The sequence below is a fragment of the Callospermophilus lateralis genome, chromosome 15 (genome assembly GCF_048772815.1).
Source record: "Callospermophilus lateralis isolate mCalLat2 chromosome 15, mCalLat2.hap1, whole genome shotgun sequence".
Taxonomy (NCBI): domain Eukaryota; kingdom Metazoa; phylum Chordata; class Mammalia; order Rodentia; family Sciuridae; genus Callospermophilus; species Callospermophilus lateralis.
This window is the reverse complement of record NC_135319.1, coordinates 43,304,741-43,444,182: the sequence shown is the minus strand read 5'-3', so window position 1 is coordinate 43,444,182 and position 139,442 is coordinate 43,304,741. Positions and strand designations below refer to the sequence as shown.

General features: G+C 58.3%; 2 protein-coding genes across 2 annotated transcripts in view; both read right to left on the bottom strand.

The window, feature by feature from the left end:
* Slc29a3 (solute carrier family 29 member 3) overlaps positions 1-32,390 on the bottom strand; it is a 34,181-nt gene extending 1,791 nt beyond the window's left edge. Inside the window, exons 1-5 of the mRNA XM_077105409.1 lie at positions 32,308-32,390; positions 28,926-29,218; positions 13,731-13,813; positions 7,746-7,972; positions 3,547-3,709 (exon numbers count right to left, since the gene is read on the bottom strand). Coding sequence (XP_076961524.1) covers positions 3,547-3,709; positions 7,746-7,972; positions 13,731-13,813; positions 28,926-29,218; position 32,308 — 767 coding nt within the window. The 5' untranslated portion in view covers positions 32,309-32,390. The remainder of the gene's footprint in view (positions 1-3,546; positions 3,710-7,745; positions 7,973-13,730; positions 13,814-28,925; positions 29,219-32,307) is intronic.
* A 20,321-nt stretch (positions 32,391-52,711) lies between these two features.
* Positions 52,712-127,808, bottom strand: Unc5b (unc-5 netrin receptor B). The gene is made up of 17 exons (XM_077105342.1): positions 127,306-127,808; positions 70,189-70,413; positions 67,449-67,592; positions 66,976-67,079; positions 66,222-66,402; positions 65,414-65,581; positions 64,631-64,795; positions 64,430-64,462; positions 62,299-62,493; positions 61,663-62,055; positions 60,997-61,084; positions 59,876-60,044; positions 59,547-59,780; positions 58,466-58,615; positions 57,852-58,016; positions 56,931-57,112; positions 52,712-55,678 (listed from the first exon to the last, which is right to left on the bottom strand). Exons 1-17 carry the CDS (start codon positions 127,382-127,384, stop codon positions 55,513-55,515), a joined length of 2,841 nt encoding a protein of 946 aa, XP_076961457.1. The 5' UTR covers positions 127,385-127,808; the 3' UTR covers positions 52,712-55,512.
* Between the last annotated feature and the right edge of the window lie 11,634 nt (positions 127,809-139,442).

Here is a 139,442-nt window from a genome sequence, read left to right as displayed (position 1 = left end):
ACTTGCAAAAACCACAACCCGCACCCTACGCACAGTTACTTAAAGTGGGCTCCAACTGTATGCAAGGCTTTTCTGCAACAATATACAGCCTAGCACATCCACAGATACGCCGCACAGTGGCCTAAGTCGCGCGGCCTGTTACTCCAAGTGCTGATGCATAACTGCCTAAGGGACACGATCTTGTGGCCAACCTTTCACGGACACCCCCGGTTCTCGGTCCCCTCTCTGGTGGGTTGCTGCACTGTTGCTCAGCCTAGGCGTGTATGATGCCCTGCTCCCCTGGACGTTTAGGTTGGCCCCCGTTTTTCACTACAAGTTACACTGCCATGAGCATTCCTATACCCAAGTCCTTGCACACGCAGCCTAGTACTTTGGCAGGATGGATGTCGAGAACAGGAGATCCCTGGGTTGGGAGTTTGCCTCTGCCGGGCATGGTGGCACACACCTGTCATCCCAGCATCATGGGAGGCTAAGGCAGGAGGATCGCGAGTTCAAAGCCAGCCTCAGCAACCTTACAAGACTCTAAGCAACTCAGCGAGACCCTGTCTCTAAACAGAATGTTAAAAATGGGCTTGGAGACTGCTCAGCTGTCACATGTCCCTGGGTTCAATCCCTAGTACCAAAAAAAAAAAAAAAAAAAGTTTGAATCTGTGAAACTTCTCTTGGTATCCATAAACTGCTCTCTAGGTAAAAGTCCCAATTCATCTCTGCCCAGTACTAATCATCCACCCTATTTAACCTGACCTGTTAATTTTTGTTGAGTCCTTATTTATTTTTCTCAAAAATGTGACCATGATCTATAATCATCCTGTTAGTGTGCTGCCATCATGCGTCTCCTTCTACAGGGGACAGCTCCCTGGAGCAAGGGCCACATGTGATTGTTTCTAGTCTACACAGAGTGGCCCTAAAAACATACAGGTAGGAAGAACTAGTAAGTACCCTACTGCAGTGTCTGCCCCACCTGAATACCATCAATCTTTTCAACTTCTGCTTGGGTTACTTTGCCTTGCTGTGTGACCTTGCCTGAGTCCTTAACCTCTCTGTACCTCACGTATCTGAAAGCCAGGAAAGAGGCTGACTGTATTAACACAGCTCCAACATAAGGGCTTGGGGTACACGTGTTGGGGAAAACCACAGCGTGGTGACAACTGGGTTTCGGTTTCAGCCTTGCTTCTGACCCCCTGTGTGACCTTGGGCCTTGGTTTCTTCCTCTAAGATGGAGGTTTTACAGAGCTCTGGGGGTTCAAAGTCTCTGCCAGTCTTCCCATCCCGGGAGCCTCCAGCTGCCCCGTGAGTGGGTGGAAGTGCTGCTCCCAGTCCTTCCCTGTGATGCTGAGCAGGGGCCTTGAACCATCGGTTTCCCTATCACTCCGAAGGGACAGGAGCAGTCCCACTTCCCTCTTGGCTCCGTGCGGGGTCCTGGCCTCCAGGCTGCTCTGAGGAGCTGCACCAAGTTCCTGGGGTGCAGCTCCTCCCCACAGGCTCCCCAACCCCTCCTCCCGCCCGGCACGGGCTCCTCTCAGTCAGGTTCAGTGGGAGCAGCCCTGGGAGCCAGCCCTCTCTGTGAGCTCCGGCCTAGACAAGGTCGGCCGCTGGGCCTGAGTTCTAACCCACAAAGAAGCAGGAGTCTGTGCAGGGGCCTGGCCCGGGGGCTCTGCCTCACACGCTCCGAGGCCCTGGGCCTGCCCAGATGCGACCGGCGCCCAGGCTGACCTACCAGGCTGCCTGGTTTGGTACCAAAGTCCCAGGTGAAGCAGAGATCGCTACTCTCCGGTAACAGCCACCCAGAGCACCAGGGTCAGGGCGCGACTCTCCGCCCAGGTTCATCCAGGGTCTCAAAGGTGATTTCAAAAGCAGGACAAGGTGCCAGGCAGTGGAGGGGACTGGGGACAGTGCGCCAGCCTGATCCCAGGAACCACAGCAGGGCAATGTGGGGCTCAGAGGTCTGCGCCTGGGACACTGCGGGACGCAGCCTCAGAGGCCAGCAGAGGTGGTGAGCAACCCCCAGGGAGGAGGGCAGCCCACGGCCCCAGGGGTGAGGGGCAGGAGGACTGAAGCAGGAGGAAAGACCCTGGAGGCCACAGAGCAGGGCTGGATGGCTCCCCGCACTGCCAAGGTCAGGCCCTGCGGTGGCTCGCCAGGTGGGCCACTGGAGCACAGCTCCCTGGGCTCAGGTCCTCAGGTGTAAAGTGGCAAAATCAACGATAACCACAGAGTGTCACAAACAAGAATCATAATCGTAATAATAATAATAAGAAGAAGAATTGGTAATAAACAAAAAAATAGGCACATAACCTGCTTCGCTCACAGGCCACCTCACAGAATAGGTTCCCGCGGAAGGGCAGCCCAGCCGGCTCCCTCTGGGGGCCCAGGGAAACCTGGCCTCCTCTGGGTCTCAGCATTGTCACCTGTAAAGTGGGGACAATTCCTGCCTCCCTATGTCAGATAAGAAAAGGGCTTAGGAAATGCTTTGGGAAGGATAAAACGTGAGAGAAAGCCGAAGTCTGGTTTCTTTTTTGGTACCAGGGATTGAACTCAGGGGCCCTCGACCTCTGAGCACATCCTCAGCCCTAATTTGTATTTTATTTAGAGACGGGGTCTCCCACGGTTGCTTAGGGCCTCACTAAATTGCTGAGGCTGGCTTTGAACTCACAATCCTCCTGCCTCAGCCTCCCGAGCTGCTGGGATTACAGGGGTGTGCCATTGCACCTGGCAAGATTGGTTTCTTAAAGAGCAGGTAGGAGGAAGAAAGGAAGAGGAGGAATTGGAGAAAGGGGATCCTGAGGGCAGAAAGACGCCCTCGGAGCAGTGAGCGGAGGGAAGCACAGGCTGGGAGGGACCTGCAGACCCTGCTCTGGCACCGCTGGCTGTGGACCCAGGTGAGTACGCTGACGGCTCCCATCCCTGGGAGTCACCTGTACGTGGGAATGACCATAAAGAATGGCAACGCTAAGAGGAACCGGTGTGTCAGCAGTAAGCCAGGTGGGCACCCTGAGCTGGCCCGGTGCGCTGCCGGAGCAGAGGGTGCGGGGTGAAGGGAGCTGAGATTTCTTACTGTCACTCAGGCCCCACTTCTACCCCTGCCTTCCCTGTCCCTGAACCTGCAGACACCCACTGCTTGGGGGTGTGGCTTGCAGCCACCTCACACCAGTGGCCAGGCCAACTGACTGACGGACTGCTGAAGGCTAGGTTTAGCAGGAGGCCCTGGGATACAGAGGACCACGCTCACCCCGGGGCAGGTGCAAATAATAAAGAAGGCAACAGACAAGCCTGCAACTCAGGAGGCTGAGGCAGGAGGATCACAGGTTCGAGGCCAGCCTCAGCTACTTAATGAGGCCCTAAGCAACTGAGCCAGACCCTGTCTCAAAATAAAAAGGGCTGGGGGTGTGGCTCAGTGATAAAGCAGCCTGGGGTCCATCCAGGACCAAGCCCCCACGACCAAAAACCCCAGGGAAACAGATGACCCCGAGGGATGGTGAGGAACACACACCGGAGAGCTGAAGCCGTCCACTTAGGAAGACCGAAGGGCGGACGACAGGGCCTCACCTGGAGTACTCCAGCCTGGGCAGCAGCAAGTAGAGCCCCAGGCACAGTCCCAGGAAGGCGGCCGCCGTCAGGAAGAAGGCCAGGGTGCTGTCCGTCACGTCTCTGGATGCTGCCAGGTCCACCAGCGAGGCCACGGCACTGATGGTCCCTCCCATGGCTCCTCCTGCAGGGGGCAGAGGACACCATGGAGTCACTTGGGGAGGACACGGGGGGAGCACGACCAGGGCCCCTTTCCACTCAGTCCAAAATAAAATTCCTCCAGTGTCAAAGAGGCCATCGTTCTCAGTGTCCCCAAGTGCTGGCAGACAGGAAGGGGTCCTGCCGAGTTTCAGAGGGGGTGGCTCGTCCCGTCCCTGGCCCAGCTCCCTGCTCTGTGCTGGACTTGGCCTCCACGGAGGCCACCACCTGTCTCCTGCCCTGCTTTCCCCCTGGCCCTGACTTCCTCCCGTGCTAACCTCCCAGGAGGACCTGACGGTTTAGATCCGAGGGACAGAAATCTCCGGGAGCTCGGGGTCTCCTTTCCTCTGTGCTTGGCCAGCGGGGAGAGGCCGGGGGACATTCCAGCACAGTCCTTCCCGCCACGGAATCTCCCCCACACAAAGGCAGCTGTGGGCCGCCCCATGTGAACCTGTGCACAAGCACATGCACGCACACGCCCTTGTGCATAGCCTCACACACTCACCCACAAGCAGGCAGCCACCCCCACACAGAAGGACCTCGCCCAGCGCTTTGACTCAGGTCACCTCATGCCCCTCACTGCTGCCCAACGCTTCTCCTGTGCCCAGTGGCGCGACCTAGCAGGGCGACCCTGGACCCCGAGCCCACTGGATCCCGAGCCCAGGGGCCCCAAGCCCAGGGACCCCGAGCCCAGGGACCCAATCCCAGGTGCCCTTGACTCGGCCTCGCTCGCCCCGACCCTGGAGGCCAGGAGGACTTCTCAGGGCCACCGTCTGCTGTCTGTAAGATGGAACCGCGATGCCCGCGGGCTGCTTTGACAGCTGCACAAGAGACTCCCAGGAAAGTGCCCAGCACATGGCAAACTGTCACCAAGTGCCAGTTCCCTTCCCTGCCACGTCACTCTGCTGCGTCTGGGAGGCCAGGGTGTGTCCTCCTTTGCTTTGGGAGCCTCAGCCATGGGGAGTCAGTCTGTGCCAGCCACGGGGGGTCAGCTGTAGGAGTGTGATGGGCAGGTCACCTCCTGCCTCGCTCTGCCCAAAAAGTGGGGGCCAGTGCTTGTCCTGTTCATCCCGAGATGGCAGAGGGTGGGAGGGGGACGGTGGATGGAAGAGGGGACACTGTTATCCATATACGGATGCCTGTGAGCGTGTCCACCCCTGGGCAGAAGGGATGTGTCTGCAGACCTCAGAGCATCGGGATTTCGACTTTCAGAGAGGCAAGGAGGCTGACCGTGAACGGAGGGGCAGGCTGGCCCATGTGGGCGCCAGCTGCTCTGCCACCCCGCGCGGCTCTTACTGGGCACCTCTTTGCCCACTGCTGGGCGGGGCAGACTGGGAGCAGGACAGTAGAGGCCCTGCCCACCCAATGCCCCATTGCTGTCTCACCTACACTTGGCCAGAGCCTCTACATGAGGAATGGCCTCGGCCTTGGCACCGATGGACAATTCTTTTTTTTTTTTTTTTTGTTACCAGGGACTGAACTCGGTGCTTAGCCTCTGATCCACATCCCCAGCCCTATTTATATTTTATTTAGAGACAGGGTCTCACTGAGTTGCTTAGGGCCTGGCCAAGTTGCTGAGGTTGGTTTTGAACTTGCAGTCCTCCTGCCTCAGCCTCCCAAGCCTCTGGGATTCAGGCATGCGCCACCCGCACTTGGCTGACAATTCTTCCCCTCAACTTTGCCAGCATCCATTCCATTAGCCTAGGTGGGGCCTGGGGTTGGAGCTGGGGCTGCAGATACCCAAATCTGCAGAGTGACTAAGACCACAGACCCTGGAACCAGAGCCTCAAATCCCAGCCCAGTCTCAGCTCTGCTACTTCTAGCTGTGTGACCTTTGCTAAGTCATAGAACCTCTCTGTGCTCCATTTTCCCCATTTTCTGATGGGGGGTGTTGGTGAGACCCACCTCTCAGGACCGTCCTGAAGAATGAAAGGATTATTATATGCAAAGTGCTCAGAATGGCGCCCAACGCAGACAGGGTCCCAATTCCAAGTAAATCCCCTCACGTTCCCAATTAGGTTGTGGTTATTTCCGTCCTTTCCACATCAAAGCATCGACAACAGGGTAAACCCTTTGCCAAGAGGGGGCCCACTCCTGAGAAGCTGTAATCCCCACCTGGACGTTCCCTAAGAACCGGGGTTGGACGCCACCGTGAGAGTTTCCGCCGCTGCCCGGAGGAGAGATCTTAACGTCCCGCCTATTGATTCCCCCTCTCCCTTACCAACTTGTGGAGAATTTGCAATTTTATCATCAACAACAAACCAGGCCTCGGGGAGCTCATCCTTCATGACTCCCTGCTTTTATCTCATCAGTTATGGAAATACATGCAAATGAGAGGTTTAAAAAAAACACCCTCGAAACAAATGAATTGTTCCTCACATGCCAACACGCCCAGAACTCACAGATGGGCTCTTCGGGGCCCAAACGAAAGGGGTGCTGGGGCTCTGGGCGCTGGGGCCACCTCGGATGTCCAGGATGCTGGACACCCCTGGTGGGGGCTGCGCCCAGCCATGACAACAGCTTCCGTCCTGGGAGAACTCCTGCCAAAGTCTAAGCCCCCACGCTCCATCTTGAATCCACTCGTTCCTGGTGGTCCTCTGGGGAAGGATAATTGGAAGGGCCACTTGCTGATATCAATGGTGTCTGGTCACTGGCCCCTGGAGCGGAAGCCAGCTGGGCTGAAGTCACACAGAAGAGTCCTTCCCCCAGCTCGGTGGAGGGAGGTGAGGGGATCAGAGCCTCTTTTTGAGGCCAAGGGTGACAGGGGATTAATGTTTGGTGGCCCTTTCCCTCGGCCCAGACCTGCCCTTCTTGAAGCACGGCGAGGGCCTGTGGACTGGGCTTAGGAAACTCAGCAACGAGTCCATTTTTATTTTATTTTAGGCCCAAGGTTTTCCCAGAATAGAGCCAGAAGCCTAATCCCATATCAAAGATGGCAAACAGACCGGAACTCACATCTAGACTCTGATCCTGCCCGAGTAATTGCCTCAAGGGCCGTGTTGAGAAGGATTTAGAGGCTCAGGAGGAAAGATAGGGATCTATTAGTGATGTCTGGCCCTGGCGCCGGGCGGGGAGGGGGATCCGCTCATCGAGGTACTTGTCATCCCTGCCACGTAGCACCTGGCATCCTGACCCAATGGGCACGGCGCACAGTCTACACAATTCTTCTCAAGTCGGCAAATGTTGAAAGCCCTCCTCTGTGCATCAGAGACGTGTGGGGGACAGACAGAGAGGCCGAGCCTCGGGCTTGCTCTAGGGGTGGTGATGTCCGGGGAAAGCTCGGAGGCTGACCGACCCAGCTCTGTTTTACCTTGAGGGGTCACTGGGGACAGGGACAAAACAGCCGAGGTCCTGATAACAGGCTCAGCATCTGCATGGAAACTTCAGCTGGGGGCTGACCCCTGCTGGTCACGAGCCAGCCCAGAGAAGGCCCAAGTCCAGGTGACCGAGGCGCTCATTCACTAGGCCATCGGCTCCGAGAGGACGCATCTCGTTCATCTTTGAATCCCTGGCACCAGGCGGGTCCTCTATAAAATGGGAAAGAAGAAAAGGCAGGTAGAAAGGAGGAAAGGAGAAAAAAGGGTGGAGAGGAAAGGGCAGGAAGAGACACAGGAAGGAGGAGGGAGGGGAGAAAGAAAGGCTGGTTCAGAAATGGCGCTTCGAAGGCGACCTGGTTTTCATAAATGACTGCAACTGTGGCTCCCTCCTGTTCCTCTTCTGGTGTGATTGCCACACTCTCCCACAGAGACCTGGGTGGCCTTGAGTCTAAGTGGCCTAACAGCTATGGTGGAAGTGATCCTGTGTGGCTCGATCAAAAATAATGTGCTGCCCGAGCCTCTGGGGACACACAACCTGCTGCCTGGACACCATGACACCAGGAAGCCCAAGCAGCCACGGGGAGGTCCAGGTGGAACCCAAGCCCCTGCTCTAGCCCAACTCAGGGCAGCTGCCAGCTTCCGGCCTCCGGCCTCCAATGGGCTCCCAGGGCCGGCCCCGGGCCACAGAGCGGACACAGCTCTCACCTGATATCAGTGCCTGGGCGTTCCTCATGGGGAAGGCGCCGGTCAGGCCGTAGACGCTGCTGCTGAAGATGGTGGAGGAACCACTGACGATCACCATGCAGACAATGGTGACAGCGAAAAAGCCGTGGCGCCAGGAGGAGGTGTCCACCTTCACCAGCACGGTCATCACCACGAAGATGGCCAGCGTGACGGTCAGGGAGGCCAGGACACGGACACGGACGGGAATCCTGCAGTGAGGACAATAGGAGCCGTTAGATGTGGCCTCCGGCGTGGCTTGGGGGTGGTGCTGGGGAGGCCGGGGAGCTGGGTGGCAACGTCCACTCTGCGTCCAGGAGCCTGGGTTTGAGCCCTGCCTTCCTGCTCGTGGGAGTGGCCCCGGCTTCAGCACCTGCACCCGGGGGAGGATGCACTCAGGGGTGCGGGGGCTCCAGGGAGGCAAACGGTGTGCAGCAGGGGCAGGGCCAGTGCAGGGTGTCCTCTCCGTGGACACTCTGCTCTTCAGCTCACTGGCTGCGAGGGTCGGTGCCTGCTAAGTCCCCTGCTCTGCCTGCCCCCGAGCTGTGCTCCGGCTGGCTTTGCCGAGTGCCCAAAGCAACCACCCTGCGCTTCCCGAGGAACTCTAGATGGGCGGTGGGCGGGAGGGGAAGAGAGCTTTGTCATCGCCATCCATTGTCAGGGCACTCACAGTCCCTGACTTGGGCTGCCCACTCTTCCGCGTGCTAGGTCCCTTCTGACACCACAGCTAGGGAGGCTGAGTCAGAGAGCTTAAGGGACTTGTTCAAGGACACTCTGCTGGGCCCCAGGGGGTACCCAACGGCTTCCTGGGATGAAGGGACTCTGAGTGGCACAGCATGGGGGGCCAGGGCCGGACTGTCCCAAGTTGGTCTCAACTATGAGGGCAGCAGCCAAGGCAGAGCTGGTGTGCCCAGGGCCGGGCCCCAGGTGCCCCTAATGCCACACCACACCCAAGCCCTGCCCGCCTCCCAGCCTCCATGGACCCGGGAGGACAGCGGGCAAGGAGGCCGTGGGGGAAAGGCCTGGTTTCTATTCCAGGAGGGACAGCACCATCTCAAGGGCCCTGAGACCATCAGATCAGATCAAGCCCTAACCGGATAAGACGATTAGTTCACTCTCCCACTAACCAGGGGCGGGCAGGGGCGTGAGTGAGAGAAAGGCCAGAGTAGACGTAAAGACAAACGTGGAAGGTCGGAAAGGACACACAGACACGTGGGCACGAGGGGGAGCGAGAGGACGGGAGGAAAGGCCCCAGTGAACCTGAGTCTCCTCCGGGTCCCGGGTGGGAGGGCAGGTGAGCCTGGGCACTAGGAGGGGGACAGGGAAGCCCGAGGAAGCGCAGGGACAGACCTGGCTGCAGAGGAGTCGTGGGGAGCTGGCCCTGAGCACCACGTGCCGAGTGCTGTGCAGGCAGCGGGCAGGGGACAAGCAGCACAGGCCCTGTGTTCCCCCAGCAGAGGGCCATAAGAGCCATCGGGACTTCCGGGGACCACAGGACCCACCCTGCCCCAAGGGGAGAACGGGCAATGCCCCTGGGCTGGGCACACAGGTCTGGAAAGACTGTCCACCTGTGTGCGTTCATGGAAGTGACAGCAGACTCTGGCTGCAGTCAAGATGGAGAGGAGAGCAGGGGACAAGGCTGGAGAGAGACAGAGCCGGCCCTCGAGGGCCTCCTTATCCTGCCAGCCCAGGACCTGGTCCTCAGGGGGGATGGGTCTCTGTTGGCTGGCCCTGTCACCTACACCACCCCAACCTCACACAACGAGAGCGTCCCTCCCGAGCTCCTGGCCACTGGGAGTGGCTGGATTAGGGATAGCGTGTGGCGGGCTCAGGGCCACCGCTCTCTCCCAGGACTGACTGGGAGGTGACAGGGAGCAGCTCCGTGCAGAGCCCAGGGTCAAGGCAGAGGGGACTCCCCAGGCCCGATCACGCCCAGGGCAGCTCTGACCTGAACTTTAAAGAACGAGTTCAGCCCCTTTGGAGTCTCTGACATTTGTTTCAAGCTGAGGAAGGACGGGCAGGAGCTCCCAGGGACGCTGCTGTGCCCACCCACAAGCCTTCTCTTGCCACACTGGTGCAGGAGGCAGGATGGAGGTGACAGGTGCTTAGCACTAAGAGCAGGCTTCAGTGATGACGCCTGGAGGGCTGGCGGGGGACACCCCAGCTCCCACCTGTGTGTTCTGTTGGCTCCGGGCAGCACTAAGCCCTGGCTCCCTGGCGGTGGCTGGGCTGGTGGGTGTCCCCTCCTTCTGCCTGACCCTCCCTTGTTTCAGGGTCTGCTTCTGGGAAACTTCACCAAGATGCCCACTAAGACCCCCCACTAAGACACACCTTCCTGGGTGCACAGGAGCTTCAGCCAAGGCAGCCGCCGTGTGGGCAGCCACGGAGCGTCTACTGTCAGAGCAAATCAGACACCCGGGAAGCTGGAGGTCAAGCCTTGGCCTTGATGCTCAGGGTCATCCTTCATGCTCCAGTCTCATCCAAGGGCCCGCCTTCCGCCCCCGGAGCTGCCCCAGCCACCCCAGAGTCAAAGCCAGCAACACTCTGCCCAGCTTGGCCATTAACTCGCTGAGTGATCCCAGGCGAATATTCAACCTCTCTGGGCCTCTGTCTCCTCTCTAAAAAGAAAAGGCTGGAATAGCGAATAATCAGGTCTCTAACAATGGAGCATTCTAAACCAGGGGAAATTCAAGTGAACACAGAGGTTGGGGAAAAATACCAAAAGATTCCAGCCAGCCCCTGGTAAAGATCTGCTGGGCAGCATGCTAACAACCCGGGAGGGCAGTGGTGCTGGGCTGCTCCTCACGCTGGCCTCATCCCCCCACACTACCTGCCTTCCACCCCTTGGGTGTGGCTGTGGCCGGCTGCCCACACCTGTCTCCCAGACACAATGATGGAAAAGCTGGCAGTAATGGGGGCTGAATCACAGAGCCCCCCGGGGCTTCACCACAAGGAAATTAGTGGCTTGAACAAGAAGGTGGCTTTGCAGAGACCTAGAGGACACAGTGGGGGACGAGGCCAATGCCAACCACATCACAAAAGCAGAGCAGTCCAGAGCGCAGCCCCTCCCCCAGGGTATAGCGCCTCACCTGCACAGGTGCCTTCCCATGCCCCTCCCCCAGGGTGTAGAGCCTCACCTGCACAGGTGCCTTCCCACTGCCCCTCCCCCAGGGTTAGAGCCTCACCTGCACAGGTGCCTTCCCACGCCCCTCCCCCAGGGTTAGAGCCTCACCTGCACAGGTGCCTTCCCATGCCCCTCCCCCAGGGTTAGAGCCTCACCTGCACAGGTGCCTTCCCATGCCCCTCCCCCAGGGTGTAGAGCCTCACCTGCACAGGTGCCTTCCCACGCCCCTCCCCCAGGGTGTAGAGCCTCACCTGCACAGGTGCCTTCCCACGCCCCTCCCCCAGGGTTACAGCCTCACCTGCACAGGTGCCTTCCCACGCCCCTCCCCCAGGGTGTAGAGCCTCACCTGCACAGGTGCCTTCCCACTGCCCCTCCCCCAGGGTTAGAGCCTCACCTGCACAGATGCCTTCCCAAGTCCCTCCCCCAGGGTGTAGAGCCTCATCTGCACAGGTGCCTTCCCACGCCCCTCCCCCAGGGTTAGAGCCTCACCTGCACAGGTGCCTTCCCACCTAGTTATCTGCAGCCTCAACTGCACCAGAGCCTCCGCCCACAGCCCCAGGACCTTGGGGATCCCCGGGGCCATTTCCAATGCCCATAAGGCTTTATGGAATGTGTGAGGCTCAGCCCACCCCACCCCAGAGCTGGGGGGGGGCACACTGCCTGTCTCTGCTTCTTCCTCCCCCAGGGTAGGAAAGTGGCCCCAGGGAGAGTGATGCTCTTGGGACTCTAGCGAAGGTCCAGGCGAATGTTGCCCTGGTGTCAGGGTTCTACTTGGGGACAGGGCATGGCCAAGATGACAGCCCACGAGCCTGGGGCAGGCCACACAACGTGAAGACTCTTGGAGAGGGACGTCCACAGTTCCCAGGCTGACGGTTCCCCACCCCCACCCCTTGCCTCCCCACCACAAGGGAGGGCTCAGGACCCCAGGGGACAGTTTCTTCATAAGTCTCCAAAATGTAAATCCTCCTCATAAGTATTTATGATGCTGCAGATTTAACATAATAAAACACTTGGCGATTATGGATGAGCCAGTCAGAGAAAGCCAGGGTGCTCCAGGAGGGAGAGAAGGAGACATTTCAATCTCGCACATTAAATAAGAAACAGCCGAGCCCTAGAGGGTCCTCTCCCAGCCTGGGAACAGATGGGGCTGGGAGCACGTTCCCGCAGTGCCCAGCCACCCCCCCACCAGAGCCAGGTCAGGCAAGGGCAGATCCCAGGGTCACACCAGGGCCTCCCCGCTGGCTTGCTGTGCGTCCTGAGATGCCAAGGGGGTATCACCCTGGTCATGTTTCAGAAGGTGGCTTCGGACCTAAGGGGATGGCAGCGCCCATCTGTGTGTGCCAGGTCATCCCAGCTGGGCAGAAGCCCCTGCTCCTGGAGCCCACCCTGGGGGCTTCCCACTACCATGGCCGCACCCCACCCCCGCCTCTCTCCAGCTGGGTGCTGCCAGGGTCTGGCTCTGCCCCCAACACCACCCTCCCCTCTCCTGGGGGGGATCTCTGCAGGGTGTCCCCCGCTCTCAGCCCCATGAGGACACTGATGGTGGCCCCGGGAACAGGGAGAGTGAGGCAGGTAAAGGACACACAGCTTGCCATGGGGAAGAAGGGTCTGGGTGCCCTGGACACAGAGAGGACTCCCGGACACCTCCACAGGTCAAGCATGGAGCAGTGACCACAAGTGAGAGACAGACATGAGGGGGACAGCCGAGGAAGGGGCTTAAGCCCTGCCCGCTGTGAGTGCAAGCGGGGTCAGTGCTGCCCGCAGAGCCCTGCTGACCCCAGGGGTTAAGATACACTCATTGCCGCTATTCTCCCCAGCCACCATGCTTTGGGATATTGTCCAGCGCGCTCACCGGCTCAGCCCAGAGGACGGCACGCTTGGGGAGGCTGCGGTGCTCGGGATGAGCACACAGGACGCTCGGGGCTGCCCTCTCCTTCTTCACTCAGAGCAGACATCACTAATCAATCAAGGGCATTCCCTGAGCCCAAATCTGCCTGAGAATCCTGTTCAGCCTGAGATCCAGGGTGACACGACAAATTGATCAGAGCCAAGCCCAACAGATTTGTCATCACTGATGGAAGGTTCCAGTGGGCTGCGCCAGAGAGAAGCCCAGGTTCCGGGGAAACGTAGGTGACGTTGCTAGGGTGACTGCCTGTGTGAACTCAAATTGAGAATGGACGGCAAGAGTCACCTAGGGGGTCTTTGGGTCATGATTATTTGCTATTCTCTTTAACAATCCCTTCCTCTGTGGTGCACCCAGCTGGAGCCTCTCCCAACCGTCACCAATGTAATATCAGGAACTCTCAGCTGGGCGCTGGGGTGCAGCCTGTCATCCCAGCAGCCCGGGAGGCTGAGGCAGGAGGATGGTGAGTTCAAAGCCAGCCTCAGCAAAAGTGAGGTGCTAAGCAACTCAGTGAGACCCTGTCTCTAAATAAAATACCAAAAGGGGCTGGGGGTGTGGCTCAGTGGTTAAGCACCCCTGGGTGGTTCAATCCCTGGTACCAAAAAAAGAAAGTGTCCCTGCCCCTAGTGAGTGCTCGGCACATCAGCTGGTGTGGCAGCTCCTCTACGCAGTGAGGTGACCCTCCTGCACTGAGCCCGAAGCTGCAGGATGCTTCAGAAGTGACAGTGGCTCAGCTCCCACAGACCCTGGGACAGAGGGAAGGAAACCCACTGTCCCCACCCTCTGGCTGCTGCCCTGGTCACCATGTGCAGCTGGAAGGTGGAAGCCCAGCTCCCTGGCCAGGCCCTGGTGGCTCAGTGACCTGAGGCCCAGCTGCGAGGACTCCTCTGAGCTGCCCCCTACCTGGGTGGCCACGGGGAGGGGCGCCTGGGGGAGGGCCTACCTGTTGACAAGCAGGAAGTTGACCACCAGGCACAGCAGGGCGGGCACAGTGGAGGCCACGGCAAGGTAGCTCTCAAAGTAGTTCTGGAAGCACACAAGGGAGGAGGTGAGGCCACCGCAGACCAGGGCCCCCCAGGGGGCTCCTCCCACTGTCCTCAGACACCCAGGCCCACGGGGTCCCCCCATCTCCAACCTCAGACACTCAGCACGTGAACACTTGGCCGTTAAGTGCCAGGTCACAGTGAAGGATCTCATGTTGTCCCTGTCCCCAGGGAGGACCCCGCTCCCACCCCCTCAACTTGCCCCACGGACGGGGACTTTGAGCAGTGGGGACGGGACTCAGTGCAGGTCAAGAAGAAAAGCTTTGCCCTCTAGCCTTTGGCCCCTTGCCAGAATGCAGAGCGACCCGACCCACGGGCTTTGTCCTGACTCAGCCACGTCCTCAGTTCTGGGGACCAAGTGAGACCCCTTTCAAACTCGCTAGCCCCACTCCCGCCAGGAGACACCACCCTAGCTCTGGACTCACTCCCTTGGCAGAGCAGCTGGCCAAGGTCAAAGCTGTGTTGGGAAGTGGCTCCTACTGGTCAGGATGAGGGAAAGAGCGCTATTTTGGCATCAGCTCTGGACATGGACAAGATGGCAAGAGCCCAGAGGGAGGGAGGCTGTGCTGGTTAGAACCTCCTAGAACACGTAGCTGATGATGCCGGGGAGAGACCCGCTGTGCTCGCCAATGCTTTGACAACTGGCCCTGCGGTAGGATGGACTTCACTCTGTGCGCGTGACCCTCAGCATTGCTGTCTTTACAAACAAAACACTGGCCAGGCGAGGCGGGGCACGCCTGTAATCCCCGCAACTCTGGAGGCTGGGAGGGAGAATGGCAAGCTTGAGGCCAGCCTCAGAAACTTGGTGAAGCCCTGTATCTGTCCTTACATAAGAGGATAGAAACATGGCTCAGTGGTTAGGTGCTCCTGGGTTCAATCCCTAGTACCCAAAAGTAAATAAAATAAAAACAAAACACTGGCATGGCTCAGTGGTAAGGTGCTGGCCCAGCATGCCGGAGGCCCGGGGTTTCCTCCCCACCACTGCCAAAAACAAACAAAACCTCCCCAAACCACCACTGGAAAAGGGGGCTACTCTGGCTTTGGTCACAGTAGGTTAAACCACAAGCCCCAGCTGGGGACGGGATCCTAAGCGGAGATGAGCGCTCACTCACAGGTAGTGAGCATTTGCGGTCTAAAGCCACCGTTGAGCCCTAAACCAGGAACCAGAAACTGTGTGGGAGCCCCACCCGGGCCAGCTCCGGCCAGCTCACCTAACGGGGAGCCCACGGGAGGACTAAGTGCCAGGAACAACGCGTGTGGAGCATGTGCGAGTCCAAAGAGCCCTGCCAATCCTGGAGCTCACCAAGGAGCACAGGGTGTGACCTTCCCTCCAGGACAGCCGTGTGTCCCCTGGGGACCTGGAAGGCTCTCCACAGCCCAGGACTCCACAGGAAGCGGTGGCAGAACTCCTCGCTCATTGTTTTCCTTTGGCCAATCAGAGGAAGGAGCGAGGAGACCTGAGGAGCCCCAGGTAGGAGGGCAGGACGGGGGTGGGGAGCGGAGGGGTGACCCCTTGGGAAAATGAGAAAGAGTGTGGCTTTGAGGAGAGGCTCCAGGGGAGGGACCGCAGTCAGACCCGGAGATGGCGGGTCAGATTCTTTGGGGGGCGAGTATGATTGTAGAGACCAGGAAAGAAGGCTGTCGGGTGGGCCCCTCCTAGTCTCAGGCAGAGACCCGTCTATGGCCTCTTTTCAGGCCGTGGTCTTTGAAATCTGCACCCTGAATAAAAGGTCGCAGTGGCTTTGCAATTAAAATGATAATCGCTGCTGGTGCGGGCCTTCAACCATGAGCCTTAGAAATAGCCTGGGCCTTTGAGATGCCACCTCATTGTTCCTGCCCTGATGGGCTCAGCAGAGCCTGGACTGGCCGGGGCAGTCAGTCAATTCCGCCTGACACAGTGGCTGGGCCTGCGTGAGTCAGGCGGGTGCCAGGGTGGGGGTGGACCCAGAGCCCCGGGCCAGCCTCCCGAAGACGCACCCTTCATGCCGTGGCTGCTCCAAGAGTGGCAAGTCCGTGACTGGCTCTCAGGCCGGATGCAGAATCTGTGTTTATTTTTGGAGGAGGCTGAGGTTCCCTGAATGTTTTAGGCATGGGGATTTTCCAGGTAACTGAATGTTCTGGTTTGTTGAGAGTCGAGCAGAGAACCGCATCTTTTAGTGTTGGAGAGCTTAAAATACTGACAACTGAGAGATTCCAACTTTCTTTCTGCTGACTGAGCTCATTTCACTGCTGCACAAAGAACGTGCCAGAGAGGAACTGAGGCTGGACCACCGTTGGACTGGTATGGATAGGAAGTGAGGTGGTGATCTGCTTGGCACAGCGCATCCCGGGGACCTTCTTCATTAAAACAAAACAGATGGGCGCGGTGGCACAAAGCAGTAATCCCAACAGCTCGGGAGGCTGAGGCAGGAGGATCACAAGTTCAAAGCCAGCCTCAGCAACTTATCGAGGTTTTAATTAATTCAGCAAGACCCTGTCTCTTAAAATACAAAAAGGAGCTGGGGATGTGGCTCAGAGGTTAAGCACCCCTGTACCAAAAGAGAAACAAAACAAAAAAACCCACTTCATCCTGATATAAAGATATTGTGGTTTTTGCTTAATTCTCTGCTGTTTCTGCCTGTATGCAGAGTTCTAGCAAAATGAGGTGCGATGGGCACTCAATGTGGCGCCACGCTCCCCCCGCCCCTGGTGCTCACACCCCTGTGGGATGCCTCACCAAGGGGGGCTTCCAGCCAAGAATAGAAAGCAAGGCTGACAGGTTGTGTGATCAGGTGCACATCATTCTGTGTCATGGAAGACGGCGGCAGCCTTCTTGCTGGCTTCATTTCTCCTACACTGGCTTTGAGGACGTGGGTGGCTACGCTGGGGAACCCCATGTGGCAAGGCACTGCAGGTGACCCCAAGTTGCTGCAGGTGGTCTCCTGCAGGAAACTGAAGCTCTCAGGACCACAACCACAAGGAACTGAATTCTGCCAACAACCTGGACAGGTTTGGGAGTGGCCCTTCTCCCGAGGGGCTTCAGATGAGGCACAGCCCTGGCAGACACCCTGATTGCAGCTCCAGGGCATTTAATCAGAAAGCCCAGCCAACCCACTCCCAGACTCCTGGCCACCTGCAGAGACCAGGAGCAGGTCAGCGTGTGGTCAGTTCCTAGCATTCTGTCACAGGGTTCTGGAGGGCGGGGCTCGTAAGCAGGGTCTCCTGAACCCTGTGGCCTTTCTGTTTCCACTGACACTGCTGTGAAAGCAAAGACAGCTGGTCACGATCCTTTCCTCAACTTCCAGTCTTCGTGACAATGTCTGCGGCCCACAAAGTGAAGAAAGGCTGAGCTGGCTGACCACACCTGCCCCTCCAAACCCTCTGCTGGAATTAGGATTTTTGCAAGTGGCTTGCACTGTTTTCAAAACACCGGACTAGGTTTAAGTGCACGCAGATCCAATCACCTGCTGACCCTGGGCCTCTGCACTGCCCAGTGGCTGTGGAAGGGACCAGGTAACACTCTTGGAAGTGGGGTGGTGGGGCGGTCAACATTCCCCCTTTGGCCAGACATTGACCAGAGGCAGTAGGGAAGGTGAATGGCTGGTCTGACCGACTGTTCTGAAACGCAGGGCTCCCAGGGCTTCTCTGGAGATGTCCACGTGCCTGGGCGGCAGCTGTTCTACTGCAAAGCCGTGACGCGCGCTCAGGGGTCCCGCAGCTCATATCTGCTGTCTCGGTCACCACCTCACTTCCCCGGGATCACTCAGCTTCTGAAGCCTTTCCAAGAAATACCCAACAATGGCGCCCGGCATTCCAGTCCTGAAGATGCACCGGCACTGCCTTCCCGGGCTGCAGGGGGATGTGAAGGCACTGGGGCGCGGGTCCAGACCCTAATGGGAGCTGACAGTTACGCCCTCCTAAACACTCTGGAATGCCCACATCAGGGGGATTTATGTGACGTCATGTTTTAGGAAAAATTCCTGCGAGTTCCCTCAAAGGTAGTCTTTACGTACCCGACCAGGCACCCTGCGGCCATCTCCACCTCTACCTGGCGTACCCCAGGAGCCGAGGGCGAGCCCTAGCCTTGGAAGAGTGGAGGGATGTGGAGAACCAGGGCCCCCCCATGTGATGGTAGAGGCTCTGATATGTACCTCCTATGGACAGTGATATGGATGGAGTCCCTTGGAGTCATTCGATAGCAGTTGTACAGCCACCCAAACCCCACAGGCCAGGTGACCTCCTCGGGATGCACGTGGAAGAACAGCACTCAGCAAGGAGGCTGGGCGGAGGAGTGTGAGGCGAGGGCTCCCCAGGCAGGTTCCCAGCCCCAGCAGCTGGGGACCCAGAGGAGCCCAAGACTCCCTAGGCCGCCAGCCACGGCTGGGTGTCCACTGTCCATCCAACCAGCATCTCTTCCTTTGCTCCCTGAAGGGTGCCAGGCCCCTGGGAGGCAGCACTGTGCGGGTCCATGGATGGGGGAGAGGCGGCCGTGTCTGACTGCTCTCGGTATCTGGTGCTGACCCAGCGCCGGGGCACAGACCAGGTGTGGGGAGAGGGCAAGAAGGGCCTCCAGGGGACTTCCCCCAGGGCTTTCCTGGATGGCAGCTGGAGATATTGGGGAGTGTGCCTCACAGACACAGGAGGTGGGGTGCAGGGAGAAGGCTCAGGCCTCCCAACAGGAGGGGGACGGCCTGGCGGGCACAGAGGGGTGTGCTTTGCCACAAGGGGCTCCGGCTGGATTCATTGGTGGGAGCCGACCTCAGGGGCTTTCCTCTCACCAGCGGGAATCTGCTGAGCTGAGACAAACTGCCCGCGTTGCCCATCCAGTCCACACACAATGAGGGGCAGGCAGAAAAGACTGTCAGCCACGCCCCTGTCTCCAGGACGCTAAGGCAAGAGGGGTCCATCAGCCATCACTGTGAACTTCAACCCAATGCGGGCGAGGCCCAGCTCTGGGAAACCAAGGGGAAGTTCCACTGAATGTCTGACGGGATCCCCTGTCCGCCAAGGCCTCCCCAGGTTATCTGCACCCTGCGGTGACCTGGGGCTGGGAGAGGCTCCACGCTCAGCCTCAGGGAGCCAGAACATCATCCCTGGCCCCTGTTGGAGGACCTGAGTAGGGAAACAAAACTCTGCAGAACATTCAGGAAGGCAGCTTGCTCCAGGCCTGCACAGACCCCGCCAGGGGCTCTCCCCAGGGCCTATGAGGGAGCAGGGAGCTGGAACGGCCCCTGGCCAGCAGGGGGTGCACTTCAGGGGCACACACCTGGAGAGTGCTGCAGATTGGCGTCTGATGCGGGAGGGCAGGGGCCGGGGAGGATACCTAGAGTGCCACTCTACCAATGCAAGAACCACTCGCCCCGTCCCGAGGCTGCCTGCTTCACAAGCCCAGACTCCATCACAGGGACCGCAGTGTGTCACCTGTTTGCCCCAGTGGCCTAGTCAGGCATCCTGCCTCTCCAGCAATAAGCAGGGGCCAGCCCCAGGGACCCGAGGTCCATCAGGGCAAGTCACACTGAGCTCGGTGTGGGTGGCATCTATCCTTTGCCCCAGCCAGGATGGCCTGCCTGAGCCGGGGCCTGATGTCTCTCCCCTCTGCCTGGACAGTGAGCCATCTCCTCCCGAACCTGCTTCCCATCCCCCAGGGAATTTCCACAGGCCTGTGGATCTGAGCAGAGTTAAAGATAAACATTTCAACAAACCAGGGAAAAGGCCCCGCTCCACCTCTATCAGCTACTAGGAATGGAGGACACGGTCAGTGCTCAGCAGACACCGCGTTAGAGAGGATGGTATGGCTGGGGACGTGACTCAGTGGTGGGGCACTTGCCTGGCACCCATGACATTTAGATTCTACTCCCAGCACTGGAAAAAAAAGAGTTGGGGGGGAGGCAGAGAGGACAGTGTGTTTGGGCCACCCTGGGCACAAGTCCCCGCTTCCCTCCCGACTGTGCAAGACCCTGCAGATGCCCAGTGGGGTGGGGCTCAAAACCCAGACTGCAGACAGACCGTGGCTGGGCTGCCAGGTGTCTGCAGCCCTCCGACTGGCAAGTGGGGACGAGCCACTGCTGGCCAGGACACGGGGCACCCAGCTCACATGCGATGGTGATAAGGAAGTCACTGTCATCTGCTGCGCTCTGGCCCAGTGAGGGAACACCAGGAGAGCCAGAGACGCTCTTCAAATGCAATTTAGAAACCCAGCAGAGCCAGCGTCCAGATGTGCAGCCCGTTTTCCGACGGGGAGCACTTCCTGGGCTCCGAGCTAAGCAGCTCTTCTGGGAGAATCTGACTCCAGGCTCAGAGTCCAGATTAAGAGGTTTCTCGGGGGCGGGGGCCCCCCCGCAATGAGCCCGTTCATCTCTGGCAAGCCCTGGTTAAGCCTCCCCTCCCCGGAATGCCATTCGGGCACTTTGAAATCAGTGTGGCAATTAGTCACGAGCTGCAGTGGACAGACCTGGGGCCAGGCAGCTTTGTGCAGCCCCCACAGCCGCCCAGGACAGCAGGGGCAGCTGGGCTCCTGCGGGCGAGAAAAAGCGATTCCAGCCCGGGGTGGTGGCTCAAGGCAGCCGAGCGTTACCTGGATCACAGGAGCATGAAATTAGCAGCAGCGCGCAGGCTGGCGAGAATAGCCTGCGTCGCCGAGTTGCCACCTTCGGACTGCTGAATCCTGCGGCCTGCAACGTGCAGGGGAGGCGCCCTTGCCCAGGGCACCGCAGGAATCACCCTGGGGAGGCTGAAAGGTGAGCTCCTTATAGGAGAGGTGCTGGGTCCTTTGGGTGGGCTCCGAGGCCCTGTGTTTGGGGCATCCGTCCGGGAAAGGAGGGGCATGCAGCTGAGGGCGTGGGAGGAGCAGGGAGAGCTGACTGGGCAGGGAGGGAAGGAGGGAGGGACAGCAACTGCTCCAGGGGCCACAAGGAGACCAGGTCCAGCAAGGCTGCATAGAGCGGTCAGGGCCCTGAGGGCAGAACAGAGCTGGGGACAGAATCACAGGGAAGCCTGGAAAGACTCCGGCAGTGCAGACTGAGTCAAGGCTGCCACCCTGAGGACAGAGCCCCCATGAGACATCTGCACAACATCAGCCCGCCCCTTGGTCTCTCAGGGCTTCTCCAGGCCGGAGCTTACTGGGGTCACTGACATCTTGTTCTCGCCAGGTGCAATGGCACATGCCCATGATTCCAGAGGCTTGGGAGGCTGAGGCAGAAGGACTGCAAGTTCGAGGCCAGGCTCAGTGACTGAGTAAGGCCCTAGACAACTTAGCAAGGCCCCGTCTCAAAAAGTAAAAAGGGCTGGGGACGGGGCTCGGTGGCTAAGTGCCCTGGGTTCAATCCTTAGTGGATATATTTACAATATCTTGTCCTCGTAGGGCTCAGAGGCGCTCCCCGTCCTTTAGAACCCCTGCCAGAAGACCAGCCAGGTTCCGGAGGCCTCTGGAAGGAGCTCCGGCTTCCCTGTGGGTGTGCCTGTTCTGAGGGCACCTTCTCTCCTCTGTGAGGTCCTCTCTCCAGCCTCGGGGGACAGAGACCTCGGACAGCACCGGCTCTCACCTCACTGCTACGTGCTCCTCCCTGTCCGCCAGGAGGCGTTCTCGCGGCCTCCCTTTGGTCAAAAAGAAAGGCAGCTGGACTCTGCTGCCTGGGCCTCCAGCCCACCCACCCACGCTGGTCTCCTTCCTCTCGCTCTGACACCGCCTGCCGCTCACCCAGGCTGGGATGTGCTCCCCACATCCGGGTCCACCCAGAACCTCGGGTGCGACCTGATCTGGAAACAAGGTCTTTGCGGATACGGTGGAGGTGAGGCCGTCACGGAGGAGGGAGCCCTGTGTCCAGTGTTGGTGGAAGGGGGGCCCACAGACGACTGAGGGGAGGAAGGACGCAGAGGCTAGCGTGAAGCTGCCACAGGAGCCCGAGGCTAGAAGCAGCAGGGCCTGTCCAGCCTCCCGGGTTGTGCTACTTCACGGTGGCAGCCCCCAGGAAGTCCTAGAGCTTCCCCGCAGCACCCACTCCCAGCGTGGAGTGACAGGGCCCAGGGAGGCCGGGGAGGAGGTTAAGGGGGGGTCTTGGGTGGCAGGTTGAAGAGGAATTTTAGTGTTCAAAGGTAGCAGGAGCATTGGAAGGTTCCAGAATGTCCAACAGGTACAATCAGTGATGAGCACAAGGGAGTCACCTGGTGGACTGACAGGAAGGACGGGGCAGGAGAAGTGGTCACAGGGCTGCTCAGTTCTCCATTGGCTCATTCTCTCAGTGAACGAGCTGAGTGCGCTCAAGCCACCACAGTGAGCCTGACACTGCACAGGGAGAGAAGGTGTCAAGGGGGCCGAGGCTGGACAGGACTGCCCAGAGTCCCCAGAGGTCAAGGGAACTTGGATTTGGGATTTTATTCTAAGTGGGAAGCTGCTGCAGGATTCTAACTGGGCCCCCACAGCGTTCGCTGAGGCCCTCCCGGCTCTGCGTCCCCAGCACTCTTTACATATCAATGGTTCCATGCTCCCCTTCCAGGGAAGGCTCATGTTCCAGATGAAAAAACCAAAGCTCAGAGAGGTCAGGCAACTCGCCCAAAGCTACACAGCTCAAACCCAGTCCTCTGTCCCCTGGGCTGTCAGGTGCCGTGCAAGGCCTCTCCATTTATGTCTTCAGCTCATTTCTACGGCGCCACAGAGAACTGATGGGTGTGTGCCTGCACACACACCACCACACAACCACACACACGCACATGCAGAGGACTGGCAGGAGTCCAAGGGAGGCAGCGTGGTCAGAGAGGCTGAGGCTGGCCTTGGAGGGAGAGAGGGATTTGAGACTCTTTTGAGGTTCAAGTGACAGGACATGTTGATGGACTGAATGTGGGGGTGGAGGGACCAAGGGAATAAGGGATAACCCCAAAGATCCAGGCTTGATGGACGTGGGCAGGGTGTGCTGTGGCCTGGACAGGGAGGTGAAGTTCATGCTGGGCACCACCCCAGACCCACACCACACCCCCATCCCTCCCCTTCGCTTCCAGCCCAGCACCCACCCGGGACAGGCCCTCACCGGCGCCTGGATGAATTCACCCTCCTGCACACACCGGCTGAGCTCCCCGATATTCTAGGCACTGAGATCAGGCCCAGTTCCTGCCTTTGTGGAACCCCAGATCCAGTCCAGGGAGCAGTTGGCAAATGCGTGAAGAGAATTAACGGAAGATAGGTCAGTAGCATCTCTGCAAATGACCAAGGTTCACCAGCGAGGGGGCGATCCGTAAAGGAGTAACCAGTCCAGAGGTGGGCAAAGGCCTGTCCCTGGGCCGAATCTGGTCACCACCTTTTTTGTAAATACTGGGACTCGGTCACCATGGTTGGGCCACGTACTGTCAAGGCATGAACTGAGCAGCTGCCAGAGTGTGGCCCCCAAATCCAAGAATATTTGCCCTCTGCCCCCCGTAGACCAGAGCTGCTGGCCCCAGTCTAGTCTAAGCTAGAGGGGAGCCTGCAGGCCCTGGCCACCAGTGAATTTGAAAAGGTGGGCAGAAAAAAATGCCAGCTCTCCAGAGTCCCAGGGCCGTCCCACCACGCAGTGGGGGGGGAAACAGTAGCACTTCCATCGACCCTGCACCCCCTCTGTTGGAGCCACCCCAACAAGGGACAAGTGGCTTCTCTGATTTTCATGCTCCTGTTCCCTCTGTGCCCTCAGAGGGGCAGAGGAAGGGCTCAGAGACACCAGGACCCTGGGAAGTCCACAGGGTGACCCTGAGCTCCTGCAGGATGCCCGACTCGAGGCTCCCTTACTGCTGACACCCGATGGCCCGTCCTTCCTCTTCTGTAGCCTGATCTCCGGCACGTGACTGGGGAAAGAAGGAAGCAGGCCGTCGAGGACACTCCCCACCTAGGGCCCACGCAGCCCACATCAGCCTCCGCCTGCCACGTGGGTGCTCCGGCTGACCTCCACAGGAGGAAACCCAGGAGGAGCACCAGGAGGAGGCGCTGGGCTGGCTCGAGAGGCACTTCCTCCTCCTCCTGCGCACGGTTTCCACTGTAGACAGACAATTTCTGTCTGTCTCATGGGCCCAAACCACAGGCTGCCACAGGCCTCAGACACGTGTGCCTGCACACACGCACATGCAGAGGACCGGCAGGAGTCCCGCAGAGCCCCTGGGCACCCACCGTCCCCGCAGACCCTTCGCAGACCGTGGCTGCCCTCAGTGAAGACGCCGCGGCTTCTCCTAGAGACCCTCCTCTGGGTCCGGCTCTCCGGGAGCTTGTGATGATCAATCACCTTAAAAAGACACTGAGCTCAGGGCCCAGGCCCGCTCCTCACGTGGGCAGGAAATCGCCTCTGGATTCTAGGGAGGCGTGCAGGAAAGAAAGAAAATCGAAGGCAGAGACCGAGCGATCGATGGCCCTGGAGGGTCTGGGGACGGGGTGCAGGAGGGGAGGGGGCGAGATCAGGAGGGAGAAAATAAAGAGAATCAGGGCCGGCGAGGCCCCGAGAGCCAGGACCCACAGGCTGAGGCCAGGCTGGCTCCCTGCCTCTGCAGGACGTGGCGAGGGCTAAAAACGAAGACAAAGCCGTCCCAGGTGTTTTGCTGGGACTGTCACGTTGGCCGGACTGCAGTTAGAGTCCGAGACTGGACAGGGGAATGAAAAATGACTCGCTTTTCGTTCTAATTTTTTTAAAAAATGGTCTAGAGCAGCCCCTGACTGGGCGGCTGGCGGGGAGGGGGTGCTGCCCTCGGCACGCGGCTCTCCCACACCTTGTGGCAGGAGCCTGGAACCTCCACCCCACTTCTCCAACTGTCCCCACCATCTCCTGCCATCTCCTTGACAGGGCTCAGGCCAAACCCTGCCTTACTGCATTTTGATGGGGGAGGGGATATTTCACCCAGCACCAATCTTTGGAATTCAGCTCTTAAAAAATAGATGGCCAGCCAGGCCCGGTGCTGCCCACTCAGGGGGCTCCGGTCCAGCCTGGGTAAGTTAGGGAGGCCCTGTCTCAAAATAAAACAAAAAGAGCTGGGGACATAGCTCTGGGGTAGAGCACCTCTGGGTTCAATCCCCAGAACCGCAAAAAAAAAAAAAAAAAAATGGGGGGCGTCACTGAGACCCGCCTTGCTGGGGTTACAAGAGGAAATCTGTGCCGCCCCCCTGCCGGCACAGTGGGCTCCCAAAATGGAGGCTGCGGCAGCTTGCCCCACGCCAGCTTTCCATGCCAACTCTTCCTCGGTTATGCCCTAGTTTTTGGCCCTGGGCCAACAGGGCTTCGCTGGGTTTATTTGTGGGTCTCATTCCAGAGAAAGAGAGGAGAGACGGGCAAGCAGCAGGCTGTCTAAACCATGCCCAAACTGCTCCAGGCAGAAGACGGGAGCCTGCCACGGGAGGTGACCTTGAAAGTGACATCACTGGAGAGGGGGTTTCTGTTCAAACAATCTGCGGGGTCAAATTCCTCAGCAAGTGCTATCTATTCCAGCAAAATATTAAAAGTATCTCCCCCCCCCAAAAAAAAACCCCAACCATGGAGACCCTCAGCTGATGGAGCTGCAGGTGGCAGGTAGAGGTAGATTTGTCCGACTCCCCCATCCCTTTCCCACAAACTGGCCCTCAAGATGCCGGGCAGACCGGCCACCTCTTGCAGGGAATTGGGAAGAGGAGGGGAAGCACGGGGGAGGCCGGTGGCAGGAATGAGGAATGAGGAAAAGAAAAATAGCCCAGAAAACGCAGAGACACCCCAGCACGCCTGTTCCCAGCACCGGCCCATGAATCGAGGGGTGACAGGTCTCTCATCTCCGATGCCAAGAGCCAGGAGCTCCGGGCAGCCACAGGTACTACATCCGCACCTGCCAGCACTTGGAAACGGGCAATAAAGCATTGAGCAGGGCTGGAATGCTAAGTGCCTGCAGCTGGGAAGGGACGGCCTGGGAGGGCCTCTCCGCCAAGAGCCAGCGCTGCACTTGCTCTCCCTCCCTCAGCAGCCTGCACCGGGGGCAGGGGCAGCACGACAGGCGGGGACCTGCTGGAAGAAGCCCAGTGGGCAGCAGCATCTACCAAGGCCAGTGGATGGCTGGGACACAGAAGCCCCTAGTGAATAAGAGAGGACCATAAAGCACCCGGCTAAGGCAGAGCCCGTGGGGACACACCAGGGCCACAGGCAGCTGGGAAGAGCGGCTCCAGGCCCCCGGAGATTTGCACTGATCATGTCTGTACAACACCTGGGATAGTGGACCAGGCCTGTCCCAACACCCAGGAATGGGCTTATCCACCCCCCCCCCAGGATATGGTTATTTTTTTAAAAAAATACAGGGATTGAATCCAGGGGTACTTAACCTCTGAGCCACATCCCAGCCCTTTTTTGTATTTTATTTAGAGACAGGGTCTCACTGAGTTGCTTAGGGCCTCACTGAGTTGTTGAGGCTGGCTTTGAACCTGTGATCCTCCTGCCTCAGACTCCCCAAGCCACTGGGATTACAGGCATGCACCACCACACCCAACAACATGGTGCTTTCATACACCAGGAAAACAAGGTGTCACAGAGGCTGACTCAGACCCAGAGCCAACAACTAGCCAGGGCTTCTCAAAAGTCACTGCACGGGCCAGTCACCTTCCCAGGAGCTACAGGTGGCAAGTCTTGGTTCTTGGAACCCAGCTGATCCTGACTCTGGTCTCGGGTGGGGCTGGAGGCTGCACTACCCACAAGCCCCTAGGGCTGCTGGTCTCAGGACCACAGGAGGCTGTGCACCACTCACTCCCTGGCAGGGGCTCTTCAGCTGCACAAACAGGCTCAGACCCCAGGTGAATTCTTAGGTTAATAGAAGAGGCCCCCCGGGAAGTCAAAGCTATTGGTGGGTGGCAATCAGACAGGAGAGTAAACTAGAAAATACCAAAGTCTGCACCACGGCTGAGACTCACTCCAGCAGGATTCCTGGGCTGGGCTTGATGGGTATTTTGCAAAATGCTCCCTGGTGATCCAGGTGTGCAGCAGCTGGGCTCAGGCCTTGAAAGGCGGAAAGAGATGCCCTTCCCGTGTGTCCCGTTCATGCCCACACTGAGGAAGGTTCCAGGGGTTAGGTCAAGGATAAGAAGGTGCCTTCAGAGAAGCAGCGGTGAGCTACCTCCTGTGCCAGCCAAGGGGTAGGGCTGGCCCTGTGGCTGGCTCTGCTGGTGTTCCCTCCTGTCCCTGAGGGATGCCCCGGAGGAGAGGCACAGGGCTCGGACAACACCCCACCCCATGCCTTCAGAGCCCGCTTCGCTTCTCCACCCACGTGTTTTTGAACGAGCATCCTCTACCCTTGAAGTCCCACTTAGTCATCTTCCATCCACTGACCCCTCTCTCTGTTCCTGACTATAAATACACCTGTCCTTGTCAGAGTCGAGTCCCAGCTCTCTCCCTATTGCAAGAGTCTTAAACAAAGTTGGCCTTGCTGTTTTAGCAAGTGTCAGTCATTTTTTTCAACACTCCTCCCCTGCCGGTCTCTTCCCCAGAAAACCCACAGGCACAATGTGCAGCAGAGTTGGGAGGGAGGAGCTTAGCGCCACTGTCAATCAAACAATTCAGATTTCTCACCTTGAGCCCCCAGGCCTGGGCAGTGGTCTGAGCCACAGGGCCCCTGCCGCACACCCTGCACAGCCAGACCTGATGCCCTGTGGCTCCTCACATCCTTCCTCTTGGTCTGCCTTGGCCCAGCCGTTTCTTCCATCTGCAGTCTCCTCCCCCATTCTTCAAATCCACCCTGATCACAGAGATCTCTACCTTGTGCCCCAGACTCCTTGTCCCCAAGGGTTCCGATCTCCTGTGCTGTGGTGTAGACATAGCCCTCCTTGCCTTTATGCACACTGCATTGGCCAGAACTAGTCATGTGACCATGCCTGCTGCAATGGAATCTGGGAAATGTAGTTTTTTTGATGCTGTGATAGACCAAGGGCCTCAAGCACACTAGGCAGGTGCTCTACACTCAGCTGCACCCCGCCCACCCTGAAATGCAGTGTCCCCCAAGGCCACGGTGTTGAAATGTAATCCCCAGTGTGAGGCATCAAGAGGGTGGAAACTTAATATGATATTTAGAGGGGAGACCTCTGGGAGATGAGCAGAGCAAGATAAGCATTAGGTGGACCCCATTACCATCTCTTTTTAAAAAAGAGACCCGACTCACATGCGCTCAAGCTCCCTGTCGCTTGCTGTGTGGTGCTGTGCCCCACCTCTGCCAGCAAGAAAGCCACAGGAGAGGCAGCCTCTCTACTCTGGACCTCCAGAGACACCAGCCCAAATAAACCTCCTTTCTTCATAACCCACCCAGTCTGTGGTACTGTGTTATTGGCACAGAAAATGGGCTATGAGACTCTGTCTTTGCTAACTACCAACCTCCCATTTTAGTGGACACATGGTTTTCTGGGATAAACCTACATTTGAAGATATTTCACAGCTGGGAGTGTAGCTCAGTGGTAGAACCTGTGCTTAGCATGAGCCAAGACCCGAAGTTCAATTCCCAGCACCAGAAAGACCAAAGAAACAAAATTAAAACTACATTTCCCAGCTTCCACTGCAATTAGTGTGATCATGTGACTGAGTTCAGACCAATGCAGTGTAAACAGAAGCAATGTGTTATTTTCAGGAAGTGTTTTTACTAGCAGCATGCATTTCTTTCTTTCATCTTTTGCCTTCCTATTGATGTAATGACTGGAGCTCCATCAGCCGTCTTGGACCATGGAGTAACCTTGGACATGAGTGCTACACATGGTCAAACAACTGGGTTCCTGACACCACAGAACATCACACAAGCCTCAGGCTGCACCCCAACCCCTGACTTCAATATGTGAGAAAAACGACCTTCCATCTTGTTTGATCCACTTCTCTTTGGCGAGTCTCTATATCTTACAGCTGAACCTAATGCTATTGAATGCACACCTTCAGACTCCCAGAGCTTTGGATTGCTGGGTTACCAGGCTGCACTGGACAGAAGCATCACTGCCCGCTCCTGGCAAGCTAAATAGGAAGCAAACTGAACCCTGGAGCTGGGTCTTATCCACCTCCATCTTCCCGGCCACACGAAGTCTGACGCGCCTCGCAAACCAGGTCAGCGCTGAGTGGAGCTCTGTCCACGCGGTCCCCACACCCTCCTCCGCTCACCAGCATGGGCGGGCCTCCCTGGCATGGCGCCCTTACCATGATGTCGTTGTCCTCGGGGCTGTTCCCTGTGGCTGGGCTGGAGCAGTTGCGCAACTTGAAGGCCCAATACTCCTTGGCAGTGACAAAGAAGTTCCATGGCAGCAGACTGCCGATGCCCAGGCAGAAGAAGATAACGTAGGCGCCGTTAAAGCGGTCCTCGGGCCTCGGCAGCCCGGGGCCTGGGCAGTCCAGTCCGGGCAGCGCCTCTGGGTCAGCTCCGAGCGAGCCGCTCACAGGTGTGTAGGTGGAGTTGGAGCTGTGACACACGGCGTCCTCCGAGCCAAGGGCCACTGTCAGGCAGGGAAAGGCACAGGGTAGGTGAGTGGACGCTGAGGCCAGGCACAGGTGGGCTCGCCTTCCTACAAACCAATTATATCCCCCCAGGGCTCTCAGGCCAGCAGGGCTCGGTGGGAGAGCTTCATGTTAAAGGACCAGGAAGAAGAAAGTCAGACTAGGAGAAGGACAGGATGTCAGAACTCTAAATGACCTCAGAGGTCACCCTGACCACACAAGAGGATACCGGCAATAGGCAGGGCCAAACACTATGAGTAGGGCCCGTGACAAGCACGCTGGACGGGCAACCTGGGGTCATGGCAGCATCAAAATAGGAATCGGGGCCCTGGATGGACAAAGAATGTTCTCTCAACTCTTCAACTTTATGCCCAAACAGTAAGGAGCAGGAGAGTATGTGGGATACGCTATTTGTATAGAAAGGTGTGTGTAAAAAAATGCACACCTATGCATTTGTGCATGCGCAGGATGTCGCTGGAAGGACGCCAATGAAATCCCTGACAGTGGCTGTCTCTGAGGGAGACGGACAGGGAGGAGGGCTTCACTATTCATTTTTTTGTGTGTGTCTTCTGAATTTTAAACTATGTGGCTTCTTTAACTGTTTAAAAATAAATTTAAACTCTAGATAAAAATAAAGTCATCTGAGCCAGGTGTGGTGGCGCACGCCTGTAATCCCAGTGGCTCTGGAGGCTGAGGCAGGAGGAGCGTGAGTTCAAAGCCAGCCACGGCAACTTAGTGAGTCCCTAAGACACTTGGAGGGACCCTGTCTCTAAATAAAATATATAAAAGGGCTGGGGAGGTGGCTCAGTGGTCAGGTGCCCTGGGGTTCAATCCCTGGTACAAAATAAATTAGTTAATAAAGTTATCTGAATTAAATAATATATATGTTTTTAAAATCCATGCTGATCCAGAGACCTGTGTAACCCGATAGCCCACTCCTCATTTCATTTGTGGGGACAGAGGCCCAAAGCCCAGGTCACAGACTAGGTAAATGGCTGGGCAGAGGTTTCCAGCTCGTGCCTGGGGTCCCAGCTCTGTCAACACATCCCGCCAGGAGACGCCCACTCCCAAGCCATGGTAGCACCAAAGGCAGTGAAGGTTCTGGGCTGCTGACAACCGATGCCCGCAAGTCCTTGGGCACACTGCCAGCCTCTGAGCCTCGACGGCCCCACATGCAAAGCCAGGGAAGCCTTTTTTACAATGGCCATGAACTCGGACTGGCTGGCAACGGCCGGCGTGGGGAAGCAGCTACTGAACAGACGGCTGATCCTCCCTGGCATCCTGGGCTCGTCACCTGTCTGGCTGGCTGCAAGGTGGCATCCCACTTCCCTGCTCTAGCTGGCACCGAGGATGTGGTAGCAGCTTGAAAAATGGGAAATACATAACGCTGAGAATGGGACACTCAGTCTGGGGTCCCTCCCGCAGTAGCATCCTCTCCACCCTATAATCGAATACATACACGTGACGTGGCTGGCAGAGGAAGCTGGCCTGACCCGGGCGCACCCCAACACGACAGAGAGCCTTGTCTATACCATGGGATAACCTCATGGCAGCCCAAGGAATGAGGCAGGGCCGACATTTTTGCTCCTTCTACAGATGAAAAAATGGAAGCCTTGAAGGCTCTTGCTTTTTCCTACTTTCAACAGAAAAAATTCCCAGGAGCTAAATGAAGTCCCGTAACCACACACGCCAAGGTTCCGCCTAGCCCTTGAGCTTGACAACAGCCGGACATGTTAGGTCCTACTCATTTCACAGATGAGAGGTCTGAGGCTCAGAAAGTTTCAGTAACTTGCCCAAGGTCACACAGCTACCAGATGGCAATGGTGAAGTCACATGCCAAACAGCCTGGAGCCCATGCCAGACTCCTGGGCTTTCCTGGGAGGGGATGTGAACCTGTGTCTGCTGGTTCCAAGTCCAAACCCCCTTTCTGAAGGCCTTGCAGCCATAAAGCTCGGAGCAGAGGCAAAGGGAGTGAACAGCGTGGACACAGCATCAGTATCTGCTGAATGATGGGGCTGTGCACAACCAGGACAGTGCCCTCTACTGGGCAGAATGTACCCAGGCGCGGGGCGGCTGAAGGCTGCCCAAAGTAGGCCCAGGGCATCCAGTCAGCAAGTCTGTTTGAATCTCCCTTGGTTCAGCAAGCCGCTCCCAGCCAGGGTGTGCGTGTATGCACACATATGCTCACACTATCACACACTTGAAATTACTGCTAAAGAATGTGCAAAGTGGGCTGGGATGTGATAGAGCACTTGCCTAACATGTGCAAGGCCTGGGGTTCAATCCCCAGCAATGAAAAAAAAAGTGATTCTAATCCATAGAAGTCAACCAGATGTTCTATGCAGAGGGACAGCCTCAGGGGCCAAAGGCTAGGTCACTCAGGCCCTTCCCAGCTCATCATCTGTTGTCCAGGGCCATTCAGCCTTGACAGGGCCTCTGAAGGAGCCAGGAATTTTCCCGGGTCACGGGCCAGAGCACTGGAGTGCGCAGTCTTATTACCCTTTGTGAAAGCTAGGGCTGGCCTCTGGATTTAAAAAGAAAGAAGGCAAGGAAATGACCAAGCTTCCCCGGGTCAGGCACCGGCCCTGCTCCTCCCTGGGAGACTCTGGGTGAGGGGTAGCCCCGGCACTAAGCAGCAGGAACATGGGGGGTGGGTGTCCTGCAGTATCAGCTAGGTTCCCGACCCTGGCTAAGTCAGCCTTGCCGGTGGGACTCGATTTCCTCGCTGGGGAACAGGTCAGGGGGCTGGGCAGCTGGTTGGGAAGCACAGCCCTGCGGCCCTGGGCACCCAGCCCCAGGCAGGCCCCCAGTTTGGAGCCACGGAGCCAGACGCCTCTGGACCCTTGGGGTTGCCTGGCCCACCCTCCGGCCCCGCACCCGGCGGTGAGGCTCAGGCACAGGGCGGAGGAGAGCGAGAGTCTGGGGGGAGGAGGTGGAAAGCCCGAGAGGAGAGCGGGGCGCGGAGCCCGGGAGGGAGGCGGGCGCGGGAGTGAAGGCGAGAGAGCGCGAGCCCGGGCGATCCGATCGGGGGCTAGAGGGCTCGTCCCGGGCCAGGCCCAGTCGCCGCCCGGCCTCGGCCCGCACTTACTGTCGCCGCCGCCGCCGCCGCCTCCTGGCTGCACGGCCACCGAGACTCGGGCTCCGCGGGCCGCAGGCCGGGCTCCTCCTTCCGCCCCGCCCGCCCGCCCGCCGGCGCTTCCCGGTTCGCGGACTCGCTCTTCGGCTTTAGTCCCCGCCCTGCGCTCCGTGCGCACCGCCCTCCTCCGCGGCGCCGCGCGGGGGCCAGCGCGCGCCCACTTCGCAGGTGCAGAAAGTGAGGCGCCCGGAGGCCAAGCACTGGTCACGCCCGCGGAGCTGGCCTGCCGTCTCAGCCCTCCGCCACGAGGACCCGGAAGGGCTCACCTCGCCCCCAGACTCCAGCAAAGGACCCCATCCTTCCCTGATCCCCCCACCTTTGGGCAGGCCCCATCCCCAGGCTGAACGTGGCCTCCCTGGTTTTCAGCAGACCCAGAGCTTGAAGCGCTGCTGGTGGCAGTCAGCAAGTCCCACCCTCACACCCTGACCCCTGCCACTCCCTGTAACCCGGCGCCAGCGTGTGCGTCCCAAACTTACAGGCTGCACTAGTCAAATTGACCATTTTGAGGTCTTGGGAATTGCAACTCGGGAAACAGATTCAGACAGCTCTAGGCGACGTTCTAAAGAAGGCTGGGTAGGTGGGAGCTATCTAGAGCCACCAAGCCGGGCGTGGTGGCTCAGGCCTGTGATCCCAGCGGCTCAGGAGGCTGGGACAGGAGGATAGCGAGTTCAAATCAACTTCAGCAAAAAGCAAGGCCTTCAGCAACTCAGCGAGACCCTGTCTCTAAACAAAATAGGGGTGGGGATGTGGCTCAGGGGTCGAGTGTCCCAGAGTCCAATCTCTGGTACCAAAAATAAGCCAACAAGATTGGATTTTTAGGGGGGCGGGGGCTGCGCCCCTGGGAATTGAACCCAGGGGTGCTTAACCACTGAACCACACTCCCAGCCCTCTTGTATTTTTACAGGGTCTTTTTTTTTAAAGAGAGAGTGAGAGATGGAGGGAGAGAATTTTTTAATATTTATTTTTTAGTTTTCGGGGGACACAACATCTTTGTTTGTATGTGGTGCTGAGGATCGAACCCGGGCTGCTCGCATGGCAGGCGAGCGTGCTATGGCTAGAGCCACATCCCCAGCCCCTTGAGTCAGGGTCTTGCTGGGTTGCTTAGGGCTCTGCTAAATTACTGAAGCTGACTTTGAACTCAAGATCCTCCTGCCTCAGACTCGGGAAGGATTGTTTCTTAAAAAGCAGAAGAAATCCTTTTTGGGGCAACTGTGGTTGGAGTTGAGAACACGGGTTGTATAGGACAGAAGATAAAGAAAAGAAGGTGGAATGTCCACCAAACAAGAGTGGATGCCTCATGACGCATCTTGAACCTCTGGGCGCAGTGCACTTGAGTGGTGGTTCCAGAGGCCTGCAGTCAGGGTGGGGGTGATCAGAGTTCACCTTGGGGCAACAGCTGGAATCAAGCCTAAGCCTGCGGCCTAATGGCCTTGGGACTCCATCTTGAAAGGTTGTTTCAGTATTGCATTGAGACAGGACCAGGACGGGGGACAACACGGCAGTTAAAGTCTGGGGCCTTTATTCATAATCTGCAGCTCAAAGTCTTTCTCCCCTCTCACTCTTAGGAAGTACAGAATGTGCCTCTTCCTACTTTTTAATGGGTGGGAGCGGAGGGTGGGGGGGCACTTAACCACTGAGCCACATTCCCAGCCCTTTTTATTTTGAGACAGAAGCTCGCTAAATTGCTAAGGGTCATCTTGAACTTGTGATCCCTCCTGCCTCAGCGTCTCTGCCTCTCAGCGTCTCGGATTTTAACAGTGGTCCACTTTATACTTTGAATGTAGTGCTTGCTGCTCTGCCATTGCGATTTTATTTTTTATATATGTTTTTTAGTTGTTGATGGACTTTATTTTATTCATTTATTTATATGTGGTGCTGAGAATCCAACCCAGCGTTCCACTCATGGAAGGCAAGCGCTCTACCACTGAGCACAATTCCAGCCCACTGTGACTTCTAAAATGGGCGTGTTTCTTTCTCCTCCCCTCTCCCTGCTCCTCCCTAATCTCAGGGGAAACAGGATGACCTTTCTTCCCCATCCTAGGCGGAGTGATCTGTCTTTGACACACACCCACCGATAGGGAAAGAAGTCAGTCAGACTTGGGGAAGGCACCAGAAGATCTCCAAGGTGACTGTCACCCAGATTAACAAGTGGATCATGACTCTGAACAGAGAGCACTTGGAGTGTGGACTGTGAATCACTTGTAAAGCCCCCGTTCCCCCGGTAGGCAGAATCCCAGCCTTTGGGACAGGAGTCCCCTGAGCTCCTTTGCTAGCAAAGCAATAAAACTTTTCCCTTTTTTCTCAAAACGGTGTCCTCATTATTGGATTGGCACTGGGGACAAGGTAGCTGATGGACTCCAGGGCAGGGACCAGGGAGGTGGGGACCTGAGGAGGCTGTGCAGGCAGCCCCAGGGCTGACTGGGGACATGTACCGTGGACTGGGATTGTCCTGGGCAGGCCACATCGGCCCCTTCTGATAAATCCTGAGGAGTCCCGAAGAGGAGAGAAAATCATCTTCTCTTTACCCTTCATTGTTGTGAGTTGGTGAGGACCCCTGTGACAAAAGACAGAGTGACAAGAGAAAAGCAGACTGAAGTTTATGACAGGTACAGCTCGTGCAGACACGGGAGACACTCAGAGAAACGAATCAGTCTCACAAATATGGCTTTGAGGTTGGCTGAAGCCTAACCCTCAACAAGAAGGCGAAGGGTGGAGAAAGCCGGACGTGGCTCACTTGACTGGCAGGTGCCAGGCCTTTTCCCTCCCCATCAGGGAAAGGAAGAGGGGAGTGGGGGAGGCCCCTTAGGAGGGGCGGGGGAGCAAACAAAAGTTTTGTTGTGCAGATTCCAGGGGCTCTGAGGGTCTGGCACAGATACACTAGAGCAGAGAGGGAAGGAGAGTTCCTTTACAGACGTAAATTTCCCTTGCAAAAAACAGCTCCCTGTTCTCAAGCCTTTCCTGTATCTGTAGTTTCTCCAGATAACCAGCCCATGATGATGATCCGTGTGCCAAAGGGCACGTTGTGGTCTCCCTCAGTCCTGATTTGCAGTAGCTCCTCCAGTTCCCATCAGCGCCTGGAAATGGAGCGGCCACTCTCTTGTGCTGTGAAGGTCCCCTCTGCCTCGGGGTGGAGCTGGGGAATGTGGGACGGTGCCTCTGGGTAGTGTGGATCACCCCCTACATGCAAGCATAGTCAGGGTGCCAGGGGAATATTGTAAATGATGGATTGCTGGGCACCCACTAGCTGTCTTTATTGACTGATTGACCGATTGATTTTTAAATTTTTTTTTTTAAATTTGTAGGTGGACACAGTATCTTTATTCATTTACTGTTATATGGTGCTGAGGATTGAACCCAGGGCCCCATGCTTGTGGGGCAAGTGCTGTACCACTGAGCTATAGCCCCAGCCCAATTTACTGATTGATTGATTTAGGTACCAGGGATTGAACCCAAGGGTGCTTAACCACTGAGCCACATCCCCAGCCCTTTTTATTTCAAGTTGGGGGGTCTCATTAAGTTGCTTAGACCCTCACTAAGTTGCTGATACAGACTTTGAACTTGTGATGATCCTTCTGCCTCAGCCTCGCGAGCTGCAGGCATTGCCAGTCACCCCCCGCCTCCCATGACATCTTTATTCTATTGCACGTGTAAAGAAGAAAATGGAGGAGGGAGAAGGAGAACGAGAAAAGTAAGGGAAAAAGAAGAGAGGAAATGTCGGCACGCCCCAAGTCCTGTTCACCGCCCTGGTATTTTATAATTCCCAGCCTTTGATGAGCGTCCTGTCTCTCCTTGATTCAGGAATGCCCTGAATGGTTCTGAGTGCTGGACGGAAGCCGTCTTGCTAGTTCAACAGGACCTGCTCCTATCCCCAGGGAGCCAGTGACACCAGGGCCTGGCATGTGGGGCCCGTAGGGAAGTCCCCGACTTGGTAGACAGAACCAGGCTTTGTAACCAGATGGCCCTGGGCTTGGGTGTCACTTTGGTGTCCTCAGGAAGTCAAGCCTCAGTTTCCTCATCTAAAAAGGGTGGGATAATGTTGATCTAACAGCCTAGGAGGCACACAGCAGGTGCCCAATAAATATCACTGGTTGCCTTCAAGGGAGGCGAGCTTGAGGATGCTGCAGGGGCCATGACGTAACCAGCCAAATGATGTGATCGCCCCGATGGTCACACTGATACCCGGTATCCGAAGACAGATTAACAAGAGGAAAGTGTAGCAGATTCATTGGACTCAAGTTCTGTGGGACCCAGGATTCTTCAGGAAAGAAGACCCAGAGACCAGAGAAAACAGTCCATTGTCAGGCTTGGTTTCACGAAGCGGGGACGCTGTGTAGAAATACAGTCGATTGGACGAAAACCTAAAGGGCAAGCCAGCCCTGTCCACAAGAGGCCCCTTGGCCTCCGAGCCACCTCCCTTTGTCTGAGATGAGGGCCTTCAAGAGAGAAGGTGAGAGTGCTGTGTCCAGATTTAGGGCTGGCCTTGGGGAGAGGGGCTCTCGTTTCTGTGGCCCAGGGCCAGTGGGAAAGAGGAGGACAGAAGGTTCAGAGGGTCCTTGCTTCTGAACTGCTCTTAGGCCTTCCCACATCCCTTATTTTTAAATTTTTGGTACCAAGGATTAAACCCAGGGGCACTTAACCACTGAGTCACATCCCCAGCCCTTTTTATATTTTATTTAGAGACAGGGTCTCACTGCTTAGGCCTTCAATAAGTTGCTGAGGCTGGCTTTGAACTGGCGATCCTCCTGCCTCAGCCTCCCGAGCTGCTGATACCAACATCCTTCAGTTCAAAGTACTTAGCATGCCAACTACTCTAATATACTTGGGGCACAGCTTTGCCCCCGGAGGAACCATCTCACTGAGTCTCAGGACCCCATGAGTTGGGCACTATTGACTGTCCCCTATTCCTTATGAGAACACTGGGGTACAGAGAAGTTAGTGGCGTGCTCAGAGCCACCCAGCTGGTAAGTAGCACAACCAAGATTCAATGGATGCATTTCTGCCTCCAGAGCCCAACAGGGGCTCCTGGAGTGTTTTGGTCCCCTTCTTCCAAGCCCAGAGCCCTGCAAGCTCCCCTCTTCCCTACCTGGAGTCTGCTCTCCTGCAGGTGGTTTACTTGGCTCCAGGGCACAGGTGGTTCCAATCCCCTGAGCCTTCAGCCCCCACAAAGTCAGCTTAGGGAGCCATCATCCGGGAATCGGGGTTTGCAGGCTGATGCTGCCATCTTGTGGTGATATCCCATCACTGCAACAACCAGGCAGCGCTGATTCACTGGGGTCTTTCTTTCCAGGTTCCTGGGTCCCCACGCAGGACACAGGTCCTGGGAAGTAACATATCACCCATAACTGCTCACTCATAATTCCCACATCACCGATTCTAACTCAACCCCACGCTGACTCTAATCACCTCCTTTGCCACTTGCTGGTTCAGCAGCTCCTTTGGAAAGTTCTAGACTCCTGTGAACTCCAGCCCTTGGCCCTTCTGCCCCTCCATCCACCAGGCATCTCTTGCCTTCTGTCCCCAGCCAGCTCCCAGCGCCCAGTCGATCTCGTCAGTGAAGTCCTAGCAGTACCTAGTCTCCACCACCATGGCCTCCTGCCGGTTCCGTGGGCCCAGATGGACGGACACGCCCCGGACGGACACACCCTGGCCTCCCTGGAGTCACCAGCAGGCCAGTGGTTCTGCTGGAATTCACAGTTGCCAGGCAGAGACAGGCCTCCAGGATTCCCGGGAGCCCCCCTCAGCCCTCGTCCTGGCCCCTGCTCTCCATGAGAACCGGACACACCTTGGCCCTCTACTTGCTGACCCAGATGCTCTGGCTCCTGCGTCCTGCCTTACAGAGGAGACAGACGCCCCCAGTTCGCCATGTTCCTACTCCTCAGCCCCCAACTCTGCTCCACCCGCCCCGTCTCTCTCCTAAGTTACAGCGGGCAGTCGTGGGCTCCAGGTGCCTCCGCCTGCCCGGGCGCCTCCCAGCCCTCTGCCCTCTCCAGGCCGCACTCTACGGAATGCTTTCCACGTGTCTTTGTTTTCTTAGGTTGTGGTTGGGTTGTGGCTTTTGGTGGACGCCTAACCTGTATGTAGACCAGTGGGCAAATCCTCGGTGCCGAGTTTATGAATGATCACAAGGTGGAGTACCCACACACCAGCACCCAGACCAAGGCACCAAGTGCTCTGAGGCCCCAGCAGCTCCTCGATTCTGGTCACTGTGGCTCAAACCCAGGAGCCCTGAAGGCAGTGGTGGGTGTCCACCATTTATGATGCTGCAGCTGCTGTGGCCAGGGACGAGGTCTCGTCTCTGCCCTGGTGTCAGAGGCCTCATTCAGGAGACTCAAAGGCTGGGCACTGGGGCCACCTGAGCATGCTCACTTACATGTGTCTGGGTGACGCTGGCTGATGGCAGGAACCTCAACTGGGATTATTGGCCACAACATGCGGCTTCTTTATGTGACTGCTCAGGCCTCCTCCTATCATGAGTGTGTCACAAGAGAGTGAGGAGGACATCTGGGTGCCCCCACCCACCACAGTACTGGGGGTTGAACCCAGGGGCACTTTCCCGCTGAGCCACACTCCCAGCCTTATTTGTTTATTTATTTAGAGACAGGCCCTTGCTGAGTTGCTGAGGCTGGCCTTGAACTTGCTATCCTCCTGCCTCAGCCTCCTGAGCCACTGGGATCACAGGTGTGCGCCACGGCGCCTGGCAGAGATTCATACAGTGGTATGACCTGATCTCAGAAGTCACACAAGGTCTCTTCCGCTGTGCCCTGTGGGTCAAGGAGTCACAAAAGTCCTCCTGAGTTCCAAGGAGAGGAACAGACTTCCCCTCTTGATGAAAAAGTGTCAAGATGGGTGGGAAGAGGAGCATGTCGTGGGTGATATTGTTGCAATTGTACTGGAAAATGTAACCTGCCCTGACGGTCACATGACCTATTATTCCTTATTCTGCTGATGTCACATATTTATACATTTTCTCCTAGTGTTTATTTTTCTAATTGCAGTTTAGTTACACTAGCATTACTTTGGATAGTGTTACCTTGACGTATCTTTTTTAGGCCCTTTTAATTTTACCAGATGTCCTTGTATGTAAGCTGTGTTTCTTATAAGTGGCACTTTTTTTTTTTTAAAGTCCATTCTGACTTCTTTACCTTGTACTTGGAGTCTTTAGTCCATTTACGTTTAATATAATTATTGGTAGACAGATAAACATTGGAGTTTAACTCCCGTGTTTTTTTTTTTTTCTTATTAGCACAAATGGTCTAGGCTCCTCCCCCCTCCTCCCCTCCTCCTCCTCTTCCTCCTCCTCCTCCTTCTTCTTCCATGGGGGTTTGAGTAATCGAAAAAAATTACTCATTTTTCACATTTTCGTGTTTAATATTCAGTGGAGATTATGTTTATCCATACATGATATCTACTTGAGTTCAATATCAATGAGCAAGTTTCCCACTTTCCCAGGTAATGGGGGTGCCTTAGAACACTTTAATTCCACTTACTGCACCCTAACTTTTGTGTTGCTATCTCAAATAATTATTCAGCATTATTTAATACTCACAAGGCACTGCGTTTTCCCTTTCCACAGCCCCCATTAATTTCTGTGTACTCGAAGGTGCCTTCCCCTCCTCATTCCTTCCTGCACTCACTTCCTCTGGGAATCCTTTGTCTGAGGACTCCCGTGGTATTTCTTTTAATGTCAGCCTTTAAGAACAGACCATTCCAGTTTATTGATCTGGAAAGGCCCCTTGGAGGGCATTTTCATCAGGTCTAGCATTCTAGGTTGGTGGCTCTCTTTCTTTGGTACTTTAGAGGTGTCTTGTCCTCTGCACTTTGTGTCTTATTGTTACTCCTTTGTGGGCCAGAGGAGGGCGCCCTGGTGCTGGCCCTGCCATTCTCCCACCTCCCCAGAGAGAAAAATGCAGTTCAGCCACCAAGGTCAGAATCTGGAGCTCCAGAGGACCTGGTTGTAGCTGCGTTGACTTGAGGTGCCACCTGGTGGCTGCTTTCATATTGTCCCAGTGGAGCTTGGGCTAGCACAGCACGGAATGTGACCTGGCCTGGGGCCTAAGGGACAAGAGTGTGTTCCAGGAGGCGGGTGGCCGTCTCTCTTTCACCCAGAAGTTGACCATTTGTCTGGACCCTGGACGCCCTTTCTTAGCTCTTGGGTGGACTCTGGGTGCCGTGTGTCCAGTGTGGGAGGATTTGTGTCCCCGTGAGTGTTAGGGAGCTAGTGAGTCTGAATGAGCACAGGGAGAGGACAGTTTGGGTGATGGACGACCATGGGGGGCTTAACTGACAGGCAGGCCCCTGGGTGGGGCCTGGCATGTCACCACCTCCCCCAACCTTAGCTAATCACCTCCCCTTAAGAGAAACTATTAAGATCATGTCCCCCTTCAGGTGGCCTGGACCTTTCATTATCACTGAAACAATGTGGCAACCTCCAATTTCCCTGGCCACCAAAACATGCAGAACCTCACAAAGAAAGCTTGCGAGGATGATTCAAAGGGTAATTAGGGGTCAGGAAATTGAAACAAAAACAGAGGGACTCAGTTTTCCTCAAAACTCCAACTCCAACACCCCACCTTCTCCCTGTGGGTCCCCGAAGGTCCTTGGCTGCAAGTGGCCCTCCTTCTCGCTCTCTTCCCACCCACAGCACTGACCCCCACCAGCTGTCTTCCCAAAACAACTGACCGGAAGCCCTGCCTGGCTCAAGTCCTCAGGATAGGTCACAGTCCTCACAAACCCCTGACCCTTTACCTGCCGGGGAAGAACATGAGTTGTCCCAAAGAGAGGGGACTTCTGTGACCCTTCCACAGGGCAGGTCCCAGAACTCAGGGGAATTAGGAGAATTCTCCCTGACCATGAAACCTGGAAGAACTAGTCAGCACGGACCAAAGTGACCTACAGTTGTCATGGCGGAAGGGACTTGAAAGTCCAATGTCATCCTGCTGTCAGTTGTCAAAAGTCGAGAAGGGGGCGCTGGGGATGTGGCTCAAGCGGTAGCGCGCTCACCTGGCATGCCTGCGGCCCGGGTTCGATCCTCAGCACCACATACCAACAAAGATGTTGTGTCCGCTGAAAACTAAAAAAAAAAAGTTGAGAAGGGGACCTGGGTGGGACTCTCTGGAAACCTCCTTAGGACCCCCAAATAAATCTGCAGGGTCAGAGGGACATGCTATCCTTCTGTCTAAGGGGACCTCCTGTCACCCTTGGTCTTTTTCTACCCTTCAATAAGCTCCTGCCTTCTACTCTGAGTGACATGTCTGAAATCTTTCTGTCACGACTGCAGGAACCCGCGGAGGAAGGGCCCCGACTGCCCGAGGCTGGAGCAGGCCCTGCCCCGCAGCATGAAGTGGCAGGAGGACCCAGTCTTGTCCTCCTGGGCTCTGTGTCTGCCCGTTCCCTCGCTCCCAGGCCCAACCAGTGGTCTGACTCTCGGAGGAAATCAGATGTTGGGCGGGACAGGGTCAGGTCTGCGCCTCTGGTCTCTGTGTTGGGATCTGCCCTGGTGTGAAAGGGGACTCAGTGTCTGGGAGAACAAGGGACCTCTGTCTAGCGTGAGGTCTGACATGTCACCCCTGGTGTCAAAGACCAGAGTCAGCCTGTCCTTGGTGAGTGGGGAAAGCGGGGTTCTGTGTCCACCAGATGCCTGGTCGCCTGCAGTCCCTGTCTTGGTCCCGTCTGCGGCAGGTCCAGTGACATTTGACCGAGGGCCAGACCTCATAAATGACAGAGTGCGGAGGTGCCGATCTTCCCGCAGAGAGTTCGCTTTAGCTTCCGGCAGGAGGTGGGAGAGGGATGGGGACGCTGGGTTCGGTCTTGCTGGCCCGATGTGCTTGGCTGGCTCCTGGGCTGCGGGGTTTGGAGACCTCGGGTGGGGCCTGGGCTCTTTACCAGGCTCCTGCCCCTGGGTGGGTCTGTCCAGGACTTTGCTGAGAGTCTCAGCGTCCCGCTGCTTCCGTTGACACTGAGTGATGAGCCGTCAGCCCATCGTAGGGCAGGAGAGAGAACACTCCTCTCTGGGGGCTGGTTCCCCCACCCCTGTCCTGGTGGTCTCCCCAGACTTCCCTTACCCTCCCTCCCAACTCGGCTCGATTAGAATTATTTTTGTGGTACTGAGAATTGAACCCAGGGGTGCTCGACCACTGACCACACCCCCAGCTCTTTTTATATTTTATTTGGAGACAGGGTCTCACTGAGTCGCTGAGGCCTCACTAAATTGCTGAGGCTGACTTTGAACTCCTGCCTCAGCCTCCTGAGCTGCTGGGATGACAGGCATGTGACACCGGGCCTGTCCCTTCTTTTTTTTTTTTTTTTTTTTTTTTTTATTTTGAGACAGGATTTGACCAGGAACTTGCAAACTTACAAACTTGCAGTCCTCCTGCTTCAGCCTGCTGGATAGCTAGGACTTTACAGGCAGGCACTGCTGAGTGGCCCTGGCATAATGTGGGGTATTTGTAAGTTGACTCTCTTCCTTCACCAGCCTCAGTGCAAAGCCCTGGTCCATGCTGCAGGGTCGTATGGAGCCGGACTGACACCAGAGCCCCGTCCATCCCTTCTCCCGCAGTGGGGGCAGTGGACTCTAGAGATGGAGGCGGTTTGATGGTATCTGGAGGAGGCCAGCAAGTCCTGTCCATGCCAAGGGCCATGCAGCAGGGGGAGGCAGGGCTGCACTGGGCGATGCTCTCCTCCATGTGGGGCCCTGGAGGGAGCAGAGGAGGCGAGGGCCAAGGGCTCAGGACTGTGTCCTCCCAACAGGCAAACTCCTGAACCAGAGCAGCTCCAGGCCGGACAATCCCCTGCCTCAGAACCGTCTCATCACTTCCCCCCAGATCACAAACCAGACGGGTCTGGTTTGACCTGAGCAGCGTTTAAAAGCCGTTTGTGCATGTAGAACGGGTTCACATCCAAAACTCTCATCCTGACTTCTCAAGGAAGGAGAATGGAGCAGCCCTGGACATGGGCCCTTCCTGGCAGCTGCGGGTTACTGAGCCTGGCTGAGGCTGTCCTGTCCCAGAGCGCTGCCAGGCGGTCTCCAGTTAGCCACACTCCCCACCGCTCCCTATTGCATCTAGCTGCACTGCAGCCAACTGTGATGGGCCAGCGGACAGAAGCCCTGTCTCGCGGCTTCACTCCGGCAGAGCCCCATGCTGCCAAGAACAAGGGGAACAAGTGACCCGCGGACACAGGCTGCGCCTCAAGAAACAGCTGAGTGGGCGCATTTCTTCTAGTGTTGCTGCGGCTGCTTCCCTCAGTCACGGGACCAGCCGCTGGACCCAGGAGACACTGGGTTTGATCCTTGCTTGATGGACAAAGTTCTGAGGCCTGGTTTCTGTGCCCAACCCCAACATCAGGGAGCACATCTAGGTGGCCCTAGTTGGTGGCACATCCCCATGGCTGACCCTGCACTATCTAACAGTACTGGCCCCGTCCCTGTGCGGGGCTCTGCTCTCTACCTGTGACCACACGGGTCCCTCTGCCCCAACCCGCCCCACCTTCACCTGCACAGGCACCTGTCTGTCAAGGCCACGCGGCTGGAAGACCTCTCCATTCTTCGTGTCCTGTGGAAGGAGGCTTTTCTTTTAAAAGTATATTTATTTTTTAAGTTTTAGGTGGACACAATATCTTTGTTTTACATTTATGTGGTGCTAAGGATCGAACCCAGTGCCTTGTGCATGCTAGGCAAGCGCACTACCACTGAGCTACAACCCCAGCACGGAATGAGGCTTTTTATTCCACCGTGAGCTGCTCAGGGCGAGTCCAGCCTGGCTCATCCTCATTACCGTCAGGGTGTAGAGTGGGATCCAGGTCTTTGGCATCCCAAACAAAGAATTAATCAAGACACACACAAATAACAGGCAGAGGACAGGTTGACTGTAGGTGCAGGTGGAGGTGGAGGTGAAGGTGAAGGTGGAGGTGCAGATGGAAGTGAAGGTGAAGGTGGAGTTTGAGGTAGAGGTTCAGGTGAAGATGGAGGTGAAGGTGCAGGTGGAGGTGGAGGAGAAGGTGGAGGAAGAGGTGGAGGTGGAGGTAGCAGGTGGAGGTGGACTTGGAAGTGCAGGTGAAGGTGCAGGTGGAGGTGGAAGTGCGGGTGGAAGTGGAGGTGGAGGTGCAGGTGCAGGTGAAAGTGGAGGTGGAGGTGGAGATAGAGGTGGAGGTGCAGGTGCAGGTGGAGATGGAGGTGAAAGTGCAGGTAGAGGTGAAGGTGGAGGTGCAGGTGGAGGTGGAGGTGGAGGTGCAGGTGGAGGTGGAGGTGCAGGTGGAGGTGGAGGTAAAGGTGTGGATGGAGGTGGAGGTGGAGGTAAAGGTGAAGGTGAAGGTGAAGGTGGAGGTGAAGGTGGAGGTGGAGGTGCATGTGGAGGTGGAGGTGGAGATGGAGGTGGGGGTTAAAGTGCAGGCGAAGATAAGGTGTAGGTGAAGGTGGAGATGGAGGTGGAGGTGAAGTTGGAGGTGCAGGTGAAGGTGAGGGTGCAGGTGGAGGTGGAGGTGCAGGTGGAGGTGGAGGTGCAGGTGCAGGTGCAGTTGGAGGTGCAGGTGCAGGTGGAGGTGCAGGTGCAGGTGGAGGTGCAGGTGCAGGTGGAGGTGCAGGTGGGGGTGCAAGTGAAGGTCAGTTGGAGGTAGAGGTGCAGGTGGAGGTGGAGGTGGAGGTGCAGGTGGAGGTGGAGGTGCAGGTGGAGGTGGAGGTAAAGGTGTGGATGGAGGTGGAGGTGGAGGTAAAGGTGAAGGTGAAGGTGAAGGTGGAGGTGAAGGTGGAGGTGGAGGTGCATGTGGAGGTGGAGGTGGAGATGGAGGTGGGGGTTAAAGTGCAGGCGAAGATAAGGTGTAGGTGAAGGTGGAGATGGAGGTGGAGGTGAAGTTGGAGGTGCAGGTGAAGGTGAGGGTGCAGGTGCAGGTGGAGGTGCAGGTGGAGGTGCAGGTGCAGGTGGAGGTGGAGGTGCAGGTGCAGGTGCAGGTGGAGGTGCAGGTGCAGGTGGAGGTGCAGGTGGGGGTGCAAGTGAAGGTGGAGTTGGAGGTAGAGGTGCAGGTGGAGGTGCAGGTGGAGGTGGAGGTGGAGGTGCAGGTGGAGGTGGAGGTGGAGGTAAAGGTGCAGGAGAAGGTAAGTTGAGAGTGAAGGCAAAGGTAAGTTGGAAGTGGAGGTGGAGGTGGAGGTGCAGGTGGGGATAAAGGTGGAGGTGGAGGTGCGGGTGGATTTGGAGGTGAAGGAGGAGGTGGAGGTGGAGGTGCAGGTGCAGGTGGATGTGGAGGTGAAGATGGAGGAGGAGGTTGAGGTGCGGGAGGAGGTGGAGGTGGAGGTGCAGGTGGAGGTGGAGTTGGAGGCTCAGGTGGAGGTGGAGTTGGAGTGCGAGTGGAGGTGGTGGTGGAGGTGCAGGTGGAGGTGGAGTTGGAGGCTCAGGTGGAGGTGGAGGTGGAGGTGGATGTGGAGGTGAAGATGGATGTAGAGGTGAAGAAGGAGGAGGAGGTTGAGGTGTGGGAGGAGGTGGAGGGGGAGGTGAAGGTGTGGTGGAGGTAGGGGTGGAGTTGGAGGTGGAGGTGGAGGTGCAGGTGGAGGTGGAGTTGGAGGCTCAGGTGGAGGTGGAGGTGGAGGTGGGGGTGGGGGTGGAGGTGCAGGCGAAGGTAAGTTGAAAGTGCAGGCATAGGTAAGGTGGAAGTATAGGTGGTGGTGGAGGTGCAGGTGGGGGTGCAGGTGGAGGTAGAGGTGGAGTTTGAGGTGGAGGTGCAGTTGGAGGTGCAGGTGGAGGTTTAGGTTCAGGTGTAGGTGAAGGTAGAGGTGCAGGTGGAGGTGGAGGAGGAGGTGGAGGTGGATGTGAAGGTGGAGGTGAAGGTGGAGGTGCAGGTGCAGGTGGAGGTGGAGGAGGAGGTGGAGGTGGAGGTGAAGGTGGAGGTGAAGGTGGAGGTGGAAGTGGAGGTGAAGGTGCAGGCGAAGGTAAGTTGAGAGTGAAGGCGAAGGTAAGTTGGAAGTGGAGGTGGAGGTGGAAGTGCAGGTGGGGGTGCAGGTGAAGGTGGAGTTGAAGGTGCAGGTGGAGGTGCAGGTGGAGGTTTGGCGTGGAGGTGGAGGTGAAGGTGCATGTGGAGGTGAAGGTGAACGTGTAGGTGAAGGTGGAGGTGCAGGTGGAGGTGGAGGTTCAGGTTGAGTTGGAGGTAGAGTTGGAGGTGGAGGTGGAGGTATGGGTGTGGGTGGGGGTGGAGGTGGAGGTGCAGGTGGGGATGGAGGTAGAGGTGCGGGTGGATTTGGAGGTGAAGATGGATGTGGAGGTGGGGGTGCCGGTGCAGGTGGATGTGGAGGTGAAGATGGAGGTGGAGGTTGAGATGCAGGTGGAGTTGGAGGCTCAGGTGGAGGTGGAGGTGGAGGTGGGGGTCGAGGTAAAGGCGAAGGTAAGTTGAAAGTGTAGGCATAGGTAAGGTGGAATTGTAGGTGGTGGTGGAGGTGCAGGTGGGGGTGCAGGTGAAGGTGGAGGTAGAGTTGGAGTTGGAGGTGGAGGTGGAGGTGGAGTGGAGTTGTGGGTGGGGGTAGAGGTGGATGTGGAGGTGAAGATGGAGGTGCGGGTGGGGGTGGGGGTATAGGTAGAGATGTAGGTGGAGGTGCAGGTGGGGATGGAGGTGGAGGTGCGGGTGGATTTGGAGGTGAAGGTGGAGGTGAAGGTAGAGGTGGGGGTGCAGGAGGAGGTGAATGTGGAGGTGAAGGTGGAAGTGGAGGTGGAGGAAGAGGTGAAGGTGAAGGTGGAGGTTAAGGTGGAGGTGCAGGTGGAGTTGGAGGTGGAGGTGGAGTAGGAGGTGAAGGTGGAGGTGCAGGTGGGGGTGGGATGGAGTTGGAGGTAGAAGTGGAGGTGGAGGTGGAGGTGGAGGTGCGGGTGAACTTGGAGGTGGAGGTACAGGTGTAGGAGGATGTGGAGGTGAAGGTGGAGGTGGAGGTGGACATGAAGGTGGAGGTGGAGGTGGAGGTGGATGTGGAGGTGGAGGTGAAGGTGAAGGTGGAGGTTAAGGTGAAGGTGCATATGGAGGTGAAGGTGAACGTGTAGGTGGAGGTGAAGGTTCAGGTGGAGTTGGAGGTGGAGGTGGAGTAGGAGGTGAAGGTGGAGGTGCAGGTGGGGTGGGATGGAGGTGCAGGTGGACTTGGAGGTAGGGGTACAGGTGGAGGTAGATATGGAGGTGAAGGTGGAGGTGGAGGTGGACATGAAGGTGGAGGTGGAGGTGTTGGGGGTGGGGGTGGGGGTGGAGATGGAGGTTGAGGTGGAGGTGCGGGTGGAGTTGGAGTTGAGGGAGGAGGTGAGATGGGGGTGAAGGTGGAGGTTGATGTGGAGGTGAAGGTGGAGATGGAGGTGGTGGTGGAAGCTCAGGTGGAGGTGAAGGCGCAGGTGGAGGTGGAGGTGGAGGTTGAGTTGCAGGTGTAGGTAGAGGTGGAGGTGGATGTGCAGGTGGAGGTGGAGTTGCAGGTGCAGGTGGAGGTGGAGGTGGAAATGAAGGTGCAGGCGAAGGTAAGTTGAAAGTGCAGGCGAAGGTAAGGTGGAAGTGGAGGTGGAGGTTGAGGTTCAGGTGGGGGTGCAGGTGAAGGTGGCGGTGGAGTTGGAAGTGGAGGTGCAGGTGGAGGTTCAGGTGAAGGTGGAGGTGAAGGTGGAGGTGGAGGTAGAGGTGCAAGTGAAATTAGAGGTGAAGGTGCAGGTGGAGGTGGAGGTGAAGGTGGAGGTGGAGGTGGAGGTGCAGGTGCAGTGGAGGTTCAGGTGGAGGTGGAGATGGAGGTGGAGGTGGAGGTGAAGGTGCAGGTGAAGGTAAGTTGAGAGTGAAGACGAAGGTAAGTTCGAAGTGGAGGTGTAGGTATAGGTGCAGGTGGAGGTGCAGGTGGAGGTGCAGGTGCAGGTGCAGGTGGAGGTGGAGTTGGAGTTGGAGTTGGAGGTGGAGGTGCAGGTGGAGTTGGAGTTGGAGGTGGAGGTGCAGGTGGAGTTGGAGTTGGAGGTGGAGGTGCAGGTGGAGTTGGAGTTGGAGGTGGAGGTGGAGGTGCAGGTGGAGTTGGAGTTGGAGGTGGAGGTGCAGGTGGAGTTGGAGTTGGAGGTGGAGGTGGAGGTGCAGGTGGAGTTGGAGGTGGAGGTTGAGGTGCAGGTGGAGTTGGAGTTGGAGGTGGAGGTGCAGGTGGAGTTGGAGTTGGAGGTGGAGGTGGAGGTGCAGGTGGAGGTGCAGGTGGAGTTGGAGTTGGAGGTGGAGGTGCAGGTGGAGTTGGAGTTGGAGGTGGAGGTGCAGGTGGAGTTGGAGTTGGAGGTGGAGGTGGAGGTGCAGGTGGAGTTGGAGGTGGAGGTGGAGGTGGAGGTGGAGGTGCAGGTGGAGTTGGAGTTGGAGGTGGAGGTGGAGGTGCAGGTGGAGTTGGAGTTGGAGGTGGAGGTGCAGGTGGAGTTGGAGTTGGAGGTGGAGGTGGAGGTGGAGGTGGAGGTGGAGGTGGAGGTGGAGGTGCAGGTGGAGTTGGAGTTGGAGGTGGAGGTGCAGGTGGAGTTGGAGTTGGAGGTGGAGGTGGAGTTGGAGGTGGAGGTGGAGGTGCAGGTGGAGTTGGAGTTGGAGGTGGAGGTGGAGGTGCAGGTGGAGTTGGAGTTGGAGGTGGAGGTGCAGGTGGAGTTGGAGGTGGAGGTGGAGGTGGAGGTGCAGGTGGAGTTGGAGTTGGAGGTGGAGGTGCAGGTGGAGTTGGAGTTGGAGGTGGAGGTGGAGGTGGAGGTGGAGGTGCAGGTGCAGGTGGAGGTGGAGGTGGAGGTGGAGGTGCAGGTGCAGGTGGAGGTGGAGGTGGAGGTGGAGGTGCAGGTGCAGGTGGAGGTGGAGGTGGAGTTGGAGTTGGAGTTGGAGGTACAGGTGGAAGTGCAGGTGGAGGTACAGATGGAGGTGGAGGTGGAGGTGGAGGTGCAGGTGCAGGTGGAGGTGGAGGTGGAGGTGGAGGTGGAGTTGGAGTTGGAGGTGGAGGTGGAGGTGGAGTTGGAGTTGGAGGTGGAGTTGGAGGTGGAGGTGGAGGTGGAGGTGGAGGTGGAGGTGGAGGTGCAGGTGCAGGTGGAGGTGGAGGTGGAGGTGGAGGTGCAGGTGCAGGTGGAGGTGGAGGTGGAGGTGGAGTTGGAGTTGGAGGTACAGGTGGAAGTGCAGGTGGAGGTACAGATGGAGGTGGAGGTGGAGGTGGAGGTGCAGGTGGAGGTGGAGGTGGAGGTGGAGGTGGAGTTGGAGTTGGAGGTGGAGGTGGAGGTGTAGGTGGAGTTGGAGTTGGAGTTGGAGGTGGAGGTGGAGGTGGAGTTGGAGTTGGAGTTGGAGGTACAGGTGGAAGTGCAGGTGGAGGTACAGATGGAGGTGGAGGTGGAGGTGGAGGTGCAGGTGCAGGTGGAGGTGAAGGCAGCGCTCTCTGAGGCACGGTGGACAGGGCTGAGCAAGAGAGGTGCAGAGCTCCTCGTCTTGAAACCAATGTCTTATGTGCCTAGCTGCAGGGCACTGCTCTCCCTACATGGACCTGATGGAAGACCTTGCCATTGTCCCCACTGGTTCCATCTGGTGAGAATTTTGAGTACCGCCCACTTTACCCCATAGGTCATTTTTAAACGCTGAACCCGTGGCGGAGTCGTCATGGTGATAATCCTCAGTGGTGGGAACTATCATGGTAACGGGCCATCATAATCAGGGACGTGACCAGTATCCTCTCTTGTCCTCCAACAGGGACCTTCTTATACTCTGCCACAGTCTTGGTGTCCTGAAGTCCTATGGAACACCCACACACCCCAAGTGCTGTGCCTGCCTGTGACAGAGTTTCCAGGGATCACCCACCTTGCCTTGGGGAGCCTCTTAGGTTAAGGAACCAGGTGGAGCATGTTCCGTCCCCAGTGACTGGGCTGGGCCACTCCATAGGGCTGCTGGGATGGCACCGACTCCTGGTGCATCTGCTGACACCATCCCCAAGTCCTGGTTAGTGTTGCCAAGTTCTCTCTGTCTCTCTCTGTCTCTCTCTGTCTCTCTCTGTCTCTCTCTCTCTCTCTCACACACACACACACACACACACACACACACACACACACAGTCTCAGCACCCTGGCAGATAGCAGCCTTCACGTAGAATCTGTCACAAAAGGACATCAGCATCTTCTCTTAGTAAGAAATTTCATAAAAGCAAGTGGCTGAGTCTCATGGGGTGGTACACACCACCTTGACATTGGGGTCGGCCACAGAAACCAGGCCTCAGAACTTTGTCCATAGACCCAGGATCAATCGCAGTCAGACAGGAGGCTGAGGTAGGAGGCCAGCCTCAGCAACTTTGCGAGATCCTCTCTCAAAATAGACAGGCCTGGGATGCAGCTCGGTGGTAAGGCACCCTGGGATCAGTGCCTAGTACTGGGGCGGGGGACAGGTGGCTGTAACCTTTGCCTCCCTGTCTCCACACATTGTACAACTGAGAATCCACGTCTCAGAGAAGCCATCCAATGTGTAAGACATCGCACCTTCCAGAAAGCCTCTCTGATGCGGGGCCCACACAGCCCCTTGCCCACCTGCCTGCCCACCTTCTGGTGCGGCTCCGGAGTCCTGGGACCAAGGAGGGGCTGATGGATTTCAGAACGGCTCCTTGACAAGGAAGCATGGACCTCCACCCCACCCCCTCCCCAGCTTACACCTTGGAAAGCCAGCACCTGGGGTCCCCCTCCTCCAGCTCCTGCGTCCATGCAGGGCAGGGGTACAGGAGACGCAGCGTCCTGCCAGGAATGGGGACTCCTGATTCCCGGGCCAGTTCTAGGAAGGCTGGGCTTTCCCTCTGCAGGGACCGTACAGGGCGCTTCCCACCACGGCGGGAGGGGGCTCGGCTTGCTGCTGGGTGTGGGGCAGCGGGAGGCTGGGCACGGACAGCCCTGGGCTCGGGGCCTGCCTGACAGAGGTCTCAGAGTAGGGGAGTTCCAAGATGGACGGAGGACTCAGCAACCACAATGAGACCGACCTTCCTTCCTCTTTCTTTCTCTCTCTCTCTCCTTCTCCTTCTTTGTAATGGAACACAGGGACGCTACACGACTGAGCTATGTCCCCAACTCTTTCTACTTTTTACTTTGAACAGGGTCTCACTAAGTTGCTCAGCTGGCCTTGAATTTGCCATCCTCCTGCCTCAGCCTCCTGAGTTACTGGGATTACAGGTGTGTGTCACTGCGCCCAGCCGGTACAGTGTCTGAGCCCCCCTGGGTGGGGTGTGTCCCCTCCTCCTCTCTTGTGCGTCTCTCTCTCTCTCTCTCTCTCTCTCACACACACACACACACACACACACACACACACACACTCACACACACACTGTCCAGGGCTCTGCCTCCCTACAAGGCCATTTGCTCCCTCAGACAGCAGGTCCCCCTGTCCTGGTAACATCCCGTGTGAGACCCGCCCACAGCACATGCTCCCCGCACAGGGGGATGGCTGGGTGATGCCGGCACAGGCTCCAGGAGGTCAGGGCTGGCAGGGACCGTGGGTACCATGTACTTCTGGGCCTGAGCAGGTTGAGTTCCATGGCCAAATACACCAGGGACACAGGTGGTCACAGGAGAGCAGCTGATGGGCTTGGGCCTCTCCATGAAGGGGCCAGAGGGGCACTCACCCCAGACTTTAGGAGACCACAGGCTCTACTCACAGTGCATGCTGGGAAAGGTGGGTCCAGCTCCAACTCACACAAGGAAACCTGAGGACCAGCTACAGAGGGGATCAGATTAAATGGCCTGTCACCAATAATATGTACGGCAGCTTTGTAAAAAATAGAAAAGGGGACTCCCTCATCCCCAGTTACCTCCGTCTCGGGGAAGCTTGACAGCTCTGTATTGATTTTATTAGAACAAGACTCTGCTGCCGTCTGCTGGAAACAGTCAATGCACAGCTCTCTGCTGCCCGTGGGTGGTGCCTCACCCACTCTGTGGGCTGCTGTTGTCCAGTGCGTAACCAGCCCAACCATGCATGGCAGCCCGGGGACCAAAGTCACAGGAGCCCAGTCTGCCCTTCAGCCCTCTCTCCCTGCATACTCTTCTCCTGGCCCAGGTGAGGGCTCTGAACTGACCCCTCTGCCTCAGGCCCCGGAGGTCTCTTCTGTACCAGGAGGCAGGGATGCTGGGGCCTCTCTCAACCATGACCCAGCCCCTGGCAGACTCAAATGAGCCTTGAACAGACCCATGATCCCGCGTGCGGGCAGCACGACAGCACAGGGCCCAGGTGCAGAGCCATGGGACTCACTGTGGGGTCCCTCTCTGCGTCAGTTCTGTTCTGCACAATGGGTGTGATCATGTGCAGGGGTCTGAGCTGAAGACCCACAGGGCCACCCCTGGCCTTACAGAAGTTGAGAGGAACAGGACAGTCCTTCCCGACTGCTGATGACAGATGTCAAGAAGACAGCACACGACTTGGACTTTTTTATTAGACTAGGAAATATAATTTATTTCATAAAAATTAATTTTGTTACAATAGGAATGCTGAACGTTATGTACAGGTTGGAGTTTACAGAATGAACACAGGTGGGGTCCTGTGCCCCTCTGGACACAGAACGGTGCCCATGGCCCAGGCAGGGGTCCAGCCCTTTGTCCCCAGGACAGCGGCCCCTTTCCCAGGCTCCCGGTCACCTGTCCTCAGAGGCCTGCTAAGGGGCCCGGCTCAGTTGCCTGGGAGCTGGGGAAGGGGACTGGGGGGCCTGGCTGGCCCAGGAGATGAGGCGGTCCCTGGCCCGGGTGCCAAAGCCCGGGGCAGGGAAGGCAGAGGCACGTAGGAGATGCACTGACACCCTGTGGACTTGGGGGGGCAGAGAAGGGTCCCCACCTCCAGGTGTGCAAACCTGGGGCGGAGAGGAGGCCACGCCCCCCCACAGGTGGGGACAGGCGCAGCTTCCCAGAGGGGCATCCTCTGTGCCCAGGGAGAAACGCATGCTCACACACACCGAAGGGACGAGACGGGGCACCCCTGTGCTGCCCTGAGAGGCCCCTGCGGCACCCATGCTGCTGACGGGGACAGCACCCAGGCTGCTCCTCAGGAAGGAGTTGGAGCCGCCTCCGACCCCACCCCAAGGCGGCAGTGTGGGGACGACTGCTGGAAGGGCCCAGCCGGTTGGTTCTGAGCTCCAGGCGCTGGTCCACAACTTCTGGAAGTCAGATTGGAACTGGCTGGCTGGGCCCCCTCCACCAAGAGCCCCTGTCCTGGGCGGCGGAGGGAACATAGCAGGCAGATTGTGGTCCACTTTACCCAGGAGGGGTCCCTTCCAAAACCCAGAGAATGGTGTGGGCCTCAGACAGCTGCAGGGCCTTCTAGGCATAAAAAGGATGTTAGGCCCAGAGAAGGCAGTGATGTGCCTAAGGTCACACAGCAGTTTCACCGCAGAGATGGAACTTAATTCCTGCTCTTGAGCTGCAGGTGGGTATTTTGGAGCCTGTGAGGGGGCAGCACCAGCAGAGCCCACCATGGACTGTGCTCACCAGACAGAAAGGCCCTCACCTGTGCTGGTAAACGGTGGCGTGGGGCGGGGGCAACCCACAGGAGCCAGTGCTCTTGGTACAACAGGCTCACTGCAGCCCTAAGGCAGCGCCACAGAGCCACCTGGGCCAGAGCCCAGAACCCTGCCGACCCCAGCACAGGCCCAGGGAAGGAATCCCCTCTACAGCCTCCAGCAGGCCTCCCCTGCCTGTGGCCAACCCCGCTCCAGTGGTGGGTGGAAGAAGCCCCAGGAGCCCCCAGGTCCACTGCAGGGAGGCCAGGCTGGGGACCCAGGGGGAGCAGCCCTGGATGAACCCCCTGTCCACTGTGAGGTCCTGGTCCTTGCCCTGTGGTCAGGCCAAAAGGGGCCAGGAACTCGTTTCTCCTTAGAGGCCCTTGGAACATTCCAGAACAGGCTGGGGGGGGCAGCTCCTCCATCCTGGGAGCCCCACCCACTTCCACACAGCAGTGATGGGGGGGTTGAAGGAGGCGCCTGCTGGGATCAGAGGTGGGGCTTGGACTCCCCCCACACTCCTGGGGGGCATGTGGTCTCCCCACCCAGGCTGACAGCAACACCTGCCCCAACGCCACCCCAGAGCCACGTGGAGTGACAGGCCTCTGACAGCCCCTTCCACTGCACAGGAGCAGAGGCTGGGCAAGGGCAGACCGTGGGTCCTGGGGGTCAGGAGTCCCCTGGTCTGAGGCTGCAGTGACCAGGCCCCTCCCCAGGAGGGAAGGGTCCTGGAGCGTGTGTCCTTGGCTCAGCTCCGGGGGCCACTCCAAGTCACATGCCTCCCAGGAGCCACCAGACCAGGAAGAGAGAAGGGCCTTTGCCTGGCCACAGCTGCCCGGCCCCCGACCTGCTCCTCCTGGGGTCTCCGGGCTATGGGAGGGCCCCGTCCCCGTCCCCGTCCCCGTCCCCGTCCCCGTCCCCGGGGGCAACTCGGGGCCAAGAGCCTGCCTGACCCGCTCCCTTCACCGCTGGGGGACTGAGGCCTCGTCAGCCTTTAGTCCAAAAAGATCCCTCAGCAGCAGAGACCTTCAGTCTCAGAACCTGCTGTCTCTCCCCGACACACACGCACGCACACGCACGCACACGCACACGCACACACACACACACACACACGCACACACACACGCACACGTGGCCAGAACACTCCCACTCTCACCTGTACTGGGGGGAAAAGTTTTCCATTTTTTTTGTTCATTTTCTTTCTTTCTTTCTTTTTTTTTTCTTAAAAAGGACTTATCCAAATATCTGGATAAAAAATGGTTTGCGTTTCCTAAGAAACTGGGCTTTCCCTTCCCTGGGGGCGTTTCTCCTCCCGGCCTCGAGGCGCCTGCTTGCCCTCCTTCCCTTCTTGCCTGTGGACGGAGCGTCAGCCTGGACTGTGGGGACGGGGGAGAGGGAGTGGGGCTGGAGGAGTCCGCAGCAGAGGGAGAGGGAGTGTGAGAACCGACCCGAGGGACCCGGGAGCTGCAGGCGGGAGGTGGGTGGAGGGAGGGCCACCTCCTGGCCCCGCGAACTGCCCAGGGTCCGCCCCCAGCTCCCACAGGGAGTGAGGCCAGGGAGGCAGCAGGCAGCAGGCGAGGAGCACCCGCCCTCTGGGCAGTGCAGGGCGTGGCTTTTCTAAGGCTGGTTGTGGTCAGACGGGGGAGGAGCGGGGGCAACTCCACTGTCGGCCTCCATGAGGAGGCTGCCCCGGCCTCCATGCACGGCCTCCGTCTGTCCCTGATGGCCCGTGGTTCTGGGCACTCAGCAGTCCCCGTCAGTGGCCATGGCCACCAGCATCTCACTCTTGCCCATCTCCTCCAAGGCACTCGCCAGGCTGTTGAGGTCCCCGTCGTCCTGCTGCAGAGCTTCCCAGAGGTCCAGGATCACGCCCGTGGGGCTCGCTTTGGTGGCAAAGTAATTCAGGTACCTGGAGTGGGAAGGAGAGGGGCATGTGGCACCCACCGGGAGCACTCAGGGCCTCCCAGGAGCCTGGGGTGGAGGAAGCACAGGAGGTGGGGAGACTGTGGGCTCCAGCGTCCCTAGTCCTGGGTCTGAATCCCAGCAGGCTGAGTGGCCCTGGCAAGTCAGTGGCCTCTCAGAGCCTCAGTCTCGTCTCTTAAATGGGAACCTGTCAGTCACTCCTGGCATTGCAGCAGGATCCACGCTCACGCAAAGCAAGGGTCTAGGCTTCTCTCGTCCTGTCCACGGGCACAGTGGGCTGGGGGCGGGGCGACATGGCCAGTCTCTCCTCTGCCTCTGCCCGGTTCTCTTTTGGTACCAGATATTGAACCCAGGGGCTCCTTACCACGAAGCCGCATCCCCAGCCATTTTTATTTTGGGACAGGGTCTCACTAAGTTGCTGAGGTTGGCTTTGAACTTGCAATCCTCCTGCCTCTGCCTCCCAAGCTGCTGGGGTGACAGGCCTGCGCCACCCACCGAGCTTCCTCCCCCTTTATTCCCTGCCTGGTCTTGCCCCGTGGACTCCCGAGAGCAGGAACGGGGCCTGTGCCATTTCTGCGAGTCCTCGGTCGTCATCTCTGTAAGACATCTTGTCTACAGCACCTGCTCGGGGCAGGGTGGACAGTTTTCAATGAGTCACTATTGTCATCAGAGGCCTCTAGCATTGGAAGTTCTCACAAAGAGGTTTTTTTTTTTTTTTTTTTAAATTAAAAATATTTGTTTTTAGTTGTAGGCGGATCATCCTTACTTATCATTGTTATGTGGTGCTGAGGACCGAACCCAGGGCCTCCCACGTGTGAGGTAAGCACTCTACTACTGAGTCCCAGCCCCAGCCTCACAAGGAGTTTGACACCGAGGTGTGTTCTGTCACTGGGCAAGTGTTTCGGGGGCATCTGCTCTGTCCCTGGCACTGAGGTGCTGGTGGTGACCCCATCTAGCTGGTGCCTGGGCTCGGTCTGATTCTCAGGTCGTCCCACAGATGGGCAGGTGGGGCGTTCTGCAGACCGCGGTGGGAAGGCACAGCCTGAGAGTGAGGTGGTCCGCAGCCTGCCTGGCTCGGAGGCTGGCGCTCGGAGCTCGACCCTCCACCCCGGAGCAGCATCCCCAGACTTAGCGCATCCAAACCGAGCTCCTGACCTGCCACCAATGGTGGAGACTGGTGCCACCCCGCCTACCAGACCGAGGACGAGGCCACCTGGGCTCTGGTCCCGGACACTCACCGGTCCATGGAGAGCTTCTGCGCCAGCAGCCGCCAGTCACTGCCCCGCGAGCTGGGGGCGTCGAGGCTGTGGCATATCTTTTGGCGGATGGACAGCGGGATCTTGAAGGCATAGGGTCCCAGCTGGGTGGTGACGGCGCTGCCGGGCGCAGAGCAGAGGGCGTCCAAGGAGCCAGCAGGAGTCTGGAGGGGAGGAAAGAGGGCCACGGTGCTGGGCATCTGCTGCTCTGGGCTCCCTGCCCTGGACAGCACTCAGAGGCTGGGCCTCGCCCCTCCCTGGGGCAGCCGGCAGCTGCACAGGCCAGGGCCTCTTCCCCCAGGAGCAGATCCTGCTCCCCAGTCCTCAGGGTTGTGTCACCACACTATTGTCACCGTAGGTGCCTGCTCCTGGCTAAGGCTGACGCGTGGTCAGGAACCCGAGGAGCCCACCACAGTGCAGCCCACGCAGACCAGTTTCTATAATGAGGAAACACAGTCCAGAGGGGGCAGAGCCGGGTGCCAGGGTCCCATGCTAGTGGGAGGCAGAGCTGCTGCAGGGCTCTTTCTACTGCACTGAGGAGGGGAGCAGCATCGTCGCCCTGGGTGGCTTGGGATTTTAACCTCAGTCTGGATTTACAGTGGCTGAGCATGGAGGCTCTGTCCTTGCGCTGACCTGGGTCCCATTGCTGTCGTGATTGTCCCTAAACCTGCTTCCTCATCTTCCAGACATGGACCATCAGCTGTCTCCCTGGGGTTGTGCCGATTTAGTGAGGTGACGTGTGTCACCTGGTCACATGTACCTGGCACAGGAATGGCACACAGTGATGGCTGTGAACCAGTGCCTGCTCTGACTCGGGAGGTGAAGGCGAGGTGTCTTTGTGGGAGACGCATTTCTGCCCACGGGAGGGGGACCCCGGGTCCGTGTGCCGCAGCCCCGCCTCACCTCGGCCAGTGTGGTGTGCAGCTGGACTATCTGGCCCTCCCCTTCCACCTGCCGCACGCAGATCTTGCAGGTGAGCTCCGTGGCGGCCAGGCTGTGCCGCTCCAAGGTGAACGTGCAGTGCAGGGCCTTCTGGCTGCCACTCCAGATGTGACAGAAGGGGATCTCCTGCGGGAGGCAGGGGTCAGGCCCAGTCAGTGCTCTGGAGCCTGGAGGCCAGGAGGGCGGGGCCCTTGGGGGCGTTCAGGCCTCCCCACCAGAAGGAAAGGGGAGAAGAGCTGGCGAAGCGCCCCTAAGCTGGCTGGCTGGGGGGGTGCATGGGTGCCTGAGCCGGGACACCTCAGGGAGCCAATGGGGTCCCCCGCTGCAGGGGGACAGAGGCAGTCAGGACAGTGGGCAGGCACGCACACTCAGGTGGCGAGGCCTCTTTGAGGACGATGGGTGTGGGCTTTGTGTGACGTGGGAGAGGGACCGGCTGTCACGGGCCCAGAGGCTGGGGTGTTCCCGAGGACGGCATGGAGACCGGCCAGGCAAGACAGAGGGCGTGAGAGCCGTGAGGGGCGAGGCTGGGGCGGGGGCAGGAGCAGCCGGGTGCCCCCGGCCCCCAGCCGCCTCACCTGGTACTTGGCCAGCAGCTTGCTCCTCCAGCAGGCATGGGGGACGTCGTGCAGGGAGAGGCGCAGGTTGTGGTAACTGTCCTTGAACAGCAGGGGCTTGGGCTCCTCCACCAGGTAGCCCCCCAGCGTCCGCTCCAGCTCTAGCACCTCCTGCGGCCGGGGCGGGGGACTGCATCAGGCTTGGCCTTGGGCCCCTTCCACTAGCGGCTGAGGGGTGGGGCGCAGGGACCCACATGACCACGTGCAGGACCCGGGGGACCCGTGAGCGAGTGCTTTGGGTGAATGGACGTGTGGGTGGACAGATGGAAGAACAGGACAGCAGATGGACAAACAGAAAACCAGACAGTGGGAGAGGGGAATGGATGAGTGGACTTAGATGGCTGGGCGGAGAGACGGACGGTGTGGACAGACGGATGCAGAACTGCACGGACAGACAGGAGGAGAAAGAAGGCTGTGGAAGTGGGTGTGGAAATGGGTGGGACGTGAATAAAGAGATATTTGGAAGGAAACATAAACGGATGGAAGGGAGATGGCGGGGACAGTGGGCTGTCACCGAGTAGGCCCATGAACAGAACTCAACATGGATGGACGGACAGACGAGGGGTTTAAGAAGCAAGCCCATCAGTAGACCTTTCGTCTTTGATCTCCACACTGTTCTCTGACCAGAGTGGACCAGCCAGTGCCCAGCACCAAGAGATCCGGGCCTAAGAGCATTCCCCAGCAGCCTCCAGCCCTTCCCGGGCCGCCTGGGCTCCAGATGGGTGGTCCCAGCAGGAGACCCTGTCCCCCCGGCCCTTCACCTATGGTGCCTCAGCCCATAATAGGGGACGGACCGCAGCCCAGGGAGGGAGGTCAGGGGCTGGCATTCTGCTCAGGCTGGACGCCACACTGGTGGCAGCAGCCCTGCTCTGTCTGGATGCCCTTCCCCGCTGTCTTGGGCTCAGGTGTGAGGTCACCCTCCCCATCTGCCTCCCGCAGACCAGCAGGAGCCCCGAGAGCCTCTGCCTGTCTCCCGCTTGGGGCTGCGGCCTAGGGCTGTGGCAGCTGGCCGGGTGCCAGGCTGGGCCGAGGCCTGGCCTACCTTCAGGGCCACGGGCGTGTCCTCGAGGCAGTAGACCCTGAGGCTGTACTCCAGGGAGGTGCACAGGGCCGGGGCGAAGACGGCCAGCTGCAGCCGCTTACAGGCTGCGCGGGAGTAGGACTCGCCCGTGAAAGCGTAGGTGCCCAGCTGGTCCAGCAGGATGTGGCAGGACCTGGCCTCCAGCTGGCAGTAGCAGGGGGTGTTCAGGGTCTCCTCGTCCAGGGTCACCACCTCCTGCAGGGCACAGAGGGTTGGCGTGCACAGGCCCTGGGCATCCTGGCGGGCCTCCGCGGGCCTCCCCAGCAGGTCGGGTAGCCTGCGCTCCTCACCTCCCAGTGGCCCTGGTGGGCCTGGGTCTTGAGCTGGAAGATCCAGTCGCCAGCAGTGACCTCTGCACAGTGGGGCACCGTGAGGATGACCGGGCGGCACAGCAGGAGGCCCGTTGGCCCGCAGGTCACCGCAGGGCTCAGTACTGTCTGGGTCCCTTCTGACAGCGGGCTGGAGCCAAGCAGAGGGCAGGAAGGAGGCTGTGAGAGGAGGCTGAGGACTCGCAAGGGCACAGGCTGTTCTGGGCCTCCAGCTCTGCCCACAGCCTGGGCCGAGGGCAAGGCTCTGCCACGGGGCTGTAGACCCAGAGGTCTTGGGGGTGAAGGAGGCAGAGGAAATGGCGCACACCTTGAAGCTGTTTCCAGAGTTTTGTGGTCACACCAGAGCATTTTCCACCAAGACTTGGCACATGGCTTCAAAGGTTCCGCAATCTGGGGGACTTTTTTTTGGTACCAGGGATTGAACCCAGGGGCACTTAAGCACTGAGCCACATCCCAGCCCTTTTTATATTTTATGTAGAGACAGGGTCTCGCTGAGTTCCTTAGGGCCTCAATGATAAGTTGCTGAGGCTGGCTTTGAACTCATAGTCCTCCTGCCTCAGCCTCCCAAGTGGCTAGGATCATAGGTGTGCGCCACCGCACTTGGTGGGAACGTTCTTAACAGATATGGCTACGTCACCCTCCAGAGGGCTGGTACCAGTCTGTGCTCCCACCAGCATGCATGGAGGGCTAAGTGCCTGGGCTCTGGGAGGATGAAGACATTATTGTTTGGAAAAAAAAAAAAAATCCTTGTGAATTCCTTCAGCAAAAATAATTCCCAATAACTCACATTAATTCATTAGTTTTGACTACGAATTAGGTAGAATGTTTTCTCATAAACTATAGGTCATTGTGTGTGGTGGTGGGGAAGAGAGAGAGATCACTGGTTCATATCCTTTGCTCATTTTCATCCTGAGATGTTCAATTTTTCTTATCAGTTTATAAAGGCTTTTTACATAGTGAGGATATTAGCCCTTTGTCCTATTTGTAACCTGTCTGTCAACCACTCTCCACTTCTGATTTATGGGCAGGTGGCGGGAGGGAGGCAGAGTGGGGCAGCCGGGGTAGGGTGGTTCTCTACTCACAGGGTGCTTTCCGCCTTGTTGATAAGCAGGTACATCTCGTAGAACTTGCCCTGGGGAATGGCCCCATTGGGCACCAGCAGGCTGACCCCTGGGGGGAGAGGGAGGTCAGCAGGGAGGGGGCGAGGGGGGAGGGAGTCAGGAGAACAGGGCTGGGAGGTGGCTAGCACAGGGCAGAGAGGGAAAGACATCCGAGTGCCAAGCAGTCACCGGCCAGCGTCTGGGGTCTGGGGCCTGGATGCAAGGAGAGGCCGAGTCATGGCCACTGCGGGCCTGTCCACTACACAGGGCCGCTGACACTGCCCGGGGCCTGAAGGCATCGGCCCCTCACCCCTAGCTCAGGGCAAGGCGGGACGGTGCTGATGACCAGTTTTGCACCCTGAGGTGGGCGCCCTTTCTCCACTGGAGTCTGGGGCAGTGCTCTGCAGGGCTGCTGAACTGTCCCCAACCAACAGACGGTGAGGCTCTGAGTGGCTGCCCAAGGTGCCCCTGGCCTGGAAGGAGCAGAGACTGAACCCCGGGTCTTCCAGTTGGCACCTCTATTTTACCCTCCCCTCTTGCCCTTGAACCCCACTGTCCCCGAGAAATGGGGGGAGGGAAGCCCTGTCCTCTGCTGGCTGGGTGGTGCGCTGTGCAGAGGACCGGCCGAGAGGCAGGGGACAGGCCCACCTGTGCCCGGGATGCTGAGCCTCCCGCCCAGGCAACCGAAGGTGCCGCTGACGCTGCTGCCCGGGTCCCGGGGCAGGCCCAGGGGCTGCTGGGAGCCGAGGCTGGCGCTGCGCAGGTGCAGGAAGTGTGCGTCCCGGGAGAGGTCGCCAGGGTAGGTGCCCGGCGGGTAGGTGACCCCCAGCAGGTCGGCCCCGTCTGGCCGGCCGGGCCCGGAGCTAGTGGTGCTGGAGCTGTAGACCTTGATCTTGAGGCTGGGCAGGGGGTCGAGCAGGGGCGAGTTGGTCATGGGGATCTTGTCGGCGGCATCCTGCAGGGCGTACACTGGCCCGCGGTAGGCCCCAGCGCTGGCTGTCAGGTCGGGGGGCACCGAGGGGTGCAGGAGCTGAGGGTTGCCTGTCGGAGGCGGGTAACGGTCAGACCAGGCCTGCCCCGCTGGCCGGGTCCTGCCCTGTCCCGCCTAGGAGCCCTCCTGTGCCACCCAAGGTCCAGCTGCAGAGGCTCGATGGCCACCTGCTGCGGGAATCTCTGGGCAAGCTCTGGAGAAACCCTGGGAGGGAGGAGGCCGCCCGGCTCTGGTCACCGCCGTGCAACCCCTGGTCCCTGCCCCCCAGCCACCCCGGCTGCCCGCGTCCTTACTGGGCCTTGCAGTCTTGAAGTTGACCGGGTGGAAGCCCCCAGTGAGGGCAGCCGAGGAGTCCGTGATGTCCGTGTCGAAGTCGCGGCAGCTGCGTCGGTACACCACGGCGCCCACGGCCACGAGGACCGCCACCACCACCAAGATGGCCACCACGAGGCCCGCGTACAGGGCCACATCTCCCGAGGCCTCCAGGACTGTGGACACAGGAGGGCTACATGAGGGGCAGGCCCGCTGGCCCCGGGCTGAGGTCAACTGAGGCCTGCCGTGGCAGGCTGGGGACTCGGGCCAGCCTGGGAGCCTCTGGGTCAGTCTCTCTCTCTTCTAAGTATTTCTATTCGTTTTTAGTTGTCGATGGCCCTTTATTTTATTGACTGACACGCGGTGCTGAGGATGGGACCCAGGGCCTCCCACATGCCAGGCAAGCCCCCAGCCAGGCTCTACACTAGTGACATGGCCTCCAGACCCCGGCCAGCCTCCACCCACCAGTGAACTCACTGCTTACTGCTGGGGAGACGGGGACTGTGACTCGGGACGCTGGCCACATGACCTGTCCTACCAAGCTGAGATCTGAACTAGGGCTCACTCTGAGCCTGCTGCACTGGCCATAGGACCACAGGTCCTGGCTTCACAAGTGCCTTCCAAGGGCCTTGCTGGTGTGTGTGGGGGGAGTGGCTGGGACATGCGCCATGGAGTGGGGGTGGTGGAAGACGGGTGGGATGGAGGTGACCCATGTGACATGGGGAGCTGCAGCTGGGAACACCTCTCCAAGGCCAGGAGGAAGGCGTCAAGACACAGGAGGCGAGGTCGACAGAACCTTCCACGATGGCGGCAATGTTCTCTGTCCACAGTGTCCGCACAACGGGCTGAAGCAAAGCCCCGTCAGTTCACTAAAACTGGGAGCTGGGCACAGTGGTGGACACCTGGAACCCCAGCAGCTCGGGAGGCCGAGGCAGGAGGATGGCCAGTTCAAAGCCGGCCTCAGCAAAAGTGAGGCCCTAAGCGGCTCAGGGAGACCCTGTGTCTAAATAAAATACAAAAGAGGGCTGGGGGGGGCTCAGAGGTCGAGGGCTCCTGGGTTCAATCCCCGGTACTCCCCTGATTTGGATCTAATTTATTTAAATTTATTTGAATATAAGCTTCAATAGCCACATGTGACCAGTGGCTGTCACACTGGCCAGCTCAGGCAAAGCCAAGGTGGCAGCCGTTGAAGTGGCTGCTCTTCCGCTGGCCCCTTCTGGGAGCTCCAGGAAGCACCCTGTCTGTGGGCCTCAGTGGTAAGGCCACTTCCCTCTCCCGGATTCCCCCAGCCCCGGGGGTCAGCCCGAGCCTTATGTCGCAGTAGGCCATGGCCTTCTGCTGGACTTCTGCTCACTTCCGACAGCTGCCTGGCCCCTGCCCCACCGTGGTCCACAGGTCCCTCGAAGGCCTGGGCTCCTACATCCCGAGGCTCCTGGCACTGCTCCCCAGCGTGGTGTGGCTCTGAACCTGATGTCCTGCCCACACTGGGGTCACTTGCCTCGTGATTTAAACTCTGTAATCAGCCACCAGCCTGGTCCCCTGGGGGGCTGGCCAAGGGCCTCACTGCCGGTCCCATGATTCCAGAATTACACGGACGCTGTACTTTAGTCACCACGGCCAGCCTGCCGGACGCTTTACTGCTCTGGACTGAGCAGTTCCGTGGCCGTCAGGGGTGACTTGGGAGGTGTGGCCCAGCTGCCGGGTTGCAATACAGGGCACTGGGGTGGACAGGTGGGGCCCTGCCTGCTGGCCCTGCCCTACGGAGGGAGGCCAAGGGCACAGGGCTAAGAGCACCAGGTTTAGCCACAAATTCTGGGTTCAAGCTGTGGTTCTGCTGTTTCCAGGGGCTCCCCAGGTAGGCCTCTCCTTCCCTCTGAGACTCGGTTTCCTTGCCTGGTATGGGGGAGCCAGGGGTCTCTGGGGGCCTCCCCGTCAGCCCAGGGCCCGCCTGCCTGCCCATGATGGAGGGCAGACATGCAGCGTCCAAAGCAGGAGGAGCCCCAGGAGCTGGGCACAGTGGGTGCTGTCCATCTCCCTGCCCTACCCCCACACCCGGAACCCCAGCCAGGGAGGACCGCGGGGCGAAAGAGGACAGCCGTGAGATGAACTTACGGTGGCTTTTGGGGTCGCTTAGAGTCCTCTTATCTGTTGAGGGAAATAAAGGGAGAGCCAGTGACACAGATGACAAGAAAGGGTGCAGAGAGGGCGATGGACACGGTGCAGGTGAAGGTCAGCTGCGAGGCGAGGCTGGGGCGGGGCTGGCACTGGGGTGGGTGGGCTGGGCGTCCTCCCCGGCCCCTGCCCGGAACTCACTCTGCATGCACAGCCCGTCCGTGCAGTTCTTGGAGTCCAGCAGGGTCCCGCTGCAGTCGCGGCCTCCGTTCTGGGGCGGGGGCGCCATGCATTCCCGGCTGCGCCAGTGGGCACACTCGGTGCTGCAGGCCGACCACTTGCTCCACTCTGTCCAGGCCCCGTCCACTGCAAGAGCAGGTGCAGGCACGGTCACCCTACAGCACACACACAGCGGCGCTCACGCACACACCTCTGCGGCGGGACAGGGGGACAAGCCACAGGCAGGCCACTCAGAGAAACCCACACCATGGCCACGCAGCCTCGGGCCAGCAAGTGGCCACGGGCACCAGGTGGACAGAGAACACAGAAGTGCTCAGACACAAACCCGATGCACAACTGCAAACCCAGAGGACAAGCCCCGCCGCCACCCAGACCCACAGCCACAGGGAGAAAACAGCCAGACACGCAGGGGCAGGCAGACGGGGATGTAGGAGACAGAGGGTCCGACTGCTAGCAGGACAGGGACCCGTGGACCGAGTGCATCGACACTTGTATATGGCAGCTCTGGAACCCTGGCCAGGGGCAGGGAAGAGGCCCAGGCTGCAGCCCAGAGCCTCCACCTCAGTCTCAGCTGCAGCCCAGGCCCAGCGAGAGGTCAGAGCGGGGAGCACTGGGCCAGCCTGGGCGGCCCCCTTCCCTGTGGACCCTGGGGAGAATGTGGCCTGACTCTGGCACGACATGCAGGTAGGTGGAGTTGGGGTGGGCTGGGTGTGGGCAGGGTGCCACCTGGCCAGCGGCCCTGACCTGGGCACACGGTGGTGCAGGCGGTTTTCTGGAAGGCCTGGCCCTCGCAGAAGGCACCTCCGTTGAGCGGGGCGGGGTTGGTGCAGGTCCGGGTGCGCTTCTGCCAGCCTCGGCCACAGCGGTTGGAGCAGGGCGACCACTCTGCCCAGCTGGACCAGCCGCCATTCACTGTAGGGACAGCAGTCGTCACCCAGGTGGCCTGGCTGTGGGTCACCGTGACTCCCAAGCCCACGCCCACTCCCAGTGAGGCCTCTCTGCGGAGACCTCCGTGGGGGAGGCCCTTCCCACCGGCCAGGCTGGGCTGTGACACGGGCACCAGGAGGACCTGGGGGTCACCGTCTGCTCCCTGACCCATCATGCCGTGAGAAACAAAGGTCCAGAGAGGCCAGCACTTACTCAGGTCACCCACTCACAGCGGGCGACCTGGGACTCGCCCAGGACGGGACTCTTTCTAGAACATTCTAGAACCACCTTAGCTGTGGCTCTTTCCCTGGCTCTCCTGAGGCCAAGGGGTCAGCAGAGAGCTGCACACAGTCCTGGCAGCAGTCCCCAGGCTGCAGGATAACAGGCGGGGCGTGAGATCCTCACTGGGGCCCCTGACCTGGCTGCCCGGCAGAGGTCTTCTTCAGGTGGCCAGGGGCTCTGGACCAGGGTCCAGTTCCGACTTGGAAGCCAGGAAGGTCTGGCTTGGCCACTAATTTTGCTGTGTGACCTCAGGCAATTCACTTCCCCTCTCAGGGCTGCCCCTCCCCGCCTGTTCAGGGGTCCCGCTGGCCTTGGGTGCCGTTCCCTCCCCGCAGAGTCCCACCGTAGACGATGACGGTGGCCGTGGTGCTCCGGCGCCTGGCCACGATGTTCTTGGCCACACAGGTGTAGTTGGCCGTGTCCGACAGGCGGGCCTGGCGGATGATGAGGTTGTGGTCGATGGTGATCAGGAAGTTGGTGTCCTGGGTGGGGTCGATGACATCCTCATTCCTGAGCCATTCCACCTGTGGGGTAGGAATGGGGTGGTGAGGGCACAGGGCCTGCCCCCCACCGGGGGTGGTGTGGGCCCACCTAGAGGGTCAGGAGGGGTCTGGCCACGGACAGAGCTGCAGGCCTGTCTGTGTCCATCCCACAGTGCTGACCGGGGAGGCACCTCCCCCGGGCCGGGCACCAAGCTGGGAGCCCCGTCCTCCAGCACCCCCAGGGCCCGAGTGACGGGTGGGGGCACTGCCCTGGATCCAAAGGCCGTGTGGTGAGGGCAAAGGTCACCAGCCTTGGGGCTGGCGCACCTGGGGACACACTGAGACCCTTGGTATCCATAAAGCCGGGCCTTGGCTCTGGGTGGGGAAGGCCTACTGGAGACGGGGGCCAGGTGCCCAAGGAGCCCTGGTGTCCCCCCCGTGGGGGGCCTGCTGGGGTATGGCCTGTGCCACCTTCTGCAGGGGTGATGGCTCCCCTCTTGGTTCTGACCCTCTCCCCATCCGTGACATGGGAGGCTGAGAGGCTATGGGCGCAGCGGCTGTGACAAGCGTGAGACCCGGCTGCTCTCAGCCTGGCATTGTCATGTCCCCACTCACCTCGGCCACAGGCACCCCCTCTGGGGGGCGGCACTGCAGGAGGACCTCGTGGTCCAGGGGCACTTCCTTGCCCAGAGGCTCCTGGTCGAAGTTCTTGCGCAGGTCTGGAGGGCAGAGGGCACAGTCAGGTGGGGACAGAAGGGCACCCGAAGTACCCACCATGGCCACCAGGGGGCAGTGCAGCCAAGGGAACGGCTGACGTGCGCGGGGGGGGGGGGGGGGGGGCGGGGGGGACTGGGTTCCCTCCCTGAACTCGGGGTCCTTGGCCCAGGGCGGCCCTGGGTGGGGAAGAAAGCTGCCAGTTTCCCTCTGTAAGACGAGGAGGGCCCCCGGGAATGCCCAGTTCTGGGCTAGGAACCCTGTGGGCTGCAGGGGGTTCCCAATGTCCGCAGAGGGCATCTCCAGCCATAGAAGCGGGCTCCTCCTCTGGCATCCAGGGGAAGGGAGAGGCCCTGGAGGGCCAGGGAGCTTACAGGCGATGCGCACGTAGGCCCGGCGACTCTTGGTGGTGCCCGCGGAGCTCCAGGCCACACACTGGCACCAGTAATCCTCCAGCCCAAAGAGCTCCTCCACCTGCTGCCGCGACACCTCGATCTGCACCTCGCGCACCCGCAGACCTGGGGGGGAGAGCGGGTCAGGGGCAGGCCACACTGCCACAGCCGCCAGCTGGTCACTGCACCCAGCTGCGACTGCCCGCCTGGCCTGGATCCCACATGGACCCGACAGCCCCGGAGAGCTCGGTACTCATCCCGGGACTCATCTCCAGACTCTTCAGCGGAAGGACCCAGACCCTCCAAGTGGCCTCCAGGCCCTGCAGGTTCTACTCCCTCTGCAAATCTCTTCCCCAAAGCTCGTGGGAGGACTGAGACCACCTCCTCCAGGAAGCCTCCCTGTCTGCCTCCTGTTTCAGAATTCCTAAGACTGCACCCCCTTGCCAGGATGTATCCTATCCAATCCTCACAGGGATTGTTAAGTCCCTGAGGACACGACTGTGTACATTGCTGTACGTGGCACGGTGGTTAGATGGCTGGCCAGGTTTGAATCCAGGCCCCATCCCACTCCCCAGCTGTGTGACCTTCACTATGTTACTCAGTCTCTCTGAGCCTTGATTTCCCATCATAGTAAAACACAAAGGATAAACTCTAAATGACTCATGGCAGTTAGCTTGTCAGAACCCAGCCCAGCTGGGCACAAATCGACTCTGGCAAGTTGTTTGGACCTTATTTAGCCCTTCCTTTCACATCAGAGAAACCGAGGCCCAGAGAGGGTAAGCGGCAGGCCCAAAGTCCCCCAGCAAGCTGCCAGTGGAATGGGGGTCAATCTTGCCCAGGTTGAGATCTGTCCCCTAACACGCTGCTTCTCTGGATCCATCCAATAAAGTCATCACTGTTACTCTCCCATATTGTCACAGGTGGGCTCCCAGATAGCAAGGAGAGCCCCAGCCCCAATGGCAAAGGAGGGGACAGTGGTGTGTCAGAGAGGGTGGCCCGCAGTGCCGGCTGCCGGCTCAGAGATCAGAGCTGCGGGGCCCACAGGGCAGGCCGTGCCCCTCCCTCGCCAGCTGGGAATCAGGTGCAGGCCAGGCTCGCCCAGCGGAGGAGGTATCTGCTGCACCCCGTAAGCCTGGGCACCTTGTTCATGTCTCTCAAGCATGGTGGCTGAGTGGCAGGAGCTGGGGAGTCCCCTCCTGCTGGCCTGGCCCACAGCTCTGTGCTCCCAGGGCCCCCAGGAGCACGGCAGGGCTGCCCGGCCTCACTGCTACCCCGACAGTGGCCTGTGAGCCGCATCCACAAGTGCAGCCCATGGGGACAGTGTGCCCCAATTTCTGTGTGCCTGGTGGCAGGGAGTAGGGACCATGCCGTTACCGTCACCGACAGCCACGGGCTGTTATGATTCCTGCGAGTCATCGAGAGGGGCTAAGCAGGCAGGAGGCCGCCAGGCTTTGCCTGGACCCCCTGGCTGACCTCTGAGTTGGCAGGAGGCCAGAGGACAGAGGAGACTGTGTTCAGATGCCTACCATCTCTTGGGCTGGATATGATCCACTGTCACCAGGGCTCAGAGAGGTCGGTGACTTCCCCACAGCCACACAGCTAGAGAGTGAGAATATCTAGGTGCTGTGAGAGTTTGTGTGAGTGTGTGTGTGTGTTTGCACACCCTCCTTTAGATTTTTTTGACTTGGGGTAGGAATGGTAACTTCGATCTATTTTTTATAAAACTGAATCGTGGTAAAACGCACACAACCAACAACGTGCTGTTGGAACCCTTTTCAACGTACAATTCGGCAGCCTTGGTACATTCTGGGGTTTGGTTTTTAGTCTAGGTGAACCTGAAATCCAGGTTTTTCATGGCAAAATAGAAATCAAAGGAGGGAGGAAAAAGGAGGGAACAGGGAGAAACAGAGAGGAGGAGAGAGGAAAAGAAAAGAGAGACACAAGGCAGGCTGGACGGACACACGGACACACACACACACACACACACACACACACACACACACATGTCAAGGGAGGGGCGGGCCGCAGTCCACTAGGGCCGGGGACACCCTTGGCCTGGGGCTGCTGCAGGGGACAGCAGTGAGTGTCCCTGCGGGGCACCAAGCCTGTCACCCAGGCTTCCTGTGCTGTGGACGGGGCTGCTGGCCCTGGGTCTCCTCGGGAGGCAAACAGCGGGCTCTGCCACCTCTCCCTCCTTCCTTCCTGGGATTTGGGGGCACCCAGCACCACCTGCACGACATCTGCTTCTCATCGCAGCTTCGAGCCTCCAACACTCAGGAAGTTTGGGACTTGGGAGACGCTCAAAACTGGCGATGTCCACGCAAATCCCCAGCCCTGCTGTCCCCGAGCACAGGATTGGGGTCTGTCACTTGTGTGCAGGGAAAACGGTCCCTTCCACCACAGGAAGGGCCTGGAAAGTTAGGAAGGCCTGAATTCTCGTGGGAGTCCCGGGGCCCAGGACTGTGGACAGGGCTCCCCTCTCTAGGTGGGGGCAGAATCCCAATCCCCCCAGAGCTGACCCCTGACCTGAGAAGGAAGGTGGAAAGAAAGCGCAGGTGGGAAGGGATGTGGCAATGTCCCTCCAGGCCAGGCAGGGACGCGTGGCCTGTCCTTGGGGAGATGCCCATCCAGGGTGACGCCCAGGTGGGAATCTGAGGACGGAGGGACGCGGCTACGTCAGTGCGCGTGGAGCCCAGGCCAGAGCCTCGGCCGCGGGACCCACCGGTGGCCTCGTCCAGCCCCTCCTGCGTGGCGTGGTCCTTCTGGCCCACCCACTCGCCGTTGCACTTGAAGTAGACCTGCGTGGCGGGGCGGGCGCGGCAGCGCAGCTCCACGGGCTTGCTCTTCACCAGGTAGGCGTCCTGCGGCTCCTGCAGGAAGTGGGGCAGCGGCTCGGCCGGCGCCGACGGGAAGGAGTCGGGCAGCACCTGGCTGCCGGGGTCAGGGCCTGCGGAGTGGGAGACAGACGGCCGTGAGCCCAGGACTGGGGCCCGGGACCCTCTGACCGCCTTGGGGACTCCGGGGAGGCAGAGGACCCGCTGGGTGACCTAGGGAGCTCTTCACGCCTCAGGCCTCCGCCTCCCCATCGTCCTGCTCTTCAGAGGCCGAGCCTCTAGCAGTCCCAGGCTCCAGCTGGGAAAGCCAGGCAGCCCGGCAAGGGCAGTCCCCAGGACCCCCCAGCGGCCCCTGCCCTGGCCCTGCCGGGCCTCGCTCCCGTTCCCCATGGTGAAGGCACAACACGGGGGCTGGAAACCCACGGAGGCTGGGACTTAAACCAGGCAGCTCTGCCCTGGAGCCACAGCTGCCCTTTGCAGCCCCAGCCAGCCCGGTGGCGAGGTGGGGACAGCCAGGGCCTGCAGGGGCGTGGCACGGGCTGGCTCCCAGGTGCTCAGCCCCCACAGGCCTCCTCCTCTCGGGAGCCCCAGAGGTGAGGCCCCGTGGGACTCCACCTGGAGCCCTGCGGCTGGCCCCTCCCAAGGCGGCTCCCACCCAGCCAGGTCCACGCCCACCCACGTGGATGAGGAAACTCCAGAGAACAGGCGAGGCTGTGCCCAGGGCAGGGCCGCCCAAAGAGGCCAAGTGGGAACGCCTGGGTCCCTGGAAAGAACAGCGCCTCGGGAGGGGACAAACAGGAAGGGAGTGGCCAGGCCGCGGGAGGAGGAGACCAGGCCCGGCCTGCGATTGGCTTGCCAGGCACTCAGGAAAACGGGCTTTCCAAAGCCAAGTGCCAAACAACCAGGAGGCTGGGAACATGCCGTGGGGGGCCTGTCCTCTGGTTAACTGCTCCAGAGGACCCAACAAAGGACACCGTGGGGTGGACACATCTGCCCGGCCCTCCACCAGCTGAGCCCGCCTTAGCCACACTGGGGTGAGAGGCCAAGAGTGGACCCTGACCTGTCCACTCCAGGACGCCGTGGTGGCCTTTGGGAGTCTCCCTGGAGGCAGGGCCTAGGGGACACCTGGTTTTCCAAGAGCAAAATGAATGAAGCAAGTCTGGAGACCCCGATGTGACTGGGGTGCTGTCACTGGCTCCAGGCCCCGGGAGTGTGTGTGAGAAAGATGGACAGACGGACCCAAGGACCTGAGGGAGGGAAGGAAGCCAGCCAAGAGCCGTGTTCCGGGTGACCCAGGGCAAGTGCCTGACTTGCCCTGTCACCTCTGAAGAGGGCCAGGAGGCAGGGGGGCACTCAACCTCTCTGGGCTCTGGGGACCCCGTGACTGCCTCAGAGAGGGTCTGGACACAGGAGGCACCTGTTGCTGCATCTGGACCACAAATGCTCACAGGCAGCAGGCGCGTTTTCTGCCCTTTCAACAGTTAAATCATCTCGTTTCTGAACAACCCTGTAAGGTGTCCTCTGTTCATCCTTATTTTATAAGCTGAAGCTCAGAGAGATGAAGCCACTTGCCCAAGGTTGCACAGCTAGCAAAAGGCAAGGTTTGAATCCAAGAAACAGACTTCCGTGTTTGGGTGTCGCCCAGAACTCCTTGCCCTGTGACTGAGGTAGCTCTGTGACACTCTGGGTGTTCCTGCCCTTGGGGATCCCAGGAGCACCCCGACACTGGCCGGGACTTGCAGCTGATGGCCTCTCTCATCAACAGCAGGGCTGGGACCATCATTTTCATTCAAAACTGGACAAACTGAAGACACCCAAACAGGACCAGTGACTTGCCCTAGGCCCCCTGGTTTGGGGGCAGCTAACCTGGAAATGGCACTCAGGATTCCTGAGCCCAGGCGGGGCTTCCCGCACCTGCTCCCCTCTACAGGCTCTCGGAAGGCGCGTCAGCAGGCCTGGGGTGGCTGGGTGGCCGGCGCTGGCCGCGCTCATCCCCCTTCCAAGCACGCTGCCCGGCCCCCGGCTGCCTGCTCTCTGCGGCACTGCAGGCCGTGTTTACGACGGTTTTATAACCCTAATGCCGCTCATTTATAAAGCGGGCGCAGATGCGATGGAGGAAGCAAACATTAGACATCCATTAGCGCAGGGCCGCGCCCGCAGCCCCGCCCGCCCTGCGCTCTGCCCGGCGCTGGCGCAGACATACATCTCTGGCTTGGGCAGGGACACAGCCCGAGCTCTGCCTGGTGGCATGGGATGGCTCGGTATGGAGCAGGCTCCCCCTTGCCCACATCCCCACGGTCCAGGGGACAGAGAGGCAGGTGCAGACAGGAGGCCAGGGAAAAGAACCAAAGGACACCCAAGATTCCTTGCCAGGGGAGCCTGCGGGGACGCGCTGGCTGGCACACAGTAGGTATGCAGCTGGTGGAAATCAAGCAGAGGCGAATGTGGAGGAGGGTGCCCCGCTGCGTAGGGCTGAGCTGGCCCCTGCCCTTCCTTCTCCTGAGCCCTGTGGCTGAGGGAGGCTCGGCCAGTGGTCCAGCGGTGACCTAAGCCAGGCCCCGTGGTGCCAGGGGGGAGAGTAAAGGTTCCCAGGGGCCTGTGGGCCCTATTCTGCTGGGCACCATTCAGAGGACACGTCCTGTCCCCTCGGCGCATCCCACGACAGCCCTACATGGATCGGAAGTTTTTGTCTTTAGTATCTCAATAATTTTTTACGGCATTTCCAGGTCCCAGAGAAAGTCCCCAAAGCTGGAAACTGATTAAGTAGCTACATCCCAACAGAAGTCTTTAGATCCTAAACGCTAAGTAGCCTTTTGGAAAATGCTTACATTGAGACAGAAACAGAATGTTTTCGCCCCATTCCTAAGTAGTCACAATGACATGCCGACGGGGATGTAGGCACCCATTGGGCACAGGACCACCTCCCAACCACAGAAGCAGAGTAGACACCACCACCCCTACGACTTGGGTACTCCAGAGGGCCCAAAGCTCAGCTTTGCAAAATACGGTGCCAAATCCAGGAGAGCCGTGACGTAATGCTGAAACTTGGAGCCACCTTCAGAGGTCGTTGCTGCAGTGTCCAACAGTGTCCCTTGGAGTGTGGAAATACCCTGTGGCACCCTGGGGTGCCGTGGCATACAGTTTGGGAGTCAGAATCCTGCAGGTACGGCACTGTGATCACCCCATCTTACAGACGGGGAAACTGAGACCAAAGTGTCTAAGTCATCGGTTGGGGGCTATGACACTGGCAAGAACAGAGCTGGGGGCAGATTCAGGGAACCTGTCTTCCAAACTCCACTGGGTGGAAATTGGCACTTGTGTGCGCTACAGCCTACGTGTTACGTGCCCACGTGCTGCGTGCCCACGTACCCGTGTGCAGGGGCTTCAGATTCTCTACCTCCTCCCAGCCCTCAACCTGGGGATTATGTGCCCATTTTACGGAGGAAGGCACAGGCATCGAGGGTTCAAGGGTCCCCCGGCCAGTGGGACCAGTTCCTAATAACACAGCTCACTTGGGCCTACGTTGCAAACACCCCTTGCCGTTAAAGCCACCTGCGGGCTCGGAGCCACACGTCTTGTTCCCACCTCCTGGCTTCCCCACACCTCTGCGCATCTTTACTAAGGGCGCCTCCGGGAGCCGACCCAGCCCCTGCCAGGAGGGACACTTCCCACATACAGCGTGCGGCTGTGTGTGTCTCCGCGTGTGTCCTAACAGCAGTCCCAGACATAGTGACAGACGGTGAAACACAGGCAACCCAGCCCTGAAGGACGGAGCCCCAGCCTGCATCTCAGGGGACTGACACTGCCACGTGGCCTTTCCCTCTAAGGCCACCACCTTAAAACCAGGAGGCTGGCCAAGTCACTGCCTCCCGAGCTCTTCAGACCCCACGTGGGGTCTCTGTTCCCATGGGAAAGCGTCCTCCTTCACAAAGCACGTGTGCCCAAGGTCGGGCGTCTTTCCTGCCAATGGCCACTCCTGCGTGGCTCACCAGCTCAGCAGGCTGGCTGGTCCAGAGGCGGTGTGGGTGGCCCTGGTAGGCGGATGAGAGGCATTTGCAGCAGACCCTCCAGCCATGCCCCACCACCTCCCAAGCCTCAGATCAAAATGGGCACTGGGGCCGTTTGAACCTGCCCTCCTAACTCACCTGTACACCTGCCTGTGTCCACAGAGGTGACTTAAAGGGCCAGCTCGTCCAACATCCCCTGCCAAGCCCTCATCCCACTTTAACTGGCACACCCCCGGGGCTGGGCACGTGCTGCTGCCCTTCTCTGGTCGGACCCACCAGTTGGAAAAGTCTTCCTCGCTATGGCTGCCACCAGCCACTGCGACCTCTGACCTTCGAGGTCACACTGACCTGCACATCCTCTTGCCTGTGACAGTGCCCAGTGTCTGGGGGAGTAGCTGGCCCTCCCTGACCTGCCCATCTTCTTCTGAACACATAAGACAGTTTTGACGCCCATCTATCCTGGCTGCCTCATGGTCAAGGTCCCTGACTGGGGAGGGAGTTGCCAGGATGCATCTGGCCCTCATCTTCTGCTTCTGGCAAGAGCATTTGGGATGGGGAGTTCAAAGCCTCCTTAACGATTTTGGTGGCTGCTCTTGGAGCGCAGGGACATACCACAGCCTTCTTGGTGTCCCCATGACGTCCAGGTCAGGGTACCTGTCTGGAGGGACAGTGGAGCTGGCAATCATGAAGGACAGGGCTTCTTCCCAGGGGCTGGCCTGAGCCGCGCTCACCAGCCCCTAGAGCACACAGGCTGAGGACACATGCAGGGGGGACTCTGGGAGGAGGAGGCAGCCCCCAAGGTTCTTTTTTTATGTTTTTAGGTGCAGATGGACACAGCACAGTGCCTTTGTTTTTATGTGGTGCTGAGAATCGAACCTGGGTCCCGCCCGTGCTAGGCGAGCGCTCCACCGCTGAGCCACAGTCCCAGCCCCAGCCCCAAGCTTCTTGGATGGGAGACTGTCACAGCCCCTAGCGGGAACCAGTGGCGCCTCCTTCCATGACTGAGACTTGACCCCGGGGCCCAGGCTGTGTGGGTGTGCAGCGGAACAGGCTGCCTGGAGCGTCACCAGACCTGACTCAGGTCCCAGCTCAGCCGGGGGAGGTCTCCGGAAGGTATTCCCCTCTCAAGCCTCAGTTTCCCCACCTATAGAAAAGGGGAGAGCAGTTCCTGGCCTGTCAAGTTCAAGGTCATCCGAAAAACATGTCAACCTGCATCAGAGAGGGGCAGCAGGCAGCCACTGGTCCCTCCCTGAGCAGTGTGAGGGGAACCCTCAGAGTCCACACTGCATGTCCCTTGGTCTGCTGTCACCTGAGCCCCCAGAACCCTGTGTTCTACCTGCTCAGAGAGGGAAAGTGACTAACGTGACATCACACAGGAAATGAATGGTTCAGAGCCAGAACCCAGTTTCTGATTTGGGGTTGAGGTAGGAGGATCAGGTCCAAAAGTAAGCACAGTCACAGTGGGACGGGGACAAACGCTTTGGCTCTTTCCATTCCGGGTCCATCTCTGACGGGCCCTGCTGTCTAGGGCAGAGGCCTCACTTCGAGGCAGCAATTGTGGGACAGGGAGGGCCTTGGCTGGACACCCCCATGGCTGGCTTTTGTCCCTGGTCCCCCAGGCTCAGCACTGGGGGGAGCAACCTGGGGCTGAGCAGGACAGGGAGGGGAGAAGGGGGCCAGGCGGGGGGTGAGGAGAGAGACACCCCCGCTGGGCACATTTATCATGGGCAATCACAGTCTTTCTGGAGCCCCTGGACACCGGCTAATGCTCTGCAGACCTGACCTCCCGCGGCTTGGAAAATCTCCTCCATTCACCACGAGGCCGTGTGCCCGGTGGGGGTGCGGGGAGCTGGGGGAGAGGAGCCCGCTTATTATTATGTTTTAAAAACACACAACCCCACACGGTCGGACCCCTCCCTGGACACAAAGCCCTTCCTCCATCTGGCCCTGGCTCCTGTGGCTGTGGGGTTCGGGCTGGGCCCCCTCAGAGGCAGCTACAATGGCCGCTACTGATGACAAATAGGGGCTGGCGAGCCTGGGGGGCTGAGTTTTCCCTAACAAAGACCCCTAGCACAGCTCTTTCCCACACCCTCCACAGACCCGTCCACGCCCAGGACGTCACTTCCTGTGCAGGCTGCAGGAAGTGGCCCAGCCAATGTGGGCAGCTGGGGCAGGGGCTTGCATCCTGAAGGGGGGTCCAGACGCTCCTGGGAAGCCGCTCCCTCCCAGGACTAAGGGGCTAGTGAAGGCGTGGACGGGGGGCTGGGACTGGACGAGGCCACCCACTCACACTGGTCTACCTGACTCACGGTGGCAGCTGGGGAGACTGACCCCACGCTCTCCTTCAGACTCTCAGCCAGGCCTGGGCCCCTAGGGCCATTTTAAGGCCCAGGTCTGATGGGGTCCCCGCAGCTGGAGGCCTGGGCCCCGAGGAAAGGCTTTCTGTCCCCCTGTCCCCATCCCCTCCCAGGCGAGGAGCTCGGAGCCCTCTGGTCTGCCCCGCTCCGGATACTGACCACCCATCCCACACCTGGCACTAAGAACCTGGGGCGGCACACATCGCCCACGCCCCAGGCTGCTCCGTTGTACAGAGGGGGAAACTGAGGCTCGGGGGGGGGGTCAGAGGCACGCTCAGTCAAGGTCACAACCACCAAGAAAGCCAGCAGCTCTTGCCATGAAGCCATGAGGGCCCCGAGGGACCAGCAGCTGCTCCCTGTCCTCCCAGGAGTCCCCAAGGGGAAGGGTCTCAGTTTCCTAATGGTCCCCCACCTGTCCTCCCATCCTCTATGGGCCTGACCCTCCCAAGCCTGGACTGGTTGGGGGCACCCGTGCCCAAGAGGGCTGTAGGAGAGGCCTGGTGGCAGCCTGGCGCAGCCCCCCCAGGCTGTGTCCCCCGGGGAGCAGCTGGAGGAGGGGGACACTGGCTAGGCTCACCTGGGCCACAGGAGCCCATCATTCTGTGGCATGCCACTGTCTGATGGAACCTCACCTCATCATTGCCCTCTAGAGAAACTGGGCACTAGACTCCCTGGGGAGGAGAGGGGACTTCATCTTTAAAATCCTTCCTTTGCCAGGTGGCTGCAGTGGCACATGCCGGTAATCTCAGCAGCTTGGGAGGCTGAGGCAGGAGGGTCGCAAGTTCAAAGCCAGCCTCAGCAAAAAGTGAGGTCCTAGGTAACTCAGTGAGACCCTGTCTCTAAATAAAATACAAAATAGGGCTGGGGATGTGGCTCAGTGGTCGAGTGCCCCTGAGCTCAATCCCCAGTACTGCTCCCCTCAAAAACCCTTCTTTAGCTTCTAATAAAAACACTTTCCCCCCCTTTCTGACTACAAAGAAAATACCCTGGTATTGTCATCAATTTAGAAAAGACAACCATGAAAATAAGTCACCCCACTTCCAGCGCAGTTGAATCAACACTGTGTGTTGATCCTGTGACTTCTTTTAGGTGCACAGATATTATTTAAATGGGTTCCAACTGCGTACAGTTGTGCAGTCTACGATTTCTTTTCAGAGCTCTTCACTAAATTAATAGCTATCAACTAAGTTCAGCTGTCAAGCCGAGAGCAAGATGCACAGGGATCTCGCTGTCCCGTGCTCTAGGGGTCCCTCCATCTCAAGGTCACATTCTGCCTGTCTCTCACACAGTGGCACACATGGGGGTGAAGGCCAGCTGGGCTGGCTGCTCCTGACCTGGCTGGGCAGTGACCTCACGGTGGCAGGTTTGGGGGCTGGGCAAAGATTCCCTTTCTCCTGGCAGAGTCAGACCCCCATGTCCTCTGACCCAAAAGCCGCCCAGGGCCGCACCTCTCCACACCACCCTGGGAAGCCCAGGGTCAGCCTGCCCGTGAGCGCCCAGCACGAGCCCTGGGAAGGAGACCCTTCCTTGCAAATGGAGGTGACCTCCAGCACGTTGCCCGGTGGAGGAACGCTGCCCTCCTTGCCCGCTGCACCAGGCCCTGGGCTGCAGGGTCCTCAGACCCGAGCCCAGCGCCTTTGCTTCAGATGGGGGTCCTGAGGCCGGGAGGGTTAACAACTGGTCCAAGGCAGACAGCCGGCCTGCGGCATCACATGGGCATGAAGGGAGAGAGACAGAGGCGCCCGGACCCCAGCCTTCGCCAACCTGTGGAAAGTGGCGTGGGAGAGGGGGGGACCAGTGGGGCAAGACGGGCAGAGGCAGAAATGGAGTCACCGGAGAGGGGCAGAGAAAGAGACCCTGAGAGAGCCCGGCAGGGGCAGGGAGTGGGAGGGCTCTGCAGAGCTGGGGAGCAGCCTCTCTTCCCACTTTTCTGAACCCGAATCCACGGCTTCCTAATCGGGCCCCAGGGCGGAAAGAAGAGGGCAGACCTCTCTGGTCTCTCTCCACAAGGTGAGAACTGGGATGCATGGGCCCTAGGAGCACCTGAGACCAGAGGAAAGGAGTAACTTGCCTCAGGTCACACAGCAGGTCGGAGGCAAAGCTGGACTGGGCGGTGGCCACCCCGGAACCCAGTCTCTCTCTGATCCCGTGGTGGGGAAGACCCTGGCCCTGGGTGATGGGCTAAGTCTGTGGCTGATGGGGATGAGGAGGCCGTGGCACTGGCCAAGGGGAAGGCCCCTGTGGCTGGGGAGATGCTCAGGAGGGGTGGGGTGGGGCTCACACTTCAGACATTTCCTGAGGGCCCTGCTCCACCAAGCCCACAGTGGGACCCAGAGCAACGTCCACACCAGTGCTCAGTCAGCCTCCGGCCCAACTCCGCGGTCACGGGTGGTCCCTCTGCCTGCTGGCCACCACCCTCGCCAATTGGTGCAGCTCCGTCTCAGTGCCCTCCTGGGTGGCAGCCGGGCACCCTCCTCTGGCTTCCACAGCCACCACCTGGGATTCCTTGTTCAGGGCCCCCTCATCCCACACTCTGCCACCTGAAACGCACTGCTCTGTCATGACGAACTTGGGGACACCACTTCCCTCTGGGCCTCAAATTTTTTGGGGATCGGGTACTAGGGACTGAACCCAGGGGTGCTTAACCTCTGAGCCACACCCCAGCCCTTTTAAATATTTTATTTAGAGACAGGGTCTCGCTGAGTTGCTTAGTGCCCCGCTAAGTTGCTGAGGCTGGCCTCGAACCTGTGAACCTCCTGCCTCAGCCTCCTGAGCTGCGGGGATTACAAGTGTGAGCCACCGAGTCTGGCTGGGCCTCAGTCTCTTGGGGAAATGGGGCCATTTCTACTTGCTTTGCCTCTCAGGGCTGTGGGGCACATCAAGGTCACAAGTGTGGAGGTATTTTCGCCAGCTGGGCAGCCCCGTGCCTGCACTGGTTTTCAGGATCACTTCTTGTGGTGAGAACTCGTGGGCGTGCCCTGGGGTGCAGGGTGCAGCCTGCCATCTTGACCAGCGCTCCCCGCCCCCACCCTGCACTCTTGGCTGGCCACCCCGGAGGACAGGAGCTGCAGAGGCTGATGCAAGCCGGGAGGAGGGAAGGAAACAGACTCGTGTGGGGGACAGCCCCGGGGGATGGCCGCTGCCCTGCCCCGGCTTGTTTGCACCTGCTGATGTAACCAGCCGGCCTGCTTGGCTCAGGGAGGCCGCTCACTCACCCCCAAGCCAGCAGCCAGAGGCAGGCAGGGCGGGGGGCGGTGTGCAGGAGGCAGGGGGGGCCCAGGCTGGCACTGCACGAGGTCATCCAAAGAGCAGGGCCCTGGGGCCAGTGGGAACCACCCTCAGGGCTGTCCCTGGCTCCGAGCCTGGGACCTAACAGGCCCTCAGGTGTCGGTTCCTCCCATGGAATTTTTGAGGGGAATAAGGAAACCTGAGGCAGGGGGAAAGGAAGGGTGAAAGCTGGATCCTCCAGAGGAAAACCCCAGCGGCCCTGGGTCAGCCGCCGCCAGTTCCCTGGGAGCCGTGGGCCATGCCTAACTCCTGGGCCTTGGTTCACTTGTCTATAGATCTTAGTGGTGCTCAACGATTAAGCATGTCCCCAGGCCCCTTTGTTTTCTATTTTGAGACAGAGTCTTGCTAAGTTGTTAGGGCCTCACTAAGATGGCCTCCAACCTGTGATCCTCCTGCCTCAGCCTCCCGAGATTCTGGATTATAGGTATGTGCCACCACACTGGCCCACTTATCTTTAGAATGGGCATGATGTCCCTGTGCCCACCTCAGAGACATATGAGCCAGAAGTGTAAAAGGGTGACATGACACTAAGGTATGTACAGGGCTTGAGGGACTCAGGGACAGCTTGAGAGTAGGAGTGGGTACTCACTAGGAGCCTGGGACTCTCTGAGGCTGGACAGGGGAGGCAGGGCCCGACAGCCATGCTCTCTGCCTGGCCGGGTTCCAGGTCTCCCCTTTGGGGAGGAAACCTTGGAAGAGGAGCACGTGGCTCCCCAGAGGCCTCCAAGGAGCCATGGAAAACAGGCAGGAGGCGGGGTGCCGCTGCGCGGCAGAGCACCTGCCTTGACTGGCTCATACACCACACACACACACACCACACACACCACACGCACACCCCATACTCCCCTCCACACACACCACACACCATACACACACACACACCACACACTACACACACACACCACACACACACCCCATACTCCCCTCCACACACACCACACACCATACACACACACACACCACACACTACACACACACACCACACACTACACACACACACACACACACCACACACTACACACACACACCACAAACACTACACACACCACACACACACACACACACACACACACACACCCCATACTCCCCTCCCACCCACACCACACACCCCCCACACACACAAACACTACACACACCCCATACTCCCCTCCCACACACCCCACACACAGATAAAACAACAAAGGAAGACTGAGAAGATAGCCCCTGGAAAGCGCAGGGCCACCGCCTGCAGCCGGGGAGCCTGAGCCCGGGGGCTGGTTCTCAGTCAAGCCTCTCGCTTGGCGTCCAAGCTCCCCAAGACAGCAAGCCTCTCCGACCACACAGGCCCGCTGGGAGGAGGCGTCCCGCTCAGCTGTCCCCAGCCCTCTTCGCCTGGGGGTCTTGCCCCTGTGCTCCCTGCCCGCCTGGCCCAGTTCTGCCAGGCTGCCCTGAGGGAGGCTGGATTAATGGGGTTCTCAGGCCACAAAGATGCCCCCTTTCTTTAGCCGTCCACGGGGCTGGCAGGGGGGCTGGCTGACCAACTGCAGCTGGTTGGCAGCGCTGGCCAGACCCAGGCTCTGTGCCAGGACTCAAGCACAGGATCCAGTGGAATCTGCCCAACCACCCTGCGGGCGGACGCTCCTACCCTTGTCCCCAGTGTGGCGGGTGAGAGAAGGGCGGCACGGGCTGGTCAAGAGGTGCCTAAAACCAGGGTGGGGAGGAAGGCTTGCAGCGTGGAATCGGGGTCTCTCTGACCCATGTTCTTTAACCCCTCTGCAGTGGTGCCCAACAGGGCTGTGGGCTCCCTGTCCCGGCTGGTTCTCAGGGGTGCGCTGGGCCTGAGAACGTGTGTTCCCCATCCGTCCCCGGGGCTGCCGCCTGGCCACCGGGAAGCCAAGGCCTGGGTGCCCCCCAGGGCGCTGAGCGCAGGCAGCTGCCCCTGGGCCCTGGAGACTCCTCGCAGGGACTGAAGGCATCACAGGTGGCTGGTGGAGCGGTCAGGACCCAGGTAACGCAGGGTGACCTGGGCCTCCGGCTCATCTGCCGGCAGGGGACCGCACTGTGGTGTTTCTAGTGGGGACCGAGCGCGATCACACACGTGAAGGGCCAGCGCAGTGCCTGGCGCGTCAGAAGCCACGCCGCCGTGATTCAATGACCGTGGTCTAGATCTACCCCAGACCCTGCGACACAGCCATCAGCCACCGCTACTGTAAAGTCACCCAAAGTCACATGGTTACTAGGTGGCAGAGGAGAGACTCTAAGCGGGTTTCCACCCCACTGGCAAGAACAGCCCTGGCAGAGGTGCCCCCCGGCCCGCCTCCCCGGGGAGGGTGGGTGCTGTTTTCTTATATTTCCTGCCACCTTTCCAGTGCACCCCACTCCCAGGTCACCCAGGGCACCATCAATGTCACCCGTGAGGGGAGCACATCTGCAGGGGGGGAACCTGAGGCTGGCAGCCACCACCCTTGGTGGTCCTGGACGGCAGCTTCCCTCCCTGGCTGTGTTCCCTGGGCACCTTACTGGGGAAGGGGGAGGGGGGGAGCTGGCTCAGCTTTCGACCCCAGGTCACCTGAGAGCCCTGCCCCGAGGCTCCTGGGATCCCAAGTTCAGTACAATAGTGGCTCCAGGCTGCCCTCCATGAAAGGGTTTCCAGGTGGCTAATTTTAGCTGAGGGACAGATATTTTCCCAGCGGCACCTCACTGGACAAATGGCCTGGGGTTTCCTCCCTGATTGTTCTCAGCTGGGGGCTGGGGGCTGGCTCCAGCTCAGAACAATTCCCTTTGTGTCTGCTTCCGGGTGGCCCTTACAGAAAAGGAGGCACCCTTAGGTTCTCAGCCCCCAGCTCCCCGCCCCCCACCCGGCCTGGGTCCTCCTCGCTCCACAGTCAGGGGCCTCCCCCCAAAGTGGCTTTGTCGGTTACAGGATTTGCAGTCTCCTCAAATCCTCAGGATTGGGGCAGAGAGTGGGGGAGGGCTCCTGGCCTCAAGGCGCCTCCCTGTGGACAGATGGGAAAGCTGTGGCCCAGAGATGGTGTGACTGGCCTAAGGCCACGCAGCACTCTGGCAGAGCACTCTTGGACTGTGTGACATGCAGAACCCCCACTGCTCCCACCCAGCACAGGGACACCTGGGAGGATACCTGGGTCCTGACAGGCTCTGGCCCAGGCCGCGAGCCTCCCATGGACACACCTGGACTCTCAGAAGACCTAACACCTGTGTGGGCACCGCACAGTCCAACAGGGCTCCGGGCAGGGTCCTGCAGCCGAGCCCAGCAGGCCCCAGGGGGTGACTAGGGTGACGGGGGGCACTCAAGGCAGGGGTAGTGGCCCTCTGCCACCCAGGGTGCGTGGCTTCAGGTGTTTTTACCCAGGCTTTCTGCCTGGTGCCTAATGTTGAGCCCCCAGGGCCAGCTGTGCACACAGTAGATGCCTAATGAATGCTTCCTGCGTGATGAGTGTCCCTCCTGAGTTCCTCTGTGTCCTCTTCTCCCTGAGCAGTGGCCTCAAATCTTCCCTTGCCACGGAAGCCCGAGAGATGAGCCCTTGAGGAAGACCCCGAGGCCCAGGGTGGCCCCCACCCCCAGCTCTGCCCCTGCTCCCCCCCAGCTCAGGGGCCCTCCCTGCCTCCACAGGCCTCCTCTGTAGCCTCCCTGAGCCGAGACCCAGCACGCTATAATTAGAGTCCTCCTTCCAGGCCCTGGTAATGAGGGGGTGTCGGGTGCCAGCCGTAATTACAGCCTGGTTAAAACGAACAGGAGCCGCCTCCCGCCAAATTACAGAGTCTGCAGCCGGACTCCCTCCTGCCCGGACTCCCTCCTGCCCGCTCCCTTTTTATGGGGCTGGTTAAAGGAGGGACCAGAGTCCATGGGGAACCAGCTCGGGCCGGGGCTGCGGTCTTGGGAGAGTCGGGAGCTGGCAGTTTGGGCCTGTGCTGCTTTGAAGCCACCTTCCCACCTCCGCTGGCCCCACCCTGTCAAAATTCCCACGCAAGAGGCCGCCCAGCTGACTCCCGGCCTTCCCTCGGGAGCCCCCAGCGAGGGGCTGTGTCTGTTCCCGGCCCAGGTCACGGACTTTAGGGTGGATGGGCACAGCAACCCACAGGACAGGCCCCCACCCCGTCTTACTAGCCAGGGTCAGTGCTGCAGTAACTCGCACAGTGGGCGAGGGGCACTCAGAGCTCCCGCCAGGCCCCCTCGGGGGAAGATTCTGGAGCGTGGGTCCGCTGCATGCTGCGCCCCACTGCAGTGCCCGGGCGTCCCAGTCGTCCTGAGAGGGATGCCGTCGGCAGCTGTGGCCTGAGAGGCCCAGGGGGGTCATCCTTCCCTTTTAGGGGTCAAGAGCTCGGGCTGGGTGCAGCTCAGTGGGGGCCCTGGGCTCCTCCAGCTCTCCAATGCCACCTCAGGATCCACGGAGGCCGCGCTGCTGCCCGGGGGCCTTTTCCACCCCAAGCCGGGCCTTGGCTCCGAGCTCTGGGTGCCGGGGCGTGAAGGGCTACGCAGAGCACTGAGGCCAGGCTCCTGCCCGGCACCCCCAGGCTGGGGCGGCACGGCTGAGCCATGGTGGGGACTGGACAGGGCCACAGACTCCCGGCAGAGGACTCTACAGAGCTGCGTGGGTCAACGTGATGGAGAAGGGATTCTCCCATCCCTGGCCTGGCTGGTCCCCGTCCCCCAGGGAATGGCGACCTCTCCCCATGGCCGCCAGCGCCTGGCAGCTCTCCCTGCCTCTTGGCCGGCTTTCCTCCAGCCACCCACTGCCCGCTCACCACGACCGGCCCGGGGTGACTCAGTCTCCCAGTTGCCGCCTGCTCCTCCTCCCCCTCCCCTCCTCGGCGCTCCCGGGCCTCAATAGCGCCTTTGATCCCAGCTCCCAAGGCCCCTGAACAAGGGCAGCCTGTGGCCTCAGCAAGGTGCCAGGGACAGAGCTGTGACGAGGACAGGGTGGGCACGGCCCCCCTCACCGGGATGGCCCTGTGCTACACCGGCGCCTGGCTCACCTGGCTGTTCTGGCCAGGACCTGAGGGCATCTGCAGAAGGACACCTTAATTAGGAAAGAGGGCGGCTGGCCAACGGGCTGGACACACCCACGCCACCAGGGGCCTCTGCACGCCCAGCCCGGGCGGGGCCCTCTTGCCTGCTCCCGCGGCCTCCACCTTGGGTCTCGGAAGGCCCCCCGCAGCAGCCCTGCTCGCCCACCTGGCGGGAGGCCCACGTGGAGAAGTCACTCTGGGCAGGGGCAGAAGCAGTGGCCACCCTGCTGAGTCACAGAGGGGAATGGGCACCGTGTGGCCACCCTGCAGACCCCAGCGCTCTCCACCAGAAGGAGCAATGGCCAGAGGCCTGCCTGGCTCCCCCAGCTCCAGCTCAGACTGCTCGGTCCCAGGAGATGTCCCCAGCAGGCCACCCTCCCACTCCCAGTGAGGAGGGCAGACCCAAAGCTGCCCTGGGCTGTCTGCCCCCGAACACGTCAGGAGGGAGCTGGGAGTTGGCCGTGGCACTGTGCTCCACCCTCCTCCCTGTGTGTCCCCAGGCAGGTCACAGGGCTCCGTGCCCTAACTTCCTCCTCTACAAAACGAGGTGATCCAGTGTCTCCCAGGCTTGTTGTTAAGGTAAACAGAATCACAGGGTGAAGGCAGTCAGTACAGGGTCTGCCAGGCACTCGGGAAGCTCATGCTCAACTTGGTTCAGGTTCAAGTTCTCTCCATAGACTTCTGTTGTGTTTTGTTTTGTTTTGTTTTGTTTTTTTGGTACCAGGGACTAAACTCAGGGGCACCACTGAGCCACATCCCCAGCCCTATTTGTATTTTATTTAGAGACAGGGTCTCACTGAGTTGCTTAGGGCCTCTCTAAGTTGCTGAGGCTGGCCTTGAACTCATGATCCTCCTGTCTCTGCCTGTGGAGCCACAGGATTACAGGTGTGCACCACTGGGCTGGCTCTCCATAGACTTCTAATGCTGTGTGATCCTGGGCCAGCCACTTTACCTCTCTGAGCCCCACTTTCTTAGCCTTTGGATATCCACTTCTTATGGATACAAAAGTGCTTATATAAAGGGCTTCACAAACTATAAAGGGCTGTCATTACTCCTTTTCTAATGAACACTTCACCTCCCTCCACCCTGCCTGTGAGGGAAGGCCGGGCCATCTCTACTCCAGCTCACCCTGGGGGATTCTGGTGACACCTGGCTCACGTGGCCACACATGGGCTGCCCACCCTAAGCTCAGCTCCTCCTGGACAGGGAGGTGACAACCTTGGGCAAGAGGAAGAAGTGGGGCTTGGGTGGTGGCTTGGAGGAGCACCTGCAGCTACCAGTCGGATGACCCACCGGCGGGGCCCCACCCCTTGAGAAGGGTGATGTTTCGGGCGGGGGTGGGGACACCTCAGTGGCCCGGAGGCAGGCAGGCCTGGGCAGGAGCTGCCTGGGCACATCCATCCTTGCTTCTTTGCCCTCCTCTGAAGAACCCCAGAGGTGTTCCTGGGGAGGCCCCAGGCTGTGTGACTCTGGACAGGGCCCCTCCCCTCTGGGCCTCCTTCACCCGTGGCTGGTCCTGCTGCCCCGGGCTGCTCTGAGCAGAGGGTCCAGGACTGGCCCAGGGCAGCGGGCCCCGCTCACGGCTCAGAGCAGGCCAGGCCACCTGGAAGAGCTGCAGGCTGGGTGAGGAGGGCGGGGTGGTCTCTAAACCCCCCAAAACCGGGACCCTCAAAACAAGAATGGGGAGCGGGCGTGGTGGTGTACCCCTGAAACCCCTGCGAATCAGGGGCCGAAGCCAAAGGATCACAAGTTGGAGGCCAGCCTCGGTGGTTAAGTGCCCCTGGGTTCCATCCCTGGTACAAAACACACACACACACACACACACACACACACACCCCAAGAGCGAGTGGCAGCACCAGGCCTTCCCCAGGCTCCCTGACCTGCAAGCTGTCTCCTACCACCCTGGATGGCCAGCATGTGGTCACCGGCAAGCATGAAGCCACATAGTTTCCTCCAGCCCAGGCCAAGAGGAGGGAGCCCCGGCTCTGCCCTGTGCAGGACTGAGGACACCCATGTCGCCCGGAGACTGAGGGCCTGCTCTCGGTGGAAAGGCCCGACACGCTCAGGACAGAACCTGAACATCGGCAGGTGGCTTTGCCCCTCTGGGCCTCAGTTTGGTTTCCTTTGGGTACCAGGGATTGAACCCGGGGTGCTGAACCACTGAGCCGCACCCCCAGCCCTTCTTTTGTGTGTGTATTTCATTTGGAGACGGGGTCTCACGGAGTTGCTTAGCACCTCACAGTTGCTGAGGCTGACTCTGAACTCAAGAGCCTTCTGTCTCAGCCTCCCGAGCTGCTGTGCCCGACTGGGCCTCAGTTTCTTTACCTGTGAAATGCAGCTAAAGGGGGAGGGGGAGGGAGGAGTGCGAGGGGCTGCGGAGTCTTCAGCAGCTGCACAAAGAACACTCTCACAAATGGTTCTCGGTGATGGCACGCTGTCCTTGGGAGTGCTGTCCAAGTCTCCGGCCTCGGTTTCCTCATCCGTGGAGTGGGTATCAGAATATCGCCTCCTCCATGAGAACACTGGCCTGGCCCCCAGGCTTGGCAGGCACTGAGTGTTTGTTGGAGTCACTGAGACCAGGTGACCTGGCGGAGTCTCCTGCACACCTGGCCACAGCCTGCCCAGTTCCAGGGAGGGACCCAGCCTCCTCTCCGGGCCCCAGATGGCTGCGGGGCCCCAGCCAGGGACAGCACTTCCACACCCACACGGCGCCCCGAGCAGCACCTGGCACGAGGAGAAGGAGCGGGCACCCTTGCTTCTTCCCATTCCACCGTGGGGACTGTCACCGAGGGACTCACCCCTCAGGTGACAGGTCGGGAGGCCTGCAGGAGACAGGGCCGACAGGTGACAGGGGCCTTAGAACCGTAACTGAAGCCAACATCTCCTGGCCAAGGCTCAGAGCTCTCTGCCCAGGCTTCCCAGTGCTCTCCGGGCCCCCTGCCCCAGGAGGTGGCACAGGGTCCACTTAACAGAGGAGAAAACCGAAAACCGAAGCTCGGGACAGGTGGGTGGGGCCGGCTCACGCCCTCGCTGCCCGGGGCTGGCAAGCCGCCTGGTGGAGGCCAGCGGAGAGAGCAAGCTGAGCCCCAGGGAGCTGGTGGCCCTTCGCCTGCGCGCCTCTGCGCTGGGAGGGACACCCGACAGCAGGTGCTGGACCCCTCCCAGGTCCTCCTGCCAGGCCACCCAAAGCCTCCTCCTCAGAAGGCGCCTTAGTCCCTGCTCCGCTTGGCCCCTGCTCTCCTCTTTGACCTCCTAAGGCCTCCCTCTCTGCCCCACTGCTCTCCAGATGCTTTTCCAGATGCTTGTTTTCCGTGTTTGGGGAACCACTGCAACATTATCTGGACTACAGAAGCCTGGAATGCTCTTGTGACACCCCAGGGAAGTGAGGACCTGGGCTCTTAGCTCAGTGATCAACATGCTGTGTGACCTTGGACAAGTCCCTGACCCTCTCTGGGACCTTAGTTTTCCATCTGTCATTGAAGGGTTGCACGAGAAGCTTAGATGTTCCATGAATATCAAAACCCCTCACCAGGCACGGCTGGGCTGCCGCTGGGCAGCTGGGGCCGTGGGCTCCTGGCTCAGCTCTTGGCTCCCCACTGGGTCCCTGAAGAAGCTGGTCCAGGGACCGGGCTGCCAGGCACCGCCACCCTCTGGACTCCTGAGTAACCCGCCTGGGCTCCATCTGTTCTCTCGGAGCCTTCTGTGCCTGTCTCTGGCCTCTGCCCAGGTTCCCTCCCTCCCCAGCCCACCCTCGCCTGGGGCTGGTGGTCCTCCCGTCTCTGGGCCAGAACTCTCCATGCCGTTTCCACCGGTCAGTAAGTACAGCAGGCCGGGGGTGCACGAGGGACAAGTGGCCATAAATCACGCACCCTGCCCCCAGCGGGCTGCCAACAGTCCAGCGCGCCCAGAGTGCTGCTGGCTCAGCAGGGCCTCCCTTCCTGAGGAGCCAGCGGGCTGAGTGCTGGGTGGGGAGCAGCGGCTGGGAGGCGTGACAGATGCAGCCACCCACCTGGCCACCTCTGGGCATGTCACGGTGACCACAGCATCCTGGCTCCCTCACAGCGTCCCCTGGCTGTCCAGAGGAAGAAGCAGGGGCCATGGCAAGTTACTGAGACTCAGCCTCAGTCTCCTTATCTGGGAAATGGGTGGCTGCCAAGTGCAGAGGGCTCACGGGAGATAACTTGGGACTCTGTCGTCACCAACAAGGCCCAGTGCAGAGCCGGCCAGAAAGGCCCAGGACACCACGGCTAGCCTTGCCCCAGGGGACAGGGCAGCGAGGGACCACTGATGTTTAAAGCCACATCTTTCACCCCTTACTTCCCCCTTGCCTAGCTAGACAGGAACAGTGCTTCTGTTTTGGGGTGGGAGGACCCCAGCAGAGCTGCTGGGAGTCAGACCCACCACGGGGAAGGGCGAGGATGCCAACCTGGTTAGCGGCTGGCAGGGCGCAGGCGCCTTGGGCTTCCTCCGTGAGAAAAGTTTGGTTAAAAAAATTAAATGAGATCACAGGGGTGATATTAAAAGAGCAAATTACTGTAAAGGGCTTCCGCTCATTCCAGATCCGGCTGCAGATGGATGGCGCTAATTACCAACGAGGAGTGGCCTGTCCTGCCCATGCAGCGGCCCCCAGGGTGGGGGGACTCTGGCAGGGAGAACCCTGAGTTCCTTTGGTCTCCAACCCACATTCCTCCCCAGAACCTGGGCCGTGGGGAGGCGGGGAGGCCTGTGCTCTGCAGAAACCCTTCCTTCCGACCCGCTCCCAGGCTGGGACCCCTGAGAAGGACAGCTTGGGGGGACTCCTGCTCCAAATCCACAATGCAACAGTACGAAGGTGGGCTTTTGTCTTCATTTCCTCCACTTCTAGGACGTTCCTCCTGGGGACTCCCCTGGGCCCTGAGCAGGAGATGTCCACTGCAGTGTTATTTACCAGAGAGAAAAACCTGAGCCCGGGCCACAGGCCAGGTAAAGGACACCCACAGGTGGGTCACCCTCAGTCAACGTGCCAATTAGGAAGTCACTAGTTACCAGGAGAGGCTCCTGGGACAAAGGTGACTGAGGAGGTTGCACCATAAATGAAACCTGGACATGCCTGGGAGAAAATGTCACCCTGTGCACGCAGCGGCGGGTCTGGTGGGACTGTGGGGAGTCTTTTCCAGATGCTTGTTTTCCGTGTTTGGGGAACCACTGCAACATTATCTGGACTACAGAAGCCAACCAACCGACCACTCTCAGACCAGAAGTGAGGCGCAGAGAGCCAGGGCTGGTGCTGCCTCACAGCCCCGGGGACTCTGGCAAGTGACCCTCAGGCTACGGCAGAGAGGTCCAGCCCCAGACAGAGCGGGCGGGGGTGGCGAGGCTCCTGCACCTGTTGCCACAGGAAGGCCTCCGTGGGGAGGCTCATTGTTCTCCGCCAGGAGGGAGGTGGGGGCAGGGCCAGCGGCTGGCTCCAAGGCCAGGAAATAAATCTTCCTCCAAACCCAGCATCTCCATTCAAGCCAGCTTACTGATGGGGACCCAGGGGGCCTGGGGACGGGGAGCAGCCTTTCCAGGACTCGTGAGAAATCTCCCTGCTCTGGGCTCATGGCGTCTGGTGGACTCTGGGGACCCATCGCGGAGGTTTCCTCTGGCTGTTTCCTGGTATTGTCAGCCCCTTGCCCCCCACAGCAGCAGGACACCAGGCGCCCACAGGGGCCCAGGCCTTGGTGTGGGGAGTGGGTCCAACTGCCATAGGCCATGTGGGATCTGACAGGCTGTGAGCAGGGGACCCTCAGTCCACCAGGGAGCCCGGCCAGGGGGCCGCCTGTGCTAGGGGTGGGAAACCACGTGATCTGCATATAACACACATGAACTTGCAGAGCCACCTGCTGCAGCGGGAAGAGCCCTGAACCAGAGTCAGACCCTGGAGTCAGTCCCCAAAACTAACTTGACAGGATCTCCAACATCCCTGTCCCCCCTGGGCGTCAGCTCCATCTGTGGAACGGGACCGCGGTCTGCCAGTCTGGGCGTGAGGCATGGGTGGAGCTCATGTGATATGGTGGCAGGAAGAACACCCCTGACGACGGCTGGGAGGGGTCCCCAGGAAATCCAAGTGACACCCACTTAGTGGTCCCTGAACACTCCCTGGGAGACATGCAGCAGCCGCCTCTCCAGCCTCCGGGCTTCCTGCCCCATGCACCGCGGTGCCCGCCTCCAGCCCCATCCACCGCGGTGCCCGCCTCCAGCCCTATCCACCGCGGTGCCCACCTCCAGCCCCATCCACCGCGGTGCCCGCCTCCAGCCCCATCCACCCCGGTGCCCGCCTCCAGCCCCATCCACCCCGGTGCCCGCCTCCAGCCCCATCCACCGCGGTGCCCACCTCCAGCCCCAGGCTGAGGGGTGGCGGGGAGGGCGACGCGCAGGCTCCTCCCCACCTCTCTCCCCCAGCGCCCTGGGGAGGCCAGAAGCTCCTGGAAATGCTTTCAGCCGGGTGCCAGGGGGTGTGGCAGGGCCCCGGGGGCGGAGGGGACTCAGGACACACACATAAGCACGCCACAGCACCACCACTGCTCCCAGCCCCTCCGTGTGCCCTCCGCCGCCCTGGCCCTCCCTGCAAGTCCGCCCACCGGCTCGGGCATGTCCAGGGCAACAGCCAGGGAGGAGAGCCTCATCCCCAGGGCCTCTGCTCTTGCTGCCCCTTGCGTCAGGATCCCCTGGGCATGGTGTCAGAGCTCCAGGTACTGCCAACCCCAGCAGGGCCTCGCAGGGGGTGGCCAGCAGGGCCGGGACAACCCAAGGGGCAAGGGGGCGGTGGGGCCACTTTAGTGACACTCCATCCTAGGGGGCGGGGCCTCTAGGGGTCCGGAGGCTGAAGTCCAGTGAGCGAGGCCGAGGGGGAGGGTAGAGGCCCAGGTGGCGGCTGGTAGGGCTGAGGGTGGGCGGGGTGGGCAGGAGTGGGCTCTGAGCTCACAGGAGGGGTGGGAGTGCCTTAGGCCCCAGGTCCCGGGGCGGGGCCTGGTCACATCTTCTCCTCTCTTGTCCCTTGGGTTCTCCAGGAGACCTGTTCTGCTGGGCCCCCAGCGGCTGCCCATGGAGAACAGTCTGCTGGGCTGTGAGCTGGGCCTGGGCGGCTCAGGGCTCCGGGGGTCACTTCCTTCCCCCTCTGCAATGCCCTCCCTGGCTGCCAATGCCCCCCTAACACGGGAAGTCCCAGGAGGGTCCAGCCTGGCGAGTCCCCTCCCGAGCCTGTCTCCCTCACTCCAAAGAAGGAGAAGCGCACCCACCTCAGAGGGCTCTTCTGGGGTAACATTAGCCCATGGACCGTCAACCAGCCCAGATCCCCGCCCATGGTCAGAGTGGAGGAAAGGCCAGCAGCTGTCACTGTCAGCAGCGCCCAAGTCTCAGGGTAGAGTGCTCCTAGCCAGGAGCGCTCTCAAGCCTCTGCGGCAGCAGTGGGCACAGGTGGACGCTGGGAGGCCTGATGGGTGGCAGATCAAGCCCTGCCCACCCAGGTACAGAGCCATAAAGTGAGCCAGCTCTGTGGCCTGCTGTTCTATCGCGGTTTCTGCTGCCCCAGACCCAAAGTGGTTTGACAGGTGAAAAACTTAGGCCCAGGGAGGGTAACAGATCAGCCTGAAGTCACACAGCACGTGAGCAACTCTGAAGGGGCTAGACCTGGAAATATGAAACTCAAGATTTGGACACCACTGAAGAGTGTGATCACACACACCTTTTCTTTTTTGAAGCACAGACAGTTGAGGAAATGTTGTAATATAAAGAATACCAAGAATACCTACTTTAATACCGGGGTATTTTTTTGCTGGGGATGTGGAGGAAGGTACTACACAGCACCATTTAACCAAATGGTCACTCTGATACACTTCGAAGACACAAAGTCCTAGGAAAGTATGGTCCTTTTGAGGGGAAAGCAGATGAGTGGCTTGACATATACATCACAAGAACAACAACAGAAAAGAAGAAGAAAAATAAATACCACGCTCGATTCTTCCCTGCTGGTGCGGGGCAGTGCGTTGCGAGGCCCTGGAGGGTGGGAGTTGTTTCTTGATTCTTTTTTTTACCTGCTCAAGGTTGACTGCGTGGCCAGGTTCAGACGGGACAGAGCCCAGGGTCTGTGCAGGGACCGGGCACAGACTGCAGTTTTAATCACGGTGTCTGCAGGTGCATGGGGAAGGGCCGGGAGACGGCTTTTAAAAGCAAACTTATTAAAGTGGAGGCCACCTTCCTAACACGATTCTCATTTCCCACCGTGGGGCAAAGGGAAAATCGCCCTGTACCAAGGAGAGTCGGCTGTGCTCTGTGACCTACATGTCTTGAGTCCAGGGCAGCTGTCAGGAGAAAATCCAATTTGCCTTTAAATGTCATTTCAGAGAGTTTCAAGCACACCAACTATTTATGGTATGAAAGGGGAAAGGGTACAAATCTAAAAGCTACACAAAGACTTAGGGAAGCCAGATGCCGTGGCGCACACAGGTAATCCCAGTGGCTTGGGAGGCTGAGGAAGGAGGATCACAAGTTCAGCCAGCCTCAGCAACTTAGCAAGACCCTAAGCAACTCAGCGAGACCCTGTCTCAAAACCAACTATTAAAAAGGGCTGGGGATGTGGCTCAGTGGTTAAGCAAAACTGGACTCAATCCCTGGTACCCACCCCTGCAAAAAAAAAAAAAAAAAAAAGACTTAGGAAAACTACAGTCGTAGGGACGAGTCTCAGACAGACACAGCAACAGGCACTTGTACAGGTTTTCTTGGGCTGTCCCTGGGTCCCACAGAACAACTGAGAAGGACAAGGCTCATCACATGGGTGGGCATATGCCTTCCGGTGAGTGTGAGTCCCACTTATTTTGCTCTCTGTGGTTTCAGTCACCACATTTGACTAAAAAACTATTAAATGGAAAATTCTAAAAATAAACACTTTGTAACTTTTAAATCACACGCTGTTCTGAGCAGCATGATGAAATTTCACACCCTCCCCGCTGGGGTGCGAATCATTCCTTTGTCCAGTGTATCCATGTTCTATATGCTACCCGCCCTTTTGTCACTCAAGGCCACCTTCCCGATAGGATTCTCATTTCCCATCATGGGGCAAAGGGAAAATCGTCCTGTAAGATGGAGAATCAGCTGTGCTCTGCGACCCGCAAGTCTGAAGTCCAGGGCAGCTGTCACCTGCGCCCATCTCCAATATCAGATTGGCTGCCATGGCGTCCATCACAGGACTTGTGTTTGAGTAACTTGTATCTTACTGACTCGCGGCCCTGAAGCGCAGGACAGTGATGCTGACGATGTGGGGATGCCAAGGAGCCGTGAAGCGCTTCCTTGAGGTGAAAAGGTGGGAGTTTTCAACTTAGCAAGGAAAGAAGAAGAACCATTCGCTGAAGTTGGTAAGATCTATAAGAAGTCACTGCTGTTGATCTCTTAGGTGCCAAGTTTATGAATGACACTTTGTCACAGGGGTGTGTGTGTGTGTGTGTGTGTGTGTGTGTGTGTGTAACTGATGTTGACCTTTGCAAATGAGTCCAGATGTGGCCCTGGAATTTTCAACGCAAGACAGCCACCCTTGGGCTTTCTGAACATCCCCTGAGATGGCCGCTGCTGCCCTCGGTTTGGAGGTGCAGGCCGTTCCGGTCTGGGAGGCTGGGTTAGAGAAAGTCAGGGTCAGGCTGGGCCCTGAGAAGGCTCCGGACACCCCTGCCACTCCTGCAGGACCACACCCCTGCCAGGCCAGATGGATGAGGAGGAGGCGGCTGAGGGAGAAGGGCACGGGTGGGAATTCCCAGGACAGGGCCGGGTGAGCAGCCAAGCAGGGAGCATCCTGTTTGGGTCCAGCAGAATGGCCGGGGGCTTGGGGGTGTTCAGAGGAGGACCAGAGAACCAGGGGACAAATGTCCAGCCCACGGCTCCTGGGAGCAAGGCCATGGTAGGATGCCGTCAGCAGCCAGGTGGCTCAGGCCCAACAGGGCCCTACTCAGGAGCTGTGGGGTGCCTGCTGCCTGCTGCTGCAGCCGTCCCCCCACAGGACAGGGAGATGGCCACCTGTGGCCCACACGCTGAGCACCTGGCTTCTGAGCATGGACACCTGCTTCCCACCCCATGCAGGCAGCAGAACCAGAGCCTGAGCCCAGCATGAGCAGAGGGAAATCCTGGCTCGGGAATACAGAGGCCAGTGCCCTAGGAGGGGCCTCTCCAGAAGATTCCATCAGCCCTTCCCCACAACCCAACACCTGCAGGCTTGACCCTCTGTGTCACGGACCACCCCTCAGCCACATGCCTGTGCTGCCCCCTGGACGCCTGCCCCCTTCCCTCCTGGTTCTCTTGGGCTGTCGGGGAGATGAGGAGGGGGAGGGGGGCTGGGGATATGCCAGGGACTCTCCTGGAGTCAGGGAGGACAGCTGGGAAGCCACATCCTCGGGGATGGCTCCAGACTCCAAGGGCCTTGCCTGGAGGGCCAGGGTCCCATCTCAGTTGAATAAGCTCAGAAACAGCACAGGGACATCACTCTGCCACCATTGTTCCCACCCCCTGGCAAGGCCTCAGCCCTTGCAAGCTGGTGTGGGGCAGTCGGGCCAAGATTCGGGGGGCAGCCAGGAGCTGGCAATCCCAAATGGGCTCCCCTTGACAGCAGGGCCAGGGCAAGGCAGGAGCTCAGGCTGTGCCGGGGGCTGGTGCCAAGGCCTGGTGGGCAGGGTGCCCGAGATGCAGGGGGAGTGGCAGGTGGTGCCAGCCTGTGGCACGTGAGCAGGATGGACATGTGGCCGGGGCCATGTTCTCATGCTGGGTTCAAGCCCAGGGTCAGTGCACGGAGGGCCTGAACCCTTGGACACAGAATGGCCCGTCTGGATGTCATTCAGAACCAATGCCCTCTTTGCCAGGAGCTATGGAGGGACCACCAGATGACAGGAGCATGGTGCGCACCATGGGCCTCGGGGATGAGAGGGAGTGGAAGGACAGGACTGGCCAGGTGCCTGCTTTGCCTCTTTCTGTGCGTGTGAGAAACTGTACCCGCAGCCTTGTGGGTGCGGGTCAGGGTCCACGGAAAGCACAGACGTCCTCCTGTGTGCCGGTGACGTGTACACGGTGGTTCTGGGTAAGGGTGTGAGCGCAAGAGGGACTTTAAACAAACAAACCCAAAAAGACTTCAGGCTGAGAAAGAATGAGACTCTCAGGAGCATCGAGGGCGGCGGATACAGTGGGTCTTCTGGGGACGGCCACACCAACCGTGTCCATTCTGCTGAATACATAAATGACTAATATAAATTAAAGGATAATTGAAGCCCTTTAGGCCCAAATATTTAAATTATTTAACAGGAATAGGAGAGAGAGGGAGGGAGGGAGGGAGGGCTGAGTGTGACACCCAGAGAAAGTGCCAGCTCAGGGGCAGGCGAGGAAGGCCCCGCCCCACCCCTGGAAGGCCTCCTGCCACCTCCCTCCTCTCTGGGCTCTGTCTGCATCGCCTCCCTCCTGGGTCCCGGAGGGCTTTCCTGCTGGGTAAGCACTGCTGAGCCAGGCAGGCAGCAGACCCAGGGTGGGGCACCCAGGGTGGGGCGTCTCGGTTGCCTTTCTGCTCCCTGAGGCGGGGCCCAGGAAGACCCCAGGAGCTGGGGGCTGGCGCCAGGGGGCCTGGGTGGCTCCAGGAGATATGCACCCCTTTTCCTGAGATACCCGGATCTGGCAAAGCAGTGCTAGAAATAAGGGGGGGTGTCGCTAAGCCCACCCCCACCACGCAGGGAGGAAGAGAGGCCACCAGGAGGGGAATCAGCCACTAGCCAAGGGCACATGGGAGGTCCCCAGCCTTTCTTCCTTCCTCTGAGGTCCTCAGATGGGTCCCCAAGTCACCAGGAAGCCTTACTGGCCTGGTCTCCCCTCCAGGGCAAGCCTGGGGAGGGAACGGGGCTCTCCCCTGGCCTCCACCAACCTGCGGGCAGCCTGCAGCCTGGTTCTCGGGGTTCTACAGCAAGAACTGGCCATGCAAAGGGCCCTGTGGGGGGGTGCGGTCGCTGCTCATGTCCCCTGACCAGGGCCTGGGGACAGAAGGTAAGAAGGCCCAGACTCGGGCCCCTGAAACGGCCAGATTTGGCTGGGCTGGGCGGGAGGTCAGAGTGCACAGGGTCAGGTCTGGGAGCTCTGAGGCTGCGGCCTCGGGGGACAGCACTGGCAATGCTGGGAGCCTCCATCAGGGCAGCCCTCAGTGGGCGGAAGGAAGAGCCAGGCCTGCTGGCCACCTCTCCTCTCCTGCGCATCTGCGGAGGGGCGCCCTGGGGGCCGGCCAGGTGGACAGCACCTTCTCTGGGCCCACTCTGCACATGCAGCTCTGGCCCGAGACGCCTTCCCTGGTGTTCTGGAACATTCACTCTGCCATCGCTGTGACCTTCTGTCCTTAGATAATGGCAGTGCTGTAGGAGCAGGGATGGACCTTTGCTATCCTTACTGTCTCAAGAAACCAGCGACGAGCTTCCTGAACAACCCTGCGGGGCCTGGACATGTCCCTGGTGGACAATCGTGGCCGTCAACTTTGCCCTGGAATCTGGGCAAAGAGGCTTGGGGACGAACGCTCTGAGAGCAGGGACAGGACCAGACAGGTCCCAGACGGCCTGCAGGGTGGGTCCCGGTCACACAGGGAAGAGGCAACGGAGCTCAGGGTCAGCCTTAACCATAGGATGGACACTCATGGGCTTTTCTCCCTCAGAGGAAGAGGGTGGGGTCCACGGGGGTGGCCACAGGAGGCTCTGGACAAGTAATGTCAGGAGGAGTCCCTTGCCCTCATCCTCCACCTCTCCTCAAGTTTGACACACTCTGTCCATCCAGCTGTCCACCTGTCCTTCCCTCCTCCCCTCCTTCCTGCCTCTGCCAGCCCGCCACTCATCTGGTCACCCACGCCCTGGTTATGATGGACAGGAGCTGACCATGCACCTGGAGGACATGTCACTTGGCCACCTCCTGTAGCTCAAGGGGCTCAGCCAGCCTTGAGAGGGCTCCCCTGCCATCCTGAGCACCCCCTGCTGTGGTCTCCCCTGCCCTGGGGCTAAAGGCCACCCAGGCAGCCCTGGAGAAGGAACCCGTGGATCCTCTCCCCTCTGCCTTGCTGGGACCTCTCCCCGTCCTCCCCGTCCTCCCCCTCCCCAGGCTACAGTATGACCCCGCTGCCCACCACCTTGTCCAAGGATGACCTGCCAACTCCACCCTTCTTGGAGGCAGCCCCACCAATGGGTGGCCCTCTGAACGGAGGCTGCTTCAAGTCCCCACGGTCAGAGCCCTGTCTCAGGGCGTCGACCATCCCCACCCTGGCCAGCCCTGCCAGCTTTCTCTCTGGGAGGGGAGAAGGGAGACGAACCCCAGCAAGCGAGGCATTGGCTCTGTTACGGAATAGTCACCTTTTGGGATTCCCTGGTCCTCATGAGGACAGCAGGTGGACACTGCTGTCTTTCAGTAGGAGGCAGGAGCTGGGAGCCAGGAAGGCCTGCAGATAGAGTGGGCCACAGCAGTCCCCAGAGGTCAGCTGGCAGAGGGCAGCGACAAGAGAGCCCAAGAAGCAGGCAGAAAGCTGGCCCTACACTTCTGGAGCACACGGCGGGGACAGGTTGGTGGCACACAGCCTGCTGAACAACTGCCACCCGGGATGGGAAGGCGCACTCTTCAGACTCAGCCGTCCCTCTACTGCCCTGGTCAGAGGCTACTGTCTATCAGTCAGAGGCTGCTGGGGGGCCTGGTCCCCCAGCCCACCCCCAGAAGGGCAGTTCAGACCCAACCCCCATGGGCTCTGGGCCTCGGGCGGCACCAGCAGGCTCTCCGGGGCTCTGCGGGGGAAGGCCTGATGGGGCCTGTCCCACTCAGCTCACATCAGCCTTGGAGCTAGAGCAGGCAGGAGCCTCGGGATCCTGACAGCCGGAAGCTGCCGCCTGGGGCTGGGGCAGCGCTGGCCCTCTGCATCCCACCGCGTCCAGGTGCAGCTGGACCCCTCCGACACCAGACCCAGCTTCCCACAGCCAGCGTCCCGGACAGGGCACACACCACGGAGGATAAAAAGAAATCTTTTCAAAAGTGGTCCCCAGGGTGGGGGGGGGTGGAGGTCCGAGGGAAGGGATCCCGGGACAATAGTGAATGGAGCTGGGATTATTTCCTGAACTCTGACTCCTCGTGGGAACGGGGTTATGAAAAGCTTTTCTCAAAATGGTTATTATTGAAGGGCTGTCCAAAATAAACACACGCACGCACACACGGCGCCGGCAGGAAGTGGGAGACATCTGGGAGACATCTGGCTGCGGAGCCGGGAAGCGGGTCGGGAGGGCCAGAGGGAGCTGGGGACGTCTGCTTGCTGTGGTCACCCACAGTCACCCACGGCCACGCCAGCACGCCCCCGCCCGCCAGCCCCGCTGGGGATACGCATGCCCACAAGCCCAGGAACCCGTGGGAACCCACGGGAATCCGCAGGACGCGCACTCTGGGAAGCGGACATCCTGGCTCTCAGCGCCCTCCCTCCTCCCTCTTTGGGCTGCTGTGATCCTTCTGATTCGCCTCCGGGAATACACAGGCCAAGTGCTTCCCCACCACCTGTCCCCGGTCACCTCGAGGAGCCGAGCCACCGGGGAAGCGTAGGGAGGCCCGGCAGGGCTGGGGCAGGCCTAGGCGAGTCTCCAGGCAACCCCAGGCCTCAGTTTCCCCCTCTGCCTGGCTCCCAGGGGAGGAAACACTAGAGAACGTCCACCAGCTGACATCTGCCAGCCTCCGCCGTGCTGGCCCGTGGGGCTAGGTGCCGGCTGGCGGTTTAGGGGGTCCTGATCAAACGCCAGCACCCAGGTTTCGGGTGTTATGATGCTGGAGTGGTCCTGGGGTAGGGAGCCACCCTCTCCCAGCAGGGCTCCTCCATTGCTGTCACCATCCTATGGAGACCAGAGCTCAGAGGTTCTTGCTGATTGGGGATCCTTTACTGTTTCCGTGTGACAATGTGATGTGCAGAGGGTTCCTCCAAAGACACCTGGATGGCAGAGACCTTGTTTTGTGCAATTGCAAGTCCCCAAAGATTATGTAGCCCAGTACCGGACCTGACAGAATAAGTGATAGGTCGATAGGGCCATGTGGGTTTGTAAAAGAGAACAGACTCCGCAGACAGATTCTTTGGTGTAGATCCTGGTGCTGCGACCCACTAGATGTGTGAGCTTAGGCAAGTTGCTTCACCTTTCTGGGCCTCGGTGTCCCCAATTATAAAATGAGAAGAACAATGCTGAGTTCCAAGGGTTAATTAAGTAGCATGACATGTCAACCCCCTCACACAGTGTCTGCTGCTTGGTCAGCATTTCATAAACAGGATAAGCTGCAGATTTTAAAAGTAGTCCCCACCCTGTGGCCTTAGGTGGTCACCACTGCTGTGTCACTCCCCTCCACACTGTACCAGGCAACATGGGACAGGCAGACCGGGCTTTCAGGCCATGAGTCCAGGTGGGGTGGCCTGGGAGGAGGGGGCGTAGTCCTGGCTAAGGGCTGCGCTGTCCCAGGCACTTGCTGGCTGGCATCTCCCCAAGGCTCTGAGAGCTGTGCTGTCCAGCCCAGGGCCACCAGCCTCGCGTGGCAGCTGAAGCCTTAATTAAAATAAAAAAAACTCTGTCCCTTCAGTGCACTAACCACATTCCCAGGGTGCAGCGTGGCAGTGGCTACCATGGGGACAGCGTGGGTGGAGGACACACCCACTCCCCAGGAAGTCCCCTGGACACTGCTGCTCCTGGTTTGATGGCCTCAGTGCACAGGGGAGGACACGGAGCCCAAAAGCCCACTCTTTCTGCTCAGCCCATAAGTGGCCCCAGCCCATTGGGACCAGCTGGGTCCTCATCAGGTGCTCCCCGACCCACCTGCTGGAAGGCGGGGACACACCTGGTGCTCTGCTGCTGACATGGCGGAGCCCGTGTGGCCCACTGGTCCCCGTCCAGGCTCACTGAGGTGCCTCCCTTACTGTGTGCGAGATTCTGGGGCTGCTGACCCTGAGCTCAGATGTAGGGACCCTGGGGACAGAAGTGGCATGAGGGAGCCATGCCAGGGCCTGCCAAGTCAGTCCCAGCTCCGCAGAGGCAGCCAGGCCTTGTAGGGAACAAGAGCCACACGACGCCACACTCCAGCTGCAGAGGTCCCGGGGGAGCTGTGTCCACAGGCTGCATCTGTGTCTCTCAGAGGGCGGGGAGGGGACAGCAGCCCAGGTGCTCTCCCTCCACCCCCGCAGGGAGCAGAGCCCTGACCCTGTGGCACAGAACCCAGGTGCTGCCCAGGTGCCACCCGCATGGCTGCTCCGTCTGCCCCCTCCCTCGGTGGCTTCCCTCTTTGGGCTGAACTACCTCCGGGGACCTCCAAGTGTCACATCACGGATCTTACTACTTCCTGCTCACGTTGTTTTGCACCCTGAGTCTCAGTGTCCTCATCTACACAAAGGGACTCGTCCCACCTGGTGGCAAGACGGGCTGTGCCCCTGTGTGTGTGTGTGGGGGGGGGGGTTGGGTGGGACAGGGTGGGCCTCTCCGCAGGTCTCCAGCACCCGGAGGTGAACCCAGCCAGCCAGAGAGTCTCCCTCCTGGTCTGGGGACTCCAGGCAGCCACGTGGCCTCTCCGGGCGAGGAGGGCATCCAAGGCCACTGCAGAATGACAGGCAGCAGTCTGGGCCATTAGTGTCCCTGTTGCTAGACGTCACGATTCCCGGACACCTGGCCTTCCCCTGCCCTGATGGCCAGTGACACTGCTGTGACACTGTGTCCTGGGCAGCCCTGAGAGACTCTGGGCCTCACCTTGGGCCTGGGGACGGGAGGCCCCTTCTGCTCAGCCGCCTTGATGGAGATAGAGACCTCCTGGGGAGGGCCGCCTAGGCCTGCTGTCTTGGTGCCAGGGAGCACAGTCAGGAGAGCCCATCCTCCAGGGACAAAGTGAGATAAGGCCACTAAACACGTTTCTGCCTGGGGCCCTCTCCAGCTAGGATCCTGCGGGGCTGCGGGCTACCCGGGCGGTGCTCAGCAGGGTAGGAAAGGCCCAGCTCCTGCCCGCTGCTCACTGAGGCCTCCGCTCATTCCTGAGCAGACCTGCACCACCTTGGACACCGGCCGTCACCAGGTTCCAAGGTGCAAGGTGGTTCTGCGACCCAGAGCTGAGCTACGGCGCCCCGCGGGAGGACCTCAGCCTCCTTTGCAACAGGCCAGCTTGTGTAGACCACTGGGGGGCGCCATGGCGACGGCTCCTCTAGGGACCCCTTTGGCCTGGGTGAACCACGGAGCGTCCCTGGGCTGCGTGGGTGACGTCCCTCCAGCTGAGCTGCATCACAGCAAAAGGGGCTCAAGAGAGAGGAGACTTATGAGGACATGAAACCCCAGCCGAGGCCTATTTCTCTGGGACTCAGTTTCTCCATCTGTAAAATGGGGACGAATCTTCCTACTTCAGGAGATTTTGAAGATTAGTGGCCCCACACTGTAGCATGCTGGGAACCAGTTCCCGGCACACAGGTAGGCCACCATGATGATGGACCTGGACACAGCAAGGCCAGAACCAAAGAAATCACAGCTTCTTGGATTCCAGGCTGGTAAACTCAGAGAGGCGCAGAGGCCAGCCCACACCTGCCCTTGAGGCAGGAACCCACGGAAGCCATCTTGGTGGTTGGGGACTGGTACCAGGAGCCCCCCTGTTTCTTCTGAACTTCTGACTTCTCGGCCACACTTCAGGTCGGACAGCGGGATGGCCAGAAACACCAAACACACCTCTGCTGCCCCTCCCCCGCCCTCCCCAAGGTTCTTAAACAGGAGCAGGAGTAGCCAGAGGGGGGGGCAGGAGACAGGCGTCTGCTGGGCCTGAGGAGGAAATCATCGTTGCTGGCCTCTGCTTAGCCGTGACCCTAACAGGAAGTGATTACGTGGGCCCTTGGGAGGCTGGAGTCTGGGGGAGCAGAAGGCAGGATGAGAGGCCTCGCTGCCCACGCCCGCAGCTGGCCCTGTGCCCCGTGGGAGCCCACAGAGGCTGAGAGGCCCCTGCAGGGCCCCGTAGCACCGAGAGCCCCCCCTCCTTCCCTCCTGGGTTCCCAGGATCCCCCTGACTGTGAACTCAAGAGGTGACGTCCAAAAGGAACCGAGTGACCTTGGGGCCTGCTGGCCTGGGGCCAGGGAACAGGAGCCAGAAGATACAGAATTGTGTGCCACACCGATGGCTGTCCAAGTCATCCAAATACGCAGGGCCATGGCAGGAGGCGAGGGTGGCTGGGAGACGTGTGGCTAGCCATCTCTGGGGCTCCTGGGGGCAGGCAGGGCTTCGGGGGGGGGGGGGGCAGGCTCAGCAGGGGCAGCGCCTACCATGCCACCCTCTCCCCGCCTGCAGCCCCTCCGGCTCTCGCCAGCGGCAGAGCTCTGGCAGCTGGAGGAGTCCCCCCAGGGTGGGCAGCTCTCCAAGGGCAGGCCTGGGAAGGTTCGCTCTGGGTGAGCACCAGCCCCGCCCGGGAGCTGCCCTGCCAGATCACCCAGGACCCTGGGCATCGCCACCACATAGGACCCACTGTCTGCCTCCAGGGGACACCTCGCTCAGGCACTGGGGGGACGGCTGGGACCTGCCATGCTCAGCACCAAGTGCAACAGCAGCATCAAGAGGAACAGGGCCTCTCACTGCCCCTGGGACCTCCCATGAAGTCCCCGGGGTTGGGGGGATGCTGAGGAACACACCAGTGAGCCCCCAACCGCCAGGACCACACCCTGCCGCCCAGCCATCCTGCCAAGCCCATCCCCCTTTCATTCCTGTGTCTGTGTCCAGCCCTTTAACCTGCAGGAACTGTGGGGGACATGTGAGTGGGTGCCAGGAGCAGGGAGGGAGCAGGTGGGGTGTGGGCTGGTCAGCCCTGGGGAGTGACCCACACTCAGTTCTGTGTCTCAGCCTGACAGGGCCAGCCCAGCTGGGTGGTGTGGGGGACCCTGCCAGGCCTCGAGGTGCTCCCCAGGACAGTCTACCCCTGCCACCCTCCGTCCACCCCCCCACCCCCTCCCAGGCGGGCAGGCAGGAAGCAGGCTCTTCCCCTGGGCTGCGCCTGTGGGGAGCAGTCCCACCACTGTTTATTCAGTGTCTGAAGGGCCCAGATTTCTGCCTGAGGGAGTCCCAGGCGGGGGCTGTTTGTGGTAAAGTTAATGAGGGGACTCTGGTCCCCTCCGTGGGAGCTCAGAGGAGGCCCGTCCCCAATTACCTGCCTACAGGGGCCTCTCTGTCCTCACCTCCCCCAGCTCAGGTTTCCCTCTCCGCAGACCCACGCAGCTGGCCAGATGAGGGAGATGGACAAATGGACGGGCCGCGGGGTACTGTTTTCTCTTGTCTTAAGATAAACACTGAATAGTCCCCTAAGAGAGAAGGAAGGACCATATGAAGTCCAGGTAAAGACACTCGGGAGCCCAATAAAGCTGCGCCCTCCTGACCCAAGAGGCCACAGGCTGAGGACGGTGCACTTCCCCGCAGGCTACTGTGCACCGGGCACGGAAGCATTCGCACAGTGACAGCTGACACTCACAACAACAGGCACTCAGGACGGGCCAGGCTTTGTGCCGAGGGCCCTCTGGATATGTGCTCAGTCCACTCCACCTGAAGCCGCCTGCCCCTCGACCCATTCCACAGACAGGAGGCCTGAGTCCGAGAGGTGAGATAAGGTGAGTGATCAGAGATTCAGATCCAGACCACGGACCCCAGAGACCCTAAGCCTTGAGTGACGCTGCGCTGGAAAGAAAAGCATTTGAACTTCGTGATGGCATCAGGGGGCAGACGGCTATTAATTCCATTTTGTGGTTGAAGATGAGGCTCAGATGGGCTAAATAACTTGTCCACGGTGGCACGGTTAAGATCTCAAACAATGGGCTTCCAAACCAGTCTGTTTCCGAGCTGTCCACATGAACATGAGTGTTGGTGGCTAAGAAGAAGGTGCCCAGGTGGCCTCTGCTCACCAAGTGGCCTCTGCTCATCAGGCTCCTCGGTCTCACACTCAAAAGGATCAAGCCCAGGCTCCGTGGTCTCTGCTGCTCCACACCCACTGGGGCCTCCTGGCCTTCGTCACTCTTGACAGGCCCCTCTGCCCCCCCACCCCACCTTCCCTTCAAATACACGGAGACCCCAGCCCCGGCCACACCCTCTCCCTCCTGGGGGAGGCTCCTCCTGGAGCTGGGAAGATCTGAGCAATCTCCACCTGTGCCCACCTCCCCTCAGCCAAGCAGAACTCTGTGAGCTTCTTGGGGACAGTTTTGGGTCCCTTTGGGGCTTGGCAAAGAAGGGAACTGTGACTCGTGGGGCTCCCGTGCTCAGGAGCAGGCCCCTGTGGCCTCTGGAGGCACCCACAGAGCTTCAGGGCCCAGCCCCGGTCTCCAACCGCCTCCAGAGGAGCAGCAGGGACCTCCTCTGCAGGAGCCACCAGGAACAGCAGCAGTGGACGCCGGGCTGCACGTGGGAGCGGTGGTTCCCCTGGGAGCTTGCGCAGGGAGGCCCTGGACCGAGGCGGCGGCCACTGTTGGTCTAAGGCCCAGCTCCGAGGGCACTTTACCGTCCCTGAGTGGGCGCTCTGCTGACAGCTTCTCGGCGGCACCTCCCTCCCGCCAGGCTGCTTATTTACGAGCTGAAAGGCTGCGAGGGGGAGGCTCAGGAATCCAGCCCACACCACCTGACCCTCAGCTCTGGCTCCGGGGCCAGGAAGCCATAAAAAATGATCTTGCCGTCCCTTCCCCCAAATGGGGGGTGGCAGCAGAGGCTGGGGGCAGGGAAGTCACAGGGTCTGTTTCAAAGCCTGCAAAAGTGAGCAGCCATGAAGGAGACCGCGGACCCTCGGCCTCCTCGCTCTGACGGCCCTGGTCCTGCACCAGGCTTTGCCCAGCCCTGGGCTCCGGGCCTAAGCTGCCATTGTCAGCCCCATTTATGGGGCATCTACTTCAAGCCCGGGGGTCAGCTCCAACATCTCAGTCAACCTTCACAGCATCCACGGGGGGCCTCTGTGGACCCAGGTCTCCACTGTGCTCTGCTGTCTCCACCAGGCCTCCTCAGTTTACAGGTGATGTGTGTGTGAAGCCCAGAGAGGGAGAGGAACTTGCCCGGAGAAGTCACACAGCATGGCAGTGGCAGAGCATGGACCTGAACCTAGCACTCCTGATCCCAGTGCCAGGCCCATGATGCGGACTCCAGGAGAGAGAAGGGCAGGCTACTGCAAGATGGAGATGGGACGCTCCCTTCCAGTGGGAACTGGTCTTGCTGTCTGTACCCTGCCTGAATGGGGTAGGGCACTCTGCAGGGCTGGAACTCTGGGATGGTGCCTGGTCCCAGGCCCAGCTGGTGGGGAGCTGCCCCTCCTTTCCGTAGCAGCCCTGGCCATCCTTTAAGTCCAGTCCCAGAGCCGCAGGCTGGACTCCAGGAGCCCTCTAGCACCCCCCTAAGTGTCCTCAGCCCCCATCTAGCTTGAGAAGGGCCAGTGTCCCACAGGATGTGGCCGTCTGGCTGACTGCAGCCTCCACCACATCCCCTCTGGGCACCATCCAGGCCCAGTGCTGAGGAGCGCTGACCACGGAGTGACCCCGCCCTCTGTCCCCATCCCAGCCCACTCTGGCAGGGCCTCCAGTGCATATGCCCCTTCCTTCCCCCTGCAGAAGGTCAGTTCCACCCAGAGAACCAGCGCTCAGCCTCGGCTGAGCTGGGGCTCCAATTCTGGTGGCACTTGCAATGGCTCAGATGGGGGTAGGCGGTGGGCGGCTGCAGGCCTCAGAGAGGCCTGGGCTCCCTCCCTGGTGGCTCCCTGGTGAGGGGCTGTCTGCAGATAATCAGGGAACAGATTCGGAAAGAGGGAGGGAGAAAAAGCTCTCTGGCGCCAGACGGGATCCTTATCTTCAGGGGCAGAATGTCAGGGCGGTGGTGGCGGGAGGGCAGGGAGTCCAGCAAGAGCCCAGGATTCCTGTTTCTGCAGCCCGGGAAGGCAGAGGGGACCCTCGGGGCCCAGGGGGAACTGGGGGTGGGGGGCAGAATGTATGTGGGGGTGTTCTGGGCCAGAGAGCAGGAATCTGGCCCCTGGGAAGGGGACCTGGATGTCAAATCCTGCCCTCTCTGGCCCATCTCCACACACAAGGGACTCGCCACGTGTTCAGACTGGTCCTGGGAACTCCACAAATGAACACCCTGGAAGGGACCCAAGGTCCCCAGGTCCCCCAAGTCACCAAGAAAGCAGCAGGGCTGCTGGACGCAACCATCCCAAAGAGCTAGCCCTGCCTGCGCCAGGAGACCTGGTCATGTTCTCTGAGGAGCTGCACCTCTGCACTCTTACCCAGAGGAACAGGGGCCAAAGTCCACCTGGGAGTATCCGCAGATAACATCCAGAAAGGTGAAGGGAGGGCTGTCCTGCCTGGGGCCTCGGCCTCCGGCCTCCTGCCCCAGGGGCCTCCCAAGGAAGGGCTGAGGAGATTCACTCGGGGCTGGGCCCAGACATTTCCCCTGAAACCCCACAGGAAGCAGGCTCTCGGATGGGCACTGTTTCCCCAGGGTGGCCCCAAAGCCACAGAACCAGGCAGCACAGATGCCTTAGCCTGGACTTCCCTGGGTCTGGGCTGATCCCAGGGATGAGGCTTCATCTCCGTATGGGTCCCCAACCAAAGCTGGGCATGTCCAGGTGGGGGTCAAGGGCACAGGCTCCAGACCTGGGTTCAGATCCAGCCTCTACCAGCTTCTGCGTGTGACCCAGGACAAGTGTGCTGGACGCCCCGGCCTGGCTCAGCCTGCTCACCTATGACACAGAGGAGATGTCCCTTTGGTCTCTTGTTCTGTGAACGTCCCACTCGACCTCACAGCCGGGGTCCTGACCCTGGGGAAACCTGAACCCTAACGAGGGCCAGGAAGCAACACATGCGCTCAGCTCAGTCAAGGAAACGGTGAAGTGTGCCCACGTGCTCTGGGGCCACCTGAGGCTGACTCTTGTCCTCTTTGTTCATCTCCCAGAGGGGAAAATGCCAGGAAGGGTCCTGACAGAAGGGAAGACCCAGGCTGGTTGGGCTGGGGACTCAAAGCAGCTCCCCGTGCCCCACCACCAGCCCAGGAGGGCCTGGCTGGCCTGTCCCCCAGCTGTCATGGGCAGGGGCTGGTCCTCATTAGCTGCTGTGGCAGCTGAGGGGACATGGAGATGGTGCAGGCTTCAGCTATGAACCAAAGCCAGGCCAGGCCAGGCGGGTCGTCCCCTTCCGGCCTGCAGTGCTGAACTGGGGGGCTGGGGAGGAAAGGGGAGGCTAGGAGGTGGGGGTGGGGTGGGCAGCTTGGCGGGGGAGGGGCAGGGGTGAGAGCTGGCTGGAGCCTCTAGCATTTTCCGGGCTATTATTCTGGGCAACTTTTTATTTATTCAGAGGTTGGGGATGCGGCTTAGCATCTGTCAGCTCAATATTTATTACAGACGCATCAGCCCTGGACTGCGGACCCAGTGATGGGGCTGCCACAAGGCCCCCTCCCCCATCGTCTCCTCGGAGTCAGGACACACTGGAAACTCTGCAAGGAAAGAAGAAGGGCCTTTGCTTCCTGTCGGAGAGCCGGAAGCTCACTCTTGGTTTACCTTTAGGAAAACCGAGGTCTAAGGCAGGGATTGCCTTGCTCAAGGTCGCGGGGCACACTGATCCTGGGTCCCTGATCTCTCTGCTTTCAGGCCATCAGAACAAATGCCGCGAAGTGAAAACATCCCAGGTCACAGCCAGAGGTGTGACAGTGACCGGCCCACCAGTCCCCAACCAGGTGTAGACAGAGCTGGCAGGAAGCCTGGTGTAAGGTCACAGCTTTGCCTATGAGGTCCTCGAACACCCACTGCACCCCACTGCACGGCAGGGTGACCAACCACGCCCACCTCACAGCCTGCAGGGACTGCAGGGAGGCCTGGGAAACTGTAGAGTGCTGTGCCGCTGGGATTTCTCACTCCTTTACATGCTGCATGGGCTGGACTGGGAAGAAGAGGCGGGGCGGGGACTGATGTCTGCCCACTGTCACCAAATCCCTTCTTACCACGGTTTCCAAGGCAAGGCAGGAGGTGGCTGGCTCATTAATCAGCAGCAAGAGCCCCCTGTTAACGACTGAAGCCATATAAATGACCCAGAGCAACGCAGGGGGTGCCAACTGGCGGAACTCACGGTGACATCATACACCCATCCGGCTCCAAGCCTTCCAGCAGCCTGAGGTCAGCTCGCAGAGCCCTGGCACCTCCCCCACCAGCCACACGCGGAGCCAAGAGGAGCCTGGCACTGCCAGGGCTGGGGCCGGGCCACCAGCTCGGATTCCACGAGTTCCTCCTTTCTCGTGCACCGCCCCCCATGGTGGCTTCTCCTGCAGCCCCCTGACTGCGTCTCAGCCCCGTATCCCCCAGGAACAAGGCTGCGGCTTCTCATGTAACACGACGCTGTGGTGTGAACTTCTGGTAAATGAAGATCTTATTTAAAACTGTGTGCTGTCGGGGGAGGAGAAGGGAGAGCTGCCGTCTGGCCAGGAAGAGGAGGTGCTGGGGGTGTTGTGCCCAGGGCCACCAGCTGTTCCTGGGGTGTCATCAGGAAGGGACCACAGGGCCCTGGACCGTGCTCTGCATCACCTACGAGGCTCAAACAGGGTCGCCCCTTCTGGAGAGTCCGACAAGGAGGTCACCTCATTGGGGAACTCAGCCACGTGGAACAAAGTGGCTTGAGTCTGTAGGACTTCTCAAGAATGGCAGGACTTGGTTTAGAGAGCCCTGGGGGTCAGCGGAGGCTGGGGTCCTGTACCTTAGCTGCCCAACAGGCCCTCAGAGGAGCTCTGAAAGACCCCAATGCCCAGCCAGGCCTTACAGCCAGTTACCATGCAGCTAGGGCTGGGAGTTGCTCACCTGGAATCAACTTTGTCAAATCCACAGGCCACAAGGGCCTGGACCTGCAAACCAGAGCCACCCGCCAGAAGGCCAGGCATCCTGTGAATTTTGAGCAACTGCTAGGAGTTCCCGTGTACCATGCTGGTTATTCATTCACTGGGCACCTGCTCACGGAGGGCCCGCCCTGCACTGGACACACCATTCTGGGGATCAGGGGGACATCACTGAGTGACATGGCCCGGCCCTCCTGGAGCGGGAGCCAGACCAGAAGCTCACAAACACCTCGGCACATAATTCCAGTTGGGAGTAGGTGCAGGGGGAGGGGGGAGGTGTCCTCGTCAAAGAGGCAGGAGATCGGGGCAGAAGACTCTGAGGAGGGGACATTTGAGCCAAGACTGAACGCTAAGAAGGAGCCAGCCATGCCCGGGTCAGCGGGGCAGCACTCCATGCTGGGCCAGGTTCACAGATGTGGGGAGTGATTTTCCTCTCCACACTCTCACCAACCCCGCAACCCATGTTTGCCGCATGCCTGGCTGGACAGGACGTGCTCGGGAGAGGCTGGCGGGCATGAGGGTGGCACCCGCTGCCCCTCAGGAAGTTCCACAGATTGCTGGGCCAGGAACCAAGATCACGGGTTCAACCCCCTCATTTAACAGGTGGGGAAACTGAGGCTCAGAGGGGACAATGCCGTCCACTGTGGAGCTTGCTTGCTGCTGCTGAGTCCCCTGTGGCTGGCTGCTGTCAACAACCCGAGCGTTCCAGCCTGCAGCACACCCGGGAGCCGAGCTGGTGGGAGGGTGGGGGGCCCCACAGGCCAAATCGGAGGGCACAGAGGCCTTTCCTCTCACACCAGAGGCACTTCAAAGGCCAGACAGAATGGGGCCAGATAAGGTGATGGAATCTGGGATTTGGTGGGCTCTGGAATTTCCCTTACGGGGAAGGCGGGTCCCAGCTGTCCACCCGCTGGGATCATCCAAGGGAGAAAATGACATAGAGTGGGTGGTCCACGTCCCCAAGTCAGACCTGATATGCACTCGGGACAGCGTGGCAGCAGGAAAGCAGGAAGGTGACTAGCCATTGGAATGTCCCTGCTCAGGAGAAGCAAGCTGGGTCACATGGGGTCACGTGGTGGATAGACCACTGAAACTGCTGGCTAACCTGGCCACCGGCCTGCTCTGGCTCCGCCCCGACGTCCACCTTTGTGGTGGAGCCAGGTCCAGCCTGCCTGACCTCTGCTGTGTAGACAGCCACTTCCCTCCCTGGCCACACATTCCTCCTCTGTCTGACCAGTCAGCGCTAAAGGCCCCAGGCTCCTCTCTAATCCCTGGCTCTGCTCCTAGTCAGTAACTCTCAGGTGGACAGGTGTCCTCCAGCGGTGATCCTGCGGAGTCTACAAGGCTTGTCTTCATCTTTCTTTCTTTTTTTTTTTCTTGGTACCAGGGATTGAACCCAGGGTCACTCAACCACTGAGCCACATCCCCAGCTCCTTTTTTTTGTATTTTATTTAGAGACAGGGTCTCACTGAGTTGCTTAAGGCCTCACTAAGTTGCTGAGGCTGGCTTTGAACTCGTAATCCTCCTGCCTCAGCCTCCCAGGCCACAGGAATGACAGCCGGGTGCCATTTTCTTAACCTTTCTCAGCCACCAGCAGCCCAAGTCGTAGGTGGTACCTCGGGCAGGTTGGCTCTCTCCCCTCTGCCTCAGTTTCTCCATCTGTAAAAGGGAGGTTACACTTGTCCTGGCGATGTCGTGGGGTTGGTGAGCAGCTCAGAGCCAATGCAAAGGTGCTCTTGTACCGTGGGGTCCTGCTGTGGGGACCGGGCACACCTGACATGTGACGGGTGGAGGGCAATGCTCATGCCGGCTCTTACCCCGGCCAACAGGGCACTGGGCCCTCCCGCGCCCCTTGGCAGAGTCAGCCAGGCTGCAGTTCCCAGGAAGCTCTGAGGGCCGCACCTCCTGCCCCATAAGCACCAGAATTCCCTGGAGGAGCCCTGGACAGCAGGGAGATCAGGGAGTGACATGGACCTGCCCAGGCCCCACCCTTTCCAGCCAGATGGGCCTCTGGGGGTGGGAGCACTCGGGTCCAGGGGCCGGGACTGGAGGGGGGGGATGGCCTCCTCTCCCTAAGAGGCCAGACCCTCTGCTGGCCCTGCCTCCTCCCTCTGCAAGCTCCACAGGATCCAGGGGCGGGGTGCAGGAGGACACTGTGGGGGTGTAATGAGGACTTAGTGACTGGTGGGCAGAGCCAGCCCTTGGCAGGCCTGGACCCCTGCAGCTCTGGAGGCCTGAGGTCTGGCTCAGCCCCTTCCCCGGCAGCCCCGCTGACAAAGTGGCTGGCTGATGGCGGCTGGGACCCACCAGGAGGAAAGCGCTGGCTCCTGCTCTGCCCACGGCCCACAGCTCCTTCCTGAGCCATGACCGCCCCCCCCCCAGGAGAGCACTTGGCGAGGCAGTGCAAAGTTATCTACTCACTCAGCACCCAGGCACTCCACCAGTGACCACTGAGTCCCCAGCACTTCTGGGGACATCAAGGGAGGTATGTGGGGGAGGCGAGGGGACCCTGTATCAGGGAGCAGACGGGGGTGGGGGGGAACTCGTGGAAGCAGCACTGAATCTGGAGTCCAAGGCTCCTGGGTGAGGCTCTGGCACTAACGGCCAGGAGATCGCGGGCCACCCAGCTTCCCGCAGCCCCACCGGGTCTTCTCCTCAGACCCCTGTCCTCCCGGAGACACTGCGAAGACTCAACGCAGCAGCATGGGCGAAATGGCCACGTCACACAGAGCAGGCCTGGTGGGTCCCTCCTGTGCCCACGCTCAAGCGGGGGGCCTTCCACACACCTGGTGTGCAGGTGGGAGGCACTGAACAGACCCTCCCAGGTCAAGGTGACACCAGTGAGCAAGCCTCTTCAGCATCTTCTGTGGCTGCGTGTGTGTGCGCGTGTGTGTGTGTGTGTGTGTGTGTGTGTGTGTGTGTGGAAGAGAACAAGGAACTGGAGAAGCAGGACTGAGATTTCCTGAAGGCCCCCAAGCCACCTGCAGACCCTTCAGGTAAATAACAAGTGAAACCGCACGGCACAGCCAACCTCCCCTTTGCACACACGGGCTAAATGTGACCTCGGTGCCAGCTTCACTCATTAAGCGAATGGTGGGACCCACTGTCCCCATTTCACAGAAGAGGAGGTCGAGTCCAGGTGCTCAGGAATGTGCTCAGGACCACAGGGAGGCAGAGGCCATCGTCCATGTGGGCAGCAGGGGGAACCTGCCCCCCTGGGCTCACTGCTTGGCTCTGTGAGCAGAGTTGGGGAACACCTGAGAGGAAGCAGGGTGGGGTCCCCAGGCCACGGACAGGGCGGGGATGCAGCTGAGGGTGCAGAGCCAGCCTGCGAGGACAAGGGGTTTGATTCCCAGCACACACACACACACACACACACACACACACAAAGATATCGCCAAATTTCCTATCTAAAGGGTTCTACAATTTCCCTCTCCACCCACGGCGTCTGGAAGTGCCCGTTCCCTGTCCCCCACAGTGGAAGTTCCACTGGGTTTTCCATGCTGAGCAGACGGGCATCTCAGAGTCGCTCTGATTTTCTTTCTCCAGGCGTGAGCGAGCCGGTTGCAGCTGCTGTCGCACATGACTCTGTGAATCGTCTGTTCGGGTCTTCTTCCCACCTGTCAGGTTCTGACTCTCTGTCCCTTAACACTTGAGAGTACTTCACATCTCACTGCAGTCAAAATGGCCATTATCAATAACACAAGCAACAACATACGTTGGTGAGGCTGTGGGGAAAGGTCCACTCACACACTGCTGGTGGGACTGCAAATTGGTGCAGCCGATATGGAAAGCACCTCAGAAAACTTGGAATGAAACCACTATTTGACATGATTATCCCACTCCTCAGTTTATACCCAAAGGACCTAAAATCAGCACACTACAGGGACGCAGCCACATCCATGTTTAGAGCAGCTCAACTCACAGTAGTTAAGCTATGGAACCAACCTAGGTTCCCTTCAACAGATGAATGGATAAAGAAAATGTGGTACATATACACAATGGAGTATTACTCAGCCATAAAGAATGACTTTATGACATCTGCCAGTAAATGGATGAAACTGGAGATTATCATACTAAGTGAAATAAGCCAATCCCCCCCAAACCAAAGGCCTAATGTTCTCTCCAATATACAGAAACTAACACACAATTGGTGGGGAAGGTTCACTGGATTGGACAGGGTCAGGAGGAGGGAAGAGAATGAGTCAGACGTAACTTTCCTGTGTTCATGCATGAACACACAACCAGGGAAACTCCACACCATGCCCAACCACAGGAATGGGAAGTTATGCTCCCTGCATGAATGATGTCAAAACACATTCTACTGTCATGGATACTAAAAAGAACAAATAAAAAATTAGAAAACAGGACTGTATACGAGGGATGGGAGCCTTTTGTCCGCAGCACACATTACAGATATTTTCTATCAGTTTATGAAATGCGTAATCTTTTGGCTTTTTTTTTTTTTTTTGGTGGTGAACTGAACCTGGGTGGGACTGAACCCAGGGTCTGATGCAAGCTAAGGTCATGCTCCACCCTGAGCCACACCCCATTCTAGTCTTTTCACTTTATTTAAGGTGTTTTGTAAATTATTTACCAAAAAAATCTAAATTATTCAAAAAAAAATGATCACTCTTGTGTTGCCTTGGACTTGGGAATCATTGTTAGAAAGCCTTCTGTACCCAAAGTTGAAGAAGAGCTCGCCCGTGTTTTCATTCGGCAGTTGTATCCCTGTTTAGTCGCAGCGTCCCTAATCCCCATGGAGCTCCTGTCTCAAGTTTCACTTTTTGCTGAATAGTCCCCATTGTCCCAGCACACTCATTAAGAAATCTGCCTTCAGCCCAGGATCTGAGTAACTGCCTTTTTCATATACTACGTTTCCACACGTGTTTGGGTCTGATTTTGAACTTTTTATTGTCTTTGTTCCATTTGCCAATTCTTGTATCATGTCACATGGTTGAAATCTCAGGGGTTTTGTAAAATGTTTTACTATCTGGTAGGAATAATTTTCTTGTTCTTTAGTTTTTTATTATGCTTCTAATTTATTTCTCCTGCTCAATTGCATTGGCTACAGCCTCTAGCACCGTGTAGAACACTAGGAGAGGTGCTGGGAATCTGTCCATATGGTCTTGATGGAAATGCCTGTAGTGTTTGCTCTCAAAGAAGACACTGACTTGAGGCCTAGGGTGTGTGTGTGGGGGGGGGGGGAGTGTATTTTTTGGTACCGAGAATTGAACCCAGGGGCGCTTAACCACTGAGCCCCATCCCCAGCCCTTTTCATATTTTATTTAGAGACAGGGTCTCACTGAGTTGCTTAGGGCCTTGCTAAATTGCTGAGGCTGGCTTTGAACTCACGATCCTCCTGCTTCAGCCTCCCAAGCTGCTGAGATTATAGGCCTGTGCCACCACACTCAGCTTAGGGTATACATCTTATCAATCTTAAGAGTAGTCCTCAATTTTCTTGAGTGCTCGTATCATGAATAGGTACAGAATTTTGTCCAAGGTGTTTTTAGCCCCTATGGAAATAATCATGATTTTGTTTCCTCAGGTTCATTAATAATGGCGCTTAAGCCAGGCGCGGTGGTAGAAGGGTCACAAGTTTGAGGTCAACCTGGACAATTTAGGGAGATCCTATCTCAAAATAGAAATTAATAAAGGGCTGGGGATGTGGCTGTGTGACAGAACGCCCCCGGGTGCCTTCCCCAGGTGCCCTTCATTTGGCTGATGTTAACGATATTGATGGGTTAATTCTGAAGCACCCTTGCGTGCCTGGAATAAGTCAGACATGGTGGAATGTACCGTTTAAAAGAGAAAGACAGAATGGGACTGAGTCCCAGTGACCACAGCCACCTTTTCCCTGTCCTCTAGGCAAGTGTGAGTCCGTCCTAAGGTGGTCTGTGCAGCAGGCTTCCTGATTCCCACGTCTCAGAGAGGAAACCGAGGCCTGCCATAGGAAGCAGCCTGGTCAACGACACAGAGCTAGCAAATGAAGGAGTCAGGATGCAACCCTGGGTCTTGGTGACCCCAAAGGCCCTGATGATACGCAGGTAGCACGATTGCCTGTTACTTATCAGCTGTGGGAGGGCTATGTCTCCTTAGGAATTAGCGGGTGGAGAAGGGCTCCTTACTTTGCAGAAGCCAGAGTACTCCTCAAGCCAACCCAGGCTCAGCAGAGAAACGGTGTGAGGGGCTGACGGGGTGCTGCTGGCCGGGCGTGCTGTGGGCATACAGTCTTCGTGCCAAGGGAGCCGGCACCTCCCCTGGGCGCACCTGCACCCGCCAGCCTCAGCCCCGCTCTCCCTGGGCCTCTCTCTGCACAGCAGGAGAGCCACTGGAGAATGACACCGGTCCAGGGCCCGTGGGCTGGGAAGGAAGCGAGCTCTCCTGCCTGCTGGTCCGCCGGCCCCGTTTTCTAAGAACGGGCGACTGGCCGAGGCTTACGTAACCTGGAGTGGGCACGGCAGATGGCGCCTGCTTCCAGCCCAGCGCTGACACTAACCTCCCTTGACGTGGCGCCCGGCCTCCTCTGCTCCGCAGTCCTGGGCACGCAGCAGGGCTCAGGGCACGGAGAGGGACGGCAAGTGGCCCAAATTCTTGTGATCGGGCTCAGGCCCTGGCCGGCCAGGAAGGCGGAGAAGCCAGACCCACCCTCCAGGAGGCAGGTTCCAGCCAGGGAAAGGGACAGCGGGCCCCTCCTCACCGTCCCCAGCCACCAGGTCCTGCAGGATGCACCGCACAGTCCCCGGGCCTCCAGCCCCTGCTCGGCCAGCCTCCTGCCTCTGGCACCACCCTGGCCTTTCCTTTCCCAGCAAATGCCACTCGGCCTCTTGGGTTCCTTTTGCTGTAGGTAAACCGAGGCTCAAAGAGAGCAGGTGACTGGCCTGTCACAGACATAGCTGCCTCCTGCCTCCTGGGCCAGGCCCTTTCCAAGCCCCTGCAGAGGCAGGCCCTCCCCTTGCTGATGACCCCAGGTGGTCCCCAGGTCCCCTCATGGGCCACACTAAACTACCCCACAGTGTCATGTGAACTCTGATGACTGGAAAGGGTCCCAGAACTCCCCGCGATGACCCTGGGCCACCTGGGGCTAATACGTTCCATGGGAGCACTAGATAGAAAGAAGAAAGAGGGGTGACAGCGATTTGTGGGTCGATTCTCTTCCAGGCAGGAAGACAGGAAGGGAAGGAACCGGACCTGCCCCGACCCTCTCACCCAACCTCACCAACAGGGCACCTCGTTATCCACCCAGGCTTGGGGAGGTAGAATGTGGGGAGGCAGCCAGGGCAGGGTTTTAGGATTTCAGGGTGACCCTGTTCATTTGGATTGAAGAAGCACAGAGAGAGAAAGGGACTGGCCTAGGGCCACACAGCAGATTAGCATGTGGCTGGGATTTGAATCCAGTTTCCCAATTCTCAGCTCAGGGCTTTCTTTTGCTATTCCTTGATATGTGTGTGTGTGTGTGTGTGTGTGTGTGTGTGTGTGTGAGAGAGAGAGAGAGAGAGAGAGAGAGAGAGAGAGAAGCAGGGGTGGGGGAGACAGAAGCTGGATAGACCAACTGGAAAAGATCAAGCTTGCAGTAGGGGTCACTGTGCCCAGCAGACCTGGCTGTCCTGGCTGCCAGGCAGGGATACCAGATCACCCTGCAGCTGGGGTTCCTGGCAGAGGCCGGTGGGTGCCCAGCTGTGAAGGTGGCACCTGGGCCAGGCTTGGCACCCAGGGACGTGGAGTCTCTGGGGTGCTCCCTGCACACTGGACATGGGGCCATGGAGAGCCTGGAGTGGCCAGACCCGCGGCCAGGACTGCTGAGTCCTGCCAAGACGCTGGTGGCAGTTGCCAGGGACGGCTGGGGCCTGGAGTCAGCCCCTGGCCCGGGCTCCTAACACCGGCTCTCAGCCCACACCTGCGGCAGGCCAGAGCCAGTGACCGTGCAAGGGGCGCTCTCTGGAGTCACCTGGAGTGGTCAGCGGGCTTGGGCGTGTGAACAGGCAGAAACATTCTGATGGGGGCAGCCACAGCGAGCCACCTCACAGGTGGCCAGACCTGCTTTCTGCACAGGAAGGGGCCGAGGGCACCTGACTTGGTTCATTCAGTGGCTTCTTGGGATTTAGGGATTTAGGGAGTAAAGTCTTTCCTACCCAGGGGCTTGACCACAGGAGCTTCCTGGTGACAGGAAGTGCTCGAGAAAGACAGCAGGGGGAGGGGGCGGGAGGCAGGAGGGGAGGGGGCAGGGGGAATGAGACTCCAGGTCCCCTGGCCGCCAGCCCCTGCCTGGCAGCTCACTCTGCACCTCCTGAGCACCTGCTGTGTACCCTGCGGGGTGCTGGAGCCACAGGTGAGTGAATCAGACAGACACTCCCTAGTGGCTCTGGGCCCCATCAGGTCGTCTCCCTGGTCACCTCAGCCCACCCTGCCTCCAACCCTGAGGCCCCAGCTGTGACAATGACAGACCCCCAGCCCATCTCTGTCACTGCTCACTCTGCCCTGCTGGGTCACAGAATGACCGAAGGTGGGGTGGGGGAGGGGCCGGAGCAACTTTCCTGGAATTTCTGACTCAACTTTCTTGGAAGCCCTGCATCTCGCTGGGTGCCCGGGCGGCGGGTGGCAGGCGCCTCTGATCACATTACAGGGCTGCTTCCCTCCGCTGCTCCTGAGCCGGTAATGCCTCCCGACGCCGCCTGGGGCCTCTGGGGGCTGCAGGCTCCTAGGGATGGGAGCAGAGGACGTCCCTCCCAGCCCTGGAGACTTGGCCGGGCCAGGGCCTGCTCAGTGGGCACCCAGGAGCAGAAGACAGCCCCTCCCCTCCTGCCCCTACTCTCTGGCCCACGTGGAAGCTGCCACCAGGCCACCAGGGCCTGTCCTCTTGCCCTCCAGCCCAGAGGTGTGGCCGGGGCAGCCAGGGTGGGGTGGTGAGGCAGAGGGGTGGCAGCGGTGGCCGGGAGCCCCACTCACAGGTTGGCTCCGGTCACACGGCTTCATTGCAGGAAGGCCAGGCACCAGCCTGTCCCTCCATCTGTCTCCTGGAGGGACGCTGAGGTCCCAGGAAGATTCGGTCCTTCACTGCGAAGCCCTGGGCTCTCTCCACTGCAGTGAGAAGAGACCCCTGGGCCAAAAGTCTGGCTTTGCCAGATGATGAGACCCGAGCCAGCTGCTGGAGTGTGGGGGTGCCAGACGCCCCTCCCGGCACCTTCAGGTACCCCCACCAGCAAGGTCTTCCCTCTCCATTTGCCTCTGCTTATCCCCCAAGGGCTGGTCAAATGCCATCGTTCCCTCCTCCAGGAAGCCCTCCCTGACCACCCGGCCTATGAAAGCCTCCTTTCAACACCAGAGGCACATTCCGTTGTGCCACCCCACACTTGGCACCGATGATGGTGGTGACAATGATGAGGAAGACAGTGAACATTCCTGAGCACTTTAGAACGTGTGATGCACTTTATCATCCCAATCAGATGAGATGGGTGCTATACTACTTCATTTCACAGATGATGAAATGAGAGCTCAGGGAAGGTAAGCAACTTGCTCTAGGACACACAGCCAGATGGCAACACAGTCAGGATTTGATCCCAAGTAGTCTGGGTGCACAGCCTGCCCTCCAAGTGCGACACCAGAGCCCTTGGAGAATGCACATCTTGGGTCACTTATGATGGGTCCCTCCATCCCACACCCCTTGCACCCTAGTATCACAGGACTGGCACATGGTTAGTACTGGCCCAATTTTTCATACAAGCCCTTCAATTCTTAAAGGGCCAGAGCAAAGCTGTCCATCTCCGACCCCAAAGTACAGCACTTTCTCAGAATGAATGAAGGAGCACTGGAGTTCCAGTATCTGATGTGAGGACAAGAATTCCCAGCCCCTTTCCCTGCAATCAGCCCTCCCTTGTCCCTGAGAAATGAAAGTGAGTCTGGGTGGTCCCTTCTATCACACCCTCCACCTGAGCCCCAGGAGAGGGGGAGGGGGGCAACTGCCTCTGGAGGGGGCGTGTCCTTCTCTGCCTCCTGGCCCCACCTGGATCTGGGGCTCCTGGTCTCTGAGGCAGGAGATGCTTAGGGAGCAGGAAAAGGGGACGGAGGTCTCCGAGGGAGATTTATGGCTTCGGAGAGAGGGAGAGAGAGACCCAGGGCCGCGTAATGCACACAAGAGCATTCCAGTCAATATACTGACTTTCCGGAGGGGCTCTGTAAACACGGGGCTCTGGGCCTCAGCAACCTCTGTGTCTTGCTGGCAGCTGGGGCCTCTTCCAATAGAACCAGACAGAAAAACACACAACTGTCAAGGATCCGCCTTCTACCTCTCCCCAACTCCAAACTCACAGACAGGGGGGAAACCAGCCAACCAGGACCCAGAGAGGGAAAGGTACTAGCCCAAGGTCACACAGCACAGTGAGGGCAGGAGCGATCTTTCCTCCCTGGCCATGGGCTGCTGGGCCACACCACTCTCCCTTCAAGGGCTTCCATGCGAACAGTACCAGGGGTTGCTGTGTGCTGTGCCATGCTGAGGGCTTTATGGTACATTAACTCATGTACCTGGGGGCAATCCTATGGCGATAACGTTGGCACCCTCATTTTATAGATGAGTAAACTGAGGCACACAGCGTTAGGTGAGCCACCTGAGGCCACCGGGTGAGTGCGTGCCAATGTTGGGAGGCTCCATTGACCACAAAATCCCAGTTGGCCGTGCCGTGAGTCCCCCTGCGCTGGCAGCTAAGGCCTTGGGGCAGAGCCTCAGTGAGGAGGGGTCAGGACTAACAAGGGGTGATGACCAACGTGCTCCCCTCTTACTGGCCACAGAGGCCCCTTGCCTTCTTGCCCTCTGTGTTTGGGAAGGCAGGGCAGAGACGCCTTCCAGGCCTCACCCCAACGCCATCCGACTCACACCTACAAAGTATCTGCTGGGTCCCCTCCACTTAAGGCCACTGAGAGATTCAAGAATAAGAAGCTCTGTCCCAGGTCCCAGCCCATGGGGCCAGCGGGAGCTGAGGGGGCATATCCCGTCAGCGCAATCCAGAATGCCAGGAGTGGAAAAGGGGCCACACAGTAGTTCCCCAAGGAGTGCCACCCCAAGGTGGCAGCCAGAGTGGATGCTGACAGGGCCACATTTCCTGAGAGTGGGGCAGGTGGGGATGGCATCCCAGCTCTGTGCCCCAGCCAGCCAGCCCCATCCCACCCTCTCCAGGAAATGTTCTTAGAAAGACCAGAAAAGGACCAGACACAGTATCACCTGCCTGTAATCCCAGTGACTTTGGAGGCTGAGGCAGGAGGATTGCAAATTCAAAGCCAGCCTCAGCAATAGCGAGACACTAAGCAACTCAGTGAGACCCTGTTTCTCTATAAAATACAAAATAGGGCTGGGGATGTGGCTCAGGAGTCAGGTGCCCCTGAGTTCAATCCCTGGTACCTCCACCCTCAAAAAAGGTCCAGAAAAGGAGAGAGTGGCCACTGAGGCAAGTCACCACCCCCAGGAAGCCCTGAGGCTTAGATGGTTTTACTCTTCCTACAGGAATTGTCTGTTGCCCTCAGGTGATACCTGAGACTCTCTGAATGTCATTTAGCATTTCTGGAGTGGACATCAGCATCCCCCATGGATGGCGATCTCCTTGGGGACCAGAGCCAGAGCCGCTGTGGCTTTGACCAGGGTTCCTGTCCTCAGCTTCCTAAGTGAGCCTCCGCTTCCCAGGTGGGGTTCTCACAGGGACAAAGTGAGTCCCTGTGACAGAGTTTTGTAGACTCCAGAGCAATGCGTCCGTTGGTGGGGATGCTCCTGAGTGACACAACTCAGTCAGCAGCAGTCCTCGGTGGGGACAGAACTAGGAAAGCCAGGGAACCCTTCTGTGACCCAGGAAGGACAGGGGGGCCCAGCACGCAGCTCCTTCAGTTCCACTGCTTCCCCCAAGGCCTGCCTAAGATGCTGCTCGCCCTCAGAGAGCCCACCCCCTCAAGCTCCACCATCTCCCTTTCTAGAAAATTCTACAGGAGATCTCACCGCCCTTCTCTCCTTGCCAAGGGAGGTGAGCCTCCAAATCTCAGCCTCTCCCACTTATCTGGCAGGCGAGCAGGGAGCCCCTCTTGGGGCAGGAGCCCACCTCCTGGGTGGACTATGGCCCACCAACCTTCCTTCATCCATTTACAGCACCAGAACCATGCTCAGGTAGACCTGGGGGGGGCAGGCAGTCCTGCCCTTCCAACAGCAAAACCTGGGACAAACCCTGCTCCCAGCTGGAGGGCAAATATCCTGGGTCCCATCCTGAAGAGGAATCCCCAGCAGGACGCAGTGGATGGAGCTTCCCAGGCCTAGCAGTGACTCACTGTCCTCACTTTACATACACCTATTTATACACAAACACAGCACAGCCTCCCCCACACACACCCACACCCACCCACACACACACACACACACCCTCCTGTACCTCACCTCCACACACACCAACACCCCAGAGCAACAGGTCCCACCCACCCCTCCTCCCTCCTCCTAATTCTCTCTCTCTCTCTCTCTCTCTCTCACCCACCCCCCCTCTCTGGTACACACCCTCACACCCCCAGCCGCCTTCCCTGAGAAAGGAGCTCAGCGCGGGAAGTTGCAGGAGCAGGGCGCAGCCCAGTGGAGGTGAGAAAGGGGGGCCTGCGCTTGCTCCCCGCTAGGCGGTGGCGCTAGAGCTCCCAGGGCTCCTGCGGACCGATTTAGCTCGGCTGGGGAGGGAAGTGGCAAGAGGGAAGAGGGGGACAAGAACAGGCGGGAGAGGGGCGCGCGAGAGGGCGCGCACCCTGACACCTGGTGACAGCGCGCGGGTGCAGCGGCGCTGGATCCAGCCCCGGAGCTGCGGAGCTGCTGATCAGGCGGCTTTGTGGAGAGGGACCACGGGGCTCGGAGCTTTGGGAGCCGAGGGAGAGAAACAAAAGGGGTGGGGGCGGGGGAGGCGGCTGATTTACGGCGCACTCCAGCCAATATTTTCACTGCCATTAGCATCGCCCAAGACCGCGAGCAGAGCAAGGGGTGCCGCGGGGACCTGTGGCTCAGCGCGCTCCGCCTGGGCCTGTCTGCCCGCGGGGGCGCAGCGGCTGGGGCGGCTCTGGCCGGTCACCCAACTCCCAGCGAAGAGCCACAGCTGGATCCGGGATGCCAGGCTTCTCCCCAAAAGCCCTAGGAGGGGGTCCCCATCAGGCCCCAAGGGGCAGGAGCGGGTGCCCCACACCCGACTCAGGAGTCCAAGGAGCAGTGCCAGAGCCCGCCAGCCCTTCCTGGGCCCGGAAAGGGCTCTCCTTGTATTATTCTAATTACAGTATTTTAAATTTCCTTTAAAAAAGGAAGAACAGAACGCATTGGTTTCGTTTCATTTGGGCTTCCCAGCTTTAATGACTCCATTTGCGGAGGCTGTTTAGGAAACTGGGGAGGAGGAGGAGGAGGCCAGCAGAAGTGCCAGCTCAGGCCTGGGCCTCTGGCTTTCTCAGCCCTTCTCCCTGGGGGCCATTTGCCTAGGCAGCAATTTCTCTGGGCTCAGGGCCACCAACCCCAAGTCCCTGCCTAGGACCTGTCCCTTGGTCCTTTCCTGTAGGCCTCAGAGGCTTCAAGTTGTCTCTTTTCCACCCCAACCCAGGTCTGAGGTTCAAAAGATGGCAAAGGAGCCTGCAAACCCTGCGGAGACCTGTCCATTGGAAATCACTTCATGTTCTCCAAGCAGTTGGGATGGAGGGGATCAGCTTATCCCATGCCCATCCCCCATGAACACACATGAACAGAAACCCTGGTGGCTCAGCGTGCGGGCCAGATAGACAGGAATGGGTGACTATCTCATTGCAGGAAAAAGTACAGGACAAAGTGGGCTGGGGAAGGTTGGGCTCCCAAAATGTCAAGACAAAAAAAAAAAAAAAAAAAAAAACAACACACATTCTGTCCCCAACTTCGCAAAGGGACACAGAGCTCTTAAATGTGAAGGCTCAGCCCTGCAGTCCCGGGGGAGCTTAGCTTACCTTCCCCAGGTCAGGCTGGGTGCTAAGATCAGTGCTGGGGACTCCTGTGGTGCTACCCAGGGGCACTTGCCCAGTCCTGAGGCCTTGCTCCTGACCTTTGGCCTCGCCTGGTTCCATCCCTTGTGGTTCCAACTCTCCAAATGTCCCTCTTTCCCCAATCCCGGTCTAACTCAGCTGCCAAAGCAATGTCCCCTGCTGTAGGTGGTGCCTCAATTTTAGCATCTCAACCCCAGACCAACAGTGAGGGGTCTCCAGCCCCACGGTGAAGTGGGAAGAAGGAAGGAGGCAGAAGCACTAGATTGAGGTTTGTGGGCCTGAGTGCAAATCCTGACTCTGTCTCCGAGTCCCAGTGTGACCTTGGGCCTGTCCCAAAGCTACCACAGTTAAATTAGTGGATTGGAAACAGGAGGATTTTTGATCCTGCAGAATTCCCAGTTGGTTTGGGGGAGGGGGCAGAGCCTGAGGATAGTGATTACAGCAGAAATTCCTCCCCTCTCCCCTGCAGTGGTACTTTCACTTTAATGAGAAAACCCATTAAGACACTTGATTTTCCATTTGTTTAAGTGAGATGGGTGCTTGCTACAGTGTAGAGGGAGATAAGGACAGGCTGCCACAGCGCAGGCGCACACACACCGCGTGTGCACATACACCACGCACACACACTGCGCGTGCACACACTGGCACACAGAGCCAGACACTAGGAAAACTCTGATCAACTACACCTTCAAAAGAAGTATTATCAAGACACTCCGACTCTTTCCCAACCATCCCAGCCAGAGGCCCAGGAAAAGTTCATTAAAAGCTCGGGAAAGGTCGGAAGTGGTGGTACACACCTGTGATTCTAGTGGTGCAGGAGGATTGTGAGTTCAAAGCCAGCCTCAGCAACTTAGCAGGGCCTTTCTCGGAGAGACCCTGTCATAATTAAAATACAAAAAAAGGGCTGGGGAGATGCCCCAGGTTTCAATCCCTGGTGCTCCCCCCTGGTACTCACCCCCTGCGCCAAAAAAAAAAAAAAAAAAAAAAAAAAAGCTCTGAAGGGGTGGAGGAAAGGAGATTCTTAAAGCCAATTAGAGCATCGAGTGGCCTTCTGGGGCCAGCCACTTGCTGACATCGTCTTCTAAGGTTCTGGGGGGTCCTATGGTTCCTGTTTTGATTTCTCTACCATCAAACTTTGTGGCTGGAAGAAATTCTCCATGCTGAATAGGAAGCTCATTCTTGGGATGGGGTTGGGGAGAGGAGAGAGGCGCCTGCCACTTCAAGGGAACCTGGGCGCCCTCAGGAAAGAGCCCTCTGTAGGCCCGGCTTCCCCTGCCTTAGTCTGATAGGACGCTCAAGGCAGCAGGGTAGATGGGGAGGGAGGGGGGTCCTGTGTGGCTTGAATCAGCCTGGCTACTGGACAGGGGCCCTACATACAAGGCCTGCAATCTGTGTAGAGTGAAGGCAAAATTTGGGCAAAACCAACACTTGGGACTTGGTTTTCCCCATCAGTGAAATGGGACTCATGAGAGATCCATCGCAAAACCCTAGCAATACTCTGAGAGAAAGATGTTCGGTGCCTTGGCATTAGGGGGAAAGGCTGTGTAGGAGGAAGGGCCATGTTCTACTCCTGAGGCAGGTTTCTAAGGGCGGCACATTCTGGGCAAAGGGAAGGCTGCAGGCCGAGCCCACCAGTTGGCCCCTCTCCAGGCTGGTGGGCAGGCAGCCCCTGCAGCGCTAAGTAATGAGCACGATTCCAACACGGCTTCTCCTCACTAGTGAGAAATCAAAGCCGGGTATTAGAGGCCATTTCTGTCTGGGCACGGTTCGTGCCCAAATCCATCAAAGCCCCGGGCCTAGGATTTCTTCTGGGGAAACAGGGGCTGGATGCTTTGTTAAGCAAAAAAGGCAGGCCCCCTCCAGCCTTCCTGGTCCAGCCCACCCACCCAGAGAACACCAGGTCTGCCAGTCTTGGCTCTCTCCTGGCGGAGCCCTCACCCTTGGTAGCCTTAGTATTTATTCCTGATCCCACTGCCCTGCTGGTACACAAACAGCAACCCTGCCCATGTGCCACTTGCAGTCTTCATCTTACCCTTCAATCACCTCCTCAAACACCCTTAAACCAGAAACCAACACCCCAAGCCAGCATTCCCACATCTAACTGCGCCCTTTAAAGCAAGGTTGGTCATTCAGCCGCCTCCCTCCCCCCTTCCCCATCATTACCTTCTAACTTCAAAACACTGCTTTAAATACCAGAGTCTGCCCAAATCATAATTAACTTGGATCAAATGGTTGTGTGTCGTAACTTTTCAGCACACAGCTTGGGGGGAAGAAAAAGGTGGGGGATGTGCTAAAACCAAGCCCTCACTCCTGGCCGTGGGAATTATTAATTCCAGAGTGAGGGATCTTTAGCTATTGGGGAGCAGAGGAGGAGAGCGGATGTCAACATCACAACGGAAAGGGGGGGGGGAGCTGCGTCATCGCGTCCACTTTCTGCTCCAGTTTTCCTGCCTGATTCTCAGCTTCAACTCAGAGAGGAATCGGTCGGTGCAGATTGTCCCCTCCTGTCCCCACCCCTTTCCCGGAGTGGGCGCCTCGGATTAGAGCCAGTCCACCTGCTTGGCTTGGGGTACCAGAGAGGATGGCTTCAGTGCGTCCATCGCCTCCCTGCCAAACCTGGAAGAGTCAGTTCACTTGGCCACGCCAGTCCCGCTACAGGGCGGGCGAGACACGTACATATCAGTGCAGGTCCGGGGTTTTATACCAGGAACCCACCAACCCCCTTACGGCATTTTCCTGGATCTGGAGCAGGTGCTGTACCGAGAGGCAAGCGCACCTGGTCTGTTCCCTGGACAGCAAGAATGTCAGTGACCCATTTAAATGGAAACTCAGCAGGATCTCTACGTACTCCCGCCCTCCTTCAATACACACACCAACACCCGAGGCGGGGGGGACTTCCAAACCTGCGAGCCCACCATCCCCGGAAAGCTGCGTGCAGGATTCAGCCCCTCCCCCTTCAATAGCCAAAGCCCTTCGCTCCGGCCTCCCCGGCTGGCGGAGCGCATCCTGCGCTTCCCGTACTGGGCAGGACTCTCGCTGCCTCCCTCTGGTCTGCAGATTCCAGGCACAGGAGCCCGGGCGAGCTGGGACCTGGACTAGGAAGTTGCAGGCGAACGGCAGACGGCGCACACCTAGCCCACGTAGCGACAGTTCTTTTTCGGCGCCCTCACCGCACGCTGGAAGGCAGGAGTCCCTTGGAGGTGGTTCCTCGCGGAGGCTCTGACCCCGAATCACGCTACCATTCAAGGGGAAAGGAGCGATCCCTCCCAGGCGGGTACAGGAAGCTTCCGACTTACTCTAACCCACCCCTGGCCAGCGCCCCCAGAGAGGTGGCTGCGCCATCTACCACTTGAGTGGGGCAGAAAAACCGGCGTTCTAACTTGGGCACCCCTGCCGCTTTCCCGGTGCACCCAGACTCTACCAAAAACCACCTCAACTTTGGGGATGAGCGCAGTGAGACGCCAGGTCCTTTCGTCCCCAGCCCCGAAGCCCGATCACTCCCTACCTGCTTGGCTCAGCCTCGGGTCCCAGCAGAGTAGCAGCGCCAGCAGCAAAGCGCCGGGCGTTCCGCTGCGGGCCCACATGATCCCGCGGCCCGGCTCGGGTGCCTCTCCCCCAGGGCTTTCTCCCTGGCCCCAGCCTCGCCGCCGCCGTCTCCGCCGCCGCCGCCTCCTCCTCGCCGTCCTCCCCGGCGCCGGGCCGAGCCAGCCCGTGCCCTCGGTGGGAGCAGCGGCAGCCACGCTGCGCGGAGGGCCGCCCGGCGCTCGGAGCGCGATGGGTGCCGGGCGCCCACTCCGGAGCCAGGCTCGGGCGCGCCCCTCTTTGCGCTCCTGCGGCTGCGGGGCTCCGAGCGGCTCTGCGGGCTCCGGCGCCCCGGCAGAGAAGTTGCGCGACCCGAGGGGAGTGCGCTCAGTGGCGCTCGCAGCGGCCGGCGCCGCGCCGTCCGAGTCCCGGAGCGCGCCTCTCCGCGCCCAGCCACTCCTAGCGGCCCCGGCGCCCTCACCGGCCCCCGCCGCCTGCCACAATGCCCAGCGCCGCTGAGAGTCTTAGAGTCCGCCAGCTGAGGCGGGGACACGCGGGGACGGGGCGGGGCCTGGAGGGCAGGGGCGGGGCCGGAGGGGGGCCCTCGAGGGGGAGCCCGACGGTCCTCCGCGTGGCGGAGCAGAGCTGGGGGTCCTTCAAGGGAGGTCCTCGAGAAACGCTGGACCTAGCGCATTGGAAAACCTGGCTGCTGGAAGAGGTCTGGAATCGGAGTCCACCCAATTTTCGTTTCTAAAATCTGAGCTAATGTACCTTCACGCCTTCCTTTAGTTTGGCTATATGTCATCCTTCGCTTCTGATGATTAAACTCTGGACTCTCCCTTTTTGCATGGTCTATGCCTTCCACACGTGGAGGTCTTTACAGAAGAGGCTTCCTCAGACCTCAAACACCAAGTCCCGGCTAAGCTGGGGCTTAGAACTGTGAATGAGGGCACCTATTAGGATCATCCTGGTGGGTCCTACTTTTCTATATGATCTTTGGCAGACCTGTTTGCCAGACCACTGGGAACCCCTGCAGCATCTGATCCTAAAATTGCAGTGTGTGTGTGGGGGGGGGGGGAGCGCTGTTTGCTGCTCAGTGCAAACTTGAACTCTCCCTTACCTGTGTGACTGTGAGTTACTTAACCATTCTGATGCTCCCTTCATCATGGTCATTTGTAAAACGGAGAATAATGTTAACTATTTCACAAGAGAATGTAAAATTGAATAAGGAGAGACAGACAGACAGATAACAGTAACTGCTATATGAATGTCACAATCTCTTTCTAAGATCGTTCCCTCCCAGCCAGTCTGATTCTTGGGGGGAAAGTCATGACCTCCCAAGAGTGAGGTGGGAGGCCAGGTGAGGTTTGACACATGGGTGGTGCCTTAGGACTGAAACCCAGAGACACAGGAGTGGATCAACAACACCAGCAGAGAGGTTCAGTGTGCCAGGCCCAGGACTAAGCACTTTATAGGTATCATCTCGGTTAATTTTCATAACTCCCTGAAGCAAGAACTATTTATAGCTCCATTTTACAGATGGGGGAACCGAGGACCAAGGATGTAAAGTCATTTATTCATCAGCTGCAAATGGTGAAGCGAAGGCACCACGGGAGATGGGGCTGGGAAAAAACCCTCTGAGCCTGGCTCCTCCTCCTGGACACCCTCCAGGGGCTGGGTCAGTTCTGAGAAGGGGCTAGCAGCCAGCAAGGTCCCCGCTGCCTAGTCCTGAAAGAGATTTCCCTTTTCCCAGAGCTGGGGTCTGGAACCCTCCTCAAGTACAGGTGTGGCCTGCTTCAGGAAAGTGTGAGAGGAGCCAGGGAGGTCCAGCCAGCCGACTGGAAGGAGATCAGGCGGAGAAGCAACCAGGACCTGTCCTAGCTATGTCCCCAGAGGGAAGATGAAAGCAGATTTGCCCCACAGCTCCTCCCCTCCCCCACAGTCCGGGGTCTGGAGCATGGAGCGGGGGTGGACACCATGCAGGACTTCAGTCTACCTCTCCAGTCCTCTGGCTGGGCACCCAGGATCAGGAAGGTGGATATGGGTGGAGTGGGACTCTCTGGGGAAGGACTTTGGTCAACTGAGAAAAGCCTCTGTAGGCCAAGGTAGGCGGGTTATTTTTAGCTTGGCCTGGAACAGCCCAGGCAAGAGCCGTGGATGAGAGCCCAGAGCGTCACCGCCCCACCACACCCAGCCCCTCCAGCCAGCCACACGCTGCAGGCACACAGCGGACACACGACCCTAGACACAGTCCCAGGCACACCCCCAGACACACCTACACGAGCAAACATACTACAGAGACATGCAGGTGCACAGTGAGCTCCCTCCCAGGAAGGGCACATGTACCAATAGGCATCCGACCACAGAAACACCCACGGCCAAGGACATGTGAGTCAAAAAAGCAAACACACAGGCACACACATCTGAGGACACCAACAGCACATGACTCTAAAGACACATAGGTATTTAGCTACTTATATAAACAGGCGTGACCCAAGACCCACACCGGTTCATCATCCACCGGACACAGGTGCCTGGTCAAGGACACTGCCGGAGAGCCCAGCAAGGACCTCAGCACAGCCATGGCGTTCAGGGACTATAGGCGCCACCCCCGTCCCAATCAAGGCCAGTGGGATATTGGAGACTTTGCTAAAAAGTTGCAGTCCTTGGAACTTTGTTGTTCAGGCTGTGACTTCCACACCAGCCCAAGTATCAGGTTTCTGGCTTTGTGTAATGCCTGCCTGGGAAGAAGGGGGAGGGGCGGCAAGCAAAGGCAGAGCAGTCGTTTTCCTGTCTCCTGCCAGACCCTGTCCCACTTTCCTCTTTCCACTCTGGATATATGCCTACAGAAAGTCCTGGGCTCACCTCTCCCTCTAGGACACCAGCATGGAGCAGGGAATGTCCCCATTATGCTCCAGTACCTCTCCAGTCTCAGGGACCTCCCTTCTCCAGCCACCTGCCGCCCAGCCACACTGCAGGTGGGGCTCCCAGCCCAGGCCGGAAGAGCACTACAGGGAGTCAGACGGCCCAGAGTCACACCTCCCCCTCCCAGGACTGGGGAATGCAAAGCCCCCTCTGCTGGGGTGACAACTTCAGAGTAGCTGTGTTAGGACTTATTCCCCAACCTGTGCCCTGCTCACTGCAAAGAGCCACTGCTGTGACTTAAGCTGCTGGAGGGCGGGGGCTCTGACTTTCCTGTTTATTGTGTTGAATTCAGTTCCAATCCGACGGCACATAGTAGGGATGTGGTCGATACTGATTGAGTGGATACATGAATGCATTGGCCTCCTTGAGGCTGGAGGCCAGCAGCCTCTGTGTGATACTGCTGCTTTGAAGTCGGTTCCAGAGCCAGTTCTGACCCTTTGCGGAGCCTGCAGACCCTTCCAGAGGTTACTCTCATTTCTTCCCAAATCAGAAAATAATACAGGAAACAGAGATCTGGAATCTGGAGTCAAACTCACAAGAGTGGCCCCAGTTCCGGTCGCTGCTCTTACCTGCAGGGAGAGCAGGGGTCAGTTAGGGAACCACTCCAAGAATCCGTTTCCTCCATCATAAGATGCAAATAATAACTGCCTCATAGGATTAAAGGAATATGCATAAATCCTCTAATCTAGTTGAATAAAAGCTACCTATTTTATAATAATATTTTTTGAAAGCAACTGTAGGGGCCCCCTGCAGGAGCGGCTGGAGCTGGGGATTGGCGCCTCCCCCGCCGGCCGTTTCCGGCAAGTGCCACTAGGCGGCGCGCTGCCCCTTACGCCTCCCCAAGGCCGCCGCAGTCTTTCTCCTAATGCTGTGGGTCTGGGGAGAACTGTCCCCAGCCAAATCCTGCCTGAGGTCCCCCTGGGAGAGGGTTCCCGCCCCGAGTAGTCAGGGAAAGAGGATTATCAGACTACATGGTTTGCAGGATCTTGAGAGGGGAGGTTTGGAAATGAGCCTTGGTTGACCTGCCCAGTGAAGAAGGGACCCCGGATGCCTAGACCCGGCAGAGGGCAGGTGCAGTGGGGTCGAAGTCCTTGGTGACAGTGTCATCACAGCTAGTGATGAGCACCATCGTCTGCATGCAAGGTTCTGCCTCAAGTCCTCCACACGGTGGTGCGTGTGGTGGGAGCCGTCTTGCCCCCGTTCACCAGATGAAGGAAAGGAGGCAGGGACAGTCCACCCGCCCAAGGTCACGCACTGCTATTAGACGACGCAGTGGAGACCCATATCCAGACGGAATGGATCACAAGCTGGTCTCATTTTTTTTTAATTGAGATAAAACTTACATAACACAAAATGTACCGTACTAACCATTTTAAAGTCCACAATCCAGTGGTTTTTAATATACTCATGAGTTTCACAGTCATGCTCACTGTCTAATTCGAAAAGGTTTTCATCACCCCAAAAAGAAACCCCGCGAGGTTAAGCAGTCACTCCCCGGCCCCTGACAACCACTAATCTACTTTCTGTCTCTGTGGATTTGCTTCCTCTGGATATTTCATATAAATCAAGTTATGCAGTATGTGGCCTGGGTCATTACACGTGGACTCAGCCTCTGCTAAATCTTTGACAATATTCCTTCTCCAGCCTGTCCTCCCCTCTCTTCTCTCTGCCCCTCACGGGAAGGCCTTCTCCTGGGTACTCAGCAGTTAGTCACCAAAGCCTTGCGGTCAGGCAGATTGGGGTTCAAATCCTGTCCCATTTTGGGCAATTTATTCATTGTCTCTCAATTTTTTTTAACTGGTGTTAATTTACAAAAGGTAACTGTTTATGTCAGAACACTTTTGGATTGACAGAAAGACTACAAATATTGTACAGGAAGTTCCTACGGGCCCCTGTGCAGTCAGTAACCTTCACTGTAGGGTGCTCACGGTGATTGGTGGACCAGTACGCATACATCATTACCAGCTCGAGTTAAGTCAGACTTTCTTAGTTGTGGTCCAGTGACCTTCTGTCCTGGGATCCTAATCCTGGGCCCCACATGGCTTCTATGGTTGTGACTCCTCTGGCTCCTTGGGGCTGTGGCAGTTGAGTCTGCCCTTGTTTCTGATGACCTTGACAGTTTTGAGGGTTATCGGTTAGGTACTTTGTACAATGTCCCGTCAACTGGGATTCGTTCATCTTGACATTCTTCATAATTTTGAACAAGGGAATTTGATTTTCTTGTCCCTCTTGGCCCTGAAAGTTCGTGTAGTGAATCCCGGTTTTGGGGTATGGGGCAGGGGAAAGGCAGGCTGAGCCTCAGCTGGGACATGTGGCGGGCTGAGCCAGCAAGACTCCCTGCTCCCTGGGGGGCTTCACTGCTCCGAAGAGGGGATGCTTGGAACTAGACCTGGGGTGAGAAGGAGACTGTAAACATGGAGGAGGCCCGAGGAGGGGTTTCAGCATCGGGAACAGGGTGAGCAAAGGCCCAGGGGCAGGAATGGGGTGGTCAGGAGACAGCCAGGTCCTGGTCCTTTGACTCAAACAGAGTAACTAGATGCCACAGGGAGAGGAGGCCGAGAAGACAGGAGGGGACTCCCTCGGGCCCGGGTCAGCCCTGCCATGCCGGAGATGAGCCTGGATTCTGGAGAAAGCAGGGAGTCCCAGGTGCTGACTGAGCTGAGAGAGGCCTCCTCCCCCGAGTGCCAGAGAAGCATCTTTGAGACAGGTGTCAGAGCAGATGGAGGGGGACAGTTATCCAAGTGGCCACCGAGTGCTCCTGGGACAATGGGCCCCTGGCTGGAGGCTTCAGAGGGCGGGCCTGGGGGCTCTGCAGAGGGAGGGCACCATCTTCAAAGATGCACTTGGGCAATTACAGCGAACCAGGCACGGAGCCCAGAGCTCTGCCTGAGTTAGCCCCGTGCTGACCCGTGGGGCGGGAAAGCTGGGAACACTGAGACTTGCGTTTCCCTGCTTAGGGAGAGACAGAGGCCAGGTTCAGACCCAGGCAGCTGGCTTCAAAGTCCGCACATCTAATAAACCCAACCAAGGCAGCACGCGGCTCCCTAAATACCCTCTGTTTGGTACTTCTCATCTCTTCTCTTTGATCCCCTCAATTGTTCTTGGAGGTAGGTGTTAATCGTGGGCACATTAAAGTAGAAACCAGGATTGCACATGGGAAAGGGACTTGGCTCAGATCCCACGGGGAGCGCGGATTCTGAGCTTGGGACAGGGTCCCATGGCCAGGCCACATCTGCAGCCTTTCCCAGGTCTTGCCCAAGTCACCGATGGCAAGTTACCCATGTAGAGGAGAGGTTTAAGATATCAGGTTAGACCTTTTAACCCTTCTCATGCTCTACTGTTTTAAACATTCCAGCTTAAATGCATTCGGGTGAACATCAAGTTCCTTTATCTGGTAAAAACATCTAGAACTGAGCATGGTGGCACATGCCTGTAATCCCAGCAACTCTGGAGGCTAAGCAGGAGGATGGAAAGTTGGAGGCCAGCCTCAACAACTTAGTGAGATGCTAAGCAAGACTCTGTCTCAAAATAAAAAAGTAAAAAGGGCTGGGGATGAGGTTCATTGGTCAAGTTCCTCTGCATTTAATCCCTAATACCATATATATATGGTATACACATACACATATACACACATACATACACATATAGCACTGCATACTTCATATTTGTTTTAAAACTGTACAGCTCTTGACACATAAAAACACCTTTTGCCATTTCAGATATGCCCAATATCTGTATTGCTTATGTGATCTTTCCAATATTGTTCCTGTAATAATGGACTTTTAATCAAATGGAACTCAATATTTATGCTATCCAGAGAGAATAAGGTAAAGTGTGATAATATGAGATTTATATTTAAATAAACATCACTTACAAAATGCTATCTTGAGAATCATAAGTCTGCAAAGCTTTCATTTAGGCAGAAGGAGGATCACTTGAGTTATAGAAGTTCTTTCAACTAAAGATAAGAGAAGTCATTGATATTTGGGGATTGAACCCAGGGGCGCTCAACCTCTGAGCCACATCTCCAGCCCATTTTTTTTTTTTTTTTTTTTTTTTTAGAGACAGGGGTCTCGCTGAGTGACTTAGGGCCTTGCTAGGTTTCTGAGGCTGGCCTTGAACTGCAATCCTCCTGCCTCAGCCTCCCGAGCTGCTGGGATCACAGGTGTGCGCCACCATGCCCTGCTAGTGGGAAGTGTTCTTGAGGAGATTCACACGTGCTTCTGAAAGGGAGGAGAAAAAGAGGTCCTCGCCGTGAACTGTCTTCTTGGATGCATGGGCTTTTTTTCCATTATTACTATTGATAAAACATAGAGAACGAAGCATACATCTTGGAAGAAGAGCAGTGGAAAGAAACGCTAGGGCAAAGTACAGCAGGCGTGCATGTGGGTTTTTGTGTGTGTGTGAGTGTGCGTGCGCGTGTGTGCGCGTGTGCTGTGTGCCGGCCCCTCAGGGGAGTCAGCCAGAGACTTCCCTTTCTGTCTCCTGACCCCTCGATGAAGGGCCACGGTGGAAGCGCTCGTGCCGTCCAGCCTTGTCCGGCTTTCCGTGGTCAGCTCGTCTGGTTAGGAGTATTCAGATTCCTCTTAGCTTTCTCTGTCGGCCTGGTTCTTGAAGGAGGCCCTGTCCGGCTCCTCATCTGCGCACGCTGCTCTGATTTCTCCTGTGGTGCCGGCACCTCTAAGCAGGACTCTGCTGTCAGCAGGAGCCTCCGTCCAAAGACTCTCAATGGGGCTGCGGGTTCAGGATTCTTACCTTTTCTTGCTCTTAGCTTGGTAAGTTGTATGATCTGGTGTTTTTCCGTGAGTAGAAACGTCTGCTCCAAATTTAAGAGATCTATAAAAAAAATTCAGTGGCCCCTGCCCAGAGCAGCATGCCCCGAGGACACACACGGGGTGGAGGACTAGCCTGATGCAGGGGGGACGGGCCTGAAGGCCAAGGTCAAGGAAAGGAAGGTGCTGGACCAGGGCTTCCTCTTTTTAAAACTTGGAGATTGAGGTGTAATGCACAGACAGTGGATTGCACAGGTCTTAAGGGCACGATGTTATGAAATCCGACAGGTGAGAGCGCCTAGTGACCATGACCCTCATCCAGATACGACCCTCGGCCTCCTTCCGGGAAGTCCCCTCCTGTTGCTTCCCAGGTGACCCTCAGCTGAGGCAGCTGTCCTCCGGATTTCTAACACGACAGGTTTCTCGGTTCCCGAAGGTCACGTAAACAGAACGACACAATCTGTCTTCTCTGGGCCCCTCCCCTCTCTCGGTGACATGACAGATCCATCCAGGTTGTTTCCAGGAATAAAAGTCCATTTTTCATTATTTCTCAGTTTTGTTAGTTGTTCGGATCCCCACAACCTGCTTACCCGGGCTTCTCTAGACATTTGGCTTGTCCCCCATGTTAGCCTAGCGTGATCAAAGCTGCTACGAATGTTCCTTTTGGTACCAGAGATTGAGCTCAGGGCACTAGACCGCTGAGCCACATCCCCAGCCCTTTTTTGTATTTTATTGATAGACAGGGTCTCACTGAGCTGTTTAGGGTCTCACTAAATTGCTGAGGATGGCTTTGAACTTGTGATCTCCTGCCTCTGCCTCCAGAGCTGTACGAATATTCTTACGCAAATATTTGTGTGTGGACATGTTTTCATTTTTCTTCAGTGAATACCTAGGAGTACATTGCTGGGTCATCAAGTAAAGCATATATTTAGCTTTATAGAAAATTGCCCAGACTGGTTCCCAGCACCAAGCGTTGTGACACACGCCTGTAATCCCAGCAGCTCCAGAGGCTGAGGCAGGAGGATCGCGAGTCCAAAGCCAGCCTCAGCAAAAGCGAGGCAATAAGCAATTCAGGGAGAACCTGTACCAAAAAAGCAGAATTCAAACAAACAAAAACCTATTTTCCAAAGTCACTGTACTACTTTACACTCCCACCATCGATGTATGAGAGCCCAGGTGTCCCCCATCCTCGCCAACATTTGATATTGTCGGCCTTTTCCATATTAGCCTGTGGGTGGGAAGTGCTCTCTTGCTTTAGTTTTATTTGGCGTTTCCCTGATGGCTGGTGAAGCTGAGCATATTTTCATGGGTTTATTATCCATTTCATAATCTTAGTTTGTGGTAGGGTAGCAGGGATTGAACTCAGGGGCACTTGACCACTGAGCCTCATCCACAGCCCTATTTTGTATTTTATTAGAGAGAGGGTCTCGCTGAGTTGCTTAGTGCCTCGCTTTTGCTGAGGCTGGCTTTGAACTGCTGATCCTCCTGCCTCAGCCTCCCAAGCCCCTGGGACTATAGGTGTGTGTGCCATCGAGCCCCACTGATAATCTTATTTTTAAATGAAAGCTCTGTTCAAACCTACTGCCCAATTTTTATTGAGTTGTCTTTTTATTATTGACTTTTAGGAGTTCCTTAAATATTGCAAATGATATACACATACTGCTTTATCAGCAGTAGGTACTGTGAATATTTCCTCCTGTAGTCTGCTTTCCATCTGGTTAATGGTGTCCTTCTTTCTTTCTTTACATTTTTTTTTTTCTTTTGGGGTACCAAAGACTGAACCCAGGGTGCTCTGCCCCAGAGCCACATCCCCAGCCCTTTTTAGTTTTTTATTTAGAGACAGGATGTTTCTAAGTTGCCTAGGGCCTCACTAAGTTGCCTGGGCTAGCCTCGAACTTGTGGTCCTCCTGCCTCAGCCTCCCTAGTTCCTGGGATCACAGATGAGTGCCACTGTGTCCAGCTTAGCAGTGTCTTCCAAAGAATCAAAGTTGTAAATTTTTACAAAGATCAGCTCTTTAAGTTTTTCTTTTGTGATTGGTATATTTTGTGTCCTAAAGATAGCCTCCTGCTTCTCCTTTCATCAGTTTTATAGTAATCAGCCTTGTGCTGAGGTTTATTATCCACCGGGAATTATTTGTTTTGTGTTCAGCCAGGGGAGGGACTTTTCTCCATCTGATTATCCGGCTGTTCCAGCACCATCTCTTTGAAAAGACTTTCCTCTCCCTGTTGAATTGCTTTGGCTGCTTTTATCAAAATCAATGGTCTGTGTAAGTGTGGCTCTATTTCTGGGCTCTATTCTGTTCGTTAATTTGTCTGTCCTGACCCCAACACTATACTACCTTTATTACTACAGGTTTATAGTTCATCTTTAAGCCTCTAACCCTGCTTTTTGCATTCAATGTTATTTTGCCACTTCTAAATCATTAACATTTCCATTACCTTTAGAACCAGCTTGTTAATTTTTATAAAAGCATCTTTGGAATTTTGATAGGATGGCACTGAATATATACACATCTACTTGGAAGAATGAACCTCTTGATATTGAATTTTCCAAAGCGCAAACAGGCATCTCTCTCCGTGGTCTTAATTTTCGGCATTGTTTTGTAGAGATCATGCCCATTTTTAATTTCACTGGTGTGTGTATAAATTGATTTTATGACATCAAAATGCCTTTAATGACTAGTTAGAAACAAATTATAAATACAAAATTAAATTAAAAAATAATAAATGTTTTTATAATTCGCATCTTTTAATTGTTAGTCTAAAAATACAATTGGTTTTATACACGGACCTTGTCTACTGTAGTTTACTAAAGTCACTAACTAGTACTAGTTGTTCTATCCTCTGTTCCTCTAGATTCTAGACAAACACAAACATATCGCCTATAAATAAAGGCATTTTTAACTCATTCCCTCCCAAGGCTATGAATTGCATTTATTTATCTTGCCTTTTTGTACCGTCTGGGATCTCCAGTATAACACTGAACAGAAGTGTAAGAATGGACATTATTCACATGTTCGGGATCTCAGGTGGAAGGTTTTCAAGTTTCACCACTTTGGCTCTGTATGTATTAGCGCTGGGACTTTCAAAATTGTTAGCATATTGAGGAAACTTCTTTTTATTCTATTCCCACTTCATTGAGTTGTTTTTAAATATGAATGAGGCCCAGGTGAGTGGCACATGCCTGTAATCCCAGTAGTAAGGGAGGCTGAGGCAGGAGGATCACAAGTTCGAGGTCAGCTTCGGGAATTTAGTGAGGCCCTCAGCAACTTAGCAAGCCCCTGTCTCAAAACAAAAAAATAAAAAGGACTGGGGATGTGCCTCACTGGTTAAGTGTCCCTGGGTTCAACTCCCCAACAACAACAAAACAAAACCTCAAAATATCAAAAACTATAGATGTGTATTAGATTTTGTCAAATGCTTTTCTGTATCTATTGAGATGATCATTTCTCTCTCTCTCTCTCTGTAATTCCTTTTTTTTTTTTTTTGCATGTTTGGTATTGGGGACTGAACCCAGTGGCACTCTACCATTGAGCTAAAACCCCAGCCCTTTTTGAGACAGGGTCTCACTAAATTGCCAAGGTTGGCCTCAAACTTGTAATCCTCCTGCTTCGGCCTCCCAAGTGGCTGGAATTATTGTTTTGTGCCACTGCACCTAACTTTATTTATGTTTCAGACTTGGTCTCTCTAAATTTTCCAGTCTGGCCTTGAACTCATGATCTTCCTGCCTCAGCCTTCTAAGTAGCTGGGTTTACAGGTCCATGTTGCTGTGCCTGGCAACAAGATCTTATGTATTTGCTTCTGCTAATAACCCGTGAATTGCACTGATCAGTTTCCAAATGTGAAACTAGCCTTCGTTCCTGGATAAATCACATCTAGACATGATCAGTTTTCCCTTTTATATGTTTCTGGATTCAATTTGCTAATATATTGCTGAAGAGGCTTGCAGCAATGTGCGTGAGGTATATTGATCTGTGATAGTTACTATTTTTTGTGAGGTTTTGGTTTAGGGTCCTAAAGTGACCAGTGGAGGGCTTCCTCCTTTCCTGGTTTTCAAAGGAGTTTACTAAGATTGGAATTGCTTCGTCCTCATATACCTGATAGAATCCACCAGTGAAGTCACTTGGGACTAGTGTTTCCTTGTGGAAGGTTTTCATTATGAATTCAATTTTTAAATAGATTTTGAGCTATTGCTATTTTCCTCTTCGTCTTGGACCAGTTTTGCTAGGTTGTACTTGGATGGAATCGATCACCTCATCTAAACATTACACACTTAAGTGCTCAGCTTTGCCACTGCTGGAACCTGAAAGGTGACATTCCACTTTTCCTTCTGATAGTGACAATTGGAGCTTCCTCTTGTTCTCTCCCTTCCCCCTTTGTTAATGGTTAAGGGTTTATGGATTGTAACAAATTTTCCAAATAA

Bases quoted from the DNA above. Each gene is read 5' to 3' on its own strand.
- Unc5b (XM_077105342.1), bottom strand. From the start codon at position 127,384: ATGTGGGCCCGCAGCGGAACGCCCGGCGCTTTGCTGCTGGCGCTGCTA. The intron at 62,056-62,298 runs GTAAGGACGCGG...CGCCTCCGACAG, and splicing joins CTTCAAGACTGCAAGGCCCA to GCAACCCTCAGCTCCTGCAC. The intron at 59,781-59,875 runs GTGAGGAGCGCA...TGTGCCCTGCAG, and splicing joins CCCACCAGGGCCACTGGGAG to GAGGTGGTGACCCTGGACGA.